Here is a 144,179-nt window from a genome sequence, read left to right on the forward strand (position 1 = left end):
ATGTTATCACAAAAAAAAAAAATGTTAAAATATTTAAAAATAATAAAATATTTTAAAAATAGTCTTTAATAGACTACAACGACTTCAGCTACGCTAATGCTTGACATCAGTAATGCGTGTCATAGAGTTTGGCGCAATGGAATAATTTACAAACTGATGGAGTTGAAATTCCCACCAGGAATAACTAAGTTTATATATTTATTAAATTTTTAAAAAAGAAAAAAAGTTTCATTTCTGCTATAGATTTTATTGGTATAGACTAAAAGTTAAACGTTTTGTAACTGTAACAGAAATTGGAAGTTTTTTTAAAAATAAATTTGCAAAACTTCTATTAAAAAAAGTGAGATAAAGAAGCGAGCATCAAGATAAAACGATTGGTAATTTAGGGAATATATTAACACTTTGAATTCAGTCATTGAATATGAAGCAAAAAAAAAAAAAAAATGCTTCTTTTTTTCAGTAGATGATTCATAAAGAAAAACATTAGTCGCAAAATTACGGAAAAAAAATTCGATTAACATCTCGTCATGTTTGTACATAAAGAAAATAAATGCTTTATACTGTAAGATAAATAATATGTTTTTATTGTAATTCTTCAAAAATTATATTTAAAGAAAATTAGACAAAAAGAAGCAAACTAATAAAACACAACTGGTTATTCACAAGAAAAGCAAACATTAGCATTGAAGTACAGATTGGCACTATTTTTCAAACATAACAACAGAAATTTAAAGAACATTTAATGGAATGATTTTTTCTTTGAAGAAAATTTGTTTTGTGATAGCAAGAAACAAAGATGACTCCCCCCCCCAAAAAAAAAAAAATCAAGAGGGTTAGGTAGTAGACAAAGGAAAGGAATTACATCTAAAAGAGAGACTAAGGAATTATTTCTTTATACAGAAAATCTCTAACACTGCCATTGAAAAGCGAGACTTAGCATCATTCCACATATTTTTAAATCTACAATTAGACATGCCCATATTTGTTTAGAGCAATATAATCTTAAAACGTTTTAAAATAATTTTTAGTAGCAAGCACTTAAAATCCCAAAAATATGTAGTATTTATTATTTGTAGTAAAAAAAAAAAAAAAAAAAATTTATAGAGCATTAGAACTAATAAAATTTTTTTTTTTATCAATTTTGGTTTGCTTAGCTTTTGACATTGAAACCTCTCAGAAAAAAAAAAGAAATAATATAACAAGTTAATAGTTCTTGCTTTCTCAAAAATTTCTTAGCTGCAGTTTTCATTGTTTACACTCGCAAGTTTAATAAATACCCCTCTGGTATTTCATTGCTCTGTAATTTAAAATGAAACTTATTAAAAATGTTGAGTACTTCTGACTTTTCATAATTTAATCCAATTTAGGAGCTCATTTAATCATTCATGAGTTAGCTTAATAGAAATGTATGTATATATAGAACTTTATACCTAGAATGAGAGGAGGGGCCACAATGGTCCCTTTAGGTATTTTGGTAGGGACCCCATTATGTCAGGAAAGTTTGGGTATAAGGTACTCTATGGTAAGTATTAAGCACCCCAGCTTCATGAAGAAAAAAAAATCAAAAGTATTTCAATATATGTATAATTATTATTCATAGAGAAAAGGAAACACAGTTGTCTAATAAACTAATATATATATGTATAATTGAAATATCAGTGTTCCATTTAATCAACCAAATTGAATGAAATACCATAGAATCTTGATGATCAAACTTATGCTCGTTGTTCATGATTGTAACATGATTCTTACCTAACAATGATTTAGATTTTCTTAGTTGCCTTTGGCAAAATATTTAAGTTTTGAAGGCATTTTGTACCTGTAAAATATTTCTTCTCTATTTTCATCTAATTGTATTTACAACCTATAACCTTTTAAAGCTATATTTATTTATTACACCTTATTTCTCTTCTCTGCTATTATTACATAGATTTTGATTATTATGCAAAATTAGATGTGTAAAACATTTTATAATAAACATATTTAAAACGTTATGTAACTACGTTTGCAATTATAAAGTAACAAATAAATTACATCCGCCTTCATAATATGTTTTACATTAAACCATACCAGTCAAAAAATGCAATAAAAATAATTAATACAAAATTGCAAAACAATTAAAATTATATTTTCACATATTTGTTAAATATTTTGGGTAATACACAGATAATAAAAGTTTTTATAATAACTAATTATGAAACAGGAATTTTTTTTAAAAAAAAAGGTTGTCGATGAAGTTTTAACAGTGACCAAACAAAATTATCAGATTTCAATTTCATCCCAACAGTATTAGGAATTATAAAAACAAAGTTGTAAATGAAGTTACAATGATAACTGAACAAAATGATCAGGTTACAATTTTGTCCCAACAGAATAGGCAACGAAATCTGTGTCAAATACAATATATTCATATCTTTCAGGATAGATTTTAATTTGTGATGTAGCAATCTGTTTATCTTTAGGAAGGAAAAAAATGATCGCATAGCAATCACAGGGAAATGCAGAGAGCCCATAGTGGAAACATAAAATTTGTAACGGAATAATAAAATCAACAATAATAAACTTAACATTTAATAATGGCAATTAAATTTTAAAAAAATCACACAATAAAAATTTGGAAATTTAAATTTTTTACAAGAGTCAAAAAATTAGAATTTGTGATCATCGTGGAAAGTCCAATATCCATTGGTATTCTCTGCTCTAACAATAATCTCACAACACATTGAAAACTGTATATAAATATGTATATATATATATGTGTTGTTGTGTTTTCTTGTTTTAAAAAAAAGGTTGCATGCACATTTTTTCTTCAGTTCTTGTAGGCAGAACAAACAAAGGAAGTCGTCTAAACTCAATAATGGTGTAATAAGCTCAATGCTTCAGCTACTCTGATTCTCATATCAGGGATTGATCTTTCAACAGTACTAGAAGATCTGAAAGTAAACAAAATGTAAATTTAAGTTGGTTGAATCAACACAGAGACATCGAAAAATGGTTACACTTTCAAGTAATTCAGTAGTTTTGAGTTTTTTATAGCAGTTGTGGGGATATATTTATCAATAATGTAAACCTTCATCTATCAAAAAGGAGCCCCAACAAAGAATCGAGTCTTATATACTAGTGAATTGGAATTGTGTTTTTGTAGTGGTAGATACACTACAGTACTTCCCCAACAGAATTATATCTGTGATAGAATTCACTGAATGAATACCCTTAGTTGATTCATCGCTATTTCGTGAGAAGCCGGAAGAGCTGTATTAAGATCATTGTACTTTTTGAGTACTGATCAAAAGAGCTGTATTAAGTTCACGGTCGTGGTCCCTTCTGTGTTGCCATTAGCAGTCAGGCCAAAGACGTGTATGATCGAGACTGAGTAGCAACAGTGTGAGGAGGTAGAGAATGTCACAGTCAGAAGTAGCAAGTCAACTGTTCAATGTGAATCATCCATCAAAGTAGGCATGTTTGTATTGAAGTGGTAGTTTCTCTCAAGGTAGGCGGGTTCACATCACGTCCGGGTCACAAACGTGGGAATAGTAGTTATCGACAATGTAAACCTTCATCTGTGCAAAGGTACCCCAACATAGAATCTAGTTAACATGTTTTATATACCAGTAAATTGGAATTGCATTTTTGTAGTGGTAGATACTTTACAGAAGTGGTTATACTGTTCACCATAGCATCCTGTGAGTGTGGCATCCACCATTTCAAGTCTAAAATTAATTTTTAACATAACATGCCATTCGCACGAAACTTTATTTCTGCTCTAATACAAATTGGTTAGTAACTTAAAGTGTTTGAATCAACACAGAGACATAAAAAAATGATTACACTTTTAAGTAATTAAGTAGTTTTAAGTCACTTTTTAAAATTTTTTGTAGCAGTGGTCATCAAACTGTTTGCCATGGTATCCTGTGAAAGTGGCGTGGCACACAGTATGGTATCAAGTCCAAAATTAATTCTTAACAGAACATGCCATTCGCATAAAACTTTATTTTTGCTCTAACACAAACTGGTGAGTTACTTATATGCAATCGGAGATGCACTCTTTTTCTTAGAAGACTTAACATTCAATTCAAACGCTCTCTGGTTAATTAGTTAAATGCAATTTGAGGCTCACATCTTGTAATCTTTTTATTAATAATCTTGAATGTTGGCACTGACTATTTCATTCAAACTCATTAATTATTAAGAATTTGTACCAAAATTGAAGAGAAAAAAAATATCTAAAATATACCTTGTGTAAATTACAAAACATAACCATTGATGCCGATTGCTCCACTTTTTGCAAATAAGGCACAAAGGGATTAAAAATAAAAACCAACACTTAAAGGAATAGAATTAATCTTGTTCATCATTAAAAGGTTCATCACAATATAACTTTAAGTGCTTTTCCACTTTGATTTATTATTTAAAATGTAACTTACTCATTTTGTCTTTTTCTGAATTCGTAAATTAGTTTCATTTTTTGATTAGATCTCTAAATAGCTTTTAAGAAATTTAGATAAATCAATAATTAGAACTAAAAACAGAGTTAGCTTCTCCGCAATCGTTCCGCGAGGTACAAACTAAATTTCAAATAAACATCAATCAATAATGATAGTGAGAATGCATACCAGAACAGGCCCTTTCTTTTGGAATCAAGTTAGGCTTTTCAGGCGGAAGGTTCCCAAGAATATAACCTAAATATTAGAAAAGAAAAAAAATATTAGAATTGATAGAAGAGAATTATGGTTCTATAATTATATTTTCAAAATAGCTAAACTTTTCAAAAATAGCTAAAGAGGTGTGGGGTTAGAAAAGAAACCTAAACCAGGTTTATTTTGTAAATAAACAGTCAATTCATGGTAATTTTTTTAAAATATATATTTAAGTGAGAATAAAATTGTTGAATCAACTATTTGAATTGATAGTGAGGAAATCAATTATTTACTATTTTAAAAATATTAAGCTATCATCTCGAGCAGTTGCGTAGTTAGAGAGGCATCTGTCACTGCGTGCAAGAGAGTCATATTGATGATTATTCAAAATTCATTACAAATGAATTCCAGAATAAAATTAATTTTGATATTTTTCATCTCATACATAAGACTACTCGAAAGGTCTCTTTTTTGTAAGCATAAGCTTATAATTTAATATTTTTATTTAATTAATAACACGTGAAAATTCTATTCTAACTTTTCAATGGCAATTTTTTTGGATTTACAAAGTAAAATTTTGCTTTCCTTTGGATAACTATTTAAAAAATTGCTCAATTTTATTGAAAAAATTAATTTGTAAGGAAATTTATTCTTATAAATTTCCTTACAAATGATTTATATATGAAAAATGAACAGTTTTTCTAACATTTTTCATGCATAAATCAGGCATAATTCACACAATGAATTGTAATAGTCTGAAGAAAATTCTCATAAATTGGACCACTGGTTTGTTAGATATCATAAAACATTTAATAAAACTGTTTAAAACGTACAAAAACTGTATAAAATAAATAAAAGTATTCTGAAACAGAGATTTACTTCCTCATGAGTTTCATTTTATTTGATGAGTGATGTTTGTGAGAAATAAATTTCTTGTTGTGAACGATTTTCATACTACAGTTTAAAACTATAAACTTCAGTTCATATAACAAATAATTCATACTTCAGTTTCATACAACAAAAATAATTTTTCAGTATGTTTTTATAAGCATTCTAATATTTTCAGACTTTGATATTTAAATTATTCTGCTTGTTTTATCTTGTTTTATTTAAAATTATACTACACAATTCAGTTTTTACAAAACCCTAAACCATAACCCAAATCCTAACTCTGTAAACCCATGGCAGTGGCATCTCTTAATTTGAACAGGGTGCGTAGCCAAATCTTTGAATCAAAAATAAGCACTTTTTAAAAACTTTTCAAGCACTTTACAAAAATTTTCAAGCACTCAAAAAATTCATATTGAGTCAATGATATTATTGAAAAACAAAAATTTTTCAGGAACAGTTTTAGCATTAAAAAAACCCCAAAAGAAACAGACGTAAATCGAAACAATCAGTACTTTCCCACAACACCGAGTGAATTCAACTTGACTCTGAACAAAAGTACCCTTACTTCCTACATCAAAAAAGTGTTAGAAGTAAAATAAAATAAACAAGAATAAAATTAAAATAAATTAAAAAGAAAAAATTTAATAAGGATCTGATTTAAAACAGAAATGCCAAAAAATATTATGTGGCTTTTTAAATATCATTAAAAAATTTAACTTTAATTTCAAAAGCTTAATGAACGAAGAAAGACAAATTCTCTATTCACTTTTTCTGTTAACATTTAATTTTTTTTAATTAAAAGTCAACTGTAATATTATTCAGCCATTTTTGCATTCCTTTTAACTTTATTTATATTTTCTTTTTTTTTCCATCTGGATATTTTTGTACACAAGTTATCGAATAAATTTGGTAATTTTACTTTCTCACTTTTAAATGAGAATTTTTTTCTTTCTCTTTTATTTTAAAAACTAAGTTATTTAGAGAATTTTCTTCTTTTATCTAGTATTTTTTATGCTTTAAATATATTTAATTTCAACTTAAGATTTTTTACATATTTCTTCTTCTTTTTGTTTTAGATAACATATCGCTAAGAGCTTCTGAAATGTTTTAGTCATTATGTAATAAGTGTATCATAGCATTTCTGCATAGGCATGAAGTTTAAAAAGTTATCTTTTGCACTTTACGAACAAACAATATTCATATCCCACTATACTCTCTTACATTTGCATTGCACTAGCTAAGTTTTTGTGCTAACTGAAAAAAAACTCTTAGAAATATAAAAACATTTAAGGGAATAAATTTAGTTTCTTTATTTTGATATGATAGACTTTACTAATGTTTCTAAGTGATTTCTAAAAATTGCAACAAAAATATAAGTCAACTCCAAGATAACCCTATCAATTCCATAGTGTTTTTGTTGCACACAAAATGAGAATCACATGTTTATTAAAATGTGAATCATTATCTAAATAATGTATAAGACATGCATAGAATTTATGCCATTCTGTACACATCCAACAATATTTTCAATTTCAGACTTGCTTAGTTTTTTGTAGCTGGAATGCACCTAAAATTTAAAAGAAATGAAACATATTCATTTGTCCTCTTCAATGAGATCTGAAGTATAAAAGACCCCTTACTTTTGGTGAATTATTAATTTTTGTAAGCACTTTCATCATCAAGGTAGGGGCAATTGCATCAAAACTAAAAAAAAAGTAAAAAGTATTTTAAAAACAGATTATTAATAACAAGAAAAACACAAAGCTTAACAACAAAATTTTTTTAATTAACATTTTCCAATTACACAAAATAAATTAAATACTTATATAAAATAAGTGTATTTACAAAATAAACAGTGAATCGTTTTACTAAAACTTTTTCTTTTGTACTTATAACTGTATTAATTTAGAAAAAGCCCACTTTTATCAAATAGGGAAGCAATCATTCGATGCTAGTAGACACTATCTTCTAATTTTTAAATGTATATTTGTGTAATTATGAATATGCTCAGGGTTTAAAAAATAAATTAAAAAATAAATAAACACAAAAATATCTACTAGTTAGCGTTTACGAAGCTTAATTCAGCACAATTTTAAGATGCACATGCAGCTTAATTCTTCACAGGTATGTAATATTAATAAAATTATGCATGAATTTATAATTAAATAAAAAAAGTAACATTTAGATATCGGTACTATATTGAAAATTAAAACTTATAGTTCAATATAAAATTGTTCCAATGTTGCAACTTAAAGTTAAATTAGTCTCTCTAGCATCCTATACTAGTAGCACTAAAAACTTTCCCTCACAAAATTACAGATTTAAGTTTACATTATAAAGAGAGAAAGTTAGTTTCATGAAAGCTAGAAAAAAATGAAATTCCTCTTTGTTTATTTTTTGGAAAGATTTGTTGTTTATGAAAGAACAAAATGTTCAGCATTTATTTAATTTTGATGATGATTTAATTTCCATAAAAACAATACAGTATTTCCATACAAGAATACAGTCGTTTCAATCAAATTGTTTTGGTTTTTTATTAATTCCTTCTAAAATTACGCAAAAAGTAGAAAAAATTATCGTAGATAGTTGCAAACAATAAAATTTCATAGCTCTAGAAAATTTGGTTTTAAGCAGATTATTACAGATATTCTCAAAAGCCATAATTTTTTTCCCCTTCAGATTTATGATTTTTGATTTATGCAGATTTTTTTTCGTGGGTTAACCTAGAATACCACCCACGTTTAGCCTGTCAGCAGCACAGCTTGGATTGAACAAATCCAAAACTAGAAAATATTTTTTTATATTATAAAGCTAGAAAATACGTGTCAAAAATACATTACAGAAATTTGCATGACATAATAACAACTTATTAAAAAAGAATCAAATTTTTGAAAAGGGAAAAAAATAATAATACAAAATATAACTTAAAAGTTAAGCTTTTATTTACGTTTTTTCTTTTGAAGAACAAGTAAGAACTTTTAAGCACTTTTAACAGTGCTTAATTTCCATGATGCAAAATTATACTCTATTAAGCACATTTAAGGTACGTATGAACTCTAAAGAAAAGGGAAATTCAATTCAAGGAAAAATCCACAAAGTTTCTTGTTCTGCAGCTCCACAGCAGATACTAAATCAAAAGTTACGATAGATGAATAAAATAACTTCTGGATACAGTGAATGGCTCTCTTATATACAACATTTTAAATTTAAAAAAAAAAAGTTGAGTTATGAGAAGAGCTTCAAAAATTAGCTATACTGAATGAAATGCAAACAATATTATCTGCTTCGGGGAAAACTGATAAAAGTTTGCTATTAACTAAGTCTAGAGCGAGAAAAAAAAGTGAGTATATTAGAGACAGAGGATAACTGAAAAACAAATTTGAGAGTGGATTTTAAACAATAAGCTAATTTAGAGTAAATTTTAAAGAAAAGAGTAATATATTTACCTAAAATGAGCAATTTGGTTTTCGAGAAGTATTCTTTATTGTTCATTAATATCGGCAAAAAAATCTTTCTCTTCAACAGTCGCAGTTCCAACGCCGTCCGGCCTTAGGTAGAAAATAACTTTCACTTTTTTAGAATATTATTTTCGTAAAGCACACACAATATTACAATACAATTAGTATACTTAATTATTTATAATATACATAAACTTGTTCTTAGCATTGATACAATCTTCATAATAAGCTATGAAGTGTATTTAAAAATGGCTAACAATTAAAAAATTAATTAAAAAAATATTGACTCTTATAAATTTTTATCAAGCATCATTCATATAAAGTAAATGATACATAAAAAAGCTTTAGATTTCTTTTAATATGTAATTTATACATTCATGTCTCACTGTTTCATACAATTTAAGCTTTTAAAAATAACTTAGGTATGTTTCAACAATATTTTAGACACTGAACAAACCATCCAAATGTAATGCATAAGTAGAAAAATTAACTTTTATAGTATAACAATTTATTTTTATGTAAAGTATTGAATGATAATGCAAATTTTAAATTAAATTGAAAACGATACTAGTATGAATGTAAATAATTTATATTTTTGAGATGATTTTCTATTTTTACCACCGATTTCTAAATCAGTTTTCAATATTTAATAAATATGCACAATAAAACTTCATTGCAAAAAGAAGTTTAATTAGTTGAACAACTTTTCAAAGAATAGTAAAACTTTTTGTAAAAAATTCTTTACACTGCAATTGTTCTCTACTACTAACCTATGCAACTGAAACATTTTATTTTACAAAACTCACAGTAACTTTAAAAGCCATAATTGTTGAAAAAAATAAAATGAAAGTTGTGGATATTTCAGTTCATTATTCGTTTCTAGATAAATATAATCCATGAAATAATTTTAATTAGCTTCAGGATAATTTTGTATTTGTGAAAAAAAATCTCTTAAGACCATAATAACATTCAATTTATGTATTATAGAAGTTTTTAAAAAAATAGTTAGTACAAAAATGATAAAAAAAAAAAAAAAAAAAGCAGGATCTTCAACAACTTATTATACGCTACTATTCTATATTGTCAACATTTTTTAAGTACTCTAAACGGATCCACGCTCTAATATCAAACAAATATAATATTATTTAAGTTAATTTTGCTATGTAAAAATTATCAGAAGAGAAATTTCAAATTTCATTCCATACAGAAAAATAATTTTATCCCCCAATCCTAGCTACATTTTGCAAAGAAAACATATTACACATGAAATCCAAGCAATGTTAAACTTAATCTCAATGATGCAGAGTAAAACATTTAAAAACTAAACCAAGTTAATTGCAATTTATATTTTATTCTTAAATAAATCACATAAATTTTTAAAAACTAACAATATAACCACAAGTTTGAAAAAAAAGCAGCAATATAAATTGAATACAAGTTGAACTTTTCTAGGTAAGCATAATATTTCTACATTCTAAATTACTCTATTAAGGAAAAAGAAATACTTATGAAATATAAGTGCCTAAAAATGTAAAAGATTTTAACTGGGAGTGGAACTGATAAGAAAGTTGCCAGAATTTTTCTGCAATTCATTAAGTTTAAAATGTTTCTTTTTACAAAATGATGATCAAAATAAATTAAATATAAGATTAAAAAAATTAATTAAATATAAAATTTAAAAAAAATCATACTTTTAATTAAGTTTATTGTTATTTATCTAGATCATAAAATGCTAAAATAATGTCCATCATTATTTATCAAAGATTTCTAAATCACAAAAATGGATTGTGTAAGAAAGAAAATTTTTTTTTCAGGATGATACCATAAATGTTTCAGGTTTAACTGAAGCATGGCATCAATTGTTATATAAATTTAGATTTTTTAAAACAATCTTGCAATCAAAGTACTTACTAAAATTTACTTAACATGTTAGCTTTACAATACTAATAAAGTATAAATCTAAAGAACTACAAAATTATCAAGGTTCTAATAGGCTAAATAGTTTTTTTTTTCTTCTCTTAATATTTAAACTAAAGATGTATCCAAAAAAAAAAAAGCGCAGTACAACTAAAACTTTTCTAAAAGAATTTTTTTTCTTTAAAAGTACTTAGAACTTAACAGAATAATGGAAAAAAATGTTTATTTTTTTAGCACATATAATCGATTAATGAGCTACAATAGAAAAGAATACAATATAAAGAAACTGAGCTGTTAAATGAAAAAACTAATGTGAAATTATTATCAACAATGATAATTTTGGAATACATTTATTGGTGCTGATAATTTTTTTAAAGAAAAAAAAACATTATTTTGAAAATGTTGTGTAGTATAACTTTAATTCCTAAATTTAAATTAAGTACATTATTTTATCAGATTTCAAACGAAAATAATAACATGAAATTATTATAAAGGAAAAAAGTATTTTTGTTTTTACCCCGAAAATTAAATATAATGAAGGAAAAATTTTACCAATTTGTTTTGCTTTTTTGCCCTCCTTACAATAAATACTATTTTTTAATGTTCCTTATCACAGTTCCTATTCATCCAAAAACTAATTTATTAAAAAAAAGTGCTTTCTCGATAAGTTTAATTCTTAACACTAGGTAAGGATACCATAACAAAATTTAAGTTTGAAATAACTCTAAGTAAAACTTATTATAAATTTGATTTTTAAACATAAATCAGTGATTCTAAATTTCAGGAGAAAATTTGTTTCAAGCACTTATGCAACAATAATAGCTTAGGTACTTATTGGCACAGTCGATTTAGATGTTGCTCACACAGCTGATGGAAAATTAGAGGCATAAATGGAAATTATGAGATTATCAGTAACTAAAAGACTAGAAAAGTAATTAAGTTTGGAGAAATTTTATTAAATCTTTTCAATATACATAGCTATTAATCTGTCTATTAACCCTGTAATGGTTGCATAATTTTGAAAACAATCATAAAAGTGCCAAATTTTTTTTATTCAAGAAAATTATATAAAAAACGAATTGCATTTATAATATGTATTCATTCTTAATTTATGGTTTAATCGCAAATCTATATGTTCGATGCATGCTGATATCTAGTTTAGAATAAACTTTCTCAAAACGCATTACAAATAGTCTAGTGTTGCTATCTGAAACATAGAGAAATCAACATGTTTACGGGCATAAGCAACATGTTGTTTCAATCCTTTTGGAACATTACTTCAGCCTAGAAATATCACAATAAAACTTTAGAAGGCAAAATTTCGTCTCGTTATTTTTGCGGGAACGAGAAAGAGTAAATTGTAATCAATTGCAAGTAAAACTGATTTTAAAACCTACGTTTTTCAGTTTACCGTGATCAGACATGTGACTGGACTATATAAAAAGCTTTGATGGCAGAGTGTAGACACGTAAAAGGATAAGCAATATCACATAATACTATAAAATAATTTTTCTACCATGTGAAAGAAATTAAAGATTTTTTTACATATAAATATTAAATAATAAGTGTCAATCTAAAACAAGTTTCTTTGTATCTAATTTTTTAAACCTGTATAAGTTCATTTCACTGAAAAATATTGAAGGGGGCACTAGTTCTAAAAAGGAAAAAGAAGCAATGCTTTTCAATGAAAAATAACACATATATATGCCTAATAATACAATATAAACTTAATAATATTTAACTTCTTTTTGAACCAGTTACTCTTTTCCCCCTGTTTCTGTAATTCAGTAGTTTTTACTAAAAACAGTTTTGATTAAAAACAGCTGCTTTTTCTTATATTTAAGAAAAAATTATCAAACCCAGATTTTTTCTTATTCATTCTTTAATTTTCTAAACAAATATTTAAAAGATTTTTCTACCACAGTTGAAGAAAAATGTATTTTGTATAAAAACTTGCTTAAAGTCTATCTTATCAGTAGATTAAAATATTTTTTGTGAGATGAGAACTATCTTAAAATAATTGGGAAGGAGTTATGTCCTATCTCTACTCTAAACGTTAGAGGAGATAAAAATATCCATTTTTTACAGTGTCAATCATATGACCTAATTTTTGAAGCCAAATATTGCTACATACCTCCTTGTAACCTAGATATGGTTTGAAGTTTTTACTGGTTTGAGGTTAAACGAGGGGAATTGGTTTATGAGATAGTCCTGTACATGGCCATGATCCATAGATGGCACTCATTTTCATCGCCACTGGCATAAAGTCCGCTATTACCTTCCTTGCCCACATTGAAGAAAAATCTCCCACCTTTAAGATCTAAAATTTAAAGTAGCATTAAACAAAACAGGAAAAGAGATTTTATTCAAACAAAAGTAGATTCTAGTTCAGAGATGCCATCTTTTTTTTTTTGCATTAACTGAAGTTGCTCTAAATATTCAATTTACTAAATTCTATTTCATTAATTTTAATAAGAATCTTGGATACAAAATCTGGGTGTGCAAAAGGCGTTAAAATACATAGACATTTAAGATAGATGAATTATAACACTGATAACCTGATGAATTTTTAATGTATTTCCTCAGTCTGTGTAATTAAAACCCTTATGGAATAACTTTTATTGTATGATTTATAGTCAAATTATTCTGTTTTTTAAATAAATTTTTTTCATGAATTCCACACATAATTTTTCTTTGCAGATTGTTGTTAGTTTTTTTTACCATAGATTCATTTTCTTAGGCTAGACTACATATATATTTCAATAGAATAGCTCTTTAATATAACAGAGGATAAAAAAGAAATCAATCTTAGAAAAACCCACTTTAGGGTGGGTTTTACTGGGCTTTTCAGAGTGGGTGTTACCTAGTAAAACCTGGCCGGGTTTCTCTGGGCAAGTGGGTTTTTCGCAACCCTGAATAAGATTAATAAAAATATTACAGCAACAGATTTTCTCCAGATAACAGTAACAGATTTCAGAAGACACTTTTAATTAAATGAAAAGGAAGCAAAACTAGTTAGAACACCATTAACTATGAGTAATTTTTTAAAATCACTATCACATTAATGAAGATTAATTTTATTATGAAACATTAACTGGTGATTCATCTCAGATCCTGGGGAGATAAAAACAATCTGAACAATAAATTAGTTCATTTCATACTGAACAAACCCAAAAACAAATTGCACTCCAAAAAATGACAAGATTTATACCAAAGGGCCAGAAAGCCAGGTTGGTAGGACACCGGGCCCATGTCCAAGAGGTCATGGGTTCGATCTCCGCAAACCCTAGACTCTCCGCGTAGTAAATGGTGACTGATGCACATTAAATCTGTCAAGTTACAAAGTTCTCCATTCTCCCATAAATCATACCTCTGGGGATACTGATTTATGAGTTTCTTCTGGAGATGAGTTCCTTGTCTTCTGGATTGGTTCAAAATTACGAGGCTACGGAGTTGAATATTAGTAGTAGTCATGAACCCAAAAACTTGGGTCGTCTGTTCAACGACTGTTAAAAATAAAAAATACAATTTTTTACCCATCTTAGTTTAAATCAAATTTCATAATACACAAAACTAATGTGTATTTTTTCAATCATAAAATGGGCACATTCCATATCAAAAGTAAGTAAAAAATTCAATATAATTTATATATAAGACATTTGTTACAAATAAAATGTTTAAAAAAAAACACAGTCTGAATAACCCCAGGCCTTCTGGCCCCAAATAATTTTGTTTTATACTTGAGTTCATATTTGTTAAACTACACTATAACCACCACTCCACTGTGTGTGCAGTTCAGCACTGATTATTTATAAAACTCTAAATTCAAAATAGACCAGAATAAGAAAAATCCATCAAAAATTATTTTAAGTTTAGTTTTAATTGCTAAAGCTTAAAATTCTGCCATTTGTTGAATTGACCTGTTAATTGTTTCAGATTAGTTGTTTAGTGTAATAATCATGTTATATGCTTTTTTTTTCTTTTCAGTTAAAGGTCTATTAAATTGGTTGGACAAATTATTTAGAATAATTCGAAAAGATATAAATGTTTAGTTATTGGAGTTCATGTTTATAAATTAAATAGAAACTAAAAAAACTAAGTAAATAAAGTAAAAAATAGAAAATTTATTACCAAGTACTGGCTCAACATAATCTACAGTATATCCATCCAGCTGCATCATTTCCGTAGGTTCCAATTTCTTTTCTCTGAAACTGCACATTGCAAAACTATACTGAGGATAACTGGTAATATTAAAAGATAATATTAAAGAAAGGCACATGCATAAGTTTAATAAATTGAAAAAAGATTATAGCAAAACAAGATATTTTGCATGATATTTTTTTAGCAAACATCTATATTTTTACTGAATTGATACCGATGCTAATAAAACAGGCTGTAAATAATATACTATATAGCAAGAATTTGATATTACTCTATTACTTTGGGGGAAAAAAATACAAGTTTGAACATAACATACACAAAAAATGCAAGTTATTATAGTAATAATAAAAGCTAATAGATATTTTTTGTTTTAGTTTTTATTTTGTTTTTCAAAACTCACATTTGAAATATATTACAACTAAATACTAATCACCTAAATTATTCATAAATTGAAAAGCAAATAATTAGACAATAGCAAATTCTTCAAAATCTGAAACAGTCTAAACTAATTACTATTTCAAACCAGAATAGTTAAAAAAAAATGAGTTTAATGTAATTTTCTTAATGATATATGACAGTGTTGGTGATATTTAGACAACATTTCTATCTAATTGTCAAAATTAGCTAGTAAGTGATCAGTCTACAGTTTGTTTTCAAATGGTGAGGTACCATTTTGTAAGCGCAATGTTTTTCAAAATTTGCTTGCTTATTAAAAAGTATCTAATGCCTACTAAATAAGTAAACAATGAGTAACAAAGTTGTTAAAAATCATTATTTTCATTAAATAAAAATTTATTTAAAAAACAGATTCTCATAATTTATATGTTACTGCTATAATAAAATAGGAAATATAGCAGAAAATTTTGAAAATTTCCAAACTTTTATGTTTTAATAATTTTTTACAACTGATTAGTCATGGATCAGTGTGCATCTTAAGACATTTTAATAAACAATAAAAACACCTACCTGAACCAGCAAAAAATATCTTATTTTCCATTTTTTCCTAACTTGCTTTCCTTGTGCAAATAAATACCTGTGAAATAATTTTCATTAAAACATAAAGCACTTATTTCTGAAAAAAAAAAATTAAATTAAGTATGAATATGAATCGCAATAAAAATAAAACCAATGAGTAACTTTTTTCAAATTCTTATCCTCTACTGCAAACAAAAGCTTAGTAATTTAAAAACAATTCTTAAACATTCTTTAAATTCATCCGAAATTTTTTTTTCATTTCAATTTTTGCATCAATAGATAAACTTGATACCACATAAGTATAAAATCCATTATTCAATATTAAGTATTTACCAGAATTTTTGGTTATCAATGTACTAAATTAAAAGTCTTAGGAAGACGCCATACCCAGATAAAAAAAAAACCGAATTGGCAAAATCAGTTGTAAGTCTCACACTTTGCGGGCGTCTCTTTGAGGGAGAAGTGAATTGGAACAGTGACAGTGATATATGATAGATGGTCAGTTAAACTATCCCATCCTTCCCTAAGCAAAACTGAACAATATAAGCATTAGTTTTGAAAAGTGATTCTGGGTTTGTGGTCTTTTATTTTTAAACTTCTTAGTTTCGTTGTGAAATATCCAGAATGAACATTCTAACTATTTATTTGCATGTAAATATTTAATAGATGCTAATGGGGATTAACTTATATCTTACAATTAATTCGTTTCAAATTCGAACACCAAGAAGAATGTAAATTTTTATTTATGTGTGTGGAATTAATATAATTAATTAAAGTAACTTAGTTTTAATAATCGGCGCTAGAACTGCTAACTATATTGAGCTGTAAATATATGAAGAATTATAATTATAAGAATTCTGAGAAAAATACAAGTTCTAAAAACGTAGGCAATTTATAAAGTCATAATAGAGAATTAAAAAATGATTAAAACTTATACTAATATAATAAAAAGTTAATAATAAAAAAATTAAATTAAAAAATAATAATTATATCATAAAATATGATAAAAGAAAAATCAAACGCTTTTTAGGTTGCATCAAAGAAAATTTTTGTTTTAATGTATCTTTTTCAATCTTCTATTCACCATCCGGGAAGTTTTAATTTTCTGTAAATAAGGATAATAATTTCTCAATAAATTTTATAATTTATTTCTATTGCTTTGTAATTTTGCTGAAGTTTATGTTTTGTATTTGTCTGAGAATTTTTCTCCTTTCATTTTTAATAGTTTAAGACGCATACGTACATTTCAATATGCGTGTGTGTTAAAGCAAAGGAAAAAGAAAATAAATAAAAAATATTTTTACACAAAAATACTGATATATTTTCTTCCGTTTCAATAATTTTATATTTGCTTTCTGTTTCATACATTTCAATCTCTATTTTAATTATTAAATTTTATGTTTGAGTATTATTTATTTTTGTATTTTAGTATTATTTATTTTTATTTATTTACTCTCCTTTTTTAAAGTGAATTTGCACCACAAGTTCCATATTACTTCAGCTTTAGAAAAATGGAATTCAGATGAAACATCTGTTAGCGTGTAGTTTGATAATCAGTGAATTAACTTTCTTTTTATTATTTTGTTATTGTACTCTGTCTACAGTTTTAAAATTTTGTTTCGATCACATCTTGAATTCTCTACTTTCATTTTAATTGTGTATCGACGAAAACACACCTGTTTAGATACATATAAAAGCTAAGAGGCATAATATTTCAAACAAAAAATGATCACTAGTGTGTCATTTTTGGGGTCTAAATTAGTGAAAAAAATGTTCTCAAACTACTTTTTTGATGTATTTCCTATTTACGTAATGAAATATAAACTTATTTGCAGGTAAGTTAGTAGACATATGTCAGAGCTTCGCACACACACAAATAAATAATAAATCAAAAATAGAGAAAATGTCTGTGTAATAATACAAAAAATTCCATTTTTGTGGGCAAAGCATGCAATTGAAAAAATTCTCTAATTTAAATCATATTTTTTTAATAACGATCCTGATCTTTTAATTCTGTATAATCAAGATAAAAACATAAAAAGGAGAAAAATAAAAAATATAAATAACAAAAATACAAAATAGAGAGAATATAAATAGTTTACATGTGTATGTGCATTACAAGCAGTATAACTTGAGTCACAAGAAATTTACAATTGGAATATTTTATTACGTTTACATATGGTGACAAAATAAGGGCTAAAAACAAGAGCAAAACTCTTATTTTATCACAGATGGAAAAAAGGAATGTAATATTAAAAAGGTAATTAAAGGTAAAATTGGCATAGTAAGTAATGCAATGGTAATTAATTATGGGCATTTATATTCTTAACATTTTCCCGTCATTTTTAAATAGTCATCGAATTTTCCCGTGAGATTTAAAAAAGAGGTTCTCAACAAAAGATTGGCGGTTTTTTTTAAAGATAAAACCTATTTTGTTATAAAATACTAAAAATTTGTATTATATATTTTTTTCTTAAAATTTTAATACAACTTGCTAATATCACCAACATACTCCCCAATCCCCATTGTCTAATGATTCAATTATTTAGAATACGTTGTATGTTATTAAATTTATTGTATGTGTTAATGGATTAAAATAAATCAAATGGTGACATAAATTAAAAATTGATTTATTTAAAATGTAGTTTTAGCGATGATTATTGAATTTATTATAAAGTAACGACTTTTAATTGCAAATCTATCTAATTGGCATAACTACTTACTTTAAAGAATAATAATTTTGATTCAATAATTGTGAATAATGCTGACAAAAAGTCAAAATAAAAGAAGAAAATAATACTAAAATATAGAACTAAAATATAAAGTCAGGCAAGAATATGTAAAGCAGATAGGCATTATGATGCACAGCCAATAAAAATTAAGAAGTATAATATTCATGTTTATATCTATCAATACTTCATAAAATAAAATAAATGCTGAGCAACAACATGCGTTGTTGAGAAATAAAAAGTATTTGCTAGAAGGAAAATTATAATATGAATCGTTGACACTGTGAAAGTAAAATTTTACTGAAAAAACTCACGATACCAAGCAATTCTGATTTGCCCGAAATTTATTTGCATACGGTAAAAATTGTATAAATTAACAAAGGAGTTTTTTAGTAAATTTATTAACAGTAACATGCAATTAACTTAATGTTTTTATATAGAATTTAATTACTTTATATGGGTAACCATTGTTTTTTTTTTTTTTCAAATTTTGTCAATTTGTTTCTTGGATAACTAAATATTACTACATAATTTTTTAATTCTATTCATTTGATTAAAAATGGTATTTAAATAGATGTTTTTAAGAACATTAGAATTCCAAGTAATTAGTTTATTTGTCTTAAAATAAAAATAATTTCTATTATCCAATAGACCAACAAAGCAGATATTTTCTTCTTTTATAATACCCAGATCCAAAAAATTAAAATTATCATGATTACGAAGCAAGGTAAATTCCTAGAGGTAAATAGTATTTAATAAAAAAGTATATTCATGAAAATTGAAGATAATTAAATCATCAATAAATATAAAAACAAATTCGATATTAAGAGTACAATTTTTTTAGTGCAAAAAAAAAAATTAGCTAAGAGAGATGAAAAATTAGATACTTCCGATATTGTTTCAATTAGAAAAAAAAATATCTTTTCCATTTTAAAGATAATTATTAAATAGACTAAAATTAATTGGAATTTCCCAATAATCAAAATCGCAATTAAAGATTTTTTCAAATTATAGTAATAATTCAAAAAGACATCTTTTAGTTTAGAAAGGGGAATGCTATTGAAAAGATCTTGGAAATCATAAATGGCAATAGAATTAAATTTATTATGTTTAATAAATTCCAAAATTGGTGGATTAGTGATAATCCAAGAAAAACTTTCTCTAACAATATTGTTCATAATTTAATTTAAGTAGTTAAAGAAAAAGTTGCCAAGTTTAATTAGGCAAGTATTAGACCCACTTGTGACTGTTCTGAAATTTATAGTAATTTTACAAAATTTTGGACTGATATTTAAGTAAGGAAATTGTATATTGCTAATTTTAATTTTTAACCTCTTATACAAAGCTAAAAAAAGTTTTAATGATAATATTATTATTTAAATTACGAAGTTCAAAATTTTTACTATTTTTTAACTAACTCCGTATTTAAAAGTTCTACATAGAATTTCTTACAGAAGATTGCATAATTATTGTTTGCTCTGTCTATGGGGGAAATTACGAAATTTTTTCGTAAGTTGCTTAGTTGGTATATATATATATATATATATATATATATATATATATATATATATATATATATATATATATATATATATATATATATACATATTATTATTAACTAATTAAATATATTTATCCTAAAATGTTTTGCTAAGTTGTTATTGCCAAAATTAAGAAGAAATAATAATAAGAAACATAAGAAAATTCGAAAGAAAGTCTTCCATTCTAACTCATTTTAAAGAAAGCGAATGAAATAAAAACTATTTTCAACCACAATAGAAGACCCCAGGCTATTTAACCCCTCAACTATTCAAGGAAAGTGAAGAGACTTTTCTCTTAACCCCCAAAAGATCCCCCCTACTAGAACTTATACCCGTATTGGTAAATGAAGGGAGGACAGATGAAAGGCGTGGTTTAGGCTCTTTTCGCAAATTTTTTCATCCTTCTTTTATAATAACACATTTCATAATTAAAGAAAATAATTGCGAATTTTTTCTTTCGGAAGCTTGAAATGTATAGTTCGATTACGTGAACTCAAAAATAAAGATTTACTGAATGAATTTTGATAAAAAACATATTTCCAGAAGATAACTCTATTACCGATCTTTCACCTCCATTAATAATTTTAAATTTATAGTAAAACAAAAAGTGATTTCACAAAATCTTAGAATAAACTATGAAGTTTCAAATGCTGAAAGAATTTTTTTCAAAATATCAAAATGCAAAAAAGTTATTAGTAAATGAAGCTCCCATAAAAAAAGCATTAGCTGCTGGCATTGAGAGGGTAGGTATTGCGTCCTCTTAACAGCCATACTTAGTTGAGATCCTGAGTTGGATTTTTTTTTTTTTTTTCAGTTACGACAAATTGCTTTTTCAATATGCTGATCAATTCAATACAGGAAGAAAATATTGAACAAATTTGATGAAATAGCTTCTCATTTAAAAGAAGAAAAAAAGGTTTTAAAAATGGTTTTGCTTACTTTCTTCCGTTGTGATACATTGTTCCGGCCTCATAAGCTTTTGAAAAGAAAAGTTTTCTTTTTTGTTAAAACCATTTAAAATAAAATTAAAATGTGAAATAATATTTTAAGTCCTTAATTGAAACTAACTAAACCATCCAAAAGTATCTTGGAGTATTTCATTTAACTATTACTTAATCATATTACTTTTATTCGATAAACTTTTCTAAATAGAATATTATAGAAAAGAATATTACTTTTCAATAAGCAATTCAAAAATATAATTTTTTGTTCTTCAAATTTGCTAACATAATAATAAATAAAAGAACTGAATATTGAAGAGTAATTTTGCCCCTGCTTGTGTGTATTATAAAAATATCATATTTTGGAATTATTTAATTACTGTCATTTGTTTACTGTATACCTATATATCATATTATTAGGTTCATCTATATATCTATATATCACATAAATCTTTCTTAATTTTTTTCTTATTTGTTTGAAACAATAAAAATTTTAATGTAAAATTAAGGCTATATTTAACTTTTTATATTAAGTAATTAATATTCCATATAAAATAGGGTAATTCCACTAATACTGATGTTATATTTGTAGACTTGAAATGCATATAACTTAATTAAAAATCCTAAAATACTTTAAATATTTTTTGTAAGGATAACTCTTGAGGTCTTATGCACTTGTGCAGAAACTTTTTAACTTCCGCGAATGTTTTAAAAAAATAAAAACTGTTTGTTATGGACGTAACAGACACAAATATCAAAAGTTTTTCATATATATTCAAGAGATAATATAATAACATTTTTGAAGACATTCAAGTTCTAAAGATTGTGACTCTCAATAATTAAGAAAAAGCACAGATAAATTTGCTACTGGCTTAACATTTGGTGTTACTGACATAACACTCTCTGATTTTACATCATAAATTAGCTTTTACGAAATGGAAACCAATAAAAGATTACAAAAAGTATGAGTAATAATTAAGAATAAATAGTTAATGATTTTATGAACATATTTGATAAGTAAGAGAGAATTTTATTAATAAATTTTTGAGTAAAACCACACCTTTTTGTGCACTTTTTTTTTCAAAATATATGATTATATAAAGATTTATTAAGCAAAAAGTTAGTTTTTTAACCATGTTTGCGATTTAAGTAAGAAATAAATAATGCTCATATTCTGATTTTTACGTAAGAAATTTACAATGCAGCAGTGAACTTTGTTATAGAGAAAATTTTTTTCTTTTGATCTGTGATAGGCTAGTACTTTTTTTAATTTGATTTTTTCTTTCATTTTAAAAATGTTGTGCCACACCATCAGAAAAATATCTACACACTGAAGATCAAGAAGTTTTTTCAATTCCCTAAATAAATAGTTAAAAGGCAAATAATCTGAGATCATTGCCTACGAGTATATATTTTTGATACAGTGTATGCAACTGCTCTTTACAAGATAATTTAGTCATTTGTTCTGTGTGCACATTTCACTTCATTTTGTTGTTGCATAATAATGAAGTTCTTACTAAAATACACCTGATTTTTGCATTCTCGAAAGTATAAAGATGTTGCTCTATTTTTAAGTAACAATGTTCAAGAAATAGAAAGTTTGATAAGATTTAAAAAACTTTAATGTTTTAGTGAATGCTAAATTAAATTTAGAACAGTTTAAAGCAGGTTTTTGAAAAACAACCCAGCTCACATGGGTATTTTCGAGAAAAAAAACCCCCCAATTTTGTCAGGGGATAAGTGGGTTTCACGAAAAGACCTGACCGAAGATAAGTTAGTTTTTTCAAGAATATTCTACATTCATACTAAATATAAATATTAGATATACAGAATAAGGATTGATTGATTATTATCAAAGGAAGAAACAGTTAGGAGATTAACTATTTCAGTCATTTTTATGCCCTGTAAATGATTGCATAATGATACAATTACTAAAATGATTCATGAATAATAAGTTATGTGATTAGTTATGAATTAAATAAACACATAACTTGCTTTTAAGTTAAAGAACGGTATTTTTAGAAGCATTTATGAAATGAAAAGCACATATTGTTTTGTTGCACATGGTACAAAAAATTATGAATTTTTTTTTTTACTATACATTTTGCTTTTAAAATGAATGAAAAAAGATAATAAATTTAAGCAGTTGTTTTTTAAGTATTCAAAGTACTTGATTTAAGATTTTAATGAACACAAAGGAATTATTTAAATTTAATTGATAATTATATATGAATATCCTTTCTTATATATTTCTATATCTCTACAATATGCATTCACATTTAATAAATAATTAGATGTTTACTATTTAACTTAATCTTTCTTTTGTAATAAACAAAATAACAAATTCAACAAATAAAATATTAACAACAAAAATATGATTCTTAGATATGAAATAAAATGCATCTTCATTCAAATGCAAAATATAAATGTAATATCTCTTCATTTCTTCGTATTAAAATATTTAAACATTACAGAAACTATTTCTGCTTTTCAGCCCTTAAGTAATTTCACAGTTTGAACTGAACTAATCTAAAATGAGAAATACAATATGGATGAAAAATTAAAAGAAATGTTTTGGCTTTCAAATGATATTCTAAATTGTTTTAATTATTTATTGTTTGTTAAATTTTTTAAGATGTATAACTTTTTGTCCTGATACTCTTGATTCTTCAAAACATGAATACAAATGAAGATTTTAAAATAATAGATTTGAAGAATCAAAAGATTTGGATTTTTGATACATCTTTTTATTTTAAGTAATGATGCTAGCAAAAACTGCAAAATTAAATTGTCCAAATTTAGGTTAGAGACCATCCACTAACTATATACATGGTTCATGGCCATACCCATAGAATTTTTTTTTTCTTACTTTTTGAGAATTCCATCATTTTATGAGGAAAAAAAAACTTAAATAACAATTTCGCTTTCTCATTTTTTTTATTTATTTTGTGAATTAAGGAGCTTATGAGCTAATTTATAATTTTTAGTAAATGCAGTAACAAATCATTAGGGTGGAGTTTAATAGTTTCACTAATGTCGATTTTTCTTTTTCATATGATTTTAAAAAAGAACAATTCCAATCAACAGTACAATAATCATATTGTATAATTTTTAATTAAGGAGTAGATGCCTTATCCACAAAATTGTTCTTAAGCACAAATGCTGAGTTGCATATTCACTTAATTTTTATTTTGAAATTATTTAAACCCTACTTTAAAATTATTTAATTAAAGAAATTTTCAACTAAGTTATAAATTTTAATTAAATATTGGCATTAGAAGAGGTTAACTAATGGAAACTTGCATTTTTTTTTTAATACAACAGTACCATTTAAATCTTCTAAAATATTGATGTCAAACTTATGAGTTGTTCATTGCTCCATTAATAAAATTTTATTGAAACTGTGAAAACTTTCTGTTCTAAACAAAACTGAAATTAAAAACAGTATATTTTATTGTATCTGTAATACATCAAACTAAAAAGTTAACAACAACAAACAGTTAAAAAACATTAAACTAAGTGCAAAATTTAATTAAATTTAATTAAATATATAATAAAGATACATTTTATTCTGCCTGCAATAATATATGTCTCTTTTTAGTTTGTTGTTTATCCTTTTCAAAAGTAGTCTGATATGTGTATATATTGTACAAAAATGTATGCATTGTAGAAAATGTTTATATTGTATGTTGCACCATTATTGACTATTTTACTACAGAAGATAATAGTTTTTCAACGGGACACAGAAACTATGAACATTTTAAAAACTTGAAAGATCAAGTTAGATATTTTTGGAAGATCTCGGTATTTTAATTAAGGATATTACAGTGAGGTGTGTAAAAGATATTTCTTAAATGGAATTTACTGCATTGCCAAAAAGTAAAATAACTGATGCTTTAAAAAAGATTCATTCATTTAAATCAGCTGATTCTTTTAACACATGAAATTAAGGTACTTTATTTATTTTTACTTTATATAATTGATAAGCATATTCTTAAGAATGTGATTTTTTTAAAAGTCCATCAAGAAGGTTTCATCAAAAGAAATAATTAAAGGGCAGCGATGTTTGTAAATTATTATTTGATATTCAAAAAAAAAAATAAATAAATAAAAAATTTAAATGTGGATAAAAGTAGTATAAAACTTTTAAAACAATTCACTGTTTAATGAACATGTTTCAATTATATCCATTTAGTTTTAAATTTATTTAAATTCAAGTATTTTTAAAACTTTATAAATATGTAGTTTGTGTTTATAAAAAAATAAAATTTTATTGAAATTCATGAGGTTGTTGAACTTGAATAAAATTTTGATTTTATTGAGTGATTATATAGTTGTAATTAAATACTAATCTTGAGTTTTAAATTTATATAAATTCAAGTATTTTAAAATTTTAAGAATACGTCGTTTGTGTACATAAAAAATGAAATTTTATTGCAATTCATGAGATTGTTGAGCTTTAATAAAAATTATTTTGATTATATTTAGTAATTAGATATTGTTGTAATTAAATAATAATCTTAAGTATTTTAGCTACATATTTGTTTTTGAATAAAATTAAGTATTATTAATACATTTTATCATAGTTTAGATTAAAAAATGAAAAAATTAAATTTAAAAAAAAAACTTATTTCAATTTTTAATTAATTTATCTTTTTTTAAAAATCATTAATTTCACCAACCCTAGTCACAACAGTTATATTTTTTTTCTGAATAATAATAATAATTGAAGGTTTTTAAGAAATTTTAAATTTTGATTTGTTGATAGATGTTCATAGTAGTAAACAGAGCTGAATATTGATGAAATAAAATAGATGAATAATAAGAAAGAACATAATTCTATAAGCAGCATTTTTATGTTATCTATAATCTCTAAAAAATAAATGCATTTAAAAAAAAATCACCTCTAACAGTCTTTTTAGATTTCAGACCATACGATCTCTTCCCTTCCCACAATGCAGGCAAGCGTTCTTTTTGTTCCAATTTTACAGTCACATCCCAAGGAAGTAAGTAATTTGTTCCAGGTATGAATCCAGGCTGATCTTGCAAACCTGTTACAGATTTAATAGCAACAAGCAGATTAGAATATTTATTAAAACAACATTTTACAATATAAAAATCTAATAGTCATTATACTATTTAAGAAAAACAAAACAAAAACTTAATCTTAATATGTAAATAAATCATTTACTTATAGAATTACTAAGCTTTTATATAAAATTCAGCCAACATTTAGCATGACTCAATTAGTATGATTCTTTCATTATAATGACCACTACATGAGTCCTGCTTGCTGGTCCCTAGACGCAATTTTATTTTAACGCCCTTAAGACGCCATAAGAAAATTTTTATACCAAATTCTCTTTCTCCTTTAATTCTAATTTAAAGTGTAGAAAAATAAAGTTCAAAGAAACCTAGAGTAAGCCATGAATTTCAAATACTGAAAAGAAAATTTTAAAATATACAAATGAAAATAAATTATGAGATAACAACTAAGGATTACGTAACTGAGAAATTCTCTTCTAATAATTTGTTTCCATTTTAATATTTCGAAGTATTTTTTTCAGCAACAGAAACTTCATTACTTACACTAGGTTTGCCTGAACTTACTTTTAAATTAGTAATGAAGGAGATTTTGCAATGAAAATTTTCTACCACACTTCCCCTTAAGAACGTCTGAACTGAACCCTACTTTCAAACAAGGCGATAAAAATTTTGTTTGATTTTTGATTAATTCCAAGAAAAACACTCCAAAAATAGGTGCTAATTTAATTAGGAGCTTTCAAAACTAAAATTTTTTTCATTTGTCAATCAATAATTAAAATCCCGCAGAAAACTATTCAAACTACTCAGGTGTTAACAATAAAACTGGAAATGTAAGCAAACGTAAGAATTTTGCGAGAAGCATCTGTAGATCATTTGATGCCGCCTGTTGAGGAAATATTATTTATTTCTTCATTGTGGTTAAATTCCTTTCTATACCATTCATAAGATTCTCTTTATCTTTCCCTTTTAAGAGTTAAGAGTTTTACAGATTTTTTACAAGAAACTGCAACTGAAAATTTTCTTTACAAGCAACTCAGAAACTGAAAAATAAATAGGTTAACTGAACAGCATAAGTTTAAGTACAGAATCAAAATAGTCATAATAAATATATAAATAAATAAACTTTAAGGGTGAACCTAGATTCTTTCATTATTGAACCAATAGAATGCAATGCATATGTTGACAATGCAAACAATACTGACAATAGAAAACAAATTTTTCCACACATGGTTTTAAACTACTGTTTTACTCTTCTTTTACAGGGTTGCCATTCAAATCTGAAAAATAATTCCCTGTACATATTATACACAATATATTGATAGGAAACACACAATTGATGTGCTCTTGAGAAACCTATATTAGTCTAGCTATACTAGTTTTAATTGCTGGAAAAGCTTTAAGAAATAACATACTTAAAACAGATAATGATATAGTAAATGAAATAGTTTAGTACGGCTGAAATATCATCCTTAAATATCATAAAAATTGCCCCTTGAATATCCCAAAGACGAAAATAAGAAATAAAATTCCCTGTATTTTTCCAGTTTGCTGGGAAAAACTCAGAATTCCCTGCATTATCCCGGTTATTTTTAATTTCCCTGTTCTACTTGTGGAGTAGCAACCCTGTTTTTGATCGGAAGGAAAAAGTTATCTTTCCTAAGATAATAAAAAGGAGTGTGCATGAATAATAAAGAAGTCAAGATAAAATAGATACGGATCTAATAAAAATTAAAAGTTATGGTTGTATTTTTAAGAGTTGAATATTTCTTCTCTTTTGTTGCCCTGAAATGATTAAATGAAGACAAATTTCATAACTATACAGAGACAGTAAGAATTCTCACCAATGTTATGGGAGTAGAGACTCGAGGGTCCGACACACACTAGGGACCAAGAGGAAAACATTGGAAGTAATCCTGGTCTACTTTCTGAATGCAACATACCAGGCAGATATTCTGTAGTGAAAGGCTGTCTCGTAAGATTTCCTTTATCTAAAGTTTAAAAAAAAAGTCATTCATAGAAAACTACACAAAACAAACTTTAGTTTCGATTGTCTTAAAATATTGTAGATTATTAATATCATATTAGCATGAGAGTGGGAAAATAAAAAAAAGTCTGAAAGTATCTATCAAGTCAAATCAAGAAAAAATAAATGAAAAAGAGTGTGAAACTATTTTTTACTGACAGAAAAAAATAAAATTAACTACATACTTATTATTTTTTGCTATATGTGTGCATTCACAACACAATGAACTTAAGATTAGTTAAAAAAATTAAAAACTGTTAAGATTTACATACATAAATCACGATTAAAGAAAATAAAATAATAATAAAGTAAATCAACAAAACAATGTAGAAATATTAAGAAAAATAGTCACTTAACGTAGCTTTTTCTTTTATTATTTTTAGTTCAAAATATCTCCAAAAATTGGAAGAATCTCATGCGTGATTAATAAAATTAGAAAAAAATGGTTTTTAAACATAAATGTTTTTTATTCTATTATTTTGATTAGAGAGGAAATGTCTTTATTTTCATTTTTATTTCATAAAAAAATTTATTCTATTTTCAACAAAAAATAAGCACTCGAAGAATATTTTTAATCACTTTCCAAAAAAAAAGAAATAATAATCATAATTAGGAATCGTGCAGTACTAAATATAGTTTTTTCCTGTCCTTTAAAGTTCCTAATTTATAAACATAAAATCAATGAAATTCAAAAAAAAAAAAATTTCACAGACTTTACATTATCATAATAAAATAACTAGCTTCTGATAAATATTGCAGAGAAAATTGGGAAAATCCTGAATTTTTTTGTAATTTTGTATTCAATACGATACGACAAAGAAAATTTTTTTTCTTTAAAGAGAGCTTTTAAAAAACGTAAATCAAAAGTAAGCACCTTTAAGCACTTTTTAAAAACGCTATGCACTCTGTATTCATTTCATAAATGAATAAGTACAATAAGTGCCAGATAAATACCAAAGTAATTAACTTTGTCATAAATTTCATTCATTTTCGCAAAAGTTCAAAATTTACATACCATAGAACCCTAATCACCAAAATACCATAATAAAAAAAGGATTATTGTTTCGAAATTTTTTATCATCCCTGACACAGATACGTACTAATTTTTTTATCTCCTAATTTATTTGGCAGACAATATAAGCAGTTTTGAATGGATCAAAAGCAAATAAAATTAAATGAAATAAGAAGTTTGTATCTTATTTCGGAGTTTTGTTTATCGGTTTATTTTGATATTACACTAAAAGAAATATATAAAAAATAAAAGATTCAATTCCTGCTAAGGTCAACAAAGAAAATTTTTATTTTAGTTACTTTTTATTAAATAATATTTTATTAAGAATTTTTCTCCCATATAAAACTAAAACTAATTAATTAAATTTATAAATTAATATTTTAAAAAACTGTATTAACATCAAGTGTCATTCACTAAAAGTTTTAAAAAATGTATTTGTACTTGAATGGGTGAATAAAAAGTATTTTATTAACGATTGAAAATTTGAACAAGATAATAGGGAGAGTGGGGATAAATAGTAGGAATTGAAAAATGCACTTAAAAATTTTTTTTTATCCAATCAAAGAGGAAAACTACAGAAAAAAAAATTCAGATTTGCCACCATTGGGCGCCTACTTTAACTCATAAAGTGTACAACAAAGAAAACAGCAACCTTTGTTAATGCTGCTTTCTTCCTGGATGACGATTTCATCCCTTTCTTCTTGACTCTGAGAAGACTTATCTTCTGTGGCCAGTTGTTCCATCTCGCTGGTCAAAGAATTTTCCTCAGAGTTTCCTGTTTCAAAAGACAAAAATGTGATCACCTAAATTATGTTTCACATTATTAACTACGGTCAATAGCAAACACTTGGTTGTAGCAAGCTTTTTTAGTAGACCCATCTGAACTCTTATATAACTGATTTATTTTATCTATTTATGGTAAGCAGCTGTAAGATTTTATTTTACATTTTATAACTTTCATTGAACAGCCAACCCAATATTTTGGGTTTTTGACTACTAATGTTCAACTCCATCGCCTAAACTCGAATTGATCCTAATCCAGAAGACAAGGGAACTGCTGGACCAAGTATTGGGAGAAATTTGCCTTCTTGGAAGACTTTTATATGGAACTAACCCACATTTGCGTTACATGGAGAGGAAAAATCATGAAAACCTTCCACAGCTAGCCTGACGGCAAGGGGACTCTAACCCAAGATCTGTCTACCAATGATGATATTTTACATTAGCACTGTGGCCTCTGCAAGCCGGATGCGGAATTTGTAACGATCAGTCATCGCTGGGATTCGAACCTGGTTCACTTCATTCAAAGACAAACGCTCTATCCCCTGACCCATCACAACTCTAACTGTAAGAATTATAGTATGTTTATAGTGGTTTATTACTTCATTTCTTCAGTTCTTATTTAAATTTAATATTTCTCCAACTTTAAATTTTATAGCAGCTTACTTGTTTTTAATTATCAGGACATTTTTGTTTAAATAGTTTGAGTGGAAACAAATTTTAATTTAACAATCTATTATTGATTTAATAAATTTAATTCAGAATGATTTTGTCAACCACTATATAATACAAATATATATATATATATATATATATATATATATATATATATATATATATATATATATATATATATATATATATATATATAGGCATTTTAGCTTTTACTTCAGCTCAGTAAGTTCGTTTTCTGTTTTTTCTTTTTACTCATTTTCATTTGCAAACATTTTAGTAAATGAATAGTTTCCTTGTTCCTTCCTTGGTGGCCTTTCTCCTATGGATGGTCACCACATTATTCAGTGCAAAGGTCTTCATGGAACTTTGATAACTGAGAGCTATTCATTGGCAAGAAGCCTAATGAGGTAATGATTTTCTGTATATCTGATTTTACATTTGCTTTATTTCATTTTTATACTATAAACTCTCAGTCATTGAAAAAAAAGTTCTTGAAATGAAAAACAAAAAGTGTAACACAAATACAAAAGCAGAAAACATAGAATGATTAAAAAAAAAGATACTTATAATTTTTTTTTTAGATTATTCTAAAATGAAAGATAATGAAATAATTCACCATAACATAAAATATACAATGTGATGGGCAACTGCAATACAGTCATACCTTCAGAGAGTTCAGATTTAGCAACATGTATGCTGGAGTTTGTGACTTCCCTTGACTTCTCAGATGGAACATCATTATCAGGGGGTGGAGAGGAGGAGGAAGATGGACCCGGGCGAGCCACACCTGAAATGGCTTGAAAAATTGGAAACTCTACCCTGTCTAAATCACGACTACACTGATTTCTCTGTAGAACGTAGAAGTCGTAATTTGCTGCCTAAAATGACAATTAATAAATGAAGAATTTGAACATCCAACACATTACTATCAGACTGATATTTTATAACCGTAAGTGAACTGCCGACACATTTTTTGGTGGTTTATGACTACAAATGTTAAACTCCATAGCCTTGTAATTTTGAACCCAATCCAGCAAACTCTTGGATCAGGGTGGCCACTCAAAACAGATTTCAAATTTCCCTGATTTTTCCAGGTAAAAATCTTAAAATTTCCAGGTTTGCGTTTTTTTCCTTTTTTCTTATAAAGTGTAGGATGAGTACAAGAATAGTGTCTGTATTATAAAATAACTTATTCAAAATGTCATTTTTTTAAACATGCCTTGAAAAAAAAATTATTTTTTTACAAGATATTTTTTCATTATTTTGTAATTTTCTGGCACAACATTAATTTTTAAAATTAGGACGTGAAGAAAATAATATGTTTAGCTTGCAGAATATATTGTTTTTATTGAATAATTTTAATTGTTTTCATTGAATTTAATGTGTTACTTTAAGTAGTATTTGCTCAAAGCGTACCTACAAAATGACAAAATCAGAATAACCAATAAAACCTTGGATAAGTATTGTTTAATATATTTTCATTAAGGAAAAGAAAACCGTTTCAGGTGATTATATATCAATAATTTTTAATAATTACAGTGACTCCCAAAAGTGCTCACTCACTTATAACTTATATTGAAATAGGAAATAAAAATTCAATAATTAAAAGGAATATTTCACAATGGGTATTTGATAATAAGATGTATAATCTATTCTTAGCAAAACTGCATGGAATATTTTTAAAAACAAAGCAAAAGTTAGTTTTTTAATCAAATAGTAACAAAAATGTTACCCCACGAAAGTCATCGTACATTTAAATGTTTTGGATCTCAGAATTAAAATTATCGTCAATTGCTTTTTTTATTTAATTATTTTTCATTTAATTTTTTACTTCTTTATTAGCAATTTAGTATCAAACGTATAATAGCAAAATTATATTTTAATTTTTGCTTGCTAACTCCGTAATATTTTATTTTATCATTTAAAAATGACTTGTGGTCGTAATAAAATAGACCAAATTTGATTATTTGTCTTCATAAGAGGCAAATCAGTAATGAATATGTTAAATTAGTTTACTGTATTCAATTGAACTGTGCAATATGTGATAAAATGCTTAAAAGAAGGACTTCACATCAGAGATTAAAATTATAAATTTTGTGGAAAAATTCATACATTTGCAATTGAGTGTTGTAAAAGTTTCCGTAAAAATTTTAAAAAAATATTCTGCACGAATTTTACCTGAAAAAAAAAACTAGTTACACATATTTTAACCTTTAAAAGCTATTGTAGATGCTAAAGGAAACACCACGAAATGTTAATTTAACGAAAAATTAGATTTACTAATAGACTGAGTTTTTTCTTTAAAAAGTATGATGACTTTTGTGGGATAAACAAAATAGATAAAATTCCTTAAAATTCATTCCTTAATATTTTCGCTCACTGTTGGGTCAACATTCTGCACCAAATTGTCAGTAGTGACTGAAGGTCGCCTACCTTGTTCGTCATTCTGCACATTTGTATGACCATCTTCAAATGCTCGAACCCACTTCCTAATCCATCACTCATAATGTTTTCTCAATCAGTGTGCATAGCCAAATTTCCCAACAAAAAATAAGCACTTTTTAATCAAATAAAAAAATATTTTTAAGCACTTTAAAAAATTTTCATAATTAGACAGGGTGGCAAGTTTCTGGCAATTGCTGAAAACCAAAAATTTTGGCTATAATAAATATGAAGTATTTTTAAATTAATATACATGTGAAATTACAAGTGCTCCATCAATATTATGTTCTTGAATTATTTTAACATAAAACTCTTTTTGTTTTCAAAATTACTGTCAAAAACCAAGATTTTAGAATAGAAAATCTTAGATAATTATTAATAAAAATGTGTATTATAATATACATAAAAATATAAATGTGTATTACATTATACAGGGGTCTGTCCAGACATTTTGTGAAAGGTCTGTTTTTCTAAAATTGTGAAAAAAATATTCATAATTTGTGATTATAAAATAAGCGTTAAGTCACATTCTTTTAACCAGGGTCCTGTTTTTGTGAATTTGTACAAATAGGGTCCTGTTATTGCAAAAATTGATAAAAACCTTTTCAAGAAGTTATTCAATTGTAAAGAGATACAAGATTCTGCTCAACAATTGCTTCTACTAAATTAGAGATGCAACATACAAATATTTGGTATTTAGCCCATACTGTTCAACACAGAATATTCATTTCGGATGAATGATAGAAACAAAATCACTCACATCTGTAATAGTTTCAATTGACATATTTTAAATAACACAACTTAGTAATGTATCACTTTTAATGTGTTATGCATTAAGTAAATTTAAACAATTCTTAAATTTATAATATTTTATTTAAAAAATTGCCAGAAATTAATTTTTATTTACATAATATTCTATCAATTAATTTTATGAATAAATATAAATTGATCAATGATTTATTTACAAGAAAAATTATGATTTAACATTAATAAGAATGTGCGCACGATGTTTGCAAAAATACAAATATTTTCTTAGAATACTACATTTGGAATTTAAACTTAGGGAAACTTGTTTGTCTCGAACCATCTTTCTTTCGCCCCCAGCCCCCTCGGAAGTGTTTATTCGATTAACAAAACAATAATGAAGATAAACAAATTTGTGAAGGGGCTGATTAAAAGATAAATTATTTTGTGAAGGGTCCGTTTTAAGGAAAAAACATTTTGTGGACGGACCCAAATTTCTTCTAAACAGATCCCTGTTATAGTATTATAAATATGTAATTATAAATAAAAATGTCAAATTGCAATTTATCCAATCCCTTTATTTGTTTAATTATTAAAAATAAAAATACACAAAAAATTATCTTATAAAATATCACTTAACAATCATCTTATTCTTTTTATACGTAAAATCAGTTTTCATTTACTTCCATTTTAATTCCTCTTTTTCCCAAAGCAAGTCATTACAAACAAGTGATTTTGAAGCTTTCAGAACTAAGTTCAGTTTTCAGTCTTGTATGAATAAGAACGAAATTTGAAAATATTCTTTCATTGATGCTCAGCTGTATGGACTAGAATGTTGACCTACTAATTTATTATAACGTAATAAAATAACATGTAATTAAGAAATTTATTCTAATAACTGTACTAAATATTGCTGCTAACTTAATTAAACCATTGAATTGATTGGGTGAAAAAATTATTAAATCATTTAAAAAAAATTTATATTTTTTGTAAATTATAATCAGTTTTCTTATTAGGGAATATATTATATTTAGGATTTGTAGTAAATAATCAAGTACATATAAGCAGAAGAATTCTTAGTTTCTCAGAACAAAGTTTTTTTTTCTCTTCTTTTTTTGGATCGAAATTTCCCCCAAAATGTTAACATTTTTCATTCATTTTCCTTTAGTACAATATTTTTTTAAAAAAAAAAATATGTTTGGAAAGTAAGCTTACATAAGAATAAAAATTTGTTTGATTTTTCACAATTCTTGAATAAACGAGCATATGTTAAAAATTGTTAGAAATCAAAATATGTTGAAATAGTAATAATTTATTAAATTAAATTACTCCTAAACTTAAGGAATTTAAACTAATAAATACACAACTTGACATTTTACGCTTTTGAACAAGGTAAAAAATTTTCAAACTGACACATATTTTAACAATAAAAAAATTTTGTAGGAATTTTTTTAAACAGAAAATTTTTCTTTGGCTGCCTGAATTTTTCTCAAAACCTCGTTCCCATGATTAGACATATACTGCTAACCTGCATATAAGTAATAATAGCAAACATTACATATCAAAAAATATTTTTTTATTAGTTGAGATCAGACAATTATTGGCAACCACTTAAGTTTTACTTAATCTAAAAAATCTGCCTGAATTGTGACATAAAATAATTAAAATCAATATTTAGATTAATAATAATTATAACAACTTACAGTTATTACTTATAATATATTAAAAGTACCATGCTTTTAGAAAAACCAATTAATAATTTAATGGTTTTGGCAATATTTTTTATAAAAGTGATATATTAATACAAATTATAATTATAGTTTCGTTCAGTGGCTGAGCGGTAGTGCTTTGCGCTGTCGTGCCACAGGTCCCTGGTTCGATCCATGAGCCGGGCAAGGTTGACTCAGCCTTTCATCCCTTCAGTGGGTCAATAAAATGAGTACCAAGCATGCTTGGGAGCTAAACACTGGGGACTCCTCGTTGGGCTGACCACCCAACCGGAACATCTGTCCTTGCACCTTAGAGGCCAAAGGTCAAGAAAACTGAGATGGGCACAGTAGGCCTTGGCCCTCTATGGGTTGTCGGGCCACTGAGTTTAGTTTGTAGTATAATTATAGTTTATAATGCAAGTATTGTTCATGATTTAATGTCTAATAAAATGATCTCAATGTTAATAAAATGAAACTTGTCCCAAGTTTTTGACATTTTTTTATCAGATTTTGAGAATTTTTGACAGGTTTTGACATGCCAAGACAAACACATCGAATGGCATTGAAATTTCAACCCTGTAATTAAGATATGCGTACTAAAAAAAATAATTCCTTTTTACTATTGTTGAAAGTTCTTCATAAATACATTCATAAAATGCACAATAATGTCTTAAAACTTTACATGATCATGATAAAATAACTAATTTCTGACAAAGAACTCTTTTCATGATTATATTAGCCACCATAAAAACAATTTATACACAATTTTAAAGATATTCATTATTAAGTGGCTCATTCTATTTTTAAATTAATAAGTAATTTATTTAATTATGTAAATGAATAATTCAAAATTATAATTAATTTTTAACTATTATTTTAAAACATTATCGAGTGTACTTTTTAGATTTAAATGAAAGTTATTTATAAAAGCATATTCAACAAAACATTAACAAGATTATTATTAATCATACTGAATTTATAAAGATATGTAAAGAATTAAGCAAACTAAGAAAACTCTAATAAATTCACATTACGTTAATGTAATTTAGGGAATGAAGCCAAAAAGAATGTTTATTAATATAAAAGTGAGTTTATTTTTTCAGATTATTATTTCTATCAAATTATTTAGATTGACAAAAGATTGTTTTTTCAGATTATTATTTATATCAGGTCATTATTTCAATTTTCTTTAGACTAGAAAATTATGAAAACATTCTAATTCCTAGTATTTTCAAGCATCACTTTAAGGATCCTTTAAATTAAATAAAAGCTTTCTCTAGTCCTTAAGTTAAAAGACTGACCTTAATATCGAATGGGTCCTCTCTGGTGGCTTGCTTTCTTCCACATTCACATGTTGACACTATTTTCACTTGACTGCAATGAGACATCACGGGAAGAGACTCAACATCATCATCATCTTGATCACTTCTATGAATCTGAATAGGAGTAAATCCATTATTACTATTATAAGATAGAATAAATGATCTCAGTTTTATAGTAGCAGGGTTGCTACTCAAATCTGTAAAAAAAATTCCCTGTACATATTATACACAGTATTATAAGGAGAAACACTGTGATCTTGGGTAAGCTATATTGGGATAACTAGTTTTAATTAAGTGCTGGAAAAAATTAGAGAAAGAAGGCTCAACATACTTAAAACAAATAATGCTGAAATAAATGAAATAGCTGAAATATCCTAAAATATCCCACAGATCGCACCTGGAGTGGTCACCAATTTCTACAAAAGATGAATATAAATACCTATACTTTCTCATGTTTGAAAATCTAATTAGAATTTAAAAGATTTTAAATTTTCAGTGATCAGGAATTACCCCTTCTCTTGATCATTTCTGGGGTAATTCCTGATCAATTCTGGGGTAATTACTGATCACCAGTTTTTATAGCAAAGGGGCTGTTTAAAAATAATTATACGATGGTAATTAACAAATAAGACATCAAGATCAAACAAATAAACCAAAAAGGTATATTAAAGCAGCTAATAAAACGATTTATTTAAAAATATGAACTGTTATTTAAGAAAAGACAATTAACTATTTATTAGCTGTTTTTTATACTATTTTTAAAAAGTAATGACAATGATCAGGAATTATCCCAGTGATCAATAATAACCCCATCTGTAGGGGGCAACATATGATATAGTTTCCTATAATCAATTATAATGTTTACAATAAAAGTGAAACAATTAAACAAAAGCTTACACTATTTTTATATCAAAGAAGAAGAAAGTAACTCAAAATATTTATTATTAAGAGAAGTGCTGCAGAAATGTGCACATTTTGAAACCTGTCTTTGAAATGGAAAATACAGAAAGCAGTTTAAAAGATACTTATTTTGTTAGATTAAACAAAAAAACTAATATTAAGTAAATGTAGTTACACTTTAGTAAAGTGTACAAGCATTCTTGTCCATGTATCAAATTTAAAAATAATTCCGGTTTTTTAATTTTTTTAAAAATAAAACTTAAGTGATCATTATTTACCCCAGAAACAGAGTGATTGTTAATTACCCTCGGTCACCCTAATTGGCGAAAGAATGAAAGTAAATATCGCGCAAACAGGATTTTAAAAAAAACTTCCAACTTTTACCGGGTCAAAAGTTTTTGATTCACAAAAGGACGCAAACCAATGCTCTTGATTTATGCAGAATACCGCTATATTCATGCTAAAATTGCATGCCTCACTTCTAGTTTTTAAACCCGGAAGAATAATATGAAAAAAACCAGAATTCGGGAGTGCCCTTGGAATAAAATCACTCATGCATTTGTCGAGTGTATATTTCTATAACGTTAACATACACAATACTAAAATACAGTGATACTTTGAATAAAATGAAGTAACAAAAAATGAAAAAGAAACTCACTGGATTCATGCAATGATTTCCAGAAAGGCTGAGAACTTCGCACATTTGATGTCCGTTTTTCCAGAGCCTTTCGCAGTCTTCCATCAGCTGCTGTCGAATCTCAGTACGGCCGGACCCCTTGCGTGGATGTTAAATATGTGTAAAGCATGAGCAAGCTAAAAGTAAATTACAAATAGAATCAGAGAAAAATTCCATTTATAGTTATGCAATTTTGGAATTATTAAAATCTCTTATAACCCTAGTTTCATGATAATCCTCAGTGTAGTGAGTGGGTAGGTTTTCTTGGTATGCAGCAGACGCAAAGAGCAAAATTTTATTGCACCTTCTGAAATGATAAAAAAGATAAGAAAAAAAAAACATTTTAAAAAAAGGAATCGAATACAGGATGTCTAGCGAAAGACTGATTTCAAAATTAAAAAACTTTTAACAAAATTAAAAAGGCGACAGACGAATGAAACAAACTGTAAAAAAGCTGTAAAAACATATTCAGAAATTTTTTGAATTTAGTTGAAAAGACACAGCCTCACAAGCTATCATTGACCAGTTCCAGCATTTTTCTCTGTGTCTAATTTTAATTTTTTCTATCTAAAATTTCAGAGCGTATTTGATAGGTCTAAATGCTTCATTCTGGAAATTATTGGTAATAGTAGATGGAACACTTGATAAAAAAGTGATAATTGGTTTTTTAAAAAAATCATTGATAGCCGCTTCTTATTCTTTAAAGCAACTTTATCATTCTAAAAACGTTTAAATAAAACTTATTTTTAATTTTAATTGAAAGAGAAAAGAATAAAAAAGATAGCAATAAGCACTCAGAGAAGAATTTTAAGACTGTTTTTGTTAATAAAAATGTATTAAGTATGTCATTTGTACAAATTGCAACATAGTTTAGATACAAAGGATGACTAACTGATATTAAAAATCTTTGAAATGAAAGGCGACAGACAAATGAAACAAAGGTGAAAATGCTGCAAAAATATATTTGAATTTTGTTTTATACGACACATTATTAAAATAATTTGTTCCGTATTATTAATACATGTTATGTACTACAGTAATGTAAGCAAACATTACTATTATGAACCAAATAAAACAATCTTAAAAATTTTAACTACTTTATTTTTACTATTTTGTTTATTTGCCCATCTGCTACCTCTAACGGAGGAAGAAAATAGAAATAGCATTTCTCAAAATGAATGATTAGGATTTTAGTCTCATGCTTATTATCTGTGTTGTGTCCAGTTTCCTTTCGTGTTAACCAATAATCAGCTTGAAATTTTCTTGTTAAATACAACAATAATGGATTGCTGACTCACAGGACCAAACATGTGTTTCATGTAAAATGATATTTCACATTAAGCGGTTTCACAGTAATGAGTTTCGACTGTACTAACAACCCAAAAACCAGAGTTGTTCGTGTATTTGTTCTTTCTTTATTAATTCATTAAACACTTAATGTTATGTGGTAGCAAGCTATGGATGTTTTTTATGCTTTTCACTCATAATAAATAGATTTGCCATTAAATCATTCCTTAGAGGTTCAATAACAAAGGAGGATATGATTACAGTGAATTATATTACCCTTCAGAGAATTTCACATCAGTATCCAAAGTAGTTTTCATCGCTTGATAGAAGGGTCGACTTTTGCCCTCTTCTAGATCTCCATTCATAGCATTGGTCAGCTTACAAATTACTTCAAACCAAGTCTGGACAGGAGCCAGCTAAAAGTATATACATTAATTCCTTATTATACTTATTAATTGCCTTTTTCTTGCTTGAATTTTACTATATCTTGATAGTTAGCAAGTATGATCTTTTTTTTAAAAAAAATTGAATTAATTTAAATCATATTTTGTAGAATTTAAATCAGATTATTATTATTTATTTTTACAATTATATCAATTAAAGCATATGCAAAAATGCATTAATAATACTTAATATTATTTAAAAACAATATAGCTAAAATAGTTAATAACTGGTTAACATTATTATTTAATAAAATCATAGTTATTTTTGTTCAAGCTATAACAATTAATATTATATTTTCAATGAAATCAGACTATGTAAGAATAACTTATATAAGAATATATTAATATATATTCTTAGACTTATATAAAAATATATATTAATTAAATATATATTTTTCAAAAATATTTCAGGCTTAATTAAATAATTTTAAAAAAAAAAAAATCAAATGGTTTAAGTTAGTGATGTTTTTTAAAACTAAATATCACAATTTATATAAATTAATGATTTTTTCCAAAAAATCAAGTGATTTAAAGTGATATCTTAATCATGATTTAAATCAAGTGAATTTTTCCTTCATCTTCAAATAAAAGAAAATACAAAATGATACAATGATTTTCTTGATCAGAAGCAAAAGCATTTAAACTTTTTTTAAAAATTGAAACAAAAAATAAAATAACTTTGAGTATGATAATATTTAAAAATCAAAAAAGAAATATATAAACAATTATTTTTTTGCAAAAGGGGCCGAGTTTAATATAAATCTACACATCTCGTTATTTTTTTTTATTCTCTTCGAGAAGGTGTCGATTTTGCTGAGATACGTAATTACTTTTTTTAAAGTTACAAAAAAAATTTAAAATATAATCGAGTTTCACAAGTTGTAATATTGTGTTAAAATATCAGGATATTCAAAATCAAGAAAAAAGGCAGCAATAACGGGAAAGAAAAAATAAAACACGTTCAAAAAACCTTTTTATATTTATGTTAAAATTATCACAAATAGAGCACGTAAAAAGTAATTATTTTAATGCGTGATTCAAAACTCGCGTGCTGTCAAATTATAGTACAAAAAATATTAGAATTTTTTTTAAATCACCGGGGAAAGCGTAGTAATCAGTACCAAAAAAACTATCAAAATACCTTTATATTTACGATGAAATCGGTATGAATGAAGTGCATCAAAAAGTGATGCATTTAAATGCGGGATTCGAAATTAAAGTGTTGCAATAGCGTATAAAAAATATCGGGACTTTCAAAACATTGTAGAAATGTGTAGCGATAATTACCAAAACAATGATTGAAAAATAATTTGATTTGCAATAAAATCGGCATAAATAAATCACGTCAAAAAATGGTTATCTAAATGAGTGATTTTTTATTCATGATTCGTAATAATATCGTGCTTAAATATCGAAATTTTAAAAACCATGAGAAAATGTCGGCTACAAGAATGCCACACAATAACTGCCAAAAAAAAGGATCAAAAGTCATTTAGATTTGACATAAAGTTTGCACAAATATAGTGTTTCATAACTTACATAAATCGCGATTTCGGAAACTGCACGAAGAGCGTCAAAAGTGATAACTAAACTTCGAAATTTGTGTTTCGTAATAATGACGTATGAAAGATATTGATATTTTCAAAACTAAGCGTAAATCCGTAGCGTTAACCAATGAAAAATAGCGATCAAAAAACTACATTGATTGAGATTGGGAGCGCCAGGAACTTAAATGCGTAAATTTCAATTTTCCAAAGAAAAAAAAAAACGAATGTAATATTTTTTTCCTGCCAAATTTTGTTTAGATTGCGTCCGCGGGCCGCACATCAAGGGTTGGCGGGCCGCAGGTTGTGCACCCCTACATTACGGAGTACAGAAATATGAATCCCTTGGAAAAAAGTTATGTTTATTCAGAGAAAGTATGTTTTTGTGTCTGATTTTGTATGTTAAAATAATATTATCTGCACGAATTATTTATCATATTTGAGGTCAAACCTTTGAACCATTAAAATTGAGCCCTAGAATATGAAGATCTGATCATTAGATCAAAAGTTACTTAGGGTCGTCTGTTTTTTTGTACATTTATAAGAACCTCATCAATTGATTGGCAAAACAATAATACAGAGTAATCAAACAGAGCTATATTTAACATTAATGCTTTTAATTAAAACTGATCCAACAATTACATCAAGGAAAAGCAGCAATTTAATTTGATACCTAAAATTATTTTCATTTTTTTCCTGTTATAAATACAAAAAAAAAAATTATATTTGGTTTAATACTTTTGACATGAATTTTCATGTGAGCTACTTTTTTTTCTAGCTAGAGAATTACAGGTTCCAGAGGATATGCCAGCCTATTCATCAGATGGCTTTATATTATGTCAGAAATTTAATGTCCATCCTTTTCATGCCTTCAACTAAAGTAAAAATTATCACGCAAGTGATTAAAATAATCTCTTTATCGAAATCCCACATGAACCACTCTCCCTTTAAAAATTGTCCTTTACTTTCCGTGGAGATAGCGGGATTAAAATAGGGTGAATCTTGTAGATTAAATTTTTATAGATTGCTGAATACGATTAATTATCTTTTTATTTTATTAGATTCTTGAGCAGCCATAACCAGATTTAAGCATATAAGTACTGCATATTAAAAAATAAATGAAATAAGAATACCTAATTGTGTCTAGAGCTCTGAAAAGCTGGATGTAGCTAACATCAAAACCTGCTTTTGGATGTGTTATCTGAAAAAAAGATTTAAGAAAAAGATTAAGTTCGTCAATTAAAAAAAAAAATCAATACATAAACTAAGTATGTTGAAAAGAATAAAATAGTTTAAATAAAAAAAGAACATTGGTTAATTAGATGCTACTTTTTTTTAGATTTTACTTATTGCCTGATCTTTGATTGCCTGTAAAAAATAAAAAAAGAAAGTAAGTAATTAATTAATTGGTATATAAAAATATTGTTTCAAGCTGAAAGGCATACATTGACACATTTAATAAAGCTAAAATAATTGCACAATTTTTATTTATTTTTTATTATTTTCAGTTCTGTAAGATTAAGCAAATTATTATATTATATTATATTATATTGTGCAAAACATGATTTCATAAGTTTAGCCCATCAAGCTAAAATTTAAGCATCATCTAGTTCTAACTCATGTTATTCATAGTACACTAAAATCAAACAATTTTCACAATTATTCTGATTTTTAATATTTAACATGATATTTTTATTTTAACTACTATTAATTTTAAACTATTCAATTTTATAGAACCATTTTTAAAAAGCGTAATTAAACAAAATAAACATGTGGTTTCAGATAATTTAAGAAGAAATACTAAAACGGTGACAAAACCTTTACATGCTATTGATCTTTAAGCTTACTTTACATAATGAGTAAAAATAATGAACTAAGTGTATGCAACAAATGTGGCTCTTGATCAAACAGAGCTATACGCAAGCAAACATCAGAGATGTTATCTCTTAATGTTTGAAAAAGAATTGTATACAGATTAATTTGTAGCAATATCTAATGTTGAAACAATATTAAAAATTCACTTTTTAAATGACCTTCCCAAACAAACGAATTGACATTTTAGGAAAACTTTTAGGCTTGAGGGAGTTCCTCTTTACACTTACTTTCAAAATTCCAAAACTCCAACACAAATGATTTTTTAGTTATAGGATTGATGCACAGTTGAACAGACACGCAAATTATTTTTTTTTTATTAAATAGACGATAAAGAAGCAAAAAAATAATTTTTTTTTACTTACAATGATTATATGAGAAACACAGAACTGAATAAATAATATTTTATCAAAATCCAGATGCAAATCACTCCATACTTCTAAGAAGCTCTAAAAATATAAACATAATTATTTATTTATTGATACATGAAGGAAAAAACTTATTTTGTTTAAACATTAAAATGTCAACTACTTAAAGAGATTAAGGTATGTTTCTATTACTTTTTTTAAAAGCTGTACTGGAAAAATCAAGCTACGAATTAATTAATATATGATATCTGTCGTTGAACAGATGACCCACTTTTGTAACTAATGCTCAACTCTGTAGCCTTGTAAATTTTGAATCAATCCAGAAGACAAGGAAACTCCTGGATCAGTACCCCCAGAGGTATTGATTTGTTATGAGAACATGGAAGATTTTGCGACTCGACAGATTTACCGTGCATCAGTCACCATTTACTACATGGGGAGTCTTTGGCCGGGGAGATCAAACCCAAGAATTCTTGGACTTGGGCCAAGTGCCCTACTAACCAGGCTATTCCGACCTAATTAATTCATATTGTAAAATATAATAAAGTCACACAATTTTAACTGATAGAAGAGAGAGAGAGAGACAAGTGGAAAATATAAAATTACAGAGTGAGCAAATTAGTATGACAAAAAAATGTTGATAATTGGTTCACTTCATTGGAATGTTCTATCCCTTGAGCCATCATGACTCAAGAGTCTAATAAGTTGTGAAAAGTAGGAATGTCTAGAGAAAAGTACTGCAGAAAGCCTGAGCTCACCCCGGGCTACTGAGCCATTGAAAAGGGAATAAGAGCAAATTTAATGATAATTAATATACATGTTTAATTGGGAAGATGCACAAGTTCCCGCGCTTTTTTTAATTTAAAAAAATTGCATTTAAAATGAAATGTTTTGGCATAATCTTTTGCTTTATTCAAAAGAGAATTTTTCGCTCTAAAAACTAGTGTATTTTGCTTTTTTGTTGACTTTATTTTTGTTACTTTTTAGAGCATTTAAATGGAGTGTCAAGTCGACAAAAACGAGCATTTCAGACACCACATTCATTTTGAGTTTAATCGAGGTGCCAAAGCTACAGAAGCTGCTAGAGAGAGCAAGCACAGAGCTACTCAAATGCTTCAAGTGGTGTTTCATTCAATAATGACGTCGAATTATGAGCTTGGTTGGACGACTTTTTCGAGACGCTTTCAGGTGATTTCTGTCAAAGAGGCATCGTTAAATTGGTTGAATGTTGAGAGGAAGTCATACACAACAAGGGAGAGTACATTATTGATTAAATTGTTATTTTATGTAAAAAAAATTAAGTTTAAGTAAAAAAATTTTTTTAAAAAAAAGCGGGAACGTATGCATTAACCCAATATTAATATAGGTGCCATTATAAAAAAAATTTGATAAGTTATCTTTTTCAATTCTCTTACTGCCTTGGTACAAAATATATGAATAGAAGTTTATCTTTCATGCATATTTTTGGTATTAATATTAGACAAAATATTTCTACTAAATCTATCATAATTAAGGTTGATTATTAATGTCACACTAGAGCTGTGCAATCGGTGACAGCAAATCCTGACAATTTATCACTGAGAACAACTTAGTCAATATTTAAAAGGGTTGGGAAAAACCCCCGAAAAGTAATTAAAATATATGCTTGGTTATCAATAAACCAAGTGAGTGAAAATAAAACAAGTGAAGTAAATTAAAACATAAATTTTGATTTTTACCTTTGTTTCCAACTCTGTTCCTAACTCTTTACATTTACGAACTAAAACACTTGTATCAGATATGCCAGTTGCTTGAAGAAATATGGCGCTGACAGAAGGATCGTAATATCCTTTTACTTCACAACTCCTCTTGAAAGTAAAAGATCAGTATTATGATGGTTATGAATTACTGTAAATTTATATTAATAAAAATATACATTTCAAATAATTATTGAGAGCATTATTGAAACGAATTGACAAACTTAATTAAAAAAAAAATTTTAAATTTTTTAAAACAGGGTTGCCACTTAAATTTGGAAGAAAAAAATTTTTTGGCACATGTTATATGCAATATATTAAGAAGAAACACAATTATTGTTCTCCTCTGTGAGCTATTTTGGGCTAACTATACTAGTTTAAATTGCTGGTATAACTTTGAGAAAAAAGAAGGAACAGCTGAACAGCTGAACCCCCCCCCCCAAAAAAAATTACGCACAAGGTTGGATTTATATATAAGCAGAATAGGTTGCAGCTTAGAGCCCCAAATATCTTCTTTTTTCTTTTTGCATTGCTCAGAGTTGTTCAAGATAAATTCAACAGCCAAGTAACATAAGCAAATACTATTAATTTAATCTTCAATAATCATGGATAAAAAATGATATTCTGATAATTACTTTAGAGATTGCAAGTGATTTTAGAGACACTAGTTTTTAAATTTTTGAAACAATGGCTAAAAAAGAATTTCATGAACAGATTAAGCATTGGTTAGATGAAGAAAATTGTTGTTGGCGCAAAACAGTGATTTGGTAAGTGTTATAGAGACTCTTCACCTGGGAAATCAACTATTATTGAGTAATACACTGCATTTATACATGGACACTTATGATGCTGAGCGCTCTGGCAGTCGTTAAATCAGCATTGTTCAAGAAAATATCAAAAAAGTTTCATAAAATACTTTTTCTTAAAATTTTATTTTTGTATCCCGTAAGAAACAATAAATTCATATTTTTGTGCTGATTTTTTAATATAATTTTAAATTTTTCACAAATTATGTCTAAATTTTCCCAAAATAGGTACATCTCAGAAAAACCTATACAGACCCCTGCTATTTCAAGCTAACATGACTAAATATGCATTCTGCCCTTTATTAATCTACTTGCTGTGCGAGTGGCCCTTCACTCAAAAAGGTTGTGCACGCCTACATATAAAGCGTCAACATCGTGAAGGGAGCATATAAAATATTGGTTAAGACATGACTCTTAGGATGCATAATTTTCTAGTGCAGTAAATAGACAGCGCCAACAGATTTATAGAGATAAAATTAAAACCGAAGATTAAACATATTGGTAAAGCCCCACGAGAGGTCACTGTGAGCCCAAGTAATAAGCAGAGATCTTACAGACCCGGAAGTGTCAACATACAAATTCATATTTGAAACTAAATAATTGTTTTTTGTTAAACAGATGTCATTGATGTTCTGAACTCTTGAAAAACCACTGAACCTCACGATACTAATGGATGAACCTACTGATAAATGAATTTGAACACACATATACATAGAGCAAAATTTCCTTTTCTCCTTTATTCTTAGATGAAGGAGAAAATTAGCATAATACTAAGTATCAAATTATTTTGTAACTTTTCCTTAATGCAGATGTTTGACTAGTTCTAATTAAAAGCCTTGATTGTTTAAATATAATTCTTCTCGGTTTGAAATCCCCGGTTTTGTCTACCAATAGATAAAATAATATAAATTAAAAGCCTTGATTGTTTAATTAAAAGCTTTGATAGTTTAATTAATAGCCTTGATAGTTCTAAGTAAAAGCCTAAATTGTTTATATATAATTCTATTTTGGTTTGAAATTCTCTCTTTTGTCTACCAATAGATAAAATAATACAAATGTGAATATTAATAGGTAGATAAAGATGAAATTTTATATCTTAAATAGAACTCCCGATTATAATATAAAGAGACCCAGAAGGATGGAAGTCCTAAAGATCCACAATTTCCAAAGTATAGCAGAATCACTGATCTTATATACTTAGTAAACTGAATGATATGAAAGGGGAAAGTAACTCAACTTTTACATAAAATTCAAATACCATTTTTTGCTGAAAGTATGCATAAAAAATTAAGTAACAAAATATGAAGAGAAGAAAAAAAAAGATTAAGCACATAGCAAAGATCAGAGTAAACATTATTTTATTCCCTGTGGCAGAATTTTTTGGCATTCTGCGACAAACCTCTCTAGCACTAATATTTTTCAGCAAGATACTTTTAATAATAAATAATGCATATGTTATTAATGACATTTAAAGTAACAGGAATGTTGTTTTCACAAAGAAAAACCTATTAGGGTATAATAAAATTGTACTGTCCCATAGCGTGGGGGTTTAGGAAATAACACTCTTAAATAACACTATTTAATTTACAACATTTAGAATACAGAAGATGCGTCTTAACGCAACACTACCAGGTGAGGAAAACTAAACTGAAACTTTTAGAGGGAAAGTCCCAATTCAATTGCGTAGGCGTGATAATTCGTAAACATAGCCTCCCACGGCTAAATACATGACAAAGACTTAATGTATTTTTTTAAAAATGAATATGTAATATTTTTTATATTCTAGTATCTCGGCAATATTATCCCATTTTGTAAAAGAAATAACACACTAATTATTTCTTTTTTGCGTTTCGTAAATCATTATCACATAAAAAAAATAATTAAAAATCATAAAATCAGTGAAAGAAAAGAAAACCAAAATTAAAAAATCACAAGTATTCTTCCCCTCTGAAAGGGAAAAAAAAATCTTTCAAAAATTTCTGCAGAAGAAAATTTTTTGATTCAACGTTCTTTATTTTTCATTTTTCTCAAATGAGAATCGAAAAATTACGATCATTTCTTTCCCCTCCGATGCGCGAAAAAGGCATCTTTTAAGTATTATTTTAAAGAAAGAGAACCAAAATTTTTTACTTTCTGAAGAAAAATTCTTTCTGCAAGAACTCTGTAACGTTTCTGTGACAATGTCGCTGCGATTCTGCCACAATTCTTTTCTAACTGAAATAGTGCATTTTAAAACTAGAAAAGAATAGTACTATAAGTCTAGCAAATAGAAAAACAGTGCAATGTCCTTAGAAATACCATTTATGTGTAATATTAATTGGATAATTTACCCAAATGCTATAGATATTTCTCTGATAAAAAAAAATTTTTGAAGTATTAACCAAATTTTTTGTATCTATAATTGAAAAATGCTTATAAAAGTTTCTTGCATTCCATCACAAGATGGTCCCTGCAGCTGATGGGCAAAGGTATTTGGAACAGGTAATGATACATCTTTGTTTCTCTCATTGTTAAAAATTAAGAAATAAAACATTATTAATTGTAAAAATTTTGTTTAAAAATAGATATATATTGTAGTTAACAAAAGAAAAAGCTAATTTGATGTACATATAAATATTCTCTAATTACAATAAATAAAAAGGGGGGAAAAACTCGAGAGTTCGAAACCTGTATAAAAGGACTTAGAAATGAGTACCAACTTTTTATCTTTATTATCAATCAACTTGGAAAGCATACAGCGACGTTTATTCTTTCTGCCAGCAAGTATTTGTCCATAACCAGCATACGTCCTTAATTGATTTCGGCGAATATTATATAGCAGTCTATTAAACTTTATCATTTCAAACTCGTCAAAACTAACATATATAATAATTACACAAAACAGATCAGTTTAGTTATTATAGCTTATGTATTATGAAAATATTACGAACTGTGTGTTTATTTATTGTATAGTATTGAGTATATAGTAAAGTGCGGCGTGCTCTCTGATTTCGCTTATAGCACTGCGTTTCAATAGGTAAAGCTTAATTTAGCCTATCAAGATTTATTTGAGCTCTGAGGCTCTTCTTCAAATACAACATGCTACCACGGAATCCAACAGGGAACTTTTTATTGTATAGTACCAATATTTTGAAACTAAAGACCCTCCCCCAAAACCCAAGTTGTTCAATTGAAAATGGTAGTAGAAGACAATATTCGCTTTAATCTAACTCACGTGATTTCGACATTAATTAAAATTTAACTCATTCATAAAATGGGTAGAAATAAGCAAAACATTACAGTGTTAATGGTCTAATCCTCTAGCGAATTTCCAGAAACGTCACAGGTTGTCGTCATATTATTTAATTAATTGCCCCTCTTTTAATACCTTTTATTATCTTAGAATTTTTTAAAGCTTTTGTTGTTGTAATAGGATATATTGGCGTGAAATGTTAAACTATCTTTTTAAAGATTATTAATTATGATACCACTTAAGTAATTATTTTCCCTTTCTTCGAGCTCTTCGTGAACCTACTTTAGATTCTTCTTTATTATCATCTGATTAAATAAATTTAAGGTATTTCGTATACAAAAAATTCGGACGTTCTAAGGTATTTCGTGTACAAATTTCCTTTACAATAAAGTGTTAGGTATAGCTGTCATTAGTTGTTTGAGATCTTACTATTTGACTGCTCTCATATGTAGAAAAAAGTAAAATCAGTTCTTTCTATGGTTGTCAAGGTTTTGATATGCGTCAGTTTTTGACTGTTTTAACCATTTATAAAGCCGTTCTTGCTAATAAGGTATAAATAGTGTAAATATTATCATTTATATTTTAAATAGTACATTGTAGGTGTGTTAAAAGTTTAAGATACGCGGGGAAGTGTCACATCATATTGCTCTTCTATGTATTGAATTAGTCCTTCAATCTGTGACCAAGAATTTAGACAGACATAATGACAGCAATTATAGGTAGTAATTGTTATAAAAACATATTGCAAAGTGTCACATCATATTGCTCTTCTATGTATTGAATTAGTCCTTCAATCTGTGACCAATAATTTAGACACACATGTTGACAGCAATTATAGGTAGTAATTGTTATAAAAACATCATTGTTCTAGGCCAGTGATTCTCAACCACTGTGCCGCGGCACTTTTGTGTGCCGCCAAATTCTTAAAATGTGCCGCCAAATATTAGAAATGATACAATAAAAATTATAATGCTTTTTTTATTACGAGTAAAGCTTAAATTACAGAAAAGTGAACATATATATAATATTATAAATATACTTTTTATAATTTTTCCACGCTTTGACCGCACGAACATCTTTGTCGGCGATTGTCTTGTCTCTGACAATCTTAAAATAAGATGGAAGTGTTTAAATTGTCTTTGACACACAGTTTTAAAAAATGTTAAAATAAGTAAGAAATTTAATGACTCTTAAAATAATTAACAAAGGCTAAAACAAGCTAGATATTAACTTTCCAAAGGAAATAAAAGCTAATCATTAAAGTAAGCTATGCAGTTAATAGTTATGAAAAAAACTAATTAATAAGAAATCACAAAAAAATAATAATTCATGTAAGAAAAATTAACAGTTAATAACTGTAGGAAACAAGCTAACAATTAATAACTAGCAAAAAAAAAATAACTGTTACTAATAAAAAATTAGTCAAAAGAAATAATTAATCCCTTAATAAACGTGCTTTTGTAGTACATAATCTTTTATTTCATATTCAAAGTTATTATCACAGACTATTTAACACAGTGTATTATAGGTAAGTAAACAACTTTTAAACTATTTTTTTTCATTGTGTGCCGCCAAATTTCGAAATCGTTAAAAAAGTGCCGCCACAAATAAAAGGTTGAGAATCACTGTTCTAGGCACTAAATTCTTTTTATAAGTTAACCTTATACTAATATATTTGAATAAAATTGAATACTCTTAATTGTTTAAAATTAAAAACTAATTACCCAGGAAAAGAACAGAGTCAGAATTAATTTATTAAAAAAAACATAAATGGAAATAAATAAAAAAAAAATAGGAAAATCCATGTTGTTTTTTTTATTATATTACATAAGGCAAAAGTCCATTTTAACATCAAAAATTTTTAACGTTCGTAAAATTTAATTAAAAAAATAAATAAATATTCTAGTTAATGAAATAAATGCAAGTTGAATTCTTTTGTTTATAGAAAGTTTGTAGAGTTAAAAATGATTTAAATTAAAACAGAACCCTTTCAGTACAGAATAAGATTCAACATTTAGTTGGGAATATATTCTAACTTTAAAACAGTAATTATAAGTAAATTATAAGAGCAGGGGCTGGAAGTGAAAAGAAAATATTAATTTTGATTTTAAGAATGTACTTTTCAATTATGATTAAATTGTATCAATTTAATTTACGGATTTAACAACTTAATTACAAGAGCTTATGGAGCTACCTATGATTTTGACTTGTAACTGTACTATTTTAGAATAATTGGAAAAGAAATTAGAGTTTTTATTTGAGAGTTTTAATCCTTTGTTCTATGTCTTATCCCACAGTTTTGAATTACCTCTATTTGTTTAGCTTTTTTGTTGCATTTTTAATGCAAAGTTTTTAAGAGTAAACTTTTTCTAAATCAATCTTAAAGTATATTTTTATGAAAAGTAAAATATTGTTTAGAAAGTCAAGCATTGTTAATCTTCTACAGTATAAATATTAAATTAAATAAATATTAAAGATTTACATACAATTTCCTTTGATTACAGATTGTATAAAACTTTTTTTTTTTTACATTTACAATGTTTTATAATTTTTTTTAAAAACATGCAGCTGACTTAACTATCTTTAATTACATATTCAAGCTATAAAAAAAAAGAAGTTAAATTTGGAAATTTACTTTTCAAACTTAGTTTTTATTATGTTCAATTTGAATAATTTACAAAAATTGAAAAACAACCTTGTTACCCAAATCATTGAAAAGACATTTAACTTACAGCATTACCTGTATCCTTTTACTTTGGGTTAGTTTTCTGCCTTGGAGATTTTGGAACTTGCTCTTAGGTATTCTAGCAATACAATTCACAAACAGAATTTTTTTATTGTTTTAATCTTGAGCTAAAGATTAGAGTTATTAAATTTTTTTTATTAACAAACAATTTTGTATTGAATTAAAATATTTTGAAAATAAACTTTAATTTTTTATGCAAGTATTTTCAACGATACTCACAGTTTTTTATTTTTATTTCATCCTTTTCAGAAAAATAAAAATTCATTTGAAACTTAGAAAATGAAAATTTGATTGATGCATTTTAAACAGAAGGATCAAGCCAGAATCAGTATGTACGCTCCTTAGATTTCCAAAAATCGTAAATTGTATTTTATTATTTTTTTAAATTTTAACTTTTTTTCTTGTTGTTTGTTTTTTCTGATAGAATTATTTAAAATATTGTTGAAAGAATTATTAAATGTACAATAATGATGTCACGTGAAAAATATGAACTGGATCACTCAAAAAGTCAACTGTTAAATGATTGTTTACTTTTCAGATTGTTTACTTACTCAGTCCCTTCGGTTGAAGGGACTTGGAGCAAGCTCCAAAAGCTCCCTGTCCCTGAACCCCCGTGGCAGAAACACAGCGACATTGCCGCAGAAAGCGACTGAGTTCTTGCAGAAAGATTTTTTTTATTTGGGAAATAAAAATTTTTTGGTTTGACAAACAAAAGCTCTCAAAAAAAATTCTACAGAAACAGAAGCTGTTTTACCAATAAAATAAAAAACATTTTCTTCAGAAAGAAAAAATTTCTGCAGAAGCAATAATGGTTCTGCAAAATTTTTTTCTTACAGAATTGTTTTAAATATTTTTTTTTCTAGCGTACTGCGGAAGGAGAAAGCGCTCGTAATTCTCCCTTAATCTCCAACACAAACAGTTACTGGATAAAAAGGGGAGCATTTTTTCCCCCTTTATTAAGCTATTTTTGGAAATTTGCCAACTTCGGCCTCTATCGCTGGCGCAGTAATTTGCTTTGTGTTTTTTTAAGAGAACAGAGCATTTTATATTTTTTGCACTTATGTGGAAATTTTCATGCGTAAAAAGATTCTTTTTTTAAAAAAAATCATGTCTAGCAAAAAGGTTATTTGTTGCAATTGTGAAGCCACAATAGTTAAAACAAATTTGAAAACTGATTTTTCAAGGCGGCATTCCGAAAAAGAAATAAGATGGAAGTCGACAACATCTAGCGATGTCAGAGATTTTTTTTTCTGGAAAGCGACAGGAAAAGAAGCTTCCCACGCTACTAATATTGAAAAATAAAACGTTCTAGATTCGAATAAAATATTCTTACTAGTAGTGATATCGATAGTAAGGATGAGTACAGCATTTCCAACAAATCAAGAAATTTTAGAAGCAGTCAAAGGTAAAAAGTGAAAAATAACTATATATATATATACTTTAAAGATAAAATGCCTATATCCTTTGAATTAAATCTTCGACAAAAAAATGCAATCTAACGATAAATGAAATAAAGCCTGAAAGATATCTCACTATCTACGATTTTTTAGCATGCGAATGAAAACCAAATTGGTGAAAAATATTTACTGGTCACTTTCAAACAGGTTTCCATACACATGCGAAAAAAATCGCATCCAATGAGTATGGCTCTAATACCGATGTTTCAGTACTGATAAAGACTATTTTGTTTCGAGATGTTGAATAGACTTGAGCATATTGAGTCGGAAACTGCTTCCGCATACTTCGTGTGGAATCAGTGCTATATATTTACACAATACAGTGCAAAATCACAAGCGCTGTGTATTTTTTTCGTTCTAAACTTAATCTGATCACGAAAAAAGTTTTATTTACCTCCTTTTTTTAAAAAATAAATCTTTCAATAAGTCAGTACAATATTAATCTAATTAATTAGATGTCGAAAAAATTGAAACAAACATTGCTTTAATTTTTTTGCTTTTAGAATTCGGTTATAGTCAATACTATTTTATTATTTTGATTACTCAACTTCAATATTAATTTTTTCACCTGATTTGTTTCTGTACCTGATATAACTACTATAATGAAACATTAAATCATACCGTTTTAAACTGATACTTCAAATTCAGTTATCTTGTTTTATAAATTTAATCTTTTTGACCATTCTTAGCTATTTCTATAAGTTCTATCTTATTACAGGTTCTGGGTAATCTTTATTTATGCTCTAGTAAGCATTTTTGTCTGCAGATCTATACATTTATAACTTTTCGTTATTATCGAAGATTATGCAAATTTATACTTAAACAATTTAAACTTATTAAGAAATGTAAACTTATATTATGAAATTAAAAAAAAAATCTACACAGTTTTATTCTATGCATGTAGACTTATTTTATAAACACGAATTTCATCTATTATTATAAATTCATTACACATACATTTATAACGATAAAAATATCTTGCAGAAAGATATTGGTTCTAATTAGGTTTGTCGCAGAAAGTCAGAAAAAATTCTGCCACATGGCCCTGAACATAGTGTCTAAAGCTTCAAGGAACGTTTTATCCTTGACTCGCTTGTCATTTTATTTTTATGATGTTTACAGTCAAAATATTGCAGAAAATATAGAGAGAAACTTTTTAAATTAACTACTTGCATGCAGGATGTACCTTAATGTCTTTCTTTTTTACTTATTTTATACCAAATGATCAAGTCAGAGCAGTTTTATACAATAAAATTCTTCAGTATTGTTTTTTACTTATTCAATTGTTTTCTGTGAAGGAATTTTATGTTCTCTGTGGGACAAAGTTAAACATTAAATTTTATACATTTAATTTGTTCTTTGGGAAAAAAGCAGACAAAATGCAGAATGTTTGTAGAAATTTTATTTTTTGTTTTGTTTGGTTTTATTTTAAAAGCAATCCATCTTTCAACAGAGAAGTTTATGTTGACTTTATGCCTGCACAGATAAAAACATTATCTTTTCTGGCTTACTTTGTTAGAATATATCAAGTGAGTATGTTAATGACTAATATATTAAGAATCATTCTTTATTTTTTTTAATAAAAATTTTTTTATCTTGTATTTTTAAGGAAATCCCTTTGCTGCTCAGAAGTACTCTAATGTGGTATAACAATGTTGAGCACACTACTACTAACAAATTTTAAATAAAGAAAATTTAAGCAAATTTTGAATAAGTTCTCTGTAATTGCTTAAAACAATGTTAATTTTTGTTTTGTTTTATATCATATTTAACATTGTCCCTCACCGGTCACTGACGCGGCCAAAACAAAAGGTTCAGTGTCGGTCACTGATGGCTGATGTGAACCTGAACATGTTAAAAGACAATTTAATACTCACAGAAATTATTTGAGAATCGACTCACAGGTTAAATGTGCCAAGCTATCAATGTGCTAGGGTGGGAATAGATTCAAGAAGTAAAAGCAACTTGTACTTAACATTGACAAAATCATGCCATTGGTTAGGAATTGTAGAGTTTTAACTTGTATGACCCTCCTGACCTACAACAGGCTGTTGTGAGAATGCTTTACTACATGTTAAGGATTCAAGAATGTATGATTTGTTGTTAACTGGGGGATTACTTTCAAGCAAATTTAGGAACTGTCATTACATTGAGTACTTAATAATGTTAGTTGAAAAATTAATTTTCCTGGTCAATTTTTCAATAAATTTTGCATTTAACATATCAATTGCCTGTTAGAATTTTTTTTAGTAATTATATTATATAATAAGACATAGAATATGATAAAAAAATTCTGCACAATTGATTAGGAATCAGATTTTTAGCTAACAAAATAAATAGCTCCGATGCTGAACTATTTGCTCTTTAGACATTAAACAGAGATAATGTGCAAAGTATATTGCAAAATATATTATCTAGAATTCATTAAAAAAGAAAATAAATTGAAAAGTCAAGCTAATGAAAATAAAAATGGAGTATGTTCATATTTAGAGCCAGGTAAAGGAAAGGCTTGATATGATGATATATTTGGTTAATCCCTCCACCGGTATTTCCTTGCTTACTTGTTTATTAGTTACTTGTTTATTAGAACTATTTTGACTAGCGGGATTTTTCTGATTATTAAATTAATTTTATTATGTTGTGAATATAAAAAAAATTTCTGAGCATTTTATTTTATTTTTTACTACTGTGATTTAACTGTATCATTAATACAGGAACCTCCAATTATAAAATCATTGAATTGTAAAATTAGCTGCTTTTTGCTATTAATTCTGCAAGAACGGAATTATTTTAATATCAAACTATGTAAAAACCATCTTCTAATAAAATTATTACTGTTATGTAAAGACAAAATTTTGTAAGGCTTTTGTTTAAAACAATGAAAAACTTTGCTTTATTTTGTTTGAATGATAAGAATTATCTATTTTCTCAAGTTTTGAATATGTATGAAGAATAAATTTTTGTCTGTTCTCTATGAACAAAGTTACTGGTATTAATTGTATTTTGTGTTGAAATTGAATGGCAAAAGTTGCAAAAAATTAAGAAAAAGGGAGTCTAAAGGAATCCAAAAGAAAACTGTTTATGTGCTAAGAAAAATTGTAAAATGCCTATCATTCAATGTCATGGATCCTGAATCATTCAATAAGGTGAATCTAACTTTAATGAATTTCAGAAGAACTCTTGATTTCTTAAAATTTTATTTACAGAAAAGAAAAGGATATTTAATGTTTTAGAAACTCTTATATGCTTTCAAACTATGGTGAATCTTTAATTTGAAATTTTGCTTATCAAATATAATATTTTGAAACCCTCCTATAAGTTAAAAAATGTAGCTCATGTTAGTGTCAAATGTAGGTTTTGTAAAAATAAAACATAAATGTAGTAATCAATTTAGTTTTTAATCAATTTAATTTAGTATAACTTTTTCCTACATTTTGGTTTTTAAAATTTGTTGCTTTTTAAAATCAAGTGTTCTCAAAACGAATGTGATTTTAATAGGCAGCATGCACTGTATTTATGTTTATTTGAGTAATATCATCTTAAATTAATTGCAAATTTAATTTAAATTTAAATTAAAATAATAATTTAACCCAACTGTGATTTTTTTTTTTTTTTTTTTTTGTAAAATGTTGTGAACATTCCTCTGTTTTGTGAGTGAACATTCCTCTCAGTTTTCTAAAGGAATTATAGGATTGTTGTATCTATGTCCTCAAGAAGTGACTCACTTGCGCAAAGAATTGCTTGTAGCAGCCCGTCATATTTTAGCTACAGAGCTAAGAGATAGTAAATGCTTTTTTTTTTTAATTACTTAAATATGTCTTGTTTTTTTCCCTTAAAAAGAAGTAATTTATTGAGTGCGAAATTTATCGTGAAAAGAAAAAAAATCAAACATAGTGGAATCAGAAAAACAAAGCTGTAATCTGCTTCATAAAATAATCCTATGTTTAAATTAATAAACAATTCTTTTATTTTTCTTTTGTTGATAAAAACATGATATTTAATTATAGCAGATGTGATTCCACATCAATAAAAACTTGCAAATGATACCACACTTCCAAAGAATGAGAATTTATTCAGAACAAAAAGATTTTATTTTTATTAATCGATGTCAAATAGATAAATATATTTTTCTCTTTCATCTTCTGTTCACTGATATGCATGCAATGCATTTTCCCCACCCCCCTCGTAAATCAAACAGAAAACGAAATCAACGTGCCACACCCTTGAGCTTGATTGACGGCCTAAAGAAGAAAATAAAACATTCCTCCCTTCCCTGCCTTCAAGGTCACGGAGGAAATGAAGTTTCTCTGGGTAAACGGGGAAAAAATTCTCCCCTTCCTTACATTTTCCTCTACTCAACTTCAAGGATGAGTTCAATTTCCGCTTTTTTTCATAATCGCTCTAGTTTAAAATGGCGGGAAAACCAATCAAATTTTTTCCCGGTTTTCTGGTTTCCCGGTTATCTGGATACCGGATAAATGGTTCTCTACTGTATTAACATTTACATAAATAAAATACTTTAGTTTTAATTAGATAAATTATGAATTCTCAAAGAAATAAAACTTATTTCTCGTTGTTTAATATTGTTTATTTTTAGTATAAATTTTTTCATAAAAGCATTTATTGAGTTTTTCAAAATTCTTATGCGAAATTTAATAATTTTTCTGTTAATTAAGTAATTACTCAGAAAACGGATTTATTTGTAAATATGTTTTAGATCTTTAATTACTTGTTCTATATCACTAACTTATATTGTCTGCTTTTAAATAAAATTATTTTTGTAGCAGATTTTCTACATACTCTTGAGCAAAAGTAATAGGTTTTTCTCTACCGAAAAAGTATTTAGTTTAACATTAACATAAACCAAGTACAGTGAAACCTCCGTTAAGCGGACATTCATGGGACCAAAAAATTTGTCCGTTTATGAGAGTTGTCCGTTTACGGGAAGGGTACCCTAATAACGAAATTTAACACCGTAAATTGTTTTTTGAATATTCTCAAAGATGTAGAAATTATTAAATAATATCTACAAGGATACTGTAAATATCTACAAGAATATTTATTTAAACAATAAGAAAGATAAAAAAGAATATATAAAGAAGTTTGATATAAATACATAATTCTGGATGTATACATAATTCTGGAATTCTACAGATAAATAAATATAATTTTCCTATTAGCATAGATACTCAAGTTAGACATATGATACCAAATAGGAGCGTACTGTCCTCAGTCCGTTTCAATAATTAGGTTCACATCCCCTTACACCTACTTATCATTTGATAGGGAACATGGATAATACCTTCTTGGAAAATAAACCTCCTATAATTCACAGAAAAAAAAGTAATGCATACCTGTAAGTCATGAGCACTTATGGAGATGATTATTCACAATTGATCAGCTATCAAGTGTCTGAATAAATGTTTCATTTATATAAACATCTCAAAGATTATACTTCTGTTTTCTTTTTTTTTACCCCAGTTGTGTTAAATACAGTCTTCAAATTGATAAGAAAATTAAAGAAATTTTCAATGGGGAAGAAGCATTGAGAAAAGCAATTTCAACTTGAGGGGTCTCATAACCTGTGTGGTCCAGATGAAAAGATCAAAAGATGCCGATGTCAGAATTATTTCAGGAGTGCAGTACCATTTTTTCTCCTTTCTTTACAAAGATAAGGCAAGGTGACAGGAGAAAGATTGATTTTTCGCTGGTGAAATAGCTTAACAATATTTTTAGTTATGGATAAGGCAAAAAGTTTTATTTACATGCTTTAAAAATGGTGAAAAGTTGAATTTTTTTAGCTTGCAATTTATTTAGAAAAAGTAGTGTCCGGTTTGTAGAGATAAAAAACGTTTCAGGACCAAAATGACTGTCCGCGTCCGGTTACGGGAGTGTCCGCTTTGCGGAGAATGTACGTAATGGTTTATTCATAGAAGATTCCCGTGGAATTAAAAATATGTCCGTATTGAGAGGCGTCCGTTTTGCAGGAGTGTCCATAACAGGAGGTTTCACTGTAGTTAAAATCACAAAATTTGCTTTTGAAGAAAAGTTTTAGTTAAAAAATGGCTTCTTCATTTGCACTACTAACTTTAATTACTTATTATGGTCAAAATTGTGATATGTTGATTGTTCCTTTTGTTAAATACCTCATAATAAAATAATTATACCCCTGGGAGCAAATTTTTTGTTGTATTTATACAAGTACTTGATCTTAATTAATTCCAATAATGCATGAATCATATATATATATAATGTTATTTTTAAAAGAACTAAAACATAAGAATGAAATTTTATGTGATCCAAAATCTTTCATTAAAAACACTACAATTCATTTATAAAAGGTGGAAAAAAAAGTTTCTTATTTTTTACCATCACCTTTAACTTTGATCACTGCATATAAACAATGTTGCATGGAATAAACAAGTGTTTGGCAAGTCTTAGTAGTCCTATTGCTTTTCATTAGCTCAACTTTTTTTATTAGAGCAACTTCTTATAGTTTTTTCTTTAATATCCAAAAATTTGGGTAAGATCTGGGAAATTGGTAATAACTTGCTACTGTGGCATTGTAATTTTGTGTTAAGCGAGATCTTAAAATATTTTAATGTATGATGTGGGGCTAGTTGGAAAATGAAATCATCTTCATTTGTTCTCATGCAATTCCATACGATCACATTAGCTTCATGGACTTTTTCCGATACTGTTGTATAATTGCTTATCCAAACTCAAATGCCTTGATTTCCGTAAAAGGCACAAAACATAGTTTCTTCACTAATATTTTCTTTCAGTCCATCAATCCCCATAATAAACTTGATTTGCATCATCACTTTCTAGTAAGCTTTTGTTTTATAGTCTCAAATTGTTTTGTTTTAGAAAAACATGAGATTGAAGATGCTGAATTGATTTTTTTTAAACTTTACCCATCAGTTTTTTTTTTCCAATTTGTTTTTGGTTACCATTAAAATGATTATTTCGATTTATTCTACTGATACTTTTATATGATTCTTGATGAGAATAATCTGAATTGTTAGCTATATATGTTTGAATTTTACCTGTTGATATGAGTCATTAACTATGAGTTTTATTGATTCTGCAATATCAGGAAAAACTTTCAATTTCAAAACAATCATAAAACAGAGAAATTCAAATTAATTGTTCAGCAAATCAATAAATTATTTTTCTATATATTTCAGTAGACCAAATTATATGTTTTTTAGTTTGCCCTTTGTCTTTTTTAAAAGTAGTTAGGCATATGTCTGCTGTTCAAAAAAAAATTTCTTATTTTTTCTTTAATTTTTCCTTAGCCTACTATAAAGTCTGTATTGTATGACATATTCTGTTTTTTTCTCAAGTGCAGTCTATTATTTTTCAAGTCAAGATAATCGTTCATATGATTTTAAATAAAATATTAAGAAAATATTCCAGCATAAAATTATAATAATCATGTATTTTACTAGTAAAATAAACTTGTTTTGCAAAAAGTATCGACCTTCAAAAGAAAAGTTTTTTTGAAAACTGACTGACCCTAAATTTTCATTATAAAAACTTTTTGTTAGACTTCTAAACTTATAAGTCCATATTCAAATACTAACTAAATGTATAATTTTAAAAGGATAATTTTATTTAGTAAGAGTCAGATATTATTAAACCATTTAAATGTTTGGCATATGTTTATTTTGTCCTAAATTAAAGTACATCAAAATCAGGGGAGCTTCTATATAAAGAAATAATCTAATACAGTATATATACGTAGTGCTCAGTAAAGTTAAAGTATCTAACTTCCAAACAGTTGCAGCTATTTTAAAATGTCTGCATCTATTAAAGTGTCTAGGTATTGTAAAATAGCTAGGTACTGCATGTTTATATTACTTAGAAAGCCAACTGGAAGAAAGTTGGGGATTTGTGTTCCTATCTTGACAAGCTATGGGATCTATCCTTATGAGATATGAGGAAAAGTAATGATGATAATTATTTTGAGTTCTTTGTTAGAAACTAGTTATTTTATCAGGATCATGTAAGGTCTTTAAAAATTATTTCACATTTTGTAAATGTATGTAGGGCTTAAAAATATTTTTTGAGTGCTTAAAAAGTACTTTTTTCACTTATTTTTGAGATGCTTGGCTACACACACTGGGAAAGTTCGTTGAGTTCTTAAAATGATCATAGTACAGTAAAAATTGCTAAATCCAAACTTGTGCATAAAAAGTAAATATGTTTAGTTAAACCTATTTGCATATAAAAACCCTTATAACTTCCAAACTTCAATACTTTTACTTGTTTTTATATCTGATGCATATTAATTAATTTTTTTTAAATAAATGGTAATTTAAAAGTTTTTATATGAAAACTTTTAGTTTTGTATTCTTGGCTTTTTTTTAAAATTATATTCAGAACAAAACAATATGCAGGACCTATTTAATAGCAATTTTAAGCACACAAATGCGTAAAATTGTATTTTTTTACACACTTATTTCTTCTCTCATTATCTTATTACTTCTAAATTTTAAAATCTAGCTTTTTGGGTCTTGCCTTTTTTGATATTATTTAAAAAAAAAAAAAAAAAAGCACATGAAAAAGTACATAACTTCGCTTGACAGCTATGCATTGAGAAGTGCAAATTAAAATATAAGGCTTTTAAAGCTCTTGTCTTTTGAGAGAAATTATTATTTTATCATTGACTATTTGAATGTCTTCAAATTCTGTTCTGGCACCAAAAACTTGGTTCGGATTTAAAAACAAAATTTTTAATTATTTATTTTCTTTTGATCGTGTTCAATTTAGAATAAAGTTAACTTACAAAACATTACCTCACTTGCCCAGACAGCAGCATCAGATGCTTAAATATTTATTAGTTTAAATTTTTATTGTTTTTTTCTTCATTAAATCACATTAAGTATTAAACTTTTGGTTCTATGGACATGAACAAATTCATCAAAAACTACACCTCCCTGTCAAGATAGCATAGTTTAAGTTTTGTACCACTCTGACCTCTTCTGTAAATTCAAGATAGCTGCAAAAGCTCACATTGAACTTAAAATATCTACATTTTTCTATAATTTTTGAAACAATTAACAGCTTTACTCTAAATATTTTCATGTTCACTTATTTTGATAGAATGATTCTATAAACTTTTTTCCAATTCTAAGTAATAAAGACTCCTAGTTTTACTAGTTCCTTAGCTTTGTGATTAACGGAGTAAATATGATGTAAGTACTCATTTTTCCCATTCTGCCCTTCTCCCAGCAATTGATTTCCAGTTCCTTACTTTAACGGATGGTAAAATCTTCATCCACATAGTCTTTCCATCTCATTTTGGGAATTCCTCTTGGCCTTTTATTGGAGGGGGTTGCATTAAAGACTCTTAATGCTGTTCATTCTGGGCTCATTCTCACTACATGCCTGGCTCATCTCATTCTACTTAGTTTAATAGATTTAATGATATCATCACTATTAAAGATCTTATATATTTCAAAATTATATCTTTTTCTTCAGTTGTTGTTATTGAGGATAGCGCCAAAGATGGTTCGTATGACCTTTCTTTCGAAGGTTGCTAATAACTTTTCTTCCCTTTTTGTTAAAGTCCATGTCTCTGAATCATAAGTCAAAACTGACTTGATTAATACCTAATAAAGTAAAGTGAAATCTTCGTCTTTCTTTTCATTAAGTGAGATTTCAACAATGATATTAAACCATAGAAGCAGCGATTGACTGCGATTATTCTTTTTCTGATTTCAGGATTAATGTCATTATGGTAGTTTATTTCTGATCCTAGATAAGTAAAATTTTTTACAGATTCAAATTTAAAAGAATCTATTTCAAACAATTTAGGGGTATTTCCCATTATACCACAATACATATATTTTGTTTTCTCCACATTATCATCAGTGCAGTCCTAGATCTTGTGATGATGTCTACATCATCGGTGTAAGCTAAAATCTGCTCTGATTTATTAAATATAGTACCTAGAGTATTTTTGCCAGCATCTCTTATAACTTTTTCTAAGGCTATGTTAAACAAAAGACATGCTAAGTCTGTGTACCAACAGCAAGGAAATTTGGCATATTTATAACTTAAAGCACTAAGAAGGTCAGTGTTATAGCTTTCTATTATGAACTGTTCAAGCGGGATAAGCAAACAAAATAGAATTTTCTGACTAGTTAAGCATTGCCCATTGTTTTGAATTTAATTTTGACAATTCAAATATTTTTAATATGACATTATGACATCAGTAGTGATACTTGTTAGCTTACAGATCTATTTGTAAAAAAAAAGAAAGAAAGGAGTTTACTACTAATACATTGAATTATTTTTTAATTGCTATGGTAGTATTTTATTTATTTTACAACGTGATAACTACTTCAATTTCTTTCTTGTTTCATGAAGTTATTCTCTTTTTAAGGAAAGAAAAACACTATATTGCATTTAAATATTAATTTCATGTTAAATTTTATCTCTGAAGTCTATGAATAACAGTTCTTTATCAGTATATGTGCTGTGGCAAGCATTAGATGAAGCTTTGGTGGCTGATATAAGGCTGTCAAATTTCATAATTAATTTGTCTTGCAAGACACAGGAAATGTTACTGTTATAAATGTTTGACTGGCTAATAATAAAACCCAAAGAATATAAGATAGTGTGATTCTCCAAAAATGCTTTTTATTTAAAAGTATTCTTGTTCTGAAGGTTATATTTTTGTTCAAATTGTATTTTTATGCATCTGGCATTCATTGCTTGAAAACATTTTGTTTCTCGGCAGGTGAGCTACACTGATTCTCTTCTAACGGATCAGCGTTTTAATCCCAGCCCTCCTTCTTCTACCAGTTCCTCTTGTAGGTCAACGTCTTCTTCTGTATCCATACCTCCAGGCAGAGTCAGAAGTAAGTTATGTATTTGTCTATTTTAAATTAAATTCTAAAAGCTTTTTCTCATTCCAATTTAGAAAAAAATTGTTTTCATAGGATTTTTTTTTATTAAAATTTAAACATACTTTCTTGAATTTTTGGTGGTCAGCCAACAATTATCTATTCAGAATTCAACTAAATTATTTACCCTAAATTAATTTATACATTTTATTAGATATTAATCATTAATTTTTGTAAAGAAGAAAAGCAAACTCTTTCTTTTTGAAGTAGCAAACTTTTTATGTTCCTTATTTTATGACTTATTTTAGTTAATTTTTATATAAAAGATTTTGATTAAATTACCTTATGTATAGTGCGCAAAATAAAAAGGACAACCCTGAATAGCTTTTGATTTAATATGATCGGATCTTCACCTCTTAGGACTCAATCTTAATGGTTCAAGAGGGTGACCTCAAATATGCTGATTAAGTAGTGCAGAGGATGTTTTAAGTCACACACATAAATGTATTTTCTCTGTATGAACATACTTTTTTTGTTGATGGTTTTGAATTTGACTCCTAGAATATAGGACCTAGCGATATTCTGGAAAATATAGTCCCAATAGTCTGGTCAAGAGACCCGTCCAAAGTTTAAACCCCTGAATGTTAACTTTACCTTTTATGTATTTCACCTTCTGTCTGAGAACTTTTTAAGTGAATTGAAAAGTTTTTGCTTATAATTATAAAAAATTTTTTAAGGATTCCATGTATAATATAACTTTAGTATGCATATATAATTTTTTTATTTAATAGTAATAGTCAAAAAAACTATTGAATTGTAAGGTATATAAGTTTTTGGATCATTTTAAAGAATGCAGTTGTAAATTTCTAAATGTAAAATTTTAGCGAAATCATTCGAGTAGTTTCTGAAAAATCAAATTTTGAAGAAGATTTATTTTTAAAATTTAATTTCTCTAGAAATTATTCCATCAATTTTGCTCAAATTTTTTATTTTTCCAGGCAAAAATACAATTTTTAAAATAATGTCAAAATTGTATACCGTACAATATTTTTACTACTTAATAAAATAATAAGTTTTCACTAAAAATATTTGTTGTATGGAATTATCTTTGGCTAAACTAAGTTAATAATTATAACTAAAATTCTTCAATTTGCTTAAATATTTTTCGAGATGTGGCGAAATACGCTAAAAGTAAAATTAACATTAAAGGGTCCAAACTATTGAGGCCGTATTTCCGAGACTGCTGCTACTCCTATATTTTAAGTGCCCGAATTTCAAATCTTTCTAAAAGTTTATTCAGAGAAAGTTTATTTTTGTATCAAATTTCGTAACTTAAAATGTCATTGGCACTAATTAATTAGCAATATTTGATGTCACCCCCTCAAACCATTAAGTTTAGTTCTAGAACTGATCATTAAATCGAAAGTTATTCAAGGCGATCCATTAATTTTTTTGTGCACTGTATATATTCATCATCTTTGTAATTATTAAACTAAAATGAAGTAGCCTAACAATCCCTGAAACTTTATTTTATAAAAATTTAATGGTAATAAGATACAAATTTTTCAATCTATAGAACTAGGTTGTTTGTAAACACTTGTTTTTGTAAGTTCTGGAAATCACTCTGAGATTACCTCTGAATTTCAGAATCTGGACACTGTTAAAACTATCTGACTAAACAAAGTTTTAAAATTGAAAATAGTATATTTTGTAATTCTTTTGCGATAAAATTCACTTTTAATGTATTTAAATGAATAAAATAATTTATTTTTTCTTTTTAAAAATAGTCTGGTATATAAATACTTTACATAAGAAATGTTCTGAATCTTTTTCTTAGGTTATCACTATGACAGAACAACTGCTAGTTTACGATTTTAGCCATAGATAAGACCATTCAATTAATAATACTTAGTGAGTATTTATTAATTTTTATTATTTTATTTAATAATAATCAAAAGAAATTTTAACTAAAAAATATGCATATGATGTCTAATTTATTGCATATTATAAAATCAATGAAATTGTGCATGTTTCTTGGCCTTAATTTCACTACAAAATGTTTTTGGGGTTACTGAGGCGTTATGTTAGGGTAGCTAAGGCAAAGTAACCCAGGTCAGAGGGAAGATACTGTACAAAGATAACTTTGGGGGTTTAGCACAAGGTTGATCTCTTTACTAAACCAAATTTCCCCAACTGCATAGTAAGGAAAAGAGTGAAAAGAAACAAAGGTTACCCAGATCTAAAACAGATGGAGATTCATAGTGTTCGATTAATGTCAGGTGAAAAAAATGATGGGTTGATGTACAACAACAGGCTGTAGTGCTTAGACGGTAGAAGTGCTGAAATACCTTTAGAAAAATATCACATTAACTACTAAGGATGCTTTTGTTTCTTAAAAGAAAACATTTAATAATTTTAAGAACTGATAACGAAAAAACTTTTCTCCTCTGACTTTGAATTTCCTTCCAAACCTCGTTAACACAAAATTTGCGGGACTATCAGAATTATTTATGTTAACCAGATTTCATCTTATCCGATATATTATGAGCACAATTTTTTACATACTGTTAATACATGTCATATACTACGCTTGTGTACCAAACAAATTAAAATAAGCTTAAAAATTTCAATAACTTTATTTAACTATTTTATTTATTTACCCATCTGCTACTCCTAACAAACGTGGATAATAGAAATCGCATTCCTCAAAATGAATAATTGGCACATTATGCACATGCTTCTTATCTGTGTTGTGACCTTTCATGTAAAGCGATAATCAGCAAGAAATATTCATGTTAAATATTATGTAAAATGCAAAAAAAATTTAATGCTGAATCTCGGGACCAAACATATATTTCATGTAAAGCGATATTTCACCCTAAGTGATTTGCATTAATAAGGTTTGACAGTATTTCCTTTTTTGTCATATGAAAAAACTTTGATATTTTTACCTTTTTCATTCATGTGGGAAATTATAAACACAAAAGAATAAAAGATATTGTAATCAACATATTTACAACTAACTTCGTAACTACCCTTGGAAATTTTCTTAAGTTCTACTTTAGAACAGAGAATTCTTTTTTTGATTCTAGTTACTGTTTTACCTTTTGCCTGGCAGTGTATTCATGTCATGATGTCTTATAGTAATTGTCGCTTGTCTTGCTGGTATTTCTTGATTTTATTCATTAAGTATCAAAAATATATCGTAACTGGTTTTATAAATTATATTCAAAACTTATTTTTATTTAGTCTGAGCAATTTCAAGAAGATTTGTTCCTGACACTGCTGCACCTACTCCATCACTTACAGCTAAAGAATGGCTGAATGGAAAGAACAGAAATCCTATTCTGATATCCATGTTTGTAGGTATGGTAATAGTCATTGTATGTTTCGTAATAACTCTAGGTTAAAAAAAAATTAAACTGCATAGCTGCCAGCTTTCATGAAAACATTAGAAGATTCCTAACTTTTGGGCAAATCTTTTATGCTCATAGAAAATATTCAAGTCTTACAAACTTTTAAATTATTTTTTTTAACAAAATCAAAAAAATTTTGAAATTTTAAATATTACTACAAATTCTGCATTCCATTTTCATTCAGTTGAGTTTTAGTAATCAAGCATTCAGATGCATTTTTGAGGCTACAGATTTAAAATACCACATTATTAGAGTGAGCATATTTTTTGTTTCTTCTATCTAAGAGAAAATTGTCTGCATGTATGTAGTGTATATAAAATCTTAGTGCTGTTAGAATTTTAATGTTGTCTGAATTTTAAGCTCATTTTTGGTTTACTTTGAAATAACAAGGAAAAGCCTGTAGTTACTCCGAATGTTTCCTTTTATTTCATATAGTGTGCCTTATGAACAGCCTTTTTTTTTTAATTTTGTAAAAAAGGTGATAAAACCTGCAGAAGTAAATTTTTAAATTATACTTACATTATTAAATTATACTTATATATAGGTATTTTGTGTGAAAAAATAAAAATTGTGTTTTCAAAACACAAGAATCATTTTTAAACAAATCTATATATCATAATCTCTATATATCTTCAATTTCATTGAAGATATTTAACGATATCACTATTGGCAAAAAAATATCTAAATTCACTATTGTAAATATTTTGTAAATTCAAAAATGCATTTTTGAAATGTTTAAAAGTACTCATTCACTTTTTCAATGATAATATAATTAAAAAAAAGAAAACTAATGAACTTTTCTGGAATACAATTGATTAACTTCCAGAATTTAAAAGAACACATCTATGTAAATAGCATGTTGATTTCTCTCTGTTTATTAGTTATGGATTAAAAGCATGTGTAATGAAATATTCTTGCTGCATTTTGTATTATTATAAGCCCTTAAAGGTGCTTTTTTTGTGTTTGTAAGAAGTGCTTAGTTTTCTATCTTTTAAAAGAAATTTTTTTTCCTTGCCGTGTCAATTTAAATTCTAAATCTTCATGCAAAATACAAAAAAATGCTTGATTTCCACAATTTTCTCTGCAATATTTATCAGAAACTAGTTATTTTATCACAATCATGTAAAGTTTTTTAAAAGTTATTGAATTTTATTGATTTTATGTTTATAAATTAAGAACTTTAAACAATTGAAATTTTTTTTATTGGTACACAGATCCTAATTATGATTTTTCTTTTGGAAAGTGATTAAAAATATTTTTTGAGTGCTTAAAAAGTACTTAAAAGGTGCTTATTTTGTGTTGAAAAATATGGCTGAGCACCCTGTTATTACAGTTTGGTCTCCTTTTAAAAAAAACTTATTTACAGTCTTTTCTTTTACCCTGATTCTAGTTAGTAACAAAAGCCTTGTATTTGAAGGCAATACTGTTTATAGCGTCTGCATCTTATTTTACAACTCAGTTTTTTTCTTACTAAAAAAAAATAGATAAATTTTCTGCACTGTCTAAAATTTCTTAAAATGTGAAGATACCATATTTTTGTAAACATTGCTAGTTACATATTCAGCCTATACTTTTGACTAATTCTCACTGATTGATTATTAAGATCACGGACAAAACCTAAAACTAATAAAATAAGAGCATTCTCATTAACCTGTAACATTGTCTACCACATCATTAGTGTATTACTTCATGTTTTCTTATTTTTAAGATTATTTCCAATTTTTTTTTCTTTTTAGTTGGGTTTAACAATGAAAAAAAAACGGCTTTTTGTAGCAATTCAGAAAACCGGAAAAATCAGTTATCCGGAATAGCGATTGTCCCGACCGTTCAGGATAATCGGTTCCCTACTGTATTAATTTTTAACTACTAAGTATATTTGATTTTGTACTTAACATTTGATTTTTGCAATGAAAGAAAAGTTTGATAATTTATGTACCCAAATCATCAAAATAACTTTTAAGTTAAAAGGTTGAAGAAAAGTTGTGTGAAACTGCTGATGTATTGGGTTGTGTAGTTGATTAATTGAGCTGCAAGTTCTGAATTTGTTTATTCTTTATTTTTCACCCTGATATCATGAATTACTCCATACATGAATAAAACTTTTGATCTTGATGCATTCCTTAAATCAGTATGTATTAATATTTGTTTGAATTGCCATTTTGATTTGCCGTCTCTTTTACTGCTTAAAATAACTAACTAACAGAAAACCAGTTTATTTATTTTAGTGAAAGTAAAGAAATTCCCGATTTCAACGTACAACTAGTTTTAAAGGGACCAATTTAGCAAAGTTGTGTCAATTTAGAAGCAACACAACTTTGCATAGCTTGACAATTTGCTTAACTAGAAGTTGCTGTTGCTAGAAGCAAAAGTTCAAAGTGGTAAGTACGGAAATTAAAACAATGGGCAGTTTTTCACAAAATTTCTATTTTATTAATTTAAAAAAAATAAAGATTGTTTATTGTTTACAGCTGTATTACTTTGCTGAATATTGTTTACAGCTGTATTACTTTGTTTAAATTTTATTCAGGGTACTTTATGAAGGAAAGGAGAAAGTCATGGCTGACAGTGAAGTGGTCCTAAATACACCAGGTGGTCATTTAGCAAATGTAAATAATAGTGGTTCAAAAACTTTTTACATATCGGAGGGCAGCTGAAAATGATCCCTGCAATCAACTAGTTGTTAGTGATATGTGTATCATATTAGCAAATAAGGTAATTTATCTTTGCTTCTTCTATTGTCTCTTTTTAATGAGCTTCCAATATCAGTTTAAACACATTACTAAAAAATTTTTAATAATAGCTTTTTATTGTGTTGAAAAAAAGTTTTTCCTGCAGATTTATTTTAAAAAATTTAGAAGGTAACGCCATGAAAGGTCTTTAAAATAATGGTGGTTTGTTTGTTCAGACCTCTAAAATCTGTTTCAAACTAACATTAAGGCTGCATTTTTAAAAGCTCATTCACAATGTTTTTTTTTTTTTTTTCTAATAACAATTTTTTTATTATTTATTTTTTAAATTTTTTTAAAATTGCTGCTGTGAGTATGCAACAGTTATTCTTGACTGTTAGGTTAAATTTGACCTATCTTTAACCAGCTCCATCTATGCTTATTCTGAATATAAAAGAAAGCATCAATATGGAGAAAAGCCACAGTTTTGGAAAAATGAAAAGTATTTATGCTCTAATTTTTTAATATTTAAAAACTCCAATGCTGCATTACCTTAGCTCATAAAATTTGCAAAATATGAGAGTAAGGCATTTGTTTGGATAATTTTTATATGGGTGGGAAAATGACGTAAATTGGCAATTTTTAAAAAGTATGCCAACTTTTAAAATATTTAAGTTATTTGTCTGTTCTAGAGCCTTTTAAATTTTTCAAAGCAAGATGTCACATGTAGTTTAAAATTATAGGTTTGGTTCAAGTGTGAGACACTTAAAATTTGAATTTTTTTTTTGGGGGGGGGGAAGGGAGTTTAAAAAAAAACATTTAACAGTTAAAAAATTATCTCTTGACCAGCTAACCATTGTGGTCAATAGACTGTAACGAGATGGTATACTAATTTAGTTTGGTGTTTTTATCCTGTGTTGCTCTCATAAAATAACATAGTAATTCATGATTGTGAATGTTATATATTCTCTTTAGTTAATAATCTAAATTCACTTTGCTAATAACTTTTTTTTATTAATATTTAATATAATGATTTAGAGTAAATGTTTAATTTTTAACCTGCTTACTAAATTTTTTATAATTATAAAATTTTGCTTTACATAATGCTAAATTTCATTGCCTCATTTTCAGTTTTTATTATTAGTTTATAAAATGTGTAGTTTATTAATTTTATGTAGTTTATTAAATTTATTTTACTCAATAAATGAATAAGTGTTAGATGGTGTATTTTTAATTTTTATTTATCTACTTTTGATTTAATAGATGCATGTGAGTGAATCTGAAAATATGTACATGTAATCTTTTTGTTATTAGGCGAGTGACCATTTTTCTACTATTGCCATAATTTTCTTTTATGAATAATAACAATGAAAATTTGATGTATTTATTTATCTAGCATTTTCTTTGGTATTAGGTTGAGTTAATAATAGCTTCTGCATAGAAAATTGAAAGTGCATGCTAATAGAAGTGAATTCTGCCAAAAGGGTATACTTGAACCTTTTTCGAAATCCAATAAATTAAAAATTATGTCTTTTAATAGTTTTAATATGTCTATTTTATTATTCTTTCCCACTAATGTCATCCAATTATATTTTCTTTTACTTTTTATTTAAAATTTTTCAGTAGTATTGTTGAATTAGTAAAAATATCTTAAACGGTGAGAATATAGTGAAATTGCATATGATTTTGCTTTATCAAAGTGTAAGTAATCTACAAGGAATGCCTACAAAGTTAGATGAATGAAGGCATTAAGCTAGTAAAAGAAACATGAAAACAAAATAACAAGCAACCTTAAAAAGCAACACCAATTACCCACTCAGCACTAATGATAGTCTTTGATTAAGAGTCATGGTGGCTCAGGGGATAGAGTGTTCGCCTTCCAATCAGGTGAACTGTATTCGAATCTCAGCAACAGCTGGTCAATGCGAATTCTGCACCCGGCTAACACCAACCATAGTACCGACGTAAAATATCCTTAGTGGTAGCCAGATCATTGGTTAGATTCCCTTTGTCGTCAGGTTAACCATGAGAGGTTTTTATGGCTATCCTGCCCATGTAACGCAAATGCGGGTTAGTTTCATCTAAAAGTCCTCCACGAAGGCAAATTTCTCCCAATCCTGGTCCCCTTGTCTTCTGGACTGGGTACAAAATTACAATGATACTTAGTTGAATATTAGTAGCCGTAAACCTAAAAATTGGGTTGGCTATTCGTCAACGGTTATAAATTTAAAATAAAATATTTGATTAAGTTGCTATAATGGGTCTGCGTGTACCTCTTTTTGGTTTGATTGAGGCACTGATGCCACACCTCTTTCCTTGTGTTGGATAAAATTGGGACAGATCCTTTGCTTACCAAAATCTTTGTAAATGAACTGCCATTGTTAATTCTGAATCTTCTCATAGACAGTCGTTCAACAGCATCAGTCGCTAATACTTGATATTAATGATTGTCACATATGCTTTATATATAATGGTATGCCACACATGTTTATTGCCAAATCGAATTTCCTTTGTCATAATCCTAGCATGGTTTATTTCCCTTCCTGTAAACATTTAAACCAATTAAAAACAATTTTTCTATTATTAGACATCATTTTGGTGCACCTGGACCAACATTGCATAATCTACATTTTCTAAGGCTGTTAACCAATAAATGTTTTCATATTTATTCACTGTTAATTTCAATTTTATGTTAGATTTCTCGAACCAGCAGGTCAACCACTCCTGTCAGGCTAATCTAATCTTTGCTTTTAGCCATTCCCCACGGATGTAATCCTGCATCTTATGTTATGTTGCTTTACTTTATTTCTATACCATCCACCAAACCATTTAGACTCAACCTGTATTAAAAAAACATACTAAGAAACCATGTTGTGAATATTAATGTGTGTATAATTATAAATTGAAATTAGTACATTTTATCAGAATTTCTATAATTTAAATTGAAGTAAATTTGAATTATTTATGTTTTAATGCCATGAGAACATTAATGTTGTAAAAGGATAAATTTTTTATTTTTCCCCCTAAATTTGTATGTTTAACATTAAAAAAATTATTAAAAATTAAATTATTTTTTAGAATGAAAATCCACTTCATGCATTTTGTGAAATCAACAGAAATTTAAATAAAGGAGTGGTAAGTATCTTTTTTTCTCCAATGGTGTGAAATACTATATGATATATGTTAACTACTACTTTTAATAAGTTATTACTTTTTAGTGACTTGTGATTGAAATTATCTTCATAACTTACCTTTCAGAATATTTGCTTTCTTGAGCTGACATGACCCTAAAGCATATTTGTCATCTTTTTATTTAGTTTATTTCTTTTTTTCCCTTCCTTTTTAACATAATTTCTTTTTTGTTGTTGTTTGTTTTTGTTTTGTTACCTTGCCAGGATTGCGACTCCATGAAAATAAGGAAAGCCTGGAAAATACAGGGAATTTAAAAATCATCTAAATTAATGGGGGAAATGCAGGTGTTTTTTTATTTTATTTTTTACAAACTCGGAATTTTGTTTCTTATTTTTGTCTTTTGAAAATTTTCAACCATTTAAAAGTGATCTATGAGATATTTAAGGATGATATTTTAGCTATACTAAACTATTTAAATTTCTTATAGCATTATTTAACTATGTTCATCTGTTCTTTTTTTTTCTTAAGTTTTTTAGCAATTAACACTAGTGTAATAGCCCAAAATAGCTCACACAAGAGCACAGTAATTGTTGTGTTGCTTCTTAATATATTGTGTATAATATGTACACAGAAAACACAGGGAATTTTGTTTTTCCTGCCAGATTTGAGTGTTAACCTTGCTTGCTCAGTTAGCACAATGTATAGCTGATTTTAAACAATATGCATGTTATAAAACTGAAACATTCAATTAGTTCTATATTTATAATTATTTTTCATATGTTTTCTCCTTCTATGTTGTTTTTGGATAGAAAGAATCCATTATAATAGTAAACACCATTTTCAAATTCTCATTATATTTTTAAGAAATTTAACCTAACAAGTAGAGACTTGTTTAAATAATTTATGTTTAAAAATCAAACGATATTTACAAATAAAATGTTTCAACTGTACAAAATATGTAGAGGTGAAATTCTTTGATCGTTTTGCAGATTGCTTTGGTTTGTTGATTAAATTCTAATTCTTAATTAAATTCTTATTTTGCTGTTAATTGAAACTTAATTAAACATTTTGATGAAATGTCTTATCTATATTTTTGTTTAAAAATATCAATATTACAATTAAAATAGTTAAGATCTTATGATTTTAAATCAATGAATATTTTTTTCTGTTAAGTATTTTCATCAATATGTTTTTAAAGATCCAGCTTATTTTTAAATGGAGAAAAGTATAACTGTGTGAAATCACTCAGTATTTTTCTTAAGTTATCTTACTAACTGCTCTGAAGTATTGTATTTTGCTAAAAGTTACAGGGAACTGGGTTAAAATTCAGATTTCAAATCAGCCTGAAAAAGAAGTTATTGACCTAGAAAAATTGAAGACCTAGAAAATGAATTTTTATTTATTTATTTATTTATTTTTTTTGAAGTATGACTTAAACTTGGATTTTGATTTATTTTTGGTAAAGATCTGAATTTTTTCGAAAGGTTTGAAGGTGATTACCCATAAACAGTCTTATGTTTGAAATTCTATAAAATGTCAAGAATTATTTAAACCCAAGAGAGTGAGTTGAAGATGTTTTATGTATGTTTTTCATAATGATGCATAATGCTATCATAGAATGTGTAACAGATAATGATTTTATATCGATAATGATGCATATAACTTTAAATTTTCAATACTTTAAAGATTTTATTGGCATTGTCTCTTTTTTTTTATCTGCAGTTATTATTCTCGAGTGTTTTTTTAACTAACACATCGTATAGCCGTGTGCATTATTTTTTAGAATTGTGCATTTGGATTATGAGAATATTTTCTCTGAAGTTAAATTGAATTCTGTATTAGGTCTTTTAAAATAGTAAGCAATTTATTATTTTTAGCTATAAAATATGTGTCAAATAATACTTTTATAAACTGTAACACAAAATACTAAATTTTTATTGCACATTTATTTAATAGCTTGTGAGTTAAGCATAAATTGTTCACTCTACTATTTTTTATGTGTGATCTGTTTTTAATACTTTCTAACATTTTTAATTTGTAAAAAGGCAATCCAAATGCAGCTTTTGATTTTAAAAAAATGTGCTATATTCTGGAAGATTCTGTATATTTTACATTTTGCTGTTCTTTCTTAATAAATTAATCACAGCTTTTAGACAATTCGCAATTGCTTGGATTTATCTTTGTTCATTTGTTTGTGCAACATCGCTTTTTAGATTGAAACAGTTTTCATAGGTGTTATAAATAATAACAAACATATCAAAATATGGAGTACCATGGAAACTATAACGTCATCCAAAGTAACAAGTTTTTTCTTTACAAACATTTTTGAAATGCATGTTTTTAAAACATGTTTTTTACTAAAATTGTAGATACAGTAGAGAACCATGTATCTGGTATCCAGATAACGGGGGGAAATTTTGCTAGGTTATCCCAGGGCTAAAGAGAATACAAGGGCTAGTTCACTCCGCTCTTAGAGCTGAAGCGACGATTTCCCTCCTTATGACGTCACTGTGTCCACAGATCTCGGAGATCGCAAGCAAAGATATGATAACTTTGCATCTTTCTCTTTGTAAAAATAAGTTAGACTTTTTCTGGTTATTAGCCTTCAAACTTTACGTAATTAACACATTATTTCCGTTCATAAACATAGTTCAAAAAAAACTTTCTTGGTTATTATATTAAAAAAATACCATTTTAAACTTATAAAAATGTTTTGCTAGTTGGTGAAAATGACACGATAAATACTTTATTTTAAAAAGTTCAGTTTTAACTATTAAGAAAAATGAAGGCATATATCGACACTTTTTTTATCTACATATTCTTTTATAAAGAGAAGTTAAGTTAAATTTAGAATCCCTGATTTTTAGCAATTTGTTCATACTTAATCATTAGGAAACATCAACCTTAAACGCTAATTACTGAAACAAAATAATAATTTAGGTTCATAATGACATTAGAAATTTTACAGTTGTTTATAGACATTTAAATTTACGATGATATAATTTATAGATATTTAAATTTAAGAGAATATAATTTTTAAAAAAAATCATAAATATTTAGAATAACTACATTAAAAAATATGTTATGTAATTAGGAGAATTTCAACTATATATTTTATTTATACTTTTTACTTACATTTAAATTTTCTTTGACTTTATCTATTTTTTAATTCTTTTCACCTGCCTTTCTTTATGAAGTAACGAGGCGGTTTCTATTTAATGAATTTTTATAAAAGTTCTTTACGACAGAATAAACGTATTGCTATTTTATATTAACTGTGTCATTTCGGAATCCATTCTTTACATAGTTGTTCATTTACTTTAGGGAACACGCGAAAAATTATACTTTTTCCTTTTGTTTTTATATCAGAATTTTTGCAAGTCGCAATCGCGCAAACTGGCATTTCAATAATAGTTTTAAATTCTTGTAAATTCACTGCAAAAACTGAGGAAAGTCATTATAGAAAATAACAAATGTCTTAGAATATCACGCAAAAAGAAATGATCCAATATTAGTTAGATCTAGTAAGGCCAAACGCTCCGTTCTTGAAGTAAAAGTACGAGCTTTGCGCCTTGAAAATAGGTTACTGTACCATCTTAAAATGTTGCATCCTGTAATGAGAATGGAAAACACTTTTATTAAGTCAGTAAGATATCTGGCAACAGTAACTCCAATCATTATAAATCCAGAAGAGGCATCTTTGTTACGTGGAGAACCAGAAGGTTATTCTTCTGACTCAAATGAATATGCACCAATTGATGTGTTTTGGAACTATTTTGTGACTTGTGATTTGATGTGTTTTTGTGTGTACTTGGAATATTTTGTGAAGAAAGATAATTTGGGAAACATCAAATATCCTCTTATAACAAAGCTTTTTAAAGCTCTTTTGTGCATACCACATGGGAATGCCGATCCAATATCAAGATTCATATTCATGAGCTTTTGAAACCCAATATCATGGCTCATAATGACCCATTTTAAACATCTATTTTTGCATTTAAAGCTGATTTGAAAACTACGCAGTGCTATTCATATTAACAAAATGTAAAAATTACATGCATCATGGTTCGTATTTGCGCAATATAAAAATTCAATATTGCAAGTAGTATTTCCACAGTTTTAAAATCCAATAGCTTGATTCATATTGAACAATTTTAAAATCCAATATCGCAATTCCACTGAGAAGTAATTTTTTTCTTGAATTAGTTACTATAAAGGTGTGATATTTTCCATTAGTATTTCATTTAATTATTAATGTCAGTTAAAAAGATTATTATGTTAAATATGAAACATGTATGTATGGCATATAAATTAATATCTAGATGTCACTGTTGTGTACAGAAAATTTTCAGGGTCTTTTACTTCGTGTCACAATCACCTCTGTTACTTACTCTCTTCTTCATGTTGCATGTACTAAAATTCAGAAATTTCTGATACCGTCTAATGGCCAACTGTAACATCTTTAACAGTAATGCAATTTTAAAAATTAAAAATTTTATATGATTGGAAAAACTTTTGATAATGTGAGGCATTTCTTTTAAACTGTGTTCAAATGGATCAAGGAGACCAGGGAAAACCTGGAATTATCAGGCAATTTGTTTACAAAGACCTGGAATATTCCTATATAATGCCTAGAAAATGACCAGTATTAAAATTGTTAGTAACAGTAACCAGTTATTGAGATTCAAGTTAAATAATTCTAACATCTATTACAATTATTTGTTGTAAAAGTTTCACATTTTAGTCAAACTGAAATGTTCCCTTTGTTCATTTAATAATAATCTTTTACACAGAAAATCTAATATTTCACATTATAAATAAAAGAATCAAAGTTTTCTGATGAACGTAGGGCTCGATTTTCATTTGAATTTACTAGGGAATTTTTTTTCTTAAATTTAGTGGGAACCCTGTTTAAGCATTCTCAAAATATGAACAACATTACAAAATTCATTTTTAAAAATTTTTAAAAAAATTTTTAAGTATGAAATAAAGTAATTTTTGGAATTTTACAAAATGCAAAAAATAATCCCATGTTTATTTTAACATATTATAACAAAACGCACATGAGGTGCATTGTAGAAGAAAAGAGCAATTTGGTGTCTACTGACTGACAATTTTTTAGTGTTATATTTTATCACCCTGTGACTGATTAGCAACTGTTATTCCGCTACGCTATTTCATTTACTGTAGCATTTTTTTAAGTAGTTTGTTGAACTGTTTCTTATTTCTGAGTTTTTCCTGCAATTAAAATCTGTATAGTTATCCTAATATAGATCATGCATGAGCATAGTGATTGTGTATTCCCTCTTAATATATTGTTTATAATATGTAACAGGGAATTTTTTGTTCAGATTTGAGTGGCAATCCTTAATCGGTCTTTATTAGTTTTCTTTAGATTTTTAAAATATGTTGAAAATAAATATTGAAAATAAATGTTGAAAATAAACGTAACCACAATATACTTCACTACAGCTAGAAATTTCACTGTGAGTAGCACTGTACCAGCTATCAAAAATACATAACAAAATTAAGTTGATGAATTTACAAAAAAATCAATACCAGGAAAGCAGGGGGTCTATCCAAAATGGAAAAATTTGGCAAGGGATCTGCGAAACAAAAAGGTTCAGGAGCCTCTGGTTTAAACAATATTTTACAAGTATAAAAAAATCATTTTTTCTTGAATAATATCTAATTTCATGCTTGAAGTTCCTTTCACATCAGTACAAAGACCAAGGATTTTAATTGAAGTATGCCATAATTTTATAGTTCTCCAAATTTTAACGGTTTAGTTTTTACTGTTGTCTAAATATCTCATTTATCCTAACGTCTAATTTTGACGTATCTTATTTATTTATGTCATCTAAGAAATTGATTAAATCAGATAATGATTTGGATATGTTGTTAATGGATATGTTTGGATAAGGAAAAGTAACTGAATATAAAATTTAAAGACTCATTACTTTAAAAAAAATTATTTTCTAGTGAAGGCAAATGAATGATCATGTTGTATTTTCCCTCTCGCTTTCTGATTATACTATTACGCTTGCCCAACAGGGAGATACACAGCTGCCACTTACGTATGTGCAAATAGAATTTAGTTTTGGTGTCTCATTGAAATATGTTTGATCAGTATTCAGGTAGTCATCTCTATGTACAAAAAAAAATATCGTAAAAGCTACCACCTACTCCAACACCGCTATTTTGTGTTTTTAACTTAATGTTGCATTTTGCTTGCTGCCCAAAAACTATAACACCTAGAAACTTAAATTACTAAGGCATGTAGAAGACTGTTCAGGAATTATGATGCTATTAAAAAAAATTAACATTCTATTATTTGTTCAAGAATTATTAACTGTTAAACTTGTTGTAAAAAATACCATACAGGCCCCTCTACAGTCCTTAAGAATTCAACTACTGAGTTGAAATTTGGCATGCTGAAAGGGCCACATTTGTATATGAACTTAACACAAAGTTTTTTTTTTTCTAAAATTCCAATTTGATTAAATGGCATTGCAATTTAATGTGCCTTTTTTGCAAACTCTTTCTCTACTTCCCCATGTTTTTGTTGTTGATTAACTTTAAATTATACTTTGTTGCCTAACATCTATAAGACTTAGAAACTTAAAATTACAAAGGTGTGAAGAATAGTACACAAAATGTTCTAGGGAATTAGGTATATATGATTCCATTGTTAGTTTAAGAATTATTGACTGTTAAACTTGTAGTAAAAAAAAAAGAAGAAAAAAAGCACATGTTCGTCAATCTACTATCTGTAAAACGTAACTACAGAGGTAAAATTTAATTAGCTAGTTGTACCATTTTATACTTTGATTTATTCTCAGCCTTTTTAAAAATTCGCATTTGTTCAAAAGCTATTGCAAACTTAAGTCAGTTTTTTTTCAGTTTATTTTTCTTTAAATATCGACTATTTATCCATTATTGTAAAAAAAATTTATTATAAAATTCTTGCTAGAGTCAAATCAATCTGAAGTAGCAAAAGAAAAAAAGAGATTGTGTGTTGCCCATTATAAATCTTAACATTTATAGTGACATTTTTTAAAAATAAAATTCAATGCAGAGTTTCCTATTTTAGTTATGGGACAAGTAAAATTACTTCTCATTTATTTACATGTTAACGAAATATTCTGTGTTTCTGTCGAAAATATTGCTGTTGAAGAAATAAAAATCAATTATGAGGGTTGGAAGGCGGAGATTCCCAGTATAATAAATTTGTTAAGTGTAATCTCTCTAGGTATCTTAAATATAAAAAAAAGTTTATTTTAAATGTATGTAAAATAAAATAAACTTATTTTTAGTAAATGAAAAGTTTTTTTTTTTTTTTAAAGGAAAAGTTTTTTTTTAAAGAAGTATTAATTTAACAGGGGAAGAATGCTTTATTTCAAACCCAAAGCTTTCGTTGTTTTTCTGGAGAGCATATTTGTAAAGAAAGCACATTTTATGTCATCTTTAATTAAACAATCAACCTCGTAAGTGTCCCAGTTATTATTATCATTCGAAAAATTGGGAATATATATATATATATATATATATATATATATATATATATATATATATATTTAAAAGAAAGTTTTTTTCTGAATTCAATTTATTAAAACTTTTTTCGCTCCAAAAATACTTGGACTAACATAATCTTACCATTTAATAAGTTATAAATCTCAATATTTATAGTAAAAATTTTTTTAAAAAAAGGAAAACTTTATAGATAGTTATAAGTACTATTCCCAATTTTAGTTGTTATATATTTCGTCCACAAATAAAGCAAAGCCTCCTAATATATTAAATATCTTAAGTGTAATCTCTTTTGATATTTTAAATTTTAAAAAAATATTTATTAATTTTAAATGTATGTAAAGAAACAACTTATCTGTGTAAAAGAAAAGTTTTTTTAAAAAAAATAAGTATTAATTTAAAGTGGAAAAAAAGAAGTGCATCACCTTTATTTCAAACCAAAAGCTTTAATTTTTTTTCACTGGAGAACATATTCGTAAAGAAAGCACATTTGATTAAACAGTCATCTTCGTAAGTGTCCTAGTTTTTTCCTTTAAAAACAAAAAAACAAAAATTTATGAAAAAATAATTAGTTTTTTATGAATTCAATTAGAGCCTTTTTCCACTCCAGAAATACTCGGACTATCTCTTAGTACATTTATCCACTGATATTCCTACATTTATTGATTTTTCAAAGGAAATCAATTAAAATAATAAAAAGAGAAAAAGTTAATATGCAAAAGATCCTTTCGCAATAAATTTCTAACTAACTCCCTGGCATTACAGTCCATGTTGGACCATGGTCTCACTAACAATTTTCCTCCAAAGTCGCCTGTCTTTAGCTCTTTGTTTCCAGTATGAGACTTTTAGAGTCTTAAGGTCTTTTTCTACCTCGTCACCATCTCTTGGCCGGTATTCCTCTTTTCCTCTGGCACTGCCTCTTGAATATTTTCTTAATGACTCTGTTTTCCTCCATTCTTTCAAGGTGTCCTAGCCATTGACTTCTCTTTGCTTTTACGTAATTTATTATACCTTTTTCTTTAAATGGTCTTGCAATTTCAAAATTGTATCGCCTTCTCCACAGATCACCCTCTTTGACTGGTCCAAAAATAATTCTAAGAATTTTCCTTTCCAGGTAATCAGCATTTTTTCTTGTTTCTGGGTTGGAGTCCATGTCTCTGATCCATAGATAAAGGTGGGTCTGATTATAGTTTTATAAACCTGAAGCCTCGTTATTACTTTTGATGTTAGCAATCTCTTAAGTGCAAAATAACTGCGATTTCTAGCATTTAGTCTTGCTTAATCTCTGGCATAATATCATTGCTTTCAGTGACAACTGAACCCAAGTACTTAAATTCCCTAACTCAATAAATTTCACTTAGAATATTATTTGACATGTCTTCAATTTAATATCGTAAAAACAATTATAATTTTAATTGCATACTTTATTAATTATTTATTTTTATCTTCTAGGCTTATTAAATATTTAGCTTTTTATCTGCACATTTTCAATTTTGTTCTTTTTAGGGGTGCTTCTTTTATTCAGTTGCTGAAAAATGTCGGACCAGACAAATGCTTTAAAATCCTACTGTTTGCCCTGACTGAACAAAAGATACTTTTCCATTCACGGGGCCTGATGTTTTGACTAGTGTAGCCGAAGCTGTAGTAATGGTAACTGTTTTTCTATGTAGATTTATAAGACTCGTTATAAGCATAGTTAAGATAAGAGGAAATTTTCTCTTTTCACGCTTGCTATTAAAATGTGTATTACCGAAAATTACACCAAATTAATTGTTTTGTTCTTCTAAAAATTATCGTGACATGTTAGGTGTGTAGTGATTGGCTCAGGGCTAGAGAGCGAGTTGTTCACGCTCCTAATTAAATAATTAAAATGAAGACTATATACATATTTATATAACCGTCATTGTACAGCCGACCCAATTTTTGGGTTTACGACTATTAACGTTCACCTCTGTATCCTAAGTATAAAGTTAAGTAAGGTTTGTCAACAGCTCACAGACTGAAAATTTTATTTTCAATCATTAAAAGAAATTCACTAATTTTGCTGTCTAGAAGCATAGTATCCTTTTTAGGCTAATTATATTATATATATTACATTTAGGCTAATTATATTATATTCTTATTTATATTAGGCTAATTTATAAACTTAAAAATTATTCTATCAATGCACACACATAAAATTAAGATAGAAGCAAGTTAAGACAAACCAGAAATGGTGAAAATCAGAACTCATTTGTCTTGTATACCGTTAAAAACAAATTTTGTGATTGCTGTTAAAATATATTTTATAGTTGCCCCACTTAATAAATATGAGCTGTTATTTAAGAGAAGTCAATTAGCTATTTATTAGCAATTTTTTATGCTATTTATAAGAAGAAATGACAATGATCAGGAATTACCCCAGTGAACAATAATTACCCCATCTATAAGGGGCAGCATTTGATAGAGTTTCCTATAATCAATTATAATGTTTACAGTAGATGTGAAACAATTAAACAAAAGCTTACACTATTTTTATATCAAAGAAAAATAAAGTAACTCAATATATTTTTTATTAAGAGAAGGAGGATGATCTTTGCAGAAATGTACACATTTTGAAACCCATCTTTGAAATGGAAAATACAGAAAGCAGTTTCAAGGATACTTATTTTATTAGATTAAACAAAAAACTATTATTAAGTAAATGTAGTTATACTTTAGGAAAGTGTACAAGCATTCTTGTCCATGTCTCAAATTAAAAAAATATATTTATATTTTTGTAAATAAAACTTAGGTGATCATTATTTTCCCCAGAAGCAGAGTGATCGTGAATTACCCCGGGTAACCTTATTTCACAAAATATGGGATAAAATTCATGTCACTGAGACAAAATAATGTTTCACTATATGTTCTTACCTTCTTTTCTGTTGACTACTGGATTGGCATTTCTTGGATCTTTCATCCTGTCTTTCCATAAAAGAAAAGGAATTAATTAGAATATGATCGTCATAAAAACAGTTAAAAATCAACAAAATCAAAACTGTTTCTTATATTTTATAATTTTTGTTAAAAACAATTTTTTTACTTAAATGAAATTAATTTTGATTTAAATGAAGGAGAAAGATCATGTATTAAAATTATGGCAAATATTTTTATTTTTAGTAACTGACAATAAATTGAGTGTTTAACAACTATCTTTTTTATGCTCAATGCATATTGTATTTTAGCATAAACTACTGATGATTTTGATAAAAAATAATTATAATTGGAAAAGACTATAAAATTTAGTCGTGAATTGTAGGGGGAAATTTAGAGGACAGGTCTAAATCTAAAGTAAATAATTAGACCTGAAACTTTAACTTATTATGCATCGTTTTTTGAAGTTGGATAAAATATGTGAACTACTAAATATTTAATAATATTAGAATAAAATTACAAAATAATAATAAGTTAAATATTTTTCTAAAATAATGAAGTTGTTTTTAAAGTGAAAAATTTTCTCTTACAATTTTTTTGATTCTAATTTAGAAAAAGAATAAGATATGTATGAAAAAAATAAGACATTAGCCAATTAGAATTAAAATAAATAGATAAATTCTAAATAAAGCTTTTGTTATTCAGGCCTCCCACTCAATTTTAGAAATAAAATTTCCTGAATTTTTGAGAAAACTTTTCAGCAATTTCTGGATTATATATTTCATCTACACAGTTAGCATCACAAATTAAATTTTAATTAAACAATTAATTAAAGTTACTTTATTGTTGAAAATATGTCAAATATAAGTTTCTTAAAAACAAAATTTTTAAAGGTATATTTTAGAATTAACAACTATATAAAAACAGATAAAATCTCAAAATAGTAAATTAAAATAATAACCATGAAATAATATTCTAATTTCAATTAAAAAAAATTGAACCTTAATTTTGAAGTAAATTAATTTTATAACAAATTTAATTTTAAAACGTAATAATAGTTTTATAACAAATTAATTCATTTTATAACAAATTTAATTGTAAAATTAAACTTAATATAAAGATTTGAAATGTTCTTATACTTTTACAGCAATTCATTAAATGCAAAAAGAAAAAAGATAAAAACAACAAAATAAAAATTAGAAGTAAGGTCCTTCTATTTAATATGTCATTTTGTTATTCATTTATTTAGTAAACAAAATATATTATATTGAGTATCAAAACAAATAAATTGTTTATAAATATTTGTTTTATTTATTTATTTTTTGGTGGCTTAAAAATTATTTAAAATTACATCTCATATCTAATCAAAAGTATTTTTTGAAACAATAATTGACGCCCGCGGTTTAGATTATTCAAATAATGTTTTTTTACAGTCCTTCAAAGAAAAAAAATGGCTACCGAAATTGAGCAAATTATTAAATTAAGCAATGCTTCTGAAAAATGAAAGAAACATTTGTTATTAATGACTAAGAAATTATAAATTCTTCTTTTATTAGATAGAGTTAATTGAACTTTTATTTATGAAAAAAATCTTCTAATTCATTTTAAAACTAAACTAGCAGCTTACAGGAGAGCATAAAATGAAATAGCCAACTAAAAAATTATTGTTATAGAACATAATTTCTAAAAACTTAACAAATACAATTAAAACGAATAAAACTAATTATAAAAAGTATGTAATTAATAAAATAATTGCATGAGCTGAGGAGAAAAAACATTTTACTTACTTGCTCTTTTAAAGTGTTTAGTTCTCTCTTTTTGCAACGAAGAAAGTAGACCCCTTCGGGACTAGGGACTAAGCAAAGATTCATTTGGCAAGAAAGTTTTTAAAAAAGGAGTATTTATCTCCTTTTTTTAGAAAACTTTCTCGCCTAACGAATCTGTACAATCAAGGACCACCTACTGGGCAGATTTTCCCTACTTGAAAAGAATGTTTCTTAGAATTGGGGGTAAGGAACAAAATGTGCTTCCTTCCCGTCTCTCTCCCACATTCTTTTTACTTCAAGGACTTCAAACATACTTATCTGGTGATTTCAAACAGTAATCAATATCTATTTTGAATTATTAAAAACTATTTCTGGTCCACATAATAAAAAACTAATATGCACTGAAACCTTTTATTAACTATTAGCGATAAGCAAGCTTTCTCAATTAAAAAATTATTGAAATCAAAATTCATTTCAGTACTTTTCGTAAGCAAATTTTTTATACATATAAACTGGGAAATAATGCTTACATATATGTTTTGATTCGCGAAGCAGTAAATTAGAATATCGTTTCTTTATAATAAACAGTAAAGCTGCTATAATTAAACAGATTTAAGTAAATAAACCATTTTTTTGTTTTTCATCAGCTTTTCAACAGTTTTAGTATATAAAAAACACGTTCTCTTTTTATGAAATATTTTTTATAAATAATTCAGTATCTTTAATCGGGCAAATTTATTTACATTAGCAAACTGGCTGTGCAAAATATAATATTAGTATTACAAAATCATAAATTAATAAAAAATCTATATTTTTTCGTCCAAAAGTCTTTATAAATTACTTCCCTCGTTAAAAAAAGAAAATTATGTTTTTTTATGAATGAATGCATGAAGACTGTGTTATTTTATATCATTCACTTACATCACTGAATAATAATTATATTTTTGGTTAAAAGCTAATTATCTCAAAGATTTGAAATCCTAAATAGCCAACTGCAACAAATTCATTGCCTTGGATACTTTAAACAAGAATTTGAAGTTACTTTACTTTTCCACTAAATACTTACTTCTTTTAACTATCTTCATAAGGATAATGATGTTCTTTTAACTTTCTTACAGATGATATTCTATTTAGCTATGCAGATTTATACTTTCTATGACATTAAAATTCACGATTTTTAAATTCTTTAACATAAAAATCTTAACTTTAAAACTTTATTTTATTTACTTTTAAGCAACAACATTGATTTTAGAAATCCATTATTAGTTTTCACACAGTTTTAAAACATGCATAGAATATTTTTGAAGTAACATCAGTTTTTATTTTGCTATTATTCGCATAACTATAACTGGTAAAAAAAGTTATTTTTCTTTATCATTTGAAACTTTAAATATTTTATTAAATGCATAGTTAAAAATTACCTGTCTATTTTTTGTTCAAAAATAATTCCACTTACACAAAAATAAAAAATAAAAACTAGCAGGCTTTACCCTTATCTTACTCCGCTCACCAACTCCCGTAATTGCTTATCATTCATTCATCATTGTTTTTTTTTTTCTTTATATATACTTCCTTAAGCTGCAATATTTTTCACTTTTCACAAAACACATAACATTTTATTTTCAAAATATACAAGTATTGTATTTTATGTAAGAACATTTTGTTAAGCATAATGAAATAGAGGATTTAGTAAATTTGAAAAATAATTATCTCTACTTGGAAAAAAAAATAACTTAAGGAATACAGATTGTGTAATTCAATTCGAAAAAATAATGAGAAGTAATTTTGATCGTTAACAAGACTTATCAAAGTTTAAATAGGGAATGGTTTTAACGTGATTTATTAAGTTTATTGCTTTTAAAAATGTCAATATAAATATTAAGAGTGATATTAGGCAACATACAAATCTCTCTCTTGCTGTCTTTCGCTACTTTTGATTGACAACAAATTGAGCGCAAGCTTATAAAATAAATTTTTATGACAATTGATAAATAGTCAATATTTAAAGCAAAAAAAAGAAAAAAACTTTAAGAAAGGTATAACGAATGAGTATTTAAATTTGCAATTGCTTTCGAACATATTGGAATTTCAAAACAAAATTCTTGTTAAGTTTACACATAAATCCACTATTTCAGCAAATTGTATTTTAACCAAGTTACCTTTCAGCTAACTATGCAAAGAAAAAGTTTTGCTTAAATTACCGCATTCTATGATAATAAATTTTTTTCAAAACAAAACCATAACTCTGTTAATAAAACCAAGTATTTAAACCATTTATTTGGTAATTTTTTTGTTAAAATGATAGCAGTTTACCGGTTACTCTAGCTTTCAAAATTATAGCTCTTATAACCTCACATTTGGTAAAAAGTATAAAACTGAATAATAAATTTTTCTGAACAAATGGTTTTTATACAGTGCTCTAAACTATCATGGTAAAATTGCGAAATTTTATCACGTTTATCGCATTTCAACTCATATCATAAAATCTAAATTTTTTGTTATTTTTTCCGAAAACATTACTAAACCACTTCGTTCAAAAATACTGGGCTTTTTGGTGTTCCGCTACAGCCAGAAATAAAGTAAGTTTTACAATATTTTGGTAGTTTTGATTAAATTTACTTTTCTAGCAAACATATCAGCCACTCGTAATATTTTTTATTAACAATTAATAATTTTTAAGTTAATTATCGACATTTAAATTTTCTCTACAACTCATCATAATTTCAAATAATAAATCTTATCGTTTTTGCACAGTTAAACAAAATGAATATAACGTGAAAAGAAAAAGAAGAATCAAAAAAAGGTGCGTAAAAGGCTATAATAAAATTGCAATTAATTTTCGAACAAATTTGAATACCGATATTAAGTTTATGAGCAAAATTAGCCTTTACAGCACTTAAAATTTCAAATTAGTATTTGCATTTCTGTGTTCTGCAGAGTACAGTATTTTTTTATACCAGATTTTGCAGATAACAATTTCCAAACTAATAATAGAATAGTCATTTTTCTATTTCATCGCACTCCCTGTCCATTTTTTTATAATCCTTTGTAATTTTATTTTATAACTGTCGTTGAACAGCCGACCCGAATTTAAGCTTACGACTATCAATGTACAATTTTGTATCCTTGTAATTTTGAGTCTAATCCAAAAAATAAGAGAACTCCTGTACAAAAGTATAGGGAGCGAATTGCCTTCATGGAGAACTTTTTCATGGAACTGCACCGCGTTTCCATGGCATGGTGAGGAAAACCTCCAACGGTTAGCAAGACGAAGATGGGACTCTAATCCGCGATGCGTCTGTCACTTGGAATATTTTATGTCAGCCGTGTACGAAATTCATATCAACCAGCAATTCAAATCCTCAAAACTCATTAGTAGGCTAGCGTTCTTTCCCCTGAGCCACCACCGCTTATCCTTCTTAATTTGAAGCTTTTAAATCTTACACTTTTTGTACAGCGAAGCAAAATGTAAAGTTAAAATAGACACCCAAAAATAGCGGAGGGGATCTTCGCTTAGGGCTTTTTTATTTAGAGGGAAAGGTATTATAACGTATGAACATATAGTAAATATTTCTTTCAGGATTCGGCTCAATAATTTAGTAGTTTTCCTCCCTCTGTTTATGAATTTTTTCATATGAAAAATTTAATAAAAATACAATATATTAATAATTTTTTTTCAGAATATTTTTCGAATTAAAAAGATGAAATCCAGTTTAGAAGTATCTGAGTTACCTCCTCAAAGTAAATATGCTAAAAAATAGACATTTAAATACATGAATTATTAAATATCCAACATTTTACACATTTATGTCTAGATGGAATATTTAAATTATACTAATTTTTGAAATTGCGAAATAAGAAGACTTAACATTTTTATTACCATTAATTTTCTTCCTTTTTTTAATAATTTTATTAACAGTGTCTAACTTCTGCCTAAAAAAAAGTTATTAAAAATTTCTTTACTTAGTAAAATAAATTCTAACAAGAAATTTTAAAATAATCCTACTTAAAAATTATTACTATAATGAGAAAAAAAATACTATGATGCTTCTTCAGAGTTTTATAACAGTTAAACATCTGTTTACGTATTTGTTTAAGAAATATAATGTGCTTACGTTGTAAAAAAATCAAGATCAAGGTTCAAGAAATATCGCAGTGATGCGTGAACACGAAGCTTATTACAAATTTATTAGATAAATTACTCAAATTTCTGAGGGTTCAAAGAATCAAATTTTTTGTTTTTGAATGTCTTTTTTTTTTACCTGCACACAAATAAATATATCTGTTTATATTTGAAGAAACTTGATTAACTTGTATCATGGCGTACTAACCGCACTATTATCTCAATAGTTGTGAAAGACTCAAATAGTTGTTCGCCATGATTGAAATAATTTACAAACTTTCGACTGTTTAGATAAAGAGCTGAAAGATAAAGAAAGGAGCAGAAAATGATGTTGTGTGGCCTTGATCGTTATGTCCTTTTATAACCCGCAAAAAATAATAAGCTAGAGTGGTACTAATTTGAACAGGACATACCTATGAGTGGTTTACATGAAGCATAAAAGTGAAGCTCTTTCCTTTTTGAAGTCCTCCTCATCAAGTAAAGTTGTCTTGCTTATCAAAAATAAGATGTGAATAGTAAATCTAAATTTATTTGTTTTAAATTTAGAGTTTATTAATGTACTTATTTTTTTCTATTTACTTCTGTAATTTTCCATATCCGGTAGAAACACTTTTGTTTGATATTTTTTTAAATTGCATTTTGAGCTGTAAAAGATTTTTACTCTGTATTACTTACGTTAAAACTGTTTTATGAGTAAACTACAAAATATGAGAGTTTTGTGTTGTTAGAGTTTTTATTTTTTCATCTATTTACTTTTTTTAAGGAAAATAAGTAGTTTAATGGATATCTAACCTCAAACGATTTAAAAAAAGTAATTTCATTAAAATGTTAAATAATAATAATGATCAGCATCATTAGCAAAGAAGTAAAAAATGAAATGGATGTTTTGACATTATATTATAATAATACATACTGATTAATTCATATTGATACATAAAAAACATAGATACATAAAAAACTTTTCTTGAGACTATAGTGTTGAAGTTGATCTAATCGATTAAGTTGCTCTCTGACCAATCCTGAAAATTTCCTTTCATATGAACTTGGAAAAAGAAAAAAAAAGGCTGCCGTGCTCACCGAACTTGATACTTGCTTTTTCTCTATATCAAATAAATTTTTAATAAATTTTTTTCTATATCAGAAACTTGAAAGAGATTGTTTTGGGGGTTTAACTTAACGTTTGCTATTCATTTTGCATTTCTGTTCACTTAGAACTTTAAATTACTAAGGTGTGTAGAAAACTATATAGGGATTACAATGGAAGAAAAAAATTAAAATTCGATACTTAATTTGAGAATTTGTAACTTCTAAACTTGATGGGAAAATAGACCAAAGTTACTCTGCAGGCTGCAGGAATGCAACTAAGTTGAAATTTGGCATGCTGCAAGAACCAAGTTTAATGCAGAGTTTTTTTAAATTTTTTTTTCACTTAAATTTTTTTTCTCTATATGATAAATATCTTTCCATTGGAAATTCATCCATTGGAATGTAGAAAAATTTATCTTTTACGAGATTTTCATAACTTAAAACTTCCCTTGACATAAAAATTTACAAAAAAAGAAAAAAAATTAATAACTATTGCCAAATATAAATCTTAACATTTATATAGATGTTTTAAAAAATATTAGGAAAAAAGAGACATAAAAGCAGTTTCGAATATGATCCGGTATATCATATAAGATCATCATTATATATTATTAACAAGAAAAATTATTTCTTGTTTTAATTGCTATTGTCTCTCACATTTTGTGTTTAATTTAATTATTTATTCAAGTACATTTTATTATTTTCAAATCAGCTATCATCTAATTTTTGTTAGGATTCTTAAAATAAAATATGCTTATGCAAAAATTATAATAGTTATATATTTTACGAACAAAATGATTTTTAATCAACTTTTAAGAACAAGGGGAAGGAACGGTTTATGTCCACTGCTTCTGGTTCTGAGAAGAAGAAAAAATTGTGCACGGGCAGAAACTGCATCTTTATTGTGTAATAACTCTCTGCGAGAACCGATTTTTTCCTTGTTTTTATTTGCTAAACAAAGTAATCTTCAAAATACAACTAATGGCAATACAATAGTAATTTTATAAAAGAAAGGGGGACATAAACCGTTCTCCTCTTTTAATCTACAATCATGAATGACAAGCAACTACTGGGGCTGATGAGCAAAACAAACAGGTAACGGAGCCTCCCAGTAGAAAAACAAAAGGATGCTTACAAATAGTCTATGGCGAAAAACTATTATTTGTGAGTGTATGATGCACATTTAGAGCAATTTCAAAAGTCGGACTGTGGAGGCTGATGAACTGTAGGCAAATCATTTGCTGCAGTTAAGGTATAAATCATGTCACAATCTAAAAATCATTTTATTAGTGAAATATGTGCATGATGTGTAATTTATCTACTAAGGCGTGTTTTTGAGAAAGTTATTATTAGCATTAATTATTATCAGAATTCTACTTGACTAATTTTAATTTTAAAAGAGTTCTACTAATTAAAAGAGGGGTATGAAAATGATTTTCTTTTGTAGCATGCCCCTAATAAGTCCTAATTACAAAATAATTTTATTTCATCTAAACAATTATGTCTTTTCTGAAATATTGAGATTCTGTATCTTCAACTATAAATTGGAAACTATACTAATATTTCAACTCGATAAAAGTCGAAATTTTGGTACTCTTAACGTTCTTTTTATATTTCAAACAGGGTTCTCCCACTAACTCCAGAGATTTAAAACATTTTACACATACTTATAGTTGTTAACTCCCCCAAAATATTAGTTGCAAGAAATCTTTTTAATGCATGCATAGGAAACATTTTTTCCTAATCAGCAATGAAAATGATTAATTGTGTGTTTATTATTTTGAGTTGCCACTGCAAGTTATGTTTCTTTCATTATTCAATAGTTACTGGAAATGAGTAATTTTTTAAATGTCTTTTGATTTGAATATTAAATTGATTTAGTAGCAGAAAAAATTGATAACTTTTTTTAAACTATGCTATGACTCATGTACTATTTTCCGCTTTAATTAGAGTGCTACGTAAGTCTTGAATTAAATTATATGATAAATTTAACTATAAAGCAAAATTGAAAGGGAGAAAATTTTAATGTTTATTTTAGTCTAATTTGCTATTAAAAAAATTGCATTTAAAATAAAACTTTTTAAAATGAAATAATTCTATTTTAAAAAAAACTATTTTGCTCTTTAATTGGTAAATGAAGTTGCTTATTTTTGTATTGAAGATTTTCCGAAGGAGACATTTTATGCTATCGCAACACATAAGTTATAAATTTCTTCTCTGCTTGATATGGATAGCGAAAGCTTAAGGTTTGAAGGTCAAGCCCCGGAAATGTTAGTGAAAATTTTACTGTAAATTAGAAAAAGAAAAAAGAGAAGAGCAGGCAAAAAAAATCATCAGAACATCATGAGGGAAGCAGTACTTTCATATCACACATAACAGTTTTATATAACAGTATTTTCAATACAACTTGGGGATAGTAAAAAAATATGATTATACTTGGTACAATTATTATATATTTCCTCAGGAATGTCAAGAAGCTCCCCATAAATTAAGTAATTGATTTTCAAACTATTTTACTTTTTTTTATTTTAGTCATAGATTTCTTTTCGAGTTATAGAGTTCTTTTTTTTTAAAGAAATTCTATTTAAAAAGAATGGTATAATACAATACAGAATATTATAAAAAAGAAAATAGATTTACTCAAATTACTCTATTTATCCCAAGATCATGGAAAAATTTACTTAACTTGCAGCTCATTTATTGATGCTTTCATATGTAACACTCAATTTCTTACCAGATAAATATCAAGTACCATAAGAAAAACAACATTCTTTTTAAAAGTAATTTTCCTTTGAACTAGAAAGGGTAAAAAGGCTTTATTCATAAATGTTTAAAGTACTAAAAATCAACTTTCTTTATTAATTTTTTTTAAATAAAAAAAGAGTTTATAATTAATTAAAATAAAACTTTATTTATTTGTTCTATAACATTTTAATTTGTTGATGTAAGATTTGTCGTAGTGTATAGCACGGATTAGCTGTCCCCATAAAACATAATGTTCCTTTACGTAATTCTATAGTTTCAGTTAAAAAAATAACGAATTTTCGGTTTTAGAGCTCAATTAGTATTTTTTCCCTTCATAGGAAAAAATTAAACAAACTTTACACTCTCAAAGAATAAGAATACTTAAAAAAATGATGTCACGAATTTTTTTTTTCAAATTTAATTTTATAAAAATAACATTAAATTTTAAAAAATAGCATATTAAATATAAAATAGTTTTTTTAGAGTATTATTGACAGTATTGCGTCACCTATGACTGAAAAGAGCTTTAGTTAGCCGAAATTAATTTTATTAACCATCACTAAGCCATGCTATTTTATGGAAAGGGATTTCCATTTTCTTTTATACTGTTGTTTTGCCATAATATTTTAAAAGAAAATAATCTTTGATACTGTTGTTCTTATCTTGATTTTTAGCGATTTGATATGAAACTGACTGTTCTAATCTTTTCGAATTCTGAAGAAAATAAAGCCCTCTTTCTCCCTTTGCTGAGGAGGTATATGATGTGAAAGCTAGAAAAATAATTTCCCTGCCATCTATCGGAAGCTTTTGAAAACACGTCTAAAATAATAAACAGCACCCTCTTTATATGGCATTTAAAAGATTTTTTTTTATTATTATTTCAAATATAAATATGATGCTACATGGAAAAATATTCCTATGTAAATGAAAAAGAAATATGTTGAGCATTTTAAAAGTATAATTTTGATTAATATAATAAAATAATAAACAGCTTCCTCTCTATATGACATTTGAAAGATTTTATTTAAGTTTTTTTTTAAACTATTTTAAATATAAATATGATGCTACATGAAAAAATATTTTTGCCATGTAAATGAAAATTAAATATGTTGAGCATTTTTAAAGTATAATTTTGATTTTCATTTATATTCTGTACTAAAATTTAAAATAAAATCATTTTATCAGTGAATCATTTTATTGTAAATTGTCTAATATTTTGAAATTCAATTAATAAAAATTCCAAATATTTTTTTATTGTTTAAAAACGAATTTTTAAAAACAGAATTTCTTTAACAATTACTATTTTCAAATATTGCCCCAAAATTTTTTGAAAAAATATTATTGAGTTTATTATACTAGAGTTTTGTTCTAAAAATTGAAACATATTTTATTTATGCAAAACTCTTAAAACCCTTTTTGAATCCTGTTTTTAAAAAGTAAGTAATTAAACTGAGATTTTAAGTTAAAATAAACATTAAATATTGAACATTTAAATAGATGAAAGCAATTTATATAAATTAAAAATGTCCTGTTTTAACATTTATTATAACATAATACTTAAATTGTAATTAAAGTTTTCAAATTAATAAAAGAAAAAAGTATATTTCATAAAAAATCGTTACTTTGAACTAAGAAAATGTATGATTAAAAGGAGGATTTCAACAATTTAAAGTACTTTTTCTTTTTATCTATAAATATATTCATTATTTCTGAATGTCTTCATCATTTCTGAATTGCATATTAATTTTACTTTTAAAGAAGGCTTAAAGAAAGGTAATTATATATATATGTAAATAGTTATAAGTAGTTATAGTAGCTCATTTCAGGCTTCTTCTTAAAATGCTGTAACACAAACAAGAACGGACCTTTAGCTTTTTCCTGCTATTATATGAAATTTTTTTAACTACATGTTTTTACCATCTATTATTAAAATAATAAATTTTTAGGAATCATGTAACATTAAAAATAAATATATCTTTTATCTAATAAAAGAAAAGTCTTTATTTTAAAATATGTGCTTAATGCAACAAATTAAACATTTTATAATAAGCAATTAAAATAAAAACATTTTTCAATAAATTTAAGAATTGTTCTAGTTATAAGTTATAATAATTTTATTTTTAAGCAAAATAGTATTAAATTTCATCAAAAATATTTACTTCAAAACAAAGAATATAAACGAATTTAAATATTATACTTCGAGAAATGCTTTTTAGAATAAAAAATTCTTATAAATATTTATTTAAAAATTTTAAAATATTTAATTTCAAATCGAATTTTTAATCGAATTACTTTTTAAAAATATTTAATAAGCAATTCCAGAATTCATATTTAGGTTATAGCAAATTAATAAAATGCTAACTTTTTAATGTTTTATGTAAAATTTCTGCAAATTTTAAAGAATAATGAAAGTGCATTTTTTAAATCGTAATATGCTAAATATTTTATGGATTTTATTCTTCTATCTTTTTTCAAATTTTCGAGTTAATAAAAAAATTTTATACCAACTCTACACTTTCTCATTATTAATCAATCTATTCATTGTTACTTGAAATTAATAATGGCATACAATGAAGGTCTTGTTACCAATTAATAGTAGAAGGCAAAATGACACTTTTAGTTTTCGGGCCTGTATAAGTGACGGATTATATCTCCGCCTCTTCATGCTAAAAGATAAGAAAAAAACAAAATCGATAAAATATGCTTAATATTTTATTCTTCGTTTATTTTTTTATTTTCTTTCTTCATCTTTTCGAGTTAATGACCAATTTTTTTACCAACTCTGCACTTATTCATTATTAATAAAATAATTCATTGTAACCTTACAATTAATTTATGGTATACATATGAAGGTCCTGTAACCAATTAAGTGCAAACGGCCGAACAGAACTTTTATTTTCCGGACCTATATAAGTGACGAGTTATACCGCCGCTTCCGATAATACCTCAAAACCAACGGTAGCGGACCCCATTGTGTTTGCCGTTAACGTTCCGAAAATGCCAGCTTACGGCCTTACGTTTGCCGTGAGGTGTGTGCTTACTGGGATTATTTATTTTCTTAATCTTATGATAATTTTTACATAATGAAATTAACTTAAATGAAATTATATTTGTTTGATATTAAAGCATGGATCTACATAGAGTATTTAAAAAATGTGGACAAAATGTTGGTTTATTAGAATGAATAGTAGCATATAATAAGGTGTTGAAGATCCTGCTATGTTTTTTTAAACCACTTTAGTAATAACTTCTTTTTAAAAATTCAATAATAAAGAAATTAAATGTTAATTTAGTCTAAAGTGAATTTTTTTCCCACAAATACAAAATTATTTTTAAGCTAAATAAAGTTATTTCATGGATTATATTTAGCTAAAAGCAAATAATGAACTGAAATATCCGCAACTTTCATATTAATTTTTTCAAAGATTATGATGGCTTTTATAGTTACTGAGATTTTTGTAAAATAAAATGTTTTAAATAAGTTATAAGTAAGTGGTAGAAAACAATTGCATTGTAACTTACAGTAAGGCGAATTTTTTGTAATAAGTTTAACTAAGTTCCTTTGAAAAGTGGTTCAACTAATTAAACTTCTTTTTTGCAACCAAGTTTTATTGTTCTTATTTATTAAATATTGAAAACTGATTTAGAAATAGGTGGTAAAAATAGAAAATCGTCTCAAGAAAGATAAATAATTTACATTCATATTAGTGCAATTTTCAATTTAATTTAAAATTTGCATTATCATTCAAAACTTTACATAAAATTGAAAAACATTCTTATATTATAAAAGTCAATTTTTCTACTTATGCATTACATTTGGATGGTTTGTTCAGTGTCTAAAATAATGTCAAAACATACCTAAATTATTTTAAAAGGCTTAAATTGTATGAAGCAGTGTGACATGAATGCATAAATTAGATATTAAAGATCTAATACTTTTATTTATTCAAACTGTATTCTTGTTTTAATCATTTCTAATTATCCAATTTTTTTTATGTTTCATTTACTTTATATGAATGATGCTTGATAAAAATTTATAAGAAACAATATTTTTTTAAATTAATTTTTTTGATTGAAATGTAAAGTTAATGTGTAAAGTTAATGTGTAAAGTGTAAGTTAAAAACATTTTTAAATAAACTTCATAGCTTATTATAAAGATTGCATCAATGCTAAGAACAAGTTTATGTATATTATAAATAATTTAGTATACTAATTTTATTGGAATATTATATGTGTTTTATGAAAATAATATACTAAAAAAGTAAAAATTATTTTTTACCTAAGGCCAGATGGTATTGGAACTGTGACTGTTGTAAAGTGATATTTTTGCCAATATTGAGGTACAATTACGAATACTTCTTGAAAACCGAATTACTCATTTTAGGTAAATATATTACTCTTTTCTTTATAATTTACTCTAAATTAGCTTATTATTTAAAATCCCCTCGCAAATTTGTTTTCATAAGTTTTGGTTATCCTCTTAGAGGTTGTCTCTAATGTACCCGAGTTCCCTTTTTTTTCTTCTCCCTGGACTTAGTTAATAGCAAACTTTTATCAGTTTATCTGAAGCAGATCATATTGTTTACATTTGATGCAGTATGGCCAATTTTTGAAGCTCTACTCTTAACTCAACTTTTTTTTAAAAAAATTTTAAAATATTGTTTAAATCTATTTATTTCGTAGTTTAGTGTGTGTAATTAAATGCTAAGGTTTTAATTCATGCCTCTAATATTCATTTTAATGTTCCTTTAATTTTTCTTTCAATGCGATTTGAAATAAACAGCCTTTTTTCTTTTTCATTTTTTAATTTTAGTTGATAAATATTCATCATTTCAGGATATTACCATTTAATTTTTAAGAGTTTTTTAATATTATTTTGCTTAAAGTTATTTAAAAAATTAATCTTAAATAATCTTTCAAAAAATGAAAGAAAAAACATCATTTATAGAGCGAATTATCTTTTAAACTTCTGTGATTTCAGAATTTTTTATTTTATCAATTTAAAATTCCAGTTGAAGCAAGCCAGTCATTGGCAAATTGTTTTTATTCTGAAATGAGAACAGAAAAATCAGAAGTATTTATTTCAGTTCGACTAAACAATAAAGGTATCTATAGAATATAATTCTGCAGGAAAAAGGAAAAGAATTATTTGCATTTCTGTATTTTTCAGCTATTTTATTGCTTTAACTCTTTCATTACTCTGTTTTTTTTTAATTTAACTCTTTCATTACTCTGTTTTTTTAAATTTAAAATCTATAATTATGAAGATGCAAAGTATAACAGTTTTGGTTTTATCTATCATTTCAATTAATGTTATTATAATGCTTTTTTTAATTTATTGTTTTTTTGTTTTTTTTCGGAGAAAATAGTAATTTTCTTAAGTCATGAAAAATTCTTGGAATTTGTCATGGAAAGCCATGAATTGAAAATCTAAAATGTCGCAAATACCCTGTGTAAACAAAAAATTTTTGTAAGTGTTTTAAATTAAAATTATATTGACTGTTTTCTATTCCTTCTTTTAAAACAGGTTTACTGGATATAAATATTATGACTTCTATTGTTTTTTTTTTTTTTTTTTTTTTTTTAAATTCAGTTTACTCTACTGTTTATTGTGAATAATCTTAAATAGATGAATTATTGTATATCCTGTGATTAAAGTCAACCCAATTTTGATTACAACATATGGTCAGGTGTAAGTCAACCACTATGTAAACCAAATAGGAAAATTTCTAAAATTAGAATATAAATAAATAAAATTGTTAAATCTCTCTGAATTTGATATGTTGACCCTTAAGTAAAGATGATGTTTGAGACCATCTCCAAAATATAAATTCAATTGTTATTGTGAAGTCTTTTTAAAAATGTGGAAATAAAAAATTTTTGAATGGGGATTAAAATTATTTTCTGTAAGACTCAGCAGATGAAGTTTTAAATGTGAGATCCGAATAAAGACACTTAATTGTACTGAATCTGACAGGTGATCTGAAATCTTTAAATTTGTAGCTTTATGGTCTGTCTTTAAAGTTTCCATTGTGTTATATTTTTTGAAATATATAACTTTTCTTAATCTTAATTTTTCAGAACATATTTTAAGGAATTGTTTTTTAAAAAACCAATATATGTAAAGAAAATATGAGAGATAATTCAGAATTAATTCTACACAACATAGTAAAAATAGTTTTTGAAAGGAGTAAATTGATACTGAGTTATTCATACATATCTTATAGTTTATAATGCATGAATATTTCACATTCAACGAATACCCAACTTTACTATAATTGGTTCACCAAGAGTTGGCACTTGGCTCCACCTACTCGGGCACAGAGTTAATTTTAGCGCAGGATAGGATAAACATTTTCGCTGTTAAAAAGGAGACAACCCTTAATGCGCGCCAAATGCAAACAGTAAATTCTTTTTCACTTACTTACTTCTCTTTATTATCCGCTATTATACCTTTCATTACTCTGGCTAATTGAATATATATTTTAAATTTAAAACCTGCTGCTTTCCCAGCAAAATGTCTCAAAAGGGACTATCTTTTCACTCAAAAGAGAGAAATATCAAATCAGGGTGGCCACCCACCTGGAAAACCTGGAATTATCAGGGAATTTTTTTTATACTGGAAAAAACCTGGAAAAATCAGGGAAATATGGATAAAAACCTGGAAATTTTAAAGAAAAGCTGGAAATTTTTTCTTATACATTTTTTTTTTAATTTCACTAATTTAAATTATTTGCTAATTTTCTTAATTTAAATTGTTTCATCCATTATACCCACATTTTTTAGACGGAAATGTATCTCCAAACAGTTAAAATATCATCAACTTACTTTGCTTTAATCAAAATTTGCTCCATTATAACCCTGTTAAACTAGAATACAACATAAAATTCTCCCATGGTTGCTAAGCAAATGTCTTTGATCTCTATGCAGACTATGGGACTGTGCAATTTAGGAAGGGCAAAGATTATGGTGGATGTGGAAGACGGGGTTAGGATTCGGTTTTTGAATTCTGTCCGTGTTCACACAGAATGATTCAAGTTTGTTCGCAATTGGGAGCGGTAATTTTTTTCTATTTTAACAAAATGTTTTTGTATTTTCAACTTTATTAAATTCTCTAAAAATTAATTGGTTATAATTTAATAACAATAGATTTTATAATGCACTCTTTTTCTGAAAGCTTTTGAACTCCCATTCAAAGAAATCTGTAAATTATTTTTTCTCAGCAAACCAACCAATCACACATTTCATTTTAACCTTTTATAGTATATTTTTATTTTGAAAAAAGTTTTTTTTTTAGAACTAACTATATATTAATATCAAATTTTACGGTTTTGTTGGTAAGTATTAGTTTTTGATTCAAAATTTGAATTGTATAGTTATTACAATATGGAAAGTTTGTAAATGCTGCTTGCATTCCAGAGATGATATTTCAAAACTATTCATCTTTTTACCTAAAAAAGCTGACAATGACTAAGGAATATATAGGAAACATATTAAATGATGTATATACATAAAATAGAATTTTTTTTCTTCATATGTGTTTAGTCAGAAGAAGGAAAACAAAACTTAGTGTTTTAGTTCTGCACTGTACAATATTCCAGTTGTTCAAACAAAAACAATTAACTATGCTAAACTAAAAAACTGTGTGTTTAGATTGGAATTCTTTAAATGTTTTAATTTCAAATAAGGAAAAAAAAATCAAAAAAGTATAAATTTAAAGGAATTTTTTTTATTTTTTTTCTTCTATAGAGTATAGAACTGAAAATTAGACAATTTTACAATTCTGACATTTATTTTTTTATACTGAATCCCTTAAAATAAAAATGTTATTTTAAAATACCATTATTTAAAAATTTGACTTGAGATATTGGTTTAAGGAAAATTTGATCAGTGAATTTCATAAAAAGCTCTGGTAAGATGAAATACAATATACAGTACAGCTTTATATTGAAATGTAATTAAAGTGATTCACAAAAGTGTTGATACACTTATGACTTTCAATGAAATAAGACTATCCATTAATTAAAATAAATCTTTCAGAATATATATTTAAGAATAAAAAATGTGTTCTAATCTTTACAAAACTGAAATATTTTAAATGACAATATGAAATATTTTGAAAACAAAGGAAAAGTTTATTTTTAAGGAATCAATCATCAAAAAGTGACAAAAACTTTATCCCACAAAAGTCATCATACACTTTTAAAGAAAAAACTCAGTCTATTAGTAAATCTAACTTTTCGTTAAATTAACATTTAGTGGAGTTTCTTTTAACATCTACAATAGCTTTTAAAGGTTGAAAATACGTGTAACTAGTTTTTTTTTTGTCAGGTGAAATTCGTGCAGAATATTTTTTTAAAAGTTTTATAGAAACTTTTACAGCACTCAATTGCAAATTTATGAATTTTTCCACAAAATTTATAATTTTAATCTCTGATATGAAGTCCTTCTTTTAAGCATTTTATCACATATTGCGCAGTTCAATTGAATACAGTAAACTAATTTAACATATTCATTACTGATTTACCTCTTATAAAGACAAATAATCAAATTTGGTCTATTCTATTACGACCACAAGTCATTTTTGAATGATAAAATAAAATATTACGGAGTTAGCAAGCAAAAATTAAAATATAATTTTGCTATTATAGGTTTGATACTAAATTGCTAATAAAGAAATGAAAAATAATTAAATAAAAAAAGCAATTGACAATAATTTTAATTCTGAGATCCAAAACATTTAAATGTACGATGACTTTCGTGGGGTAACATTTTTGTTACTATTTGATAAAAAAAATTAACGTTTGCTTTGTTTTTAAAATATTCCGTGCAGTTTTGCTAAGAATAGATTATACATCTTATTATCAAATACCCATTGTGAAATATTCATTTTAATTATTGAATTTTTATTTCCTATTTCAATATAAGTTATAAGTGAGTGTGCACTTTTGGGAGCCACTGTAATTATTAAAAATTATTAATATATAATCACCTGAAACGGTTTTCTTTTTCTTAATGAAAATATATTAAACAATACTTATACAAGGTTTTATTGGTTATTCTGATTTTGTGATTTTGTAGGTACACTTTAAGCAAATACTACTTAAAGTAACACATTAAATTCAATAAAAACAATTAAAATAATTCAATAAAAACAATATATTCTGCAAGCTAAACATATTATTTTCTCCACGTCTTAATTTTTTAAAAATTAATGTTGTACCAGAACATTAAAAAATAATAAAAATGTATCTTGTAAAAAATAATTTTTTTTTTCAAGATATGTTTAAAAAAATGACATTTTGAATAAGATATTTTTTAATGCAGACACTCTTCTTGTACACAGCCTACACTTTATAAGAAAAAAGGAAAAAAACACAAACCTGGAAATTTTAAGATTTTTACCTGGAAAAGTCAGGGAAAATTTGAAATCTGTTTTGAGTGGCCACCCTGTCAAATTTATGAAATATTTAATGTTAAAAAAAATACACATAAAGATTGCGAAATAAATATTTTTCTCATACGATTTCCAAATAGCAACCTTCTTCAGGTTTGTTAACATCCTTTTCCCAAAAAATAGCAAAATAGTATCGTTGGAAAACCACGTGATGGAGGCGGAGCCAAGTGTCAACTCCTGTTGAATGAACTATACCAATGTATAAGTCGAACCCCCCTGATTTTTGTAAAATTTTTGGAATTTGAAAAGTTTACTTATGCACCAGGACATGCAATAGTAATGAATAGTTCTTTCCATTGAAATATTTTATTTTTAAAAAGTGAGTTTTGGCAGTTTAAATTTAGAAATATTAGTGTGTTTACTGTATATTTTCATATCAAAAGGACAAAAATGTGTTTATGCATGTATCAGGTCTACTTTGATTTCATCAAGATAGGACTTTTTATTTTCAGTGCTGTTGCTGAAATTTCTTTATTTTATTTTAATGTGTTTTTTGGTGAAAAATACTGAGGTTTGGTAAAATGCTTCACAAGTATTTTTCTTAAAGCAAAAATATGCAAATTTTTTTTTAAAAAAATATTGCTGACTTATATATTTAACAATCATTCTAATTTTTGAAGCTAATTAAGCCTGTGTTAATATCCAAAGAAAACTCTTTTAGAATTAAATAAACCTTTCTTACTTTAAATGTATTTTTTTATAAATTATATATATTAAAAAAAAACTTTCTCTTAAAATTAATAACTTTTCGCTTTTAAAAATAAAGAAAGAATACATAAAAATTTTGTCAATCAAACTCATCTATGCTTTATTCATTTTGTTTGCTTTTTAAAAAATGTCCTTTTTTCTTGTTATAGCAAAATTAGGATATAATTTTGTGAAGAATACAGATGTTTCTATTCCAGATAAAGCAAAATTAAATTTGCAGAATTCAGAAATTTATTTAAACCAAAATGAAAGGAAAGAATAAAGAAGTGTGACAACATGCTTTTAAAACTTGAGAAAGTATTCCTTTCGGCCTATCTCTCTTTCTCAAAATAGAATTGTCATTGCTTGGTGGTTTTTGCATTTGAAACCAAGCAGTTTATGTCATGTCCTACACTATGGGGATTTGAAGATTGCTAATTTCCTAAAAAAACTATAAAATAAGAAGTATAAAATAAAATGTTTTGAAAAGTATAGGATTCATCCAAAAATTTTGAGTTCATCATCACTTAATATAATCTTATAGTGCTTTTTATCTTTCTTTTAGAGGATAATTCTTACTTTAAACAACTTGCTAATTTTTAAACTACGTCCTGAATATAAATTTTCAACCTTCAGTCATTTCTGATCTACATGTATATTTTCTTTATAATTTGTGTTGGCGCAACTCTTTCTTTCTTCTTTTCTTTTGTTCCTTTACTCTTTGTGCTATATTTGACTTTGTGTAGAAATTGAAGCTGCAAAACAACAGCAGCAACACCTCCTGAAGAACAAGAAACTTTAGAGTTTGCTAATTGAGTTTAAAATTTACATTTTTCCAGTTATTCCTTTTTGTGTTGTGTTTATGTAACTGCATGTAATTTTCATTTAAAATAATGTTCTTTATGTCACAAAAAAGTTCAGTTGTTTTGGAATCAAAGAAAATTTGGGTGCTTTAAAAAAATGAGAGTCAACTATATTCACTAAAAATTTTAAACCGATTTTGTTTTTGAATAGTTGAAAAAGTCGTTTGATTTTTATGTATTGATAAAACTTAATAGTTGAAAAAGTTCGGTGTCTAATATTTCCAACTTACTATCAAATTGATCACAACATATCAAATTTTAAATATGAATATCCTTCTTGTTCAATTAACTCAACAATTCATTTTAAGCAGTTGGTACCTATAATGTATATAAATTTCTCCTCTACAACGTCATCAATAATGCAAAATAAATAAACCTATAGATAAGGGTAAAACAAAAACATAAGAGTAAAATTTTTTGGAGAATCATGAAATTAAAAAAAATGGGAGTTCATAATTATGATTTCAAAGTTTACCCTCATCCTGCACTCAGGGGTGGAAGATCAAGTTTGTTATCCTAGACTGCTTATTTAAAATATTGCTTAAATCGTGTTGAAATGAATTTTACTTGTGTGATTATTATTTAAAACAATCCCTTTTACAGACAAAACGCATTTGCTTTTATATGCTTTATGAAGTTCTTTTGTGTTATTTATAACTATTATTTGCTATCAATTATTTTTATTATTTGCTAAAGCATGTGTAGCTACTTGTAATATTAAAAACAATGTAGCTTTGATAATAATATTTTTAATAAATTATTTTAAATGTTTGGTGAATTCTATTGCTAATTCTTAAATATATTTTAATTTCAGCTGTTGTTGATTTCTTTTAAACTGTAATGTCACATTCTCCAAGATATGACTGCAAAACGAGATCCAGGAAGAAAATGATTAGTTTAATTGGAAGGTGTATTATCCCATTTTTGGTTCGACTATGGTCAAAGAAAATTTGAAAATGCTAAAGAAAAATTCTCATGTTTTGCTACTGCAGGATGGGAGGTTGCTGTGACCTTTCATACAGTTTCACTCTTGGCCATTCGTCATATTTATGAAAATTTATTTTCTCACGTTTTATTTAAATGTGTCTTTGTTTAAATTTCTAATTTTTTGTAGAAATTAAATTGTGAAACTCTAAGGATTGGTGAGCAATGAATAGAAGGGGCATAGCCTTTAATGTAGTTAAAATAAACTAAGAAATATATATATATATATATATAGGCATAAAAATTGGAGTATTAAATGAAACTTAGAGAAAAGAGTGAGATGATCGCTGGAAAAGAACTGCTTTAGAAATTTCAATGACTAGCGTGCTAGAGTAGAACCCTCTTCTGATTTTTAAGAGAAACATTAAGAACTTAGCAGCGATAGAAATTACTCATCCATTAAATTTGTGGGAGACTCTTACAAAATTCCTTCGCTGCCATGAGGAGAAAATGGTGGTGACTAATTTATGCTGTGAATTATCATTAATTTTAAACTAATCATTTTTCTACATCTGTTTATATGCTGATTTTATTTTATTTATTGACTTGGAAAAATTTGCCGTAAAGTCACGTTTACTATATCTGTATTTATTTTATTATTCATCACTTCAATTACTTCATTATTGACCATAACAAGCTTATGAATTGTGAAAATATTAACAACAAAATGTCTTTTTTTCCATATAAGGTGATAATTTACTTAGTCATTTATAATTCAATCAAATACATTTCATTTTCAATTGCCAATTAGTAGTATAAATTGTCTTACCATATTAAGTAATGCTTTATCATTCTGTATTTATACTCATTTAAATTTTGAAATTGAATAAAAGTATTAGAACAAACGATAAAATTTATATTTAGCTTATTGGTTTTATTTAACTATTTTTTCATTATTTTATTTCAAAAGCATCTTTTTCTTGTCACACAATATATTTAAATTTTTATATATCTCAATTAATTATTAAATATTTTCTTCAAACTTCAATCTCTGTTTTTTATCCGCGCATTCTGTTAAATTGATTTTAAATAAATCTTAGTTCGGGAACTAGGTTATTATTATTTTACAGATATAAACTTTTATTTTTCTTCAATAATGTATTTTTTCATGGCATGCATATCAGTAACTAAAGTTTACCATTTACTAAATAAGCAAGTAAGGTTTAAGCAATTAAAGTATATCCTGTCCTACGTTTAAGGCTCTTGATTTTAATTTTTTAAAGAAAAATTTTCTTCCCAGAGAATATTGTTTTTATTTATTTATATTTTAAAGAAGCATATTTTTTCTTATGTAAGATGCTTGAATCCTTTTTTTCTTAAAAATTTTTTGTAAAATATTCTTTAGTGAGAGAATTTGTTATCATGAGTGATATTGAGAAATTTTAATAATTTAGCTTTTTATTTATTTATTTCAGACATTTTTAATAATTTTTTGTGTGGCTTAGTTGTTTTTTTTTTTTTTAAGAAGATTTTATTAGTAAACTTTAATTCTTCAAGTAAACAAGTTCTCGAATATTTTAATATTTGTTTGATTTTACGCCTTCTTTTAATGGAGTGAAAGGTTTTAATTCTAAATTTTTCTTTAAATTGAGTGGTTTCGTTCCTTTTTTTTAAGAGAGTATGTTTTTTATATAACAAGACTTTATTTATTTTTAGCAAAAATTATATGGAACACAGTGAAAGAGCGTCCGGCAACCTAATTCCATGCATTTCCCCATGGAAAGGCACTGCCACGCGTGTTTCGGAAGCAAGGATTGGGACCCTTGGCTAATCTTTCACGATCAAGTTTATTCTAGTTTGATTTTCCATAAGAAAATTAATTCAATTTTATGTCAGAGAATATGAATTATTTATTTTTTGTAAATATTACTTTTATTTTACAAACCTACTTAACTAGCAATAAAATATTTATTTTCTGAGATCATATTTTAAGTTTCATGTATTTTAAATTTGTTTTCTTTGTAACCTATTTATAATTCCTGATTCCTCTTTTTTTATTTTAGCATTTCTTACCTTCAGTCACCATACTTTTACATAAATGAAATTAATTAATAAGGAATTTTGCATATGTCACATTTACACTTAATGTAAAGTGACAAATTAATAAATTACTCGTTCTTTTATATTTTACTTTTATGCATGACGCCTTCATTGTTTTAATTCTCTTATCACCCATTTCTAATAATCGCCATTCATGTGTAGTAAATGTAACGATCGATATTTGTTACTAAAAATAAAATAATTTGTTAATAATTGAATGTGGTGCTGAAGTGCTTATTTCCCCGTCTTCCTTTGATGTCTGTTTGTTTAATATGTCCTCATGTATGGTGAGTACCCTTTTATTATTGTTTTGGGCATTGTATTCTTGATAATATTGGAAACATCAATTTACCCCATTTATCTTAAATCATATATATTTTGGATATAGCATGACTTTACCTTATTTATCTTTAATATTTAATTTATTTTAGTTTCGCCCTTTTTCCAAATTTTGTGATACCAAATCATCCAATTTGTTCAAACCTCACACTTTGTGACCCTTTGAACCTATTGGGTTATTGTTATCCCACATTAGCATTGTACTACCACTTTCCTTAACGATCACATCCCCCTTAATTTAATACCCTTTCATATGTTTCGGCCTTTAATTTATTTATCATGACATTTCAATCGTTTAACTATTTTTAATCATGACTATATCCAATTACTAGTACATATACCAAATATTTTAATCTATTAATTACACAAATAACTTTACTTTACTTTATCACGCACCAAATAATAAATTCTTATTCAACTCTTATAGCATACTTTGCCCTATTTTATTTGAGTGATTCTATGTATTCTTTAACCCTGTATATGTTTATTGACGAATATGAATTACTCAAAACTTTCACAAGAACCAACTTTCAAAATGTGTAATTCTGCAATATCATGCCATGACATGACGTATCATTAAATTTCAACCATTATTCAACTGTATCACAATTTATGTTGGGATTGGCTTTTCACCAGAAAATTAATTCTTGAAAGCATTGATAGCTCAATTAAAGATATAAAAATTAATTTACTTTCATTTTATGCTTTAAAATTTATTGTAAATATATAATGTTAAAAATCTTGTTAAAATGAGAAAAACTAAAACAAAACTTGACATGTAATAAATTTTTTTGCACCATCAGAAATATTCAAGGACAATGATTGACATAACACGAAGTCTAATTGAGAGTATTGACCTGTAGTACACATATAAAAGAAGTATTTAAATAATTTCTGGAATTAAGCTGTGCTCCGTGCTGCACAATTTATTTTCTCATTTTAAAATGAGCTGAAAATTTGTGATTCGTTTATTTTGTTCAGCTTACTTAGTATGTTACCTAATGTATCTCTTATCTTTCATGAAATAAATACTTATAAATAGCATAACACTATTTGGTCTTTTTTAAACTGTGTCTTTAATTTTGTTCAATGCATATTAAGTCTAATGAGTGTTCACATAAATTAGTTTATGTGAAATATTTATTTATACATTTTAAAAAAAATGATGTAGAGAGAATTTCCAAATTTCTAAAAAAATGAATTTATAAATCTTAAAACATTTGCATTACACCTTTTTCTGGAGCCTGTAGTGTGAGGACTAATTAGTATATATTTGTACTGGTTTTCACGATGGAAGCATGTAACAAATTAAATAATTTACTTTTAACAAAACAAGGTCGTTTTTGTTTTTCATAAACCAGGAAATCCCTCATAGGAAAGAGTGTTCATAAATGAGTCAAATTTCAGTTAGTTTTGGAATATTTTCGATTTGATTTCTATAGCTCAAAATTGTATGTTTATTTTATATATTTGGTTATCTGAAAAATTTATAAAAATTGGATTAGAAAATGCTTACTGTAAATAATAGATGAACAAAAAAATAGAAATTTAGCCCATTCAATTCCAACACGTGAGGTTGAATGTGCCATTGATTAGTTATGAATGGGCCACACGAAATTCTATTAAGAAGTAAGTATCAACTTCTTTTTTTGACTAAATATAACAGATAATGATTTATCAAAACTAATTTTACATCTGTTAAAATGTATATCCTTGGTCTGTCTTTGACTTGAAAACACTGTCCATCTGAAACAAAAACTTATTTTAATTAAATTTCAAGTAATCAATTTCTAATAAACTATTATTCTGAAGAATTTAACATCAGGCAACATTTTTCTTTAGAAATGAATATAAATTATGCCTTTTGAACTGCCATTTAATCTAAAATCTTTAAGAGCCATTATAATAGTTTCATACATCAAGAAAAAAGAATTCTAAATAGAAAAAAAAAGCAAGCAAAAGCAAAATAATCTTCATAATCAGGGCAAAGGAGGTCCATTCAGTCGAACGTATACTTTTTGTACATGTATTCAGAATTCTGAAGATCATTTAAATTCAAGCATTGACACATTTAAAGTTAGTCTACAAAAGGTTTTCTAGTTGTCATTAAATAACAGATATTTTTTAGGTAGTATTTTGTTTGCAGAAAAAAAAAAGAAGTTGCAAATTTTTCACATTTGATGTGTTCGACAGAGCAAGTAACTCCACTTATCGGTAGCATTTAAATTTATTTCATGTAAATAAAAATACTTTTTCATATATTATTAGTGGCCAATTCATTACCACACTCCCCAATTTTTTATGTATATTAATTGTCACTTCAAAAGTTATATCTTGGCAAAAAAAAAACAGCGATGCAAAAATATAGATTTTGTTCCATTTATATACCAAGCGTTTTTCATCAAACATTTAAATACTTATGTAAAAAATAATCTTTGTTTTATCAAAATAGATTTTAAGAATAACAGGTTTAAATTTAGAAAACTGTATTTTCAATTGAAATCACAAAACAGAAGCAGATTACATTAGTCTAATTATAAATTTGTGGCAAGTAATATGTATGCATATACGTATAGTATATATGCATATACAGATGTGCAAAAAGCTACATTTTTGTACTTAATTACAACTACTTTATAATAAATATAGTTAACTACAACAACTTATTTTTAAAAAATATAGCGATTACTTTCCTATCTTTAGAAGACGGACTTTGCTGGAGAACTTAAATCACACACTCGTTGAAAATGGTTTTGAATAAGGAAATTGTTTATTTAAACATGAATTATTATGAAATATTTATTCATGTTTACAGGAGCGAGTATGTAATTCTAAACCATTTTTAACAAATTACTTTAACCTTTAACTTTATGTATTTCTCAACAGTATTTAAGAAACACTAAAAAATCATACATTATTTTCAATTTTGATAGGTGTTTAATGCTTTTTGATTTACTCTAAAATACAAAGTGATTAAAAAATTACAGAAAATGTATATATTCCCTTCTATTGAATTAACATCAATGCTTCAGAAATGTACATTCACATATAATTTTAAACACAACAATAATTTTATTTTTAAAAGTAAGACATAAATAATTATGCATTAAATAGAAATGATTTTTTATGTAAAGAAAAAATCAACATAATGTTCTGAGAAGAAACTCTACAACATAGGAATTCAAATTAGCATTTGGTGGATGTATAATGTCAAGGAGAAAAATATTTTTTTGACATAACAAGGTTTTCAACATATTGAGTGTATACTGTAATACACAATTCTCATTGCATCCTGATATATTTAAGTAAAAGCTTAATTCTTAATTAGAAAATATTCTTTGATTGTTGAATAATTTTCCTTCTATGCATTTTTTAAGAGATATGTCTTAACAAAACAAAAATAAATTATATAAAAGCTGACTTTTTTTCATAAGAATTTTCAAAATCAACAATCCTGCTCATAAGTCAAACATTTAAAAAAGGTAGACATTTCTTTATATTGCGGACAATTTTAGTTACAATAACCAGATATTATAATAATAATTTTTATTTTTATCCAACTTTTATCTGGGGTAGAAAATTCTTCATTGATGATACCACTACAATTCATTTATCAGTAAAAAAAAATTTAACAATTTATTACAAGTTTCCAGCCAACATTAGCTTCTATAAGTACGTCTTAGTATAAAACAGGACCTAGAATAACACAACAATAAAACAACATATATTTACATATACATAATCGCATATATTTGATAAACAGATTAAAACAACATCTACTAATCAATAAACGCTATCTAAATTAATTTGATTTAAATTGTTCGATTTTAAATATCAATGAAATTTTCTTTCAAAGAACTAAGCTTGATAAAAAAAAAAACTTGTTTAAAGAATGAGAAAATAGATATATATATATTTTTTTTTAATTAGGAGAAGAAAATTGTTTTAATCATTTATGTACTTCAATATCAAATTTATTTTCGAAGGGATAGCATAGAACAATTTTAAACTATAGCTATATCAGATAATAGACATAAAGAACATATAGCAATTATTTTATACCAATTTGTGCAAAGCAACTCGTTAAACCTATATATTAAATAGAAAGATCTAATGAAAAAAATATACATGCTTCAAATTGTCTGATCCAATTTTATAAATTTTTTTTTGGTCCTATTTTATACTTTTTACATATGCTGTACTCTTACTTACCACTAAAAAATAAATAAGAAGGTAAAAATAAAAATTATCAAAAGAAAATGTATCATTTATTTATCATTTCTTGAAGATACATGTTAAGGGAAAGCTGTTATTTTATAGAATATATATCCAAGGTACTTAATTCACTTTATATACAAGCTTACTACTATTTCACTGCAACTGTTTCAGTTTAAATAAATTTCAATTTAGAATTTAATGCTACTGTATTTAATTAAAAACTTCTTAAATTTAGAAAATATGTCCAATAGTACGTTAGTAGACCTATTTGATTGAAACACTGTTAAGTATTGAACAATAGAAGCTAGCACTTGACTTGAAGAAAAGCCACAGTTTTGGGAAACATAACTTTTATTGAAGAACACAACGATTTTGTGTCACTTTGATGATTGTTCTCTCTCTAAAAATTAAATATTGTGCCCTCTTTCCCTGCCTAAGACCTGTTTTTATCCTTCCTCTCGGCAACGACGTTAGATATATGTTACGGTGAGTGACCGAAGTCTCGAAAATGTCGACATTCACCGGTGAATGTCAACAATCACATAGTCGCTTTGGTGAATGTCCGAAATATTTATTACATTCGATTTGATATGAATTTATTCGTGGATATAATTACATTTATTCGATATTTTAATACTTACTGACGATAGATCAGAAGAAACATTGTTTGGAGTATCGGACCATACATTTACATTTGCTCGGTATACCCTACACTGATGTTTTATTAAGGTTAAGTGCCACTGCTCGGTATACCCGAACACTGATGTTTCTTTAAGGTCAAGTGCCATTGCCCGGTATATATTTGCCCGATACTCCAAACACTCTTCTAATCTATCGTCAGTAAGTATTAAAATACAGAATAAATATAAATATATCAAATAAATATATTAATATCAAGGAATAAAATTGGATATAACAAATATTTCGGACATTCACCAAAGCGACTGTGTGATTGTTGACATACGCCGGTGAGGGTCGAATGTACAAGAATGTAATGAAATATTCGATCTTTCACTTACGTATTTGGTGTTTCTCGACATTCACCAGTAAAAGTCAACAACCACCTATTTCGGTCATTCGCCGTAACATATATATTAAAGAATGCATCAACGTGACACATAAAAAAAAAGCAAGATACTAAAAGAAAGAGCCAGAACAGATTTACAAAGACATATTGTTAGCTCAAAAGACATAATATAAAATTTATCATTTAATTCAGTCAATTGAGCACAAAAATATTATACAATCGTATAAACTTAAAATACAATATTCTCTTAATCTTTAAAGACATTCTAATTTATAAAATTTGCAACACAAGAAAGATTATTTTTTAAAGTAGCTGACTCAATTTTAACTGTTAAGTCTTTAAGATGACTTTGATGTGCAAGACATTCCAAAGATTAATATTTTTCAGAAATATTATTTCAATGCCCACCACTTTTGGTAACATATGGCACGTGACAGGCACTATTGTTTATTTCTGTTTTGTAGGTCCTATTAAGGTGGATCAACGTCAACCCTAAAAGGACAGATAGATTACATCTATGCACTAAGCTGGATTCGAACCCAGTACCTTCCAGGTACAAGACCAATTACAGCATGGTCAACACTTCTAAAAATATAAAACACCATATTTGAATTAATTTATTAACACAGAAACTGTTCTACACGAACAGTTTCTGTGTTAATAAATTCGATTAAAAGCACAATAAAATTGGACATATATCCAAATTTTAGTACAGTATTTATTTAAAATCAATGCTTGAAATTGATTAGGATCAGTGACTTACATATTGTACCAATATGATACTTAAACATAAAATGCCAATTCTATACGTGCAATTATATTCTTCTCAACAAAAACTACAAATTCAATAGTATACAAATCTTACTTTCTGTTTTAAATTAATTATAATTAAAAAAAAAGTTGGGTTACCTGTAATAGTAGGCAAAAAAGAAACGAAACTTGATTTACAGCATTTTTGAAAACAATTTACAAAAATAGCACCTTTTTTTAAATTAACTTTTATTTAGTACACACTTAAGTACATTAATATTGATAAAAATGATCCAGAAATTAAGCAATCAATGTACTTTTTATTCCCATTTAAATTATAATTGATTTATTCTAAGAAGAAAGAATACAGTTTTCCACTTGATTAAAAGAACAAAGCACTATTAATTCAGGTTATAAAGTAGCAGTAAAGCATAAGCAAATAATTCATATAATGAGGATTAAACGGTTTAACTCTATTTAAGTTGATTTGAAATGAGGTCAGGAATCTCCAAAGACAGTATTTGGCCGCTTTTAATCAAATAGCAAAGCCTTTTTAACACGAAAAAGACAGTCTTACAGTAACAATATTTTACGAAATCAGACACAAAAATGCACTTTCTCTGAGTAAACCAACCTATTTTTTTTTAGTGATGTAGATGTCTGACCCCCAAGATATTGGGGGCAGCCGGAACTCCGGAAATACGGTTCCAATAGTTTGGACAGAAGATAATTCCAAAATTTGGATCCCTTCATGTTAAATTTTTTTTGTTGAGTACTTTTTAAACGAATTGAAAAATTTTTGTTCACAATAGTAAAATTCCTTTATTTAAATTTAATTCCACTCAAAATATATCTTTTAGTAAAGGATATTTGTTTTTTCATTTAATATAAGTCTTAAAATTTTTGAACTGTATAGTAGATATTTTTTTATATCATTTTAAAGAATGCAATTTTAAATAGCAAAATTTCAGTAAAATCGGTCAATTAGTGAATAGTTAAATTTTGAAAAAAATTTCTACCTTGCAGTACAATTTTTCGACTATTATTAAATAAAATAATTAGCATTTACTAAAAGTTATATTTTGCATAGAATTTTCTTTTGGATAAACGAATTATATAACTGAGAGCAAAAATTTTTTCAAATTCTTTTTATAATTTTTCGAGATATGGTGAAATACACAAAAAGTAAAATTAACATTAATTGTTCTAAGCATTGGACAGCTCTCTTGACGAAACTATTGGGACATTACCTCCCAGAACTACAACGTACTGCTGTGCTAGTTTTGGAGCTCCGTCTTTCGATAGCGCTATGCATACTCTCCAGAAAAACTTTAGTTAAATAGCAGATATATGAGAACGATAAAGTCTGAGCTCGGTCACATTTTCATTATTTATTCATTTTGTACACGAAACTAGCGTTAATGTAATATATTAAACTTTTTTAAATGAAAATGTATAATCCAAAAAGCAGAGCCGTTTAGGGGGGGCCTCGGCCTGTCTTCATTAGGGGGCTCTTTATGAGTAATTTCAAAGAAAAAATTTCACTTTTGAATGATTTTTATTTTAGGAAAGTAAAACATTGATACATTATTATAAAAGCTTTATTTACATTATTTTCATCAAAAGTTTAAGGTAGCAATACTTTTTACCCGCTTTGAGAGGATAAGTCTTCTATCACATTGCTAAAATCAATTTCCTGCACATAATTTTCAATGCTCATGATGACTCATTTTTTCTTAAGTCATTTTTTAGTTCATTTTTAATCAAGTTCAGAATGGAGAATAAACGTGCTCCGCTACATATAGTTACCATGAGTGACAATTGTCCAATGCCACGCTTGAAAAAAATATGATAACGTCAATGTATGGAAAAGTGTCTTCGAGATTGTTGTTTTTTACTATTTTATGCATCTATTCCAAATTTATCTAACTTATTCTCTTACGCCGAATCATGCTTGAATTGCTCTAATTATAGCTCTAGTTCTTTTTCGTTTATATCACTGGCATAAAATGTTCAAAATTTGTAACGGAGAAGCGTTAGTTAATTGGACTTTATTTTTTATTCCATTATGCGATCTTTCACTAAGAAAGACACTTGATTTCAATCACAGAACATATTTTGCATGCTAAACTATCTTGAAAATATTGTAAAAGAAATTAAAAAAATAATAAAATAAAAATAAACTATTTTTCCCTGGATTTAATTTTTCGGGATTTTTCGAGATTTTAAGATTATTTGAAATTTCCCGAATAAAAAAAATTATTTTTACTCATAGGATCCTTTAATATATCGAAAAACACATTAAATTAATAATATAATGCAAAATAAACAAAAGAAAAAAAAATTTAAAAAATAATCTCTGCCGAGGTTCGAACCCGCACCCTTTCGCTTAAGGCGTCAGTCACTGGCACGTGGTCTTAGTCGTTGAACCACGTTTATATGGTCATCGGGCTACTACATAGATTCAAGTACCTTCTCCCGGTTACCATCTCCCAAATTTCCATTTAATAATAAAGGGAGTTCGATTGACTTGAAATTTGAACCCTTTTCCCGCCATTTTATTTTATTTTTTTATTCCATTATGCGTTCTTTCACCAAGAAAAATACTTGATTTTAAGCATAGAACACATTTCGAATGCTAAACTATCGTGAAAATATTCTAAAAGGAGTTTAAAAAAATATATAATAAAAATAAACTATTTTTCCTGGATTTTTTCTGTTTTTAAGCATTATTTGAAATTTCCCGAAAAAAAAATTATTTTTTACATGTAGGATCGTTTAATATATCGAAAACGCATTAAATAAATAATATAATGTAAAAAAAAAGAAAAGAAGAAAATATGAAAAATTTTAAAAATTGCCCTAAGCCGGGGTTCGAACGCGCACCCATTCGCTTAAGGCGTAGGTCGCTATCACGCAGTCTTAGCCGTTGTACCACGCTTATACGGAGATCGGGCTACTACATAGCTTCAAGTACCCTCTCCCGGTGGGCTAAAGAAAAGACTTAAGGGGCTTTTGCAGCCCCCTAATAGGTCTATAAAAAATTTTCTTCGTAGGGTGGTTCGGCTCATAGAGGCAAAATTTCCGTCCGAGTTTGAAATTTATAGCTTAATAATAAAGGAAGTTAGATGGACTTGAAATTTGAACCTTTTTCCCGCCATTTTATTTTATTTTTTTTTCCCTTATGCGTTCTTTCACCAAGCAAGACACTTGATTTTGAGCATAGAACACATTTCGAAAGCTAAACTATCGTGAAAATATTGTAAAAGGAGTTTAAAAAAATAATATAATAAAAATAAACTGATTTTCCGGGATTTTTCCAATTTTTAAGCATTATTTGAAATTTTCCGAATAAAAAAAATTTTTTTTATGTATAGGATTCTTTAATATATCGAAAAACACTTTAAATAATTAATATAATGAAAAAATATATATATATATAAGAAATTTTAAAAATCTACGCCAGCCGGGGAACGAACCTGCACCCCGTCGACTAAGGCGGAAATCACAATCACGCGGTCTTAGACGCTAAACAACGTTTATACGGGGAGCGGGCTACTACATAGCTTCAAGTACCCTCTCCCGGTTAGCTAAACAAAAGACTTAAGGGGCCTTTGCAGCCCCCCTAATTGGTCTATAAATATTTTATTTATTATTTTTTCAATATTATTCCATTATGGGTTCTTTAACAAAGAAAGATGCACAATTTTACTCATAGAACACCTTACGCATAAGAAACTGTCGAATATATTGGAAAAATAATATAAAACAATGGAAATAAGCCAATTTTCCTGGATTTTTCCAGTTTTTACACATTATTCGAAATTTTACCAATTTAAAAAAATTATTTCCTATACGTAGGATCCTCTAAAATATAGAAAAACACATTCAAAAAAATAATATAATGCAAAATAGGCGAAAGAAAAAAAAAGAAACTTTTTTGAAAAGTCGATAAAGCAGGGATTCGAACCCGCGCCTCCTCCCCAGGCCGTAGGTTACTACTCCGGTGTCTTGACCACCAGACCACTCGAACACTAGATGCCAGTCACGATTTCGCTTCAACAGCCCTCTGAAGGTCAGCTATGCAATAGATCTTTGAGGGGTCCCCTGCACTCCCTAATTAACCTATAAAAATTTCCTGCAGCAGATATATTTGGACCATAGACCCCTACTTAGGGTTCGAGTTTGAAAATTATAACTTAATATTAAAGGGAGTTAGACGGCTTCGATATTCGAACCCCACACCGACATTTCATTTTTATTATTATATTTTTATTATTATTCCATTATGCGTTCTTTAGCAAAGAAAGATGCACACTTTTACTCATAGAACACCTAACGCATGAGAAACTGTCGAAAATATTGTAAAAATAATATAATGCAAAATAGGCGAAAGAAGAAGAAAAAAAAAAGAATTTTTTTTTTTAAAAGTTGATAAAGCAAGTATTCGAACCCGCGCCTCCTCTCCCCTGGCCGTCAGTTACTACTCCGGTGTCTTGACCACCAGACAACTCGAACACTAGCTGCCAGTCACGATTTCGCTTCAAAAGCCCTCTGAAGGTCAGCTATGCAATAGATCTTTGAGGGGTCCCCTGCACTCCCTAATTAACCTATAAAAATTTCCTGCAGCAGATATATTTGGACCATAGACCCGTACTAAGGGTTCGAACTTGAAAATTATAACTTAATATTAAAGGGAGTTAGACGGCTTCGATATTCGAACCCCACACCGACATTTAATTTTATTTATTATATTTTTATTATTATTCCATTTTGCGTTCTTTAACAAAGAAAGATGCACACTTTTCCTCATAGAACACCTTATGCATGAGAAACTGTCGAAAATATTGTAAAAATAATATAATGCAAATTAGGCGAAAAAGAAGAAAAAAAAATTTTTTTTTTTAAAAGATGATAAAGCAGGTATTCGAACCCGCGCCTCCTCTCCCCTGGCCGTCAGTTACTACTCCGGTGTCTTGACCACCAGACCACTCAAACACAAGATGCCAGTCACGATTTCGCTTCAAAAGCCCTCTGAAGGTCAGCTATGCAATAGATCTTTGAGTGGTCCCCTGCACTCCCTAATTAACCTATAAAAATTTCCTGCAGCAGATATATTTGGACCATAGACCCCTACTTAGGGTTCGAGTTTGAAAATTATAACTTAATATTAAAGAGAGTTAGACGGCTTCGATATTCGAACCCCACACCGACATTTAATTTTATTTATTATATTTTTATTATTATTCCATTTTGCGTTCTTTAACAAAGAAAGATGCACACTTTTCCTCATAGAACACCTTATGCATGAGAAACTGTCGAAAATATTGTAAAAATAATATAATGCAAATTAGGCGAAAGAAGAAGAAAAAAAAAGAATTTTTTTTTTAAAAGATGATAAAGCAGGTATACGAACCCGCGCCTCCTCTCCCCTGGCCGTCAGTTACTACTCCGGAGTCTTGACCACCAGACCACTCGAACACTAGATGCCAGTCACGATTTCGCTTCAAAAGCCCTCTGAAGGTCAGCTATGCAATAGATCTTTGAGGGGTCCCTTGCACTCCCTAATTAACCTATAAAAATTTCCTGCAGCAGATATGTTTGGACCATAGACCCCTACTCAGGATCCGAGTTTGAAAATTATAACTTGATATTAAAGGGAGTTAGACGACTTCGAAATTCGAACCCCACCCCGCCATTTTATTTTATTTTTTATTTTTTTTCATTATTATTCCATTATGCGTTCTTTAACAAAGAAACATGCATGATTCTACTCGTAGGAGATCTTAAGCTTGATAAACTGTCGAATATATTGTAAAAATAATTTAAAACAATGGAAATAAATCAATTTTCCTGGATTTTTTCAGTTTTTACCCATTATTTGATATTTTCCCATTTTAAAAAAATTATTTTCTATATGTAAGACCCTCCAAAATATAGAAAAACTCATTCAAAAAATAATATAATGCAAAATAAGCGGAAGAAGAAAAAAAAAGAAATTTTTTTGAGAAGTTGCTGAAGCTGGGATTCGAACCTAGGCCCCCTCACCCCAGCCGTCAGCTACTAGTCCGGTGTCTTGACTACCATGCCACTCGAACACGAGAAGCCTGCCACAATTTCGCTTTAAAAGTCCTCTCACGGTCAGCTATGCAATAGACCTTTGAGGGGCCCCCTGCACCCCCTAATTCACCTATAAAAATTTCCTTCAGTAAACATGTTCGGACCATAGACCCCTACTTAGGGTCCGAGTTTGAAAATTATAACTTGATATTAAAGGGAGTTAGCCGACTTCGAAATTCGAACCCCACCCCGCCATTTGATATTATTTTTTTTTTTCATTATTATACCATTATGCGTTCTTCAACAAAGAAAGATGCATGATTCTACTCGTAGGAGATCTTACGCTTGATAAACTGTCGAATATATTGCAAAAATAATTTAAAACAATGGAAATAAATCAATTTTCCTGGATTTTTTCAGATTTTATCCATTATTTGATATTTTCCCATTTTAAAAAAATTATTTTCTATATGTAAAACCTTCCAAAATATAGAAAAACTCATTTAAAAATAATATAATGCAAAATAAGCGGAAGAAGAAAAAAAAAGAAATTTTTTTGAAAAGTTGCTGAAGCTGGGATTCGAACCTGGATCCCCTCAAACCCAGCCGTCAGCTACTAGTCCGGTGTCTTGACTACCATGCCACTCCAACACGAGAAGCCTGCCACAATTTCGCTTTAAAAGTCCTCTCACGGTCAGCTATGCAATAGACTTTTGAGGGGCCCCCTGCACTCCCTAATTCACCTATAAAAATTTCCTTCAGTAAACATGTTTGGACTATAAACCCCTACTTAGGGACCGAGTTTGAAAATTATAACTTGATATTAAAGGGAGTTAGACGACTTCGAAATTCGAACCCCACCCCGCCATTTTATATTATATTTTATTTTTTTTCATTATTATTCCATTAAGCGTTCTTTAACAAAGAAAGATGCATGATTCTACTCGTAGGAGATCTTACGCTTGATAAACTGTCGAATATATTGCAAAAATAATTTAAAACAATGGAAATAAATCAATTTTCCAGGATTTTTTCAGATTTTACCCATTATTTGATATTTTCCCATTTTAAAAAAATTATTTTCTATATGTAAGATCCTCCAAAATATAGAAAAACTCATTTAAAAAATAATATAATGCAAAATAAGCGGAAGAAGAAAAAAAAAAAAGAAATTTTTTTGAAAAGTTGCTGAAGCTGGGATTCGAACCTAGGCCCCCTCACCCCAGCCGTCAGCTACTAGTCCGGTGTCTTGACTACCATGCCACTCGAACACGAGAAGCCTGCCATAATTTCGCTTTAAAAGTCCTCTCACGGTCAGCTATGCAATAGACCTTTGAGGGGCCCCCTGCACCCCCTAATTAACCTATAAAAATTTCCTTCAGTAAACATGTTCGGACCATAGACCCCTACTTAGGGTCCGAGTTTGAAAATTATAACTTGATATTAAAGGGAGTTAGACGACTTCGAAATTCGAACCCCACCCCGCCATTTTATTTTATTTTTTATTTTTTTTCATTATTATTCCATTATGCGTTCTTTAACAAAGAAAGATGCATGATTCTACTCGTAGGAGATCTTACGCTTGATAAACTGTCGAATATATTGTAAAAATAATTTAAAGCAATGGAAATAAATCAATTTTCCTGGATTTTTTCAGTTTTTACCCATTATTTGATATTTTCCCATTTAAAAAAAATTATTTTCTATATGTAAGACCCTCCAAAATATAGAAAAACTCATTTAAAAAATAATATAATGCAAAATAAGCGGAAGAAGAAAAAAAAAAGAAATTTTTTTGAAAAGTTGCTGAAGCTGGGATTCGAACCTGGGTCCCCTCACCCCAGCCGTCAGCTACTAGTCCGGTGTCTTGACTACCATGCCACTCGAACACGAGAAGCCTGCCATAATTTCGCTTTAAAAGTCCTCTTACGGTCAGCTATGCAATAGACCTTTGAGGGGCCCCCTGCACCCCCTAATTAACCTATAAAAATTTCCTTCAGTAAACATGTTCGGACCATAGACCCCTACCTAGGGTCCGAGTTTGAAAATTATAACTTTATTAAAGGGAGTTAGACGACTTCGAAATTTGAACCCCACCCAGCCATTTTATTTTATTTTTTATTTTTTTTCATTATTATTCCATTATGCGTTCTTTAACAAAGAAAGATGCATGATTCTACTCGTAGGAGATCTTACGCTTGATAAACTGTCGAATATATTGTAAAAATAATTTAAAACAATGGAAATAAATCAATTTTCCTGGATTTTTTCAGTTTTTACCCATTATTTGATATTTTCCCATTTAAAAAAAATTATTTTCTATATGTAAGACCCTCCAAAATATAGAAAAACTCATTTAAAAAATAATATAATGCAAAATAAGCGGAAGAAGAAAAAAAAAGAAATTTTTTTGAAAAGTTGCTGAAGCTGGGTTTCGAACCTAGGCCCCCTCACCCCAGCCGTCAGCTACTAGTCCGGTGTCTTGACTACCATGCCACTCGAACACGAGAAGCCTGCCACAATTTCGCTTTAAAAGTCCTCTCACGGTCAGCTATGCAATAGACCTTTGAGGGGCCCCCTGCACCCCCTAATTCACCTATAAAAATTTCCTTCAGTAAACATGTTCGGACCATAGACCCCTACTTAGGGTCAGAGTTTGAAAATTATAACTTGATATTAAAGGGAGTTAAACGACTTCGAAATTTGAACCCCACCCCGCCATTTTATTTTATTTTTTATTTTTTTTCATTATTATTCCATTATGCGTTCTTTAACAAAGAAAGATGCATGATTCTACTCGTAGGAGATCTTACGCTTGATAAACTGTCGAATATATTGCAAAAATAATTTAAAACAGTGGAAATAAATCAATTTTCCTTGATTTTTTTCAGATTTTACCCATTATTTGATATTTTACCATTTTAAAAAAATTATTTTCTATATGTAAGACCCTCCAAAATATAGAAAAACTCATTTAAAAAACAATATAATGCAAAATAAGCGGAAGAAGAAAAAAAAAGAAATTTTTTTGAAAAGTTGCTGAAGCTGGGATTCGAACCTAGGCCCCCTCACCCCAGCCGTCAGCTACTAGTCCGGTGTCTTGACTACCATGCCACTCGAACACGAGAAGCCTGCCACAATTTCGCTTTAAAAGTCCTCTCACGGTCAGCTATGCAATAGACCTTTGAGGGGCCCCCTGCAACCCCTTAATTCACCTATAAAAATTTCCTTCAGTAAACATGTTCGGACCATAGACCCCTACTTAAGGTCCGAGTTTGAAAATTATAACTTGATATTAAAGGGAGTTAGACGACTTCGAAATTCGAACCCCACCCCGCCATTTTGTATTATTTTTTATTTTTTTTCATTATTATACCATTATGCGTTCTTTAACAAAGAAATATGCATGATTCTACTCGTAGGAGATCTTACGCTTGATAAACTGTCGAATATATTGTAAGAATAATTTAAAACAATGGAAATAAATCAATTTTCCTGGATTTTTTCAGTTTTTACCCATTATTTGAAATTTTCCCATTTTAAAAAAATTATTTTCTATATGTAAGACCCTCCAAAATATAGAAAAACTCATTTAAAAAATAATATAATGCAAAATAAGCGGAAGAAGAAAAAAAAAAGAAATTTTTTTGAAAAGTTGCTGAAGCTGTGATTCGAACCAGGGCCCCCTCACCCCAGCCGTTAGCTACTAGTCCGGTGTCTTGACTACCATGCCACTCGAACACGAGAAGCCTGCCACAATTTCGCTTCAAAAGTCCTCTCACGGTCAGCTATGCAATAGACCTTTGAAGGGCCCCCTGCACCCCCTAATTCACCTATGAAAATTTCCTTCAGTAAACATGTTCGGACCATAGACCCCTACTTAGGGTCCGAGTTTGAATATTATAACTTGATATTAAAGGGAGTTAGACGACTTCGGTCGAATATATTGTAAGAATAATTTAAAACTATGGAAATAAATCAATTTTCCTGGATTTTTTCAGTTTTTACCCATTGTTTGATATTTTCCCTTTGAAAAAAAATTATTTTCTATATGTAAGACCCTCCAAAATATAGAAAAACTCATTTAAAAAATAATATAATGCAAAATAAGCGCAAGAAGAAAAAAAAAGAAATTTTTTGAAAAGTTGCTGAAGCTGGGATTCGAACCTGGGTCCCCTCACCCCAGCCATCAGCTACTAGTCCGGTGTCTTGACTACCATGCCACTCGAACACGAGAAGCCTGCCACAATTTCGCTTTAAACGTCCTCTCACGGTCAGCTATGCAATAGACCTTTGAGGGGCCCCCTGCACCCCCTAATTCGCCTATAAAAATTTCCTTCAGTAAACATGTTCGGACCATAAACCCCTACTTAGGGTCCGAGTTTGAAAATTATAACTTGATATTAAAGGGAGTTAGACGACTTCGAAATTCGAACCCCACCCCGCCATTTTATTTTATTTTTTATTTTTGTTCATTATTATTCCATTAAGCGTTCTTTTACAAAGAAAGATGCATGATTCTACTCGTAGGAGATCTTACGCTTGATAAACTGTCGAATATATTGCAAAAATAATTTAAAACAGTGGAAATAAATCAATTTTCCTTGATTTTTTCAGATTTTACCCATTATTTGATATTTTCCCATTTTAAAAAAATTATTTTCTATATGTAAGACCCTCCAAAATATAGAAAAACTCATTTAAAAAATAATATAATGCAAAATAAGCGGAAGAAGAAAAAAAAGAAATTTTTTTGAAAAGTTGCTGAAGCTGTGATTCGAACCCGGGCCCCCTCACCCCAGCCGTCAGCTACTAGTCCGGTGTCTTGACTACCATGCCACTCGAACACGAGAAGCCTGCCACAATTTCGCTTCAAAAGTCCTCTCACGGTCAGCTATGCAATAGATCTTTGAAGGGCCCCCTGCACCCCCTAATTCACCTATGAAAATTTCCTTCAGTAAACATGTTCGGACCATAGACCCCTACTTAGGGTCCGAGTTTGAATATTATAACTTGATATTAAAGGGAGTTAGACGACTTCGAAATTCGAACCCCACCCCGCCATTTTATTTTATTTTTTATTTTTTTTCATTATTATTCCATTATGCGTACTTTAACAAAGAAAGATGCATGATTCTACTCGTAGGAGATCTTACGCTTGATAAACTGTCGAATATATTGTAAGAATAATTTAAAACAAAGGAAATAAATCAATTTTCCTGGATTTTTTCAGTTTTTACCCATTATTTCATATTTTCCCGTTTTAAAAAAATTATTTTCTATATGTAAGACGCTCCAAAATATAGAAAAACTCATTTAAAAACTAATATAATGCAAAATACGCGGAAGAAGAAAAAAAAAAGAAATTTTTTTGAAAAGTTGCTGAAGCTGTGATTCGAACCCGGGCCCCCTCACCCCAGCCGTCAGCTACTAGTCCGGTGTCTTGACTACCATGCCACTCGAACACGAGAAGCCTGCCTCAATTTCGCTTTAAACGTCCTCTCACGGTCAGCTATGCAGTAGACCTTTGAGGGGCCCCCTGCACCCCCTAATTCACCTATAAAAATTTCCTTCAGTAAACATGTTCGGACCATATACCCCTACTTAGGGTCCGAGTTTGAAAATTATAACTTGATATTAAAGGGAGTTAGACGACTTCGAAATTCGAACCCCACCCCGCCATTTAATTTTATTTTTTATTTTTTTTCATTATTATTCCATTATGCGTACTTTAACAAAGAAAGATGCATGATTCTACTCGTAGGAGATCTTACGCTTGATAAACTGTCGAATATATTGTAAGAATAATTTAAAACAATGGAAATAAATCAATTTTCCTGGATTTTTTCAGTTTTTACCCATTGTTTGATATTTTCCCTTTGAAAAAAAATTATTTTCTATATGTAAGACCCTCCAAAATATAGAAAAACTCATTTAAAAAATAATATAATGCAAAATAAGCGCAAGAAGAAAAAAAAAGAAATTTTTTGAAAAGTTGCTGAAGCTGGGATTCGAACCTGGGTCCCCTCACCCCAGCCATCAGCTACTAGTCCGGTGTCTTGACTACCATGCCACTCGAACACGAGAAGCCTGCCACAATTTCGCTTTAAACGTCCTCTCACGGTCAGCTATGCAATAGACCTTTGAGGGGCCCCCTGCACCCCCTAATTCGCCTATAAAAATTTCCTTCAGTAAACATGTTCGGACCATAAACCCCTACTTAGGGTCCGAGTTTGAAAATTATAACTTGATATTAAAGGGAGTTAGACGACTTCGAAATTCGAACCCCACCCCGCCATTTTATTTTATTTTTTATTTTTGTTCATTATTATTCCATTAAGCTTTCTTTTACAAAGAAAGATGCATGATTCTACTCGTAGGAGATCTTACGCTTGATAAACTGTCGAATATATTGCAAAAATAATTTAAAACAGTGGAAATAAATCAATTTTCCTTGATTTTTTCAGATTTTACCCATTATTTGATATTTTCCCATTTTAAAAAAATTATTTTCTATATGTAAGACCCTCCAAAATATAGAAAAACTCATTTAAAAAAAATTATAATGCAAAATAAGCGGAAGAAGAAAAAAAAAGAAATTTTTTTGAAAAGTTGCTGAAGCTGGGATTCGAACCTAGGCCCCCTCACCCCAGCCGTCAGCTACTAGTCCGGTGTCTTGACTACCATGCCACTCGAACACGAGAAGCCTGCCACAATTTCGCTTTAAAAGTCCTCTCACGGTCAGCTATGCAATAGACCTTTGAGGGGCCCCCTGCAACCCCTTAATTCACCTATAAAAATTTCCTTCAGTAAACATGTTCGGACCATAGACCCCTACTTAAGGTCCGAGTTTGAAAATTATAACTTGATATTAAAGGGAGTTAGACGACTTCGAAATTCGAACTCCACCCCGCCATTTTGTATTATTTTTTATTTTTTTTCATTATTATACCATTATGCGTTCTTTACCAAAGAAATATGCATGATTCTACTCGTAGGAGATCTTACGCTTGATAAACTGTCGAATATATTGTAAGAATAATTTAAAACAATGGAAATAAATCAATTTTCCTGGATTTTTTCAGTTTTTACCTATGATTTGAAATTTTCCCATTTTAAAAAAATTATTTTCTATATGTAAGACCCTCCAAAATATAGAAAAACTCATTTAAAAAATAATATAATGCAAAATAAGCGGAAGAAGAAAAAAAAGAAATTTTTTTGAAAAGTTGCTGAAGCTGTGATTCGAACCAGGGCTCCCTCACCCCAGCCGTCAGCTACTAGTCCGGTGTCTTGACTACCATGCCACTCGAACACGAGAAGCCTGCCACAATTTCGCTTCAAAAGTCCTCTCACGGTCAGCTATGCAATAGACCTTTGAAGGGCCCCCTGCACCCCCTAATTCACCTATGAAAATTTCCTTCAGTAAACATGTTCGGACCATAGACCCCTACTTAGGGTCCGAGTTTGAATATTATAACTTGATATTAAAGGGAGTTAGACGACTTCGAAATTCGAACCCCACCCCGCCATTTTATTTTATTTTTTATTTTTTTTCATTATTATTCCATTATGCGTACTTTAACAAAGAAAGATGCATGATTCTACTCGTAGGAGATCTTACGCTTGATAAACTGTGGAATATATTGTAAGAATAATTTAAAACAATGGAAATAAATCAATTTTCCTTGATTTTTTCAGTTTTTACCCATTATTTGATATTTTCCCATTTTAAAAAAATTATTTTCTATATGTAAGACCCTCCAAAATATAGAAAAACTCATTTAAAAAATAATATAATGCAAAATAAGCGGAAGGAAAAAAAAAGAAATTTTTTTGAAAAGTTGCTGATGGTGGGATTCGAACCTGGGCCCCCTGACCCCAGCCGTCAGCTACTAGTCCGGTGTCTTGACTACCATGCCACTCGAACACGAGAAGCCTGCCACAATTTCGCTTTAAAAGTCCTCTCACGGTCAGCTATGCAATAGATCTTTGAGGGGCCCCCTGCACCCCCTAATTCACCTATAAAAATTTCCTTCAGTAAACATGTTCGAACCATGGACCCCTACTTAGGGTCCGAGTTTGAAAATTATAACTTGATATTAAAGGGAGTTAGACGACTTCGAAATTCGAACCCCACTCCGCCATATTATTTTATTTTTTTTTCATTATTATTCCATTATGCGTTCTTTAACAAAGAAAGATGCATGATTCTCCTCGTAGGAGATCTTACGCTTGATAAACTGTCGAATATATTGTAAAAATAATTTAAAACAATGGAAATAAATCAATTTTCCTGGATTTTTTCAATTTTTACCCATTATTTGATATTTTCCCATTTTAAAAAAATTATTTTCTATATGTAAGACCCTCCAAAATATAGAAAAACTCATTTAAAAAATAATATAATGCAAAATAAGCGGAAGAAGAAAAAAAAAGAAATTTTTTGAAAAGTTGCTGAAGCTGGGATTCGAACCTGGGCCCCCTCACCCCAGCCGTCAGCTACTAGTCCGGTGTCTTGACTACCATGCCACTCGAACACGTGAAGCCTGCCACAATTTCGCTTTAAAAGTCCTCTCACGGTCAGCTATGCAATAGACCTTTGAGGGGCCCCCTGCACCCCCTAATTCACCTATAAAAATTTCCTTCTTTAAACATGTTCGGACCATAGACCCCTACTTAGGGTCCGAGTTTGAAAATTATAACTTGATATTAAAGGGAGTTAGACGAATTCGAAATTCGAACCCCACCCCGCCATTTTATTTTATTTTTTTTTTCATTATTATTCCATTATGCGTTCTTTAACAAAGAAAGATGCATGATTCTACTCGTAGGAGATCTTACGCTTGATAAACTGTCGAATATATTGTAAAAATAATTTAAAACAATGGAAATAAATCAATTTTCCTGGATTTTTTCAGTTTTTACCCATTACTTGATATTTTCCCATTTTAAAAAAATTATTTTCTATATGTAAGACCCTCCAAAATATAGAAAAACTCATTTAAAAAATAATATAATGCAAAATAAGCGGAAGAAGAAAAAAAAAGAAATTTTTTGAAAAGTTGCTGAAGCTGGGATTCGAACCTGGGCCCCCTCACCCCAGCCGTCAGCTACTAGTCCGGTGTCTTGACTACCATGCCATACGAACACGAGAAGCCTGCCACAATTTCGCTTTAAAAGTCCTCTCACGGTCAGCTATGCAATAGACCTTTGAGGGGCCCCCTGCACCCCCTACTTCACCTATAAAAATTTCCTTCTTTAAACATGTTCGGACTATAGACCCCTACTTAGAGACCGAGTTTGAAAATTATAACTTGATATTAAAGGGAGTTAGACGACTTCGAAATTCGAACCCCACCCCGACATTTTATTTAATTTTTTTTATTTTTTTTCATTATTATTCCATTATGCGTTCTTTAACAAAGAAAGATGCATGATTCTTCTCGCAGGAGATCTTACGCTTGATAAACTGTCGAATATATTGTAAAAATAATTTAAAACAATGGATATAATTCAATTTTCCTGGATTTTTTCAGTTTTTCCCCATTATTTGATATTTTACCATTTTAAAAAAATTATTTTCTATATGTAAGACCCTCCAAAATATAGAAAAACACATTTAAAAAATAATATAATGCAAAATAAGCGGAAGAAGAAAAAAGAAGAAATTTTTTTGAAAAGTTGCTGAAGCTGGGATTCGAACCCGGGCCCCCTATCCCCAGCCGTCAGCTACTAGTCCGGTGTCTTGACTACCATGCCACTCGAACACGAGAAGCCCGCCACAATTTCGCTTTAAAAGTCCTCTCACGGTCAGCTATGCAATAGACCTATGAGGGGCCCCTGCACCCCCTAATTCACCTATAAAAATTTCCTTCAGTAAACATGTTCGCACCATAGACCCCTACTTAGTGTCCGAGTTTGAAACTTATAACTTGATATTAAAGGGAGTTAGACGACTTCGAAATTCGAACCCCACCCCGCCATTTTATTTTATTTTTTATTTTTTTTCATTATTATTCCATTATGCGTTCTTTAACAAAGAAAGATGCATGATTCTACTCGTAGGAGATCTTACGCTTGATAAATTGTCGAATATATTGTAAAAATAATTTAAATAAATGGAAATAAATCAATTTTCCTGGATTTTTTCAGTTTTTTCCCATTATTTGATATTTTCCCATTTTAAAAAAATTATTTTCTATATGTAAGACCCTCCAAAATATAGAAAAACTCATTTAAAAAATAATATAATGCAAAATAAGCGGAAGAAGAAAAAAAAAGAAATTTTTTTGAAATGTTGCAGAAGCTGGGATTCGAACCTGGGCCCCCTCACCCCAGCCGTCAGCTACTAGTCCGGAGTCTTGACTACCATGCCACTCGAACACGAGAAGAATGCCACAATTTCGCTTTAAAAGTCCTCTCACGGTCAGCTATGCAATAGACCTTTGAGGGGCCCCCTGCAACCCCTGATTCACCTATAAAAATTTCATTCAATAAACATGTTCGGACCATAGACCCCTAGTTAGGGTCCGAGTATGAAAATTATAACTTGATATTAAAGGGAGTTAGAGGACTTCGAAATTCGAACCCCACCCCGCCATTTTATTTTATTTTTTTATTTTTTTTCATTATTATTCCATTATGCGTTCTTTAACAAAGAAAGATGCATGATTCTACTCGTAGGAGATCTTACGCTTGATAAACTGTCGAATATATTGTAAAAATAATTTAAAACAATGGAAATAAATCAATTTTCCTGGATTTTTTCAGTTTTTACCCATTATTTGATATTTTCCCATTTTAAAAAAATTATTTTCTATATGAAAGACCCTCCAATATATAGAAAAACTCATTTAAAAAATAATATAATGCAAAATAAGCGGAAGAAGAAAAAAAAAGAAATTTTTTTGAAAAGTTGCTGAAGCTGGGATTCGAACCTGGGCCCCCTCACCCCAGCCGTCAGCCACTAGTCCGGTGTCTTGACTACCATGCCACTCGAACACGAGAAGCCTGCCACAATTTCGCTTTAAAAGTCCTCTCACGGTCAGCTATGCAATAGACCTTTGAAGGGCCCCCTGCACCCCCTAATTCACCTATAAAAATTTCCATCAGTAAACATGTTCGGACAATAGACCCCTACTTAGGGTCCGAGTTTGAAAATTATAACTTGATATTAAAGGGAGTTAGACGACTTCGAAATTCGAACCCCACCCCGCCATTTTATTTTATTTTTTATTTTTTTTCATTATTATTCCATTATGCGTTCTTTAACAAAGAAAGATGCATGATTCTACTCGTAGGAGATCTTATGCTTGATAAACTGTCGAATATATTGTAAAAATATTTTAAAACAATGGAAATAAATCAATTTTCCTGGATTTTTTCAGTTTTTACCCATTATTTGATATTTTCCCATTTTAAAAAAATTATTTTCTATATGTAAGACCCTCCAAAATATAGAAAAACTCATTTAAAAAATAATATAATGCAAAATAAGCGGAAGAAGAAACAAAAAGAAATTTTTTTGAAAAGTTGCTGAAGCTGGGATTCGAACCTGGGTCCCCTCATCCCAGCCGTCAGCCACTAGTCCGGTGTCTTGACTACCATGCCACTCGAACACGAGAAGCCTGCCACAATTTCGCTTTAAAAGTCCTCTCACGGTCAGCTATGCAATAGACCATTGAGGGGCCCCCTGCACCCCCTAATTCACCTATAAAAATTTCCTTCCTTAAACATGTTCGGACCATAGACCCCTACTTAGGGTCCGAGTTTGAAAATTATAACTTGATATTAAAGGGAGTTAGACGACTTCGAAATTCGAACCCCACCCCGCCATTTTATTTTATTTTTTATTTTTTTTCATTATTATTCCATTATGCGTTCTTTAACAAAGAAAGATGCATGATTCTACTCGTAGGAGATCTTAAGCTTGATAAACTGTCGAATATATTGTAAAAATAATTTAAAACAATGGAAATAAATCAATTTTCCTGGATTTTTTCAGTTTTTACCCATTATTTGATATTTTCCCATTTTAAAAAAATTATTTTCTATATGTAAGACCCTCCAAAATATAGAAAAACTCATTTAAAAAATAATATAATGCCAAATAAGCGGAAGAAGAAAAAAAAAGAAATTTTTTTGAAAAGTTGCTGAAGCTGGGATTCGAACCTGGGCCCCCTCACCCCAGCCGTCAGCTACTAGTCCTAACAATACAATACGAGGAAATTTTTATAGGTGAATTAGGGGGAGCTGTGGGGGTCCCCAAAGGTCAATTGCACAGCTGACCTTGAGAGGGATTTTGAAGTGAAATTGTGGCAGACTTTCTATGTTCAAGTGGTCCGGAGGTCAAGACGCTGGACTAGCAATTCACGGCAGGGATGAGTGGGCAGGGGTTTGATTCCCTGCTGCGGCAACTTCTCAAAAAATTTTCTTTTTTTTTTCTTATTTTGCATTATATTATTTTTTTATTGTGTTTTTCTGTATTTTAGTGGGTCCTACATGTACGAAATAATTTTTTTAAATAGGGAAAACAGCGAATAATGGGTAAAAACTGGAAAAATCCAGGAAATTTCGGTTTTTTTCCCACTGTTTTAAATTATTTTTACAATATACTTGAACGTTTATCATGCGTAAGGTGATCTATGAGTAAAATCGTGCATCTTTCTTTGTAAAACAACAAAAAATGGATTAATAATAAAAAAAATGAAAAATAAAATTAAAAGGTGTGGTGCGGTTCGAATTTCGAAGCCATCTAACTCCTTTTAATATAAAGTTATAATTTTCAAACTCGGACACTAAGTAGAGGTCAATGGTCCTAACAATACAGTACGAGAAAATTTTTATAGGTGAATTAGGGGGAGCTGTGGAGGTCCCCAAAGGTCAATTGCACAGCTGACCTTGAGAGGGATTTTGAAGTGAAATTGTGGCAGACTTCCTGTGTTCAAGTGGTCCGGAGGTCAAGACCCTGGACTAGCAATTCACGGCAGGGATGAGAGGGCAGGGGTTCGAATCCCTGCTGCGGCAACTTCTCAAAAATTTTTCTTTTTTTTTCTTTTGCTTATTTTGCATTATACTTGTATTATTTTTTTATTGTGTTTTTCTGTAGTTTAGTGGGTCCTACATGTACGAAATAATTTTTTTGAATAGGGAAAACAGCGAATAATGGGTAAAAACAGGAAAAATCCAGGAAATTTGGGTTTTTTTCCCACTGTTTCAAATTATTTTTACAATATACTTGAACGTTTATCATGCGTAAGGTGATCTATGAGTAAAATCGTGCATCTTTCTTTGTAAAACAACAGAAAATGGATTAATAATAAAAAAAATGAAAAATAAAAAGGTGTGGTGCGGTTCGAATTTCGAAGCCATCTAACTCCTTTTAATATTAAGTTATAATTTTCAAACTCGGACACTAAGTAGAGGTCCATGGTCCTAACAATACAGTACGAGGAAACTTTTATAGGTGAATTAGGGGGAGCTGTGGGGGTCCCCAAAGGTTAATTGCACAGCTGACCTTGAGAGGGATTTTGAAGTGAAATTACGGCAGACTTCCTGTGTTTAAGTGGTCCGGAGGTCAAGACGCTGAACTAGCAATTCACGGCAGGGATGAGAGGGCAGGGGTTCGAATCCATGCTGCGGCAACTTCTCAAAAATTTTTCTTTTTTTTTCTTTTGCTTATTGTGCATTATATTATTTTTTTATTGTGTTTTTTTGTATTTTAGTGGATCCTACATGTACGAAATAATTTTTTTAAATAGGGAAAACAGCGAATAATTTGTAAAAACAGGAAAAATCCAGGAAATTTGGGTTTTTTCCCCACTGTTTTAAATTATTTTTACAATATACTTGAACGTTTATCATGCGTAAGGTGATCTATGAGTAAAATCGTGCATCTTTCTTCGTGAAACAACAGAAAATGGATTAATAATAAAAAAAATGAAAAATAAAATAAAAAGGTGTGGTGCGGTTCGAATTTCGAAGCCATCTAACTCCTTTTAATATAAAGTTATAATTTTCAAACTCGGACACTAAGTAGAGATCCGTGGTCCTAACAATACAGTACGAGGAAATTTTTATAGGTGAATTAGGGGGTGCTGTGGGGGTCCCCAAAGGTCAATTGCACAGCTGACCTTGAGAGGGATTTTGAAGTGAAATTGTGGCAGACTTCCTGTGTTCAAGTGGTCCGGAGGTCAAGACGCTGGACTAGCAATTCACGGCAGGGATGAGAGGGCAGGGGTTCGATTCCCTGCTGCGGCAACTTCTCAAAAATTTTTCTTTTTTTTACTTTTGCTTATTTTGCATTATATTATTTTTTTATTGTGTTTTTCAGTATTTTAGTGGGTCCTACATGTACGAAATAATTTTTTTTAATAGGGAAAACAGCGAATAATGGGTAAAAACAGGAAAAGTCCAGGAAATTTGGGTTTTTTCCCACTGTTTTAAATTATTTTTACAATATTTATTGAACGTTTATCATGCGTAAGGTGATCTATGAGTAAAATCGTGCATCTTTCTTTGTAAAATAACAGAAAATGGATTAATAATAAAAAAAATGAAAAATAAAATAAAAAGGTGTGGTGCGGTTCGAATTTCGAAGCCATCTAACTCCTTTTAATATAAAGTTATAATTTTCAAACTCGGACACTAAGTAGAGGTCCGTGGTCCTAACAATACAGTACGAGGAAATTTTTATAGGTGAATTAGGGGGAGCTGTGGGGGTCCGCAAAGGTCAATTGCACAGCTGACCTTGAGAGGGATTTTGAAGTGAAATTGTGGCAGACTTCCTGTGTTCAAGTGGTCCGGAGGTCAAGACGCTGGACTAGCAATTCACGGCAGGGGTTCGAATCCCTGCTGCGGCAACTTCTCAAAAATTTTTCTTTTGCTTATTTTGCATTATATTATTTTTTTTATTGTGTTTTTCTTTATTTTAGTGGGTTCTACATGTACGAAATAATTTTTTCAAATAGGGAAAACAGCGAATAATGGGTAAAAACAGGAAAAATCCAGGAAATTTGGGTTTTTTTCCCACTGTTTTAAATTATTTTTACAATATACTTGAACGTTTATCATGCGTAAGGTGATCTACGAGTAAAATCGTGCATCTTTCTTTGTAAAACAACAGAAAATGGATTAATAATAAAAAAATTGAAAAATAAAATAAAAAGGTGTGGTGCGGTTCGAATTTCGAAGCCATCTAACTCCTTTTAATATAAAGTTATAATTTTCAAACTCGGACACTAAGTAGAGGTCCATGGTCCTAACAATACAGTACGAGGAAATTTTTATAGGTGAATTATTGGGAGCTGCGGGGGTCCCCAAAGGTCAATTGCACAGCTGACCTTGAGAGGGATTTTGAAGTGAAATTGTGGCAGACTTCCAGTGTTCAAGTGGTACGGTGGTCAAGTCGCTGGACTAGTAATTCATGGCAGGGATGAGGGGGCAGGGGTTCGAATCCCTGCTGCGGCAACTTCTCAAAAAATTTTCTTTTTTTTTCTTTTGCTTATTTTGCATTATATTATTTTTTTATTGTGTTTTTCTGTATTTTAGTAGGTCCTACATGTACGAAATAATTTTTTTAAATAGGGAAAACAGCGAATAATGGGTAAAAACAGGAAAAATCCTGGAAATTTGGGTTTTTTTCCCACTGTTTTAAATTATTTTTACAATATACTTGAACGTTTATCATGCGTAAGGTGATCTACGAGTAAAATCGTGCATCTTCCTTTGTAAAACAACAGAAAATGGATTAGTAATAAAAAAAATGAAAAATAAAATAAAAAGGTGTGGTGCGGTTCGAATTTCGAAGCCATCTAACTCCTTTTAATATAAAGTTATAACTTTCAAACTCGGACATTAGGTAGAGGTCCATGGTCCTAACAATACCGTACGAGGAAATTTTTATAGGTGAATTAGAGGGAGCTGTGGGGGTCCCCAAAGGTAAATTGCACAGCTGACCTTGAGAGGGATTTTGAAGTGAAATTGTGGCAGACTTCCTATGTTCAAGTGGTCCGGAGGTCAAGACGCTGGACTAGCAATTCACGGCAGGGATGAGAGGGCAGGGGTTCGAATCCCTTCTGCGGCAACTTCTCAAAAATTTTTCTTTTGCTTATTTTGCATTATATTATTTTTTTATTGTGTTTTTCTGTATTTTAGTGGTTCCTACATGTACGAAATAATTTTTTTAAATAGGGAAAACAGCGAATAATGGGTAAAAACATGAAAAATCCAGGAAATTTGGGTTTTTTCCCACTGTTTTAAATTATTTTTACAATATTTATTGAACGTTTATCATGCGTAAGGTGATCTATGAGTAAAATCGTGCATCTTTCTTTGTAAAACAACAGAAAATGGATTAATAATAAAAAAATTGAAAAATAAAATAAAAAGGTGTGGTGCGGTTCGAATTTCGAAGCCATCTAACTCCTTTTAATATAAAGTTATAATTTTCAAACTCGGACACTAAGTAGAGGTCCATGGTCCTAACAATACAGTACGAGGAAATTTTTATAGGTGAATTATTGGGAGCTGCGGGGGTCCCCAAAGGTCAATTGCACAGCTGACCTTGAGAGGGATTTTGAAGTGAAATTGTGGCAGACTTCCAGTGTTCAAGTGGTACGGTGGTCAAGTCGCTGGACTAGTAATTCACGGCAGGGATGAGGGGGCAGGGGTTCGAATCCCTGCTGCGGCAACTTCTCAAAAATTTTTCTTTTTTTTTCTTTTGCTTATTTTGCATTATATTATTTTTTTATTGTGTTTTTCTGTATTTTTGTAGGTCCTACATGTACGAAATAATTTTTTTAAATAGGGAAAACAGCGAATAATGGGTAAAAACAGGAAAAATCCAGGAAATTTGGGTTTTTTTCCCACTGTTTTAAATTATTTTTACAATATACTTGAACGTTTATCATGCGTAAGGTGATCTACGAGTAAAATCGTACATCTTCCTTTGTAAAACAACAGAAAATGGATTAGTAATAAAAAAAATGAAAAATAAAATAAAAAGGTGTGGTGCGGTTCGAATTTCGAAGCCATCTAACTCCTTTTAATATAAAGTTATAACTTTCAAACTCGGACATTAGGTAGAGGTCCATGGTCCTAACAATACCGTACGAGGAAATTTTTATAGGTGAATTAGGGGGAGCTGTGGGGGTCCCCAAAGGTAAATTGCACAGCTGACCTTGAGAGGGATTTTGAAGTGAAATTGTGGCAGACTTCCTATGTTCAAGTGGTCCGGAGGTCAAGACGCTGGACTAGCAATTCACGGCAGGGATGAGAGGGCAGGGGTTCGAATCCTTGCTGCGGCAACTTCTCAAAAATTTTTCTTTTGCTTATTTTGCATTATATTATTTTTTTATTGTGTTTTTCTTTATTTTAGTGGGTCCTACATGTACGAAATAATTTTTTTAAATAGGGAAAACAGCGAATAATGGGTAAAAACAGGAAAAATCCAGGAAATTTGGGTTTTTTCCCACTGTTTTAAATTATTTTTACAATATACTTGAACGTTTATCATGCGTAAGGTGATCTATGAGTAAAATCGTGCATCTTTCTTTGTAAAACAACAGAAAATGGATTAATAATAAAGAAAATGAAAAATAAAATAAAAAGGTGTGGTGCGGTTCGAATTTCGAAGCCATCTAACTCCTTTTATTATAAAGTTATAATTTTCAAACTCGGACACTAAGTAGAGGTCCATGGTCCTAACAATACAGTACGAGGAAATTTTTATAGGTGAATTAGGGGGAGCTGTGGGGGTCCCCAAAGGTCAATTGCACAGCTGAACTTGAGAGGGATTTTGAAGTGAAAATGTGGCAGAATTCCAATGTTCAAGTGGTCCGGAGGTCAAGACGCTGGACTAGCAATTCACGGCAGGGATGAGAGGGCGGGGATTCGATTCCCTGCTGCGGCAACTTCTCAAAAATTTTTCTTTTTTTTTCTTTTGCTTATTTCGCATTATATTATTTTTTTATTGTGTTTTTCTGTATTTTAGTGGGTCCTACATGTACGAAATAATTTTTTTAAATAGGGAAAACAGCGAATAATGGGTAAAAACAGGAAAAATCCAGGAAATTTGGGTTTTTTTTGCCACTGTTTTAAATTATTTTTACACTATACTTGAACGTTTATCATGCGTAAGGTGATCTATGAGTAAAATCGTGCATCTTTCTTTGTAAAACAACAGAAAATGGATTAATAATAAAAAAAATGAAAAATGAAATAAAAAGGTGTGGTGTGGTTCGAATTTCGAAGCCATCTAACTCCTTTTAATATAAAGTTATAATTTTCAAACTCGGACACTAAGTAGAGGTCCATGGTCCTAACAATACAGTACGAGGAAATTTTCATAGGTGAATTAGGGGGAGCTGTGGGGGTCCCCAAAGGTCAATTGCACAGCTGACCTTGAGAGGGATTTTGAAGTGAAATTGTGGCAGACTTCCTGTGTTCAAGTGGTCCGGAGGTCAAGACGCTGAACTAGTAATTCACGGCAGGGATGAGAGGGCAGGGGTTCGAATCCCTGCTGCGGCAACTTCTCAAAAAATTTTCTTTTTTTTTCTTTTGCTTATTTTGCATTATATTATTTTTTTATTGTGTTTTTCTGTATTTTAGTAGGTCCTACATGTACGAAATAATTTTTATAAATAGGGAAAACAGCGAATAATGGGTGAAAACAGGAAAAATCCTGGAAATTTGGGTTTTTTTCCCACTGTTTTAAATTATTTTTTCAATATACTTGAATGTTTATCATGCGTAAGGTGATCTATGAGTAAAATAGTGCATCTTTCTTTGTAAAACAACAGAAAATGGATTAATAATTAAAAAAATGAAAAATAAAATAAAAAGGTGTGGTGTGGTTCGAATTTCGAAGCCATCTAACTCCTTTTTATATAAAGTTATAATTTTCAAACTCGGACACTAAGTAGAGGTCCATGGTCCTAACAATACAGTACGAAGAAATTTTTATAGGTGAATTAGGGGGAGCTGTGGGGGTCCCCAAAGGTCAATTGCACAGCTGACCTTGAGAGGGATTTTGAAGTGAAATTATGGCAGACTCCTACATGTACGAAATAATTTTTTTAAATAGGGAAAACAGCGAATAATGGGTAAAAACAGGAAAAATCCAGGAAATTTGGGTTTTTTTCCCACTGTTTTAAATTATTTTTACAATATACTTGAACGTTTATCATGCGTAAGGTGATCTATGAGTAAAATCGTGCATCTTTCTTTGTAAAACAGCAGAAAATGGATTAATAATAAAAAAAATGAAAAATAAAATAAAAAGGTGTGGTGTGGTTCGAATTTCGAAGCCATCTAACTACTTTTAATATAAAGTTATAATTTTCAAACTCGGACACTAAGTAGAGGTCCATGGTCCTAACAATACAGTACGAGGAAATTTTTATAGGTGAATTAGGGGGAGCTGTGGGGGTCCCCAAAGGTCAATTGCACAGCTGACCTTGAGAGGGATTTTGAAGTGAAATTGTGGCAGACTTCCTATGTTCAAGTGGTCCGGAGGTCAAGACGCTGGACTAGCAATTCACGGCAGGGATGAGAGGGCAGGGGTTCGAATCCCTTCTGCGGCAACTTCTCAAAAATTTTTCTTTTGCTTATTTTGCATTATATTATTTTTTTATTGTGTTTTTCTGTATTTTAGTGGTTCCTACATGTACGAAATAATTTTTTTAAATAGGGAAAACAGCGAATAATGGGTAAAAACAGGAAAAATCCAGGAAATTTGGGTTTTTTCCCACTGTTTTAAATTATTTTTACAATATTTATTGAACGTTTATCATGCGTAAGGTGATCTATGAGTAAAATCGTGCATCTTTCTTTGTAAAACAACAGAAAATGGATTAATAATAAAAAAATTGAAAAATAAAATAAAAAGGTGTGGTGCGGTTCGAATTTCGAAGCCATCTAACTCCTTTTAATATAAAGTTATAATTTTCAAACTCGGACACTAAGTAGAGGTCCATGGTCCTAACAATACAGTACGAGGAAATTTTTATAGGTGAATTATTGGGAGCTGCGGGGGTCCCCAAAGGTCAATTGCACAGCTGACCTTGAGAGGGATTTTGAAGTGAAATTGTGGCAGACTTCCAGTGTTCAAGTGGTACGGTGGTCAAGTCGCTGGACTAGTAATTCACGGCAGGGATGAGGGGGCAGGGGTTCGAATCCCTGCTGCGGCAACTTCTCAAAAATTTTTCTTTTGCTTATTTTGCATTATATTATTTTTTTATTGTGTTTTTCTGTATTTTAGTAGGTCCTACATGTACGAAATAATTTTTTTAAATAGGGAAAACAGCGAATAATGGGTAAAAACAGGAAAAATCCAGGAAATTTGGGTTTTTTTCCCACTGTTTTAAATTATTTTTACAATATACTTGAACGTTTATCATGCGTAAGGTGATCTACGAGTAAAATCGTGCATCTTCCTTTGTAAAACAACAGAAAATGGATTAGTAATAAAAAAAATGAAAAATAAAATAAAAAGGTGTGGTGCGGTTCGAATTTCGAAGCCATCTAACTCCTTTTAATATAAAGTTATAACTTTCAAACTCGGACATTAGGTAGAGGTCCATGGTCCTAACAATACCGTACGAGGAAATTTTTATAGGTGAATTAGGGGGAGCTGTGGGGGTCCCCAAAGGTAAATTGCACAGCTGACCTTGAGAGGGATTTTGAAGTGAAATTGTGGCAGACTTCCTATGTTCAAGTGGTCCGGAGGGCAAGACGCTGGACTAGCAATTCACGGCAGGGATGAGAGGGCAGGGGTTCGAATCCCTTCTGCGGCAACTTCTCAAAAATTTTTCTTTTGCTTATTTTGCATTATATTATTTTTTTATTGTGTTTTTCTGTATTTTAGTGGGTCCTACATGTACGAAATAATTTTTTTAAATAGGGAAAACAGCGAATAATGGGTAAAAACAGGAAAAATCCAGGAAATTTGGGTTTTTTTCCCACTGTTTTAAATTATTTTTACAATATACTTGAACGTTTATCATGCGTAAGGTGATCTACGAGTAAAATCGTGCATCTTCCTTTGTAAAACAACAGAAAATGGATTAATAATAAAAAAAATGAAAAATAAAATAAAAACGTGTGGTGCGGTTCGAATTTCGAAGCCATCTAACTCCTTTTAATATAAAGTTATAATTTTCAAACTCGGACATTAAGTTGAGGTCCATGGTCCTAACAATACAGTACGAGGAAATTTTTATAGGTGAATTAGGGGGAGCTGTGGGGGTCCCCAAAGGTCAATTGCACAGCTGACCTTGAGAGGGATTTTGAAGTGAAATTGTGGCAGACTTCCTATGTTCAAGTGGTCCGGAGGTCAAGACGCTGGACTAGCAATTCACGGCAGGGATGAGAGGGCAGGGGTTCGATTCCCTGCTGCGGCAACTTCTCAAAAAATTTTCTTTTTTTTTCTTTTGCTTATTTTGCATTATATTATTTTTTTATTGTGTTTTTCAGTATTATAGTGGGTCCTACATGTACATAATAATTTTTTTTAATAGGGAAAACAGCGAATAATGGGTAAAAACAGGAAAAGTCCAGGAAATTTGGGTTTTTTCCCACTGTTTTAAATTATTTTTACAATATTTATTGAACGTTTATCATGCGTAAGGTGATCTATGAGTAAAATCGTGCATCTTTCTTTGTAAAACAACAGAAAATGGATTAATAATAAAAAAATTGAAAAATAAAATAAAAAGGTGTGGTGCGGTTCGAATTTCGAAGCCATCTAACTCCTTTTAATATAAAGTTATAATTTTCAAACTCGGACACTAAGTAGAGGTCCATGGTCCTAACAATACAGTACGAGGAAATTTTTATAGGTGAATTATTGGGAGCTGCGGGGGTCCCCAAAGGTCAATTGCACAGCTGACCTTGAGAGGGATTTTGAAGTGAAATTGTGGCAGACTTCCAGTGTTCAAGTGGTACGTATGTCAAGTCGCTGGACTAGTAATTCACGGCAGGGATGAGGGGGCAGGGGTTCGAATCCCTGCTGCGGCAACTTCTCAAAAATTTTTCTTTTTTTTTCTTTTGCTTATTTTGCATTATATTATTTTTTTATTGTGTTTTTCTGTATTTTTGTAGGTCCTACATGTACGAAATAATTTTTTTAAATTGGGAAAACAGCGAATAATGGGTAAAAACAGGAAAAATCCAGGAAATTTGGGTTTTTTTCCCACTGTTTTAAATTATTTTTACAATATACTTGAACGTTTATCATGCGTAAGGTGATCTACGAGTAAAATCGTACATCTTCCTTTGTAAAACAACAGAAAATGGATTAGTAATAAAAAAAATGAAAAATAAAATAAAAAGGTGTGGTGCGGTTCGAATTTCGAAGCCATCTAACTCCTTTTAATATAAAGTTATAACTTTCAAACTCGGACATTAGGTAGAGGTCCATGGTCCTAACAATACCGTACGAGGAAATTTTTATAGGTGAATTAGGGGGAGCTGTGGGGGTCCCCAAAGGTAAATTGCACAGCTGACCTTGAGAGGGATTTTGAAGTGAAATTGTGGCAGACTTCCTATGTTCAAGTGGTCCGGAGGTCAAGACGCTGGACTAGCAATTCACGGCAGGGATGAGAGAGCAGGGGTTCGAATCCCTGCTGCGGCAACTTCTCAAAAATTTTTCTTTTGCTTATTTTGCATTATATTATTTTTTTATTGTGTTTTTCTTTATTTTAGTGGGTCCTACATGTACGAAATAATTTTTTTAAATAGGGAAAACAGCGAATAATGGGTAAAAACAGGAAAAATCCAGGAAATTTGGGTTTTTTCCCACTGTTTTAAATTATTTTTACAATATACTTGAACGTTTATCATGCGTAAGGTGATCTATGAGTAAAATCGTGCATCTTTCTTTGTAAAACAACAGAAAATGGATTAATAATAAAGAAAATGAAAAATAAAATAAAAAGGTGTGGTGCGGTTCGAATTTCGAAGCCATCTAACTCCTTTTATTATAAAGTTATAATTTTCAAACTCGGACACTAAGTAGAGGTCCATGGTCCTAACAATACAGTACGAGGAAATTTTTATAGGTGAATTAGGGGGAGCTGTGGGGGTCCCCAAAGGTCAATTGCACAGCTGAACTTGAGAGGGATTTTGAAGTGAAAATGTGGCAGACTTCCAATGTTCAAGTGGTCCGGAGGTCAAGACGCTCGACTAGCAATTCACGGCAGGGATGAGAGGGCGGGGATTCGATTCCCTGCTGCGGCAACTTCTCAAAAATGTTTCTTTTTTTTTCTTTTGCTTATTTCGCATTATATTATTTTTTTATTGTGTTTTTCTGTATTTTAGTGGGTCCTACATGTACGAAATAATTTTTTTAAATAGGGAAAACAGCGAATAATGGGTAAAAACAGGAAAAATCCAGGAAATTTGGGTTTTTTTTGCCACTGTTTTAAATTATTTTTACAATATACTTGAACGTTTATCATGCG

The 144,179-nt window shown here is 28.3% G+C and overlaps 1 long non-coding RNA gene and 1 pseudogene across 4 annotated transcripts; one reads left to right on the top strand and one right to left on the bottom strand.

Annotated features, from left to right (window-relative positions):
- Positions 1-561: 561 nt before the first annotated feature.
- LOC147816830 (nonsense-mediated mRNA decay factor SMG8-like) lies at positions 562-45,955 on the bottom strand (annotated as a pseudogene). The gene is made up of 20 exons (XR_015431394.1): positions 45,812-45,955; positions 44,091-44,174; positions 42,987-43,054; positions 42,644-42,665; positions 40,143-40,282; positions 38,799-38,886; positions 38,562-38,716; positions 36,983-37,117; positions 31,451-31,664; positions 29,984-30,106; positions 28,138-28,284; positions 26,155-26,301; positions 21,249-21,285; positions 16,031-16,097; positions 15,035-15,114; positions 13,038-13,223; positions 8,975-9,076; positions 7,169-7,232; positions 4,614-4,679; positions 562-2,933 (listed from the first exon to the last, which is right to left on the bottom strand). The product of XR_015431394.1 is annotated as a nonsense-mediated mRNA decay factor SMG8-like (transcript).
- Positions 45,956-49,929: 3,974 nt separating this feature from the next.
- On the top strand, positions 49,930-107,136 carry LOC147816831 (uncharacterized). Of its 3 annotated transcripts, XR_015429161.1 has the most exons (15): positions 49,930-50,738; positions 51,502-52,945; positions 55,506-55,599; positions 64,824-64,944; positions 66,767-66,840; positions 68,179-68,295; positions 70,571-70,723; positions 70,873-71,057; positions 72,426-72,496; positions 74,090-74,146; positions 83,180-83,323; positions 90,015-90,075; positions 90,749-90,934; positions 98,574-98,673; positions 106,111-107,136. It is a non-coding gene; the product is annotated as an uncharacterized LOC147816831 (long non-coding RNA). The 3 variants fall into 3 exon arrangements; XR_015429162.1 differs by lacking the exons at positions 90,015-90,075; positions 90,749-90,934 and having other exon boundaries at positions 49,967-50,705; positions 52,863-52,942; positions 55,504-55,599; XR_015429163.1 differs by lacking the exons at positions 90,015-90,075; positions 90,749-90,934 and having other exon boundaries at positions 49,968-50,109; positions 52,863-52,942; positions 55,504-55,599.
- Positions 107,137-144,179: the final 37,043 nt, after the last annotated feature.

This window comes from Parasteatoda tepidariorum, chromosome 1 (genome assembly GCF_982258835.1).
Source record: "Parasteatoda tepidariorum strain Cologne lab strain chromosome 1, Ptep-v5.0, whole genome shotgun sequence".
In the NCBI taxonomy this organism is placed as follows: domain Eukaryota; kingdom Metazoa; phylum Arthropoda; class Arachnida; order Araneae; family Theridiidae; genus Parasteatoda; species Parasteatoda tepidariorum.